At 44.4% G+C, this 144179-nt stretch overlaps 1 protein-coding gene across 1 annotated transcript; it reads left to right on the plus strand.

Annotated features, from left to right (window-relative positions):
* Positions 1–6063: 6063 nt before the first annotated feature.
* On the plus strand, positions 6064–99923 carry F5 (coagulation factor V). The gene is given in 27 exon segments (XM_083172681.1): positions 6064–6476; positions 19906–19988; positions 28218–28340; positions 31151–31363; positions 33685–33843; positions 36566–36756; positions 36758–36788; positions 41169–41334; positions 44494–44632; positions 47554–47650; positions 48046–48257; positions 49078–49222; positions 51210–51419; positions 53085–54603; positions 58990–59715; positions 59859–60033; positions 69010–69246; positions 71811–72030; positions 73284–73463; positions 77033–77149; positions 85292–85363; positions 89028–89122; positions 92046–92201; positions 92979–93123; positions 96604–96755; positions 97961–98143; positions 98957–99923. Coding segments are annotated over 27 exon segments (6057 nt in total). The 5' UTR covers positions 6064–6309; the 3' UTR covers positions 99101–99923.
* Positions 99924–144179: the final 44256 nt, after the last annotated feature.

Below are 144179 nucleotides of genomic sequence, written 5' to 3' on the forward strand. Positions count from 1 at the left end.
CCTGCCATGTTAGGATTTTTATATCCTTTTTAATGTGTCCATCCGTGTGTAATTGTTGTATGTCTTTTCTTATAACGAATTCGCAGTTCTTAATTGAATCATTAAAAGTTATTTTTAAATATATTTTTCTCTCCTGGGTGCACCCAACACGGACATACTTTTATTCTACAACCTTTTTTGCAATACTTCATGTCCAAGGGTAGCATGCCTCTATAAATAAAAGACACTCATTTGTGCCTTATAATAAATAAGAGAGGCTCATCCTACAAATGTCCATCTATTTGACCAGTGCGATTGACATCCCTCTTGTCTTTCAAGGTTCTGGAGTGGCCATCTCAGTCTCCTGACCTCAATATCATTGAGCCACTCTGGGGAGATCTCAAACGTGCAGTTCATGCAAGACAGACCAAGAATTTACAGCAACTGGAGGCTTTTGGCCAAGAAGAATGGGACGCTTTACCTTGTGAGAAAATAAAGAGCCTCATCCACAACTACCACAAAAGACTTCAAGCTTTCTTTGATGTTAAAAAGGGTATTAAGAACTGGGGTATGTCAACTTTTAATCAGGGTCATTTGGGTAGTTTGGGTAGTTATGTATTAAAAAGAGTAAACACAGTTGTTTGACAATAAATGACTTCACCCAACCACTAACCACGAGTGAAAGGAAAGTTTGTGAGTTATCATTCATATTCTCTGACAAATGGGCAGAAAATCACAACTTCTGCTAGGGTATGTAAACTTATAAGCACAACTGTATGTATTTAGATATGTATTTTGAGAAGTTTGAGACAAAAGCTTGAAATGTATGTTCTGCTCATGTGAGAGCATGTAAAAAAATATGCAAGACACATTTTATAACAATAGCTGAGCTCCAGTATAAATTGCTACTCCAGTGAATATCAGGGACACATTAGGCAACGCTCAGGGTCTTGCTACCTAGTTAAACAGGCATCATGCCTCTTATTGGACATTGTGATTTTTAATACAACTGAGAAAGGAATATATTATGTTTAGCTTGTACCCAGATAGGCTAGGATTTATTTTTATGTTTTGTTGTACAGTATGTACCGTACCGCACAATAAACTAAGCCATGGCTAAATTGCATGCAAACCCTGGACTGCATTGGTGTATCTATAATGTGGGCAACACACCACACACCCTGTACCCATGTAAGTATACTCACCTCTCTGTCTGTCCAGCTTCACCAGGGCAGCATCAAAAATCACTCAACCAAATTCTGGTGATTTGCGCATGCATAATAGAGGTGTCCTCAGAAATGCGGCATGGCGCCATGTTCCCAGAGCCCTGCGCATGCCAATGCCAGAGTCTACTGAACTGCCAAAAAGGAGGGGGCCCCAATCGGAAGCAGCAACAGGCCCCTTCATCCCTTAAAGCAATATATTTGAATTGGTCCCACAACCTCCCCCCCCACCAAGGGCCTCCAGGCCATTCAGGGAGAGTAGGCAACACTGGGCTACACAGCTGCAAAAATGACTGGGCCACTGTGGCCATTTCCCAGTGATTTGCGCATGCACAATAGAGGTGTCCCCGGGAATCCGCCATGGTTCCGGAGACCTGTGCACAATTGCCAGTGTCTATTGCACTCTTGGAGAGGAGGGAGCACAATCAGAGCCTGCACATGGGTCCCTTCCTCTTAAAGCACCTCTGTTTATACTGCCACCCTATATATAAAATTGTGGATTAAATTGATTTAAAGAGTGTGTCCAAATCAATATGTATTGCCAGTGCCTGATTAACCAATAGGCTGATTAGGCTGCAGCCTAGGGCACAGGACAGGGGAGGACACCTTGCAGGTGACAGACGAGTAATAATATTAAGGCCTAATTTATTCCATGTTTGTTAGCTTTAACCCATCCCAATGTACTCTGGGTGAAGGGGGGGGGGGTTAAGCTCTTAAGGTGACTGCCAGGTGGCTATGCCAATGTAACTTATGGATGTAGCTATTACATACCTCCCAACATTCGAATAGTCCAGGCCAGGACTTTGGAGCATGCCCAAAATAGCGACCAGGGGATGTGGCCGCACTCCCATGAGGTCACTATGGGGGCATACCCCCAACCCCTCTGTCTCCAGGAATAGACTCTGTGCACAGCATCTATTCAGCAGATAGCAGGAGGCCCCGACTGTGGGACGCGGGACTGTCCCAAAAAACATGAGTTTTGCCATACTTTATGTGCTACAGTGCCAGCTGGGCAGCCTATGGTCCAAAGTCTCCTTCACATGCCTCAAGCATTAGATCTTACATACTCAATGTATAACCTTTGCTACGTGCACATGGGCAGTATGACTGGTGCGTCCCTGAGCACCTACTGTATACACGTGTTTTTAGCAGCTTTACAAGGGGAGCTACATGTGTATTAACCTAGGTCACCTGGAGCCTTTAACCCCTTGAGTGATGGGTTTGCCCGGGGCCGGACAAACCTACCAGGGCAGGTTTGTCCTGCCCCAGAAATACTCACCACTTAAGCTGCAGCCACTGGTCTTATGCAGCAGCCCCTTCTCCCCTGGGGTTGATGCTGCCAGCTTTGGCTGTTCCCGGCCACTCGGGGGTAGAGGGGGAGCCCTGTGCTTGGGTGTTTCATTGCCCGAACACACGAACGCCCGAGGGCTCCTGAGCAGCCCCGAGCGGGGCCTAGCGTCAGCAATTAGCTGGGGAGCAGTAGCGGGGGAGCCCCGGCGATTCGGTGTACGATCGCTGGGGAGGTGTGCGCCAGGGGCAGGGAGTGGCGTGGGGACATGTGTGCCCCTAGAGGTAGTGGGCCAGTGGTGCATAGCTGGAGGCACCACTGGCACACACCTACTTATCATACCCCTTTCACATTTGCAGACCCGGGTCATACCCGGGAATGTGTTCCCGGATGCATCCCAGGACACTACCCGGGAATGTACCCTTTCACACTGCACTCAGACCTGGGATCGACCCGGGACAGCCCCATTCACACTGTTCCCGGGAAATCCCTGCAAATACCATATGAAATGGTCATTTTAATTAGAAAAAAGTGATCACAAGTGTGTTTAATTAAGGTTTTTTTATTTGGTTTAGCACCTTTGGATTTTAGGCGCAATTTTTCTTTGAAAAAATAAAACAGCACAAAATATGACATTTTGCCTTTTTAACAAATAAAACAATAAAGAAACCCACCCCCATCCCAACCGCCCCCATCCCAAACAAGAATTGCTTGAAGTATAGCATTTCAAGCTAACCTAATGCACAACCAGTTGTGCATTAACACTTTAAGTGCAAAACAAAATTAACTCGTGGTGCATAGTGAGGCAAAACAATCTGGTGCCTAAGCACTTTAGGTGCAAAAAAAAAATGCACTAGTGGTGCATAAACACTGAGGGTTAGCGAATAACCGCTAGTGGTGCCTAAGCATTTTAAGTGCAAAACAAAATGCACTAGTGGTGCATAAACACTGAGGGTTAGCGAATGACCGCTAGTGGTGCCTAAGCACTTTAAGTGCAAAATAAACAAAAAAAATTAAATAAATGTGCCTATAGCTTTAAGGCAAATTGCAAAAAACTGAAAACTCTGATGTTTGCTCATTTTGCAGCATTGCTTGAACCAAAGTATGGTCCATGATTATATGTTGAATAACCCGGCTCAGGGTATTGTGAGCTGTGGTGTTGGTTTGGAGCTTTGGGATTATTGAACAAACGTTCCAAGAACGCCATGTTCATTTGCTGCAATTCCCTCTCTATTCATGCGTTCCTGCATTGACAGGATTCGAGTAAGAAATGTGTCCTGCATTTCACGCTCGGCCTCTATCAACTTGTCGAGCCTTGCATTCTCCTGTGTGGACACAGCATTGTCCATTTCTCTGAGTTCTTCAGCAAGAGCACTTGTCATGGCTCTAGCCACTTGCTCCGCTTTGTTCAGTTTCTTCCTTCTAGGTGGAACGTTGTAAACTGTCAAGATAAGATATATATTGAAAATGACCATACATAAAAATAGCAGCTTTGGCAAACATGTGTCTGTGGCATTTAATCCACCTACACACTGCTTAACACTGCAACATCACTGCAGTTTATACACTGATCTGTCTATTATGTCCCCCCCCCCCTTACCCTGTCACAAACCCTAGCCCTTCTACCCCACAGCCCAAACCTGCCCCTCCAAGGTAGTTCCCTTGGGTGGTGGCTAAACCCCCTTCCCACAGCCTAAACCATGCATGTCCAAACTACAAGTCCCATCATGCCTTGCCACAGTTTTGCTATTAGGCAATGCTTAAACTGTGCCAAGGCATGCTGGGATGCAGTGGTGTAACTAAGTTTTGGGCCGCCGCCCCGCCAACCACCCCCAATCCCCCGCCGCCCATGCAAACCCCCCCCAATCCCCTGCAGCCTTACCTATCGCGCTGGTCCCGGCGGCTCCGTTCTTCTTCTGCTGAGGACCACCACAAAATGGCCGCCCCCATACAGCAGACAGTTTCAGCGAACTGTGTGCTATATGGGGGCGGCCATTTTGTGGTGGTCCTCAGCAGAAGAACGGAGCCGCCGGGACCAGCGAGATAGGTAAGTCTGCGGGGGATTGGGGGGGGTGTAACTATAGCACCGCAGCCCCCGGCGCCCCCACATGCACAGCGCCCCCCCCCCCGCGGTGGCGGGGGCTGCGGTGCTATAGTTACGCCGCTGCTGGGATATGTAGTTCCACAACTGCTGGAGCACCACTATTTGGACATGCTGTGCATAACCCTATGCTCCACCTCCCCCACCCCCAACCTAACCCTATAGTGTACTATGTGTCTTTAAAAAATAAACTTACTGTTTCTCTGAAAAGTTGGGTTGACGGCACTTTGGGGAAACCCACTGTCTCTGGATGCAGCTTCCACGACATCTTCAACGGTGTCGGATATGCTGTCATCAGGGCTAGTTATATGCGTGGGCAGGTTGATGGATGATTCATACTCAATGCTCTCAGGTGTGTTCTCAATTAGCAGGGGTGATGAATGGCAGCCTTCACTTGTCTGTGTATCTTCAGGGCCTTGGCTGGTTTCTGCAGCAATGTACTGTGAACTGGAAGACAGACTCACAGGATTGCAGAGAGCTGTGTGCCCGAAGACGGTTGTGCAGATATCATAGTATTCCCACTCGATGCGGCCAGCCCCACTCTTCTTACGATTGTTGTCATGAACCTTCATGAACTTCTTTCTCAGGGTCTTCAGTTTATTAACAACTTGCTGTTGTGTCCGGATCATGCCTCTGGCTCCAAGCAGCTTTGCTATGTTTTTATAAACCACTGCATCTTTTACTGTGCCAGTAATTTGGCGCTTTATCTCCTCCTCACCCCTTATGCTCAGGAGCTCTCTCACTTCTTGATCCGTCCAGTTTGCCATGATGCCTGTCTGCTCCGATCTGCGCTGTCCAGGGCTTCTCTTCCGCTTTCCAGGGCTCTCAAAGATGACATCAGCATTTGTGAGACAAATAAAGCTCCAATCAGCAGCTTTTTTGAAGTCCCGTGTACCCGATCCCGGGTACAGGACCATTCACACTGACCGCATCCCGTGTCGATTCCGGGTCCTACCCAGGTCAGGACCTGGGTAGAGATCCCGGAATGCTGAACACAGGATATTCTTGAAAGACCCTTTCACACTGAGCTAAATCCCGGGTTGATGCGCGTTCATGTGCAAAAACCCGGGATATTTATGCAAGTCTAAAAGGGGTATCAGTGGCATGTCCGAAAATTTCTCAGGAGAGCCCGTTCCTGCAGCACAGCTCAGCCCGAGAAATTTCCGGGAATACCACCGAAATGGTTAATCAGGCCCTGGTTATTGCCAACAAAGCTTTCCCAGAAGTCATACATTGATGTAAACTGTGCATTTTACGGTAAAGTTTCATTTGTGAAAGAAAGGGAAATAATTAATTTTTAACCTTCCCATCCCCTGTCTAAATAGGTTTCACAAGAACTCATGAGCGGGCCTGTGAGTAACTGTTCCATATCAGACCTAGGAGATTCCGGGATCACACTGTGATTTTGTACATTTCCCTCCCTCACTGACCTGTGAGAAACACAGGCAGCAGCAGCAGCATCACACTATTTACTGCTCCAGCATGAGCTGGTTTCCTCCATGTCCTGCAGTTTCCTCTACCCTCAGGCAGTCAGGCACATCTCACACTGTACTCTGCTAAAGGTTCTTGTCCTGGTCAGCAGTGGGAGGCTCATCATCTGCTGGTCATGATGTCAATGCCTGGGACAATAGGTCGGATTTATTGATCCGTGTACTCTCAGCTCTGTTGCCAAAGAGATTTTTGGGGACTTTTAAAACAGTGCTAGTCTGCATGGACTAATGAGGGGCACTATGGATGTAGATAAATATCATGCTATGCCAGTGTTACTGTTACTTTTGGTGGGCACCCTGGCTCAGATCACCCCGTCTGTTACCGGATTAGTGAGGGAATATTATGTGGCTGCTGTGATAAATGACTGGGACTACAGCAATGGACAGGATCCGAGGTAATGCACTAAAATAATGTCACAATGCAATCAGTGGTTTTAGTATATTGCAGAATCTGGTGGCTTTAGCACGTTCTTCAGATACTGTGACTCTGCTTGGCATATTTACCTCTATATTACATGTGATATATATATACTTACCACTTTTAAATGTATGAATCGTAATACATGCATATACTTGTATTTTTTTTAACAATATAATGTGCTGTTGCAAATTCCAATATATTATGTAGGTATCCTGTACCTTCTTCAAATCAATGAGCAATTATTACTAAAATCCATGCATATAGCAGGCTGTGTAGTATGTTACATGTACTAAGGGGTTTTGATAATCTTAAAAAAATTTTGTGATCTTTGCTCCCCGGTGGCTGTGCAGGAACACCTGCTGAGCCCCACTGCCCAAGGGCCCTACCCCAGATCCCAGGCTGTGCACTTGAATTATACTGCATACCTCCCAACTGTCCCAAATTTCACAAGACAGTCCTGTTTTTTTTGGGACTGTCCCGCCTTCCACCTGTGGCTTGCAGTGTCCCACTGTAAGGGGGGACAGTTAGGACTTACCGTACCTGCAACGGTCAATAGAGGCTATGTACATGCGCACAGCATCTATTCCAGGAGACAGATTGACAGGACGCATGGCCAGTGGTTTACAGAGCACTGGCCAAACACCCCAATGATTAAATGGGGGCGTGGCCTCACAATCGTGGACATTCCTGCAAAGCCAAGCACCCTTTTCCTGAGGCCACATTCCCTTTTTAGGAACATGTGGTGGGGGCCGCGCACAGAAGTCCCAAGCCCCGCCTCCGAAAAGTTGGGAGATTTGATACTGCATCTTACATTCTACTGCACAGGACTATGGTGTATTTACAGTGCATAGCAGTTATTAATCTGGTACATTATCATGCTGCAGTAGTGTTTGCTATGTATATACATTTATCCAAGCCTGTATGGTAGCTGGACTCACTACCTATAGAGGCATGGGCACTATACCCCTATGTATGGGCCCTACATTGTATTTCCGTGGTGGGACCTTCATGCCCCAGTCCATGCTTACTGCAGCCAGGTCAGTATAATAGGGGGCGAGGCCTCAACATGGGTGGCCGATGTGGACACGCAGGCTCGGACTGGCCTGGGGGGGAACCGGGGAATCCCCCGGTGGGCCCTGGTGATTTTGGACCCCGCCCACTTGTTTAGGGGGGCGGGCTATCACTCTTTATCCCCCTCCCCGCCGCCGCAATAGCAAAGGCACGGCGACTGCAAGCAGGGCTGAGGAGCTGGAACCCTGTCGCGCTGCGTCATGATGTCAGACGCCACAGTCACAGTTGTCCCAACTCCCGCCGGCGCAGCACATCAGGCCACCTGATTCAGGCGGGTCTGCACAGGATGGGAGCAGCCACCGCCAGGGCCCCAAACAGCAGCACAGATCCCCCCCCCAGCACGATAAGAGCTGCGGGGGTAGAGAGAAAACTGCTTTTGTTCCCCGTCTGCAAACTGGTAGGTAACTAGCCTAACCATTTGCAGTATTACCTTTTTTATATTCTGTGTTGTTGTTTTTTTAGGGGTATGCGCTGTATTGTGTATGTGTGTGTGTATGTATGTATATGTGTGTGTGTATGTGTATGTATGTGTGTGTGCGCCATATTATCTGTGTAGGGAGGATCTATGTAATGTACTATATTGGGGGCCTTTGTGCTGCACTATTTGAGTGGGGGGACCTATGTAATGTATGTTATTGGGGGGCCTATGTGCTGTACTATTTGAGTGGGGGGACCTATGTATGTTATTGGGGGCCTATGTGCTGCACTATTTGAGTGGGGGGACCTATGTAATGTATGTTATTGGGGGCCTATGTGCTGTACTATTTGAGTGGGGGGACCTATGTAATGTATGTTATTGGGGGCCTATGTGCTGCACTATTTGAGTGGGGGGACCTATGTATGTTATTGGGGGCCTATGTGCTGCACTATTTGAGTGGGGGGACCTATGTAATGTATGTTATTGGGGGCCTATGTGCTGTACTATTTGAGTGGGGGGACCTATGTAATGTATGTTATTGGGGGCCTATGTGCTGCACTATTTGAGTGGGGGGACCTATGTATGTTATTGGGGGCCTATGTGCTGTACTATTTGAGTTGGGGGGACCTATGTAATGTATGTTATTGGGGGCCTATGTAATGTATTATATGGGGGCCTATGTGCTGTATTATTTGAGTTGGTGGGACCTATGTAATGTGTTTTTATTGGGGGCCTATGTGCCGTACTATTATCTGAGTGGGGGACCTATGTAATGTATTATATGGGAGGGCAAAGGCGAATCTAAGGGGTGCACCGGACCACCTAGTCTTAAGGTGTGTACAGACGGCAGATATGCCGTGCTATGCGAGTCCCGATACGATCAGCTGGTATCCGGACTCGCTTCGCACGGCATGCGGCAGGGGCACAATTTAGACTATATAGTGCAGATCTGCCTGCCCTCACTATATCGCTGCAGATTTGTGCTCACTTGGGAGCGCGCATCGGCAGCGCATCGGGCTCGTTAGCCCTAAAAAGCCACCAATCAACATGCGATATGGCTTCCGATGTTCACTAAATCGGGAACATCAGAATCCATATCGCCCCCGTATGTACACACCATAAGGAATTGCTTGTTGCCAAGGAGGATGTCTCACGCCGCTGAATGCACCTAATTGAAATAAATGACAGCCGGCAGAGAGCGCTGTGCGCTGCCCGGCTGTAGTCTAAGCAGTGGCATCGATATTTTCAGTTTTCCCTTTGGACCGCCGGCAGCCAATCAGGAGCGGCATTGGTGGCATTGGTGGTATTGGTAGCTGCTCCTGATTGGCTGCCGGACCTCAGTGCGAGAACTGAAAATATCGATGTTACTGCTTAGACTACAGCCGGGCAGCGCACAGTGCTCTCTGCCCGGCTGTCATTTATTTCAATTAGGTGAGTCCAGCGGCGTGAGACATCCCCCTTGGCAACAAGCAATTCCTAGGACTAAACAGCCGGCTCTCTGCCCGGCTGTCTTTTCTTTAGGTGCATCCAGTAGTATGACATCCTCCTTGGCAATTAGCAATTTCCTCCCCACCTTGGCAACGAGCAATTCCCTCCCCCAATGGGCATTACGTTGTGGTCTAAAGTGTAATACCACGCACAATTTTGTGATGCCACGCCTCCGTCCCATGAGGCCACGCCCCATTTTTGCCGCGCGGCTGTGCCGCGCAAAGGTCCCCCTTGCATGTGGGTTTGGATTTGGGAACAGCCATTACCATATTTCTACATTCACCTATTGGGGGGGGCGTGCGCCCCTATGTGCTGTACTATTATCTGAGTGGGGGACCTATGTGCTGTATTATGTGTGGGGACCTACATGCTGTACTATTATCTGTGTGTGGAGGACCTATGTGCTGTATTATATGTGGGGGGACATACGTGCTGTACTATTATCTGTGTGTGGAGGACCTATGTGTTGTAATATCTGGGGGGGGGGTGGTATTTGCTGTATTATCTATGGGACCTATGTGTTTTATTATCAACGTGGGGGATTTATGGATCAAATGTCACACACCTGTGATTTTGGGGCAATTTTGACCGATTATCGGCCCAAAGTGCAGAAATCGGCTGAAATTGGCCCAAAATTCTATAGTGTATAGCCACTCCTCTCTTGTCAGATGGCCACACCCCTTCAAAAAGACCACGCCCCTTAGTGGGCCCCTGTGAGTGCATTTCCCTGGTGGGCCCTTCGTGCCCCAGTCCGACACTGTGGACACGTGATCTCATCATTGTAGCCTCGCCCCTACTATTCAATGCCCAGATTACCAGCATTAAAGAAGGGGTGGAGCTAGATGGTGCGATTCAGCGCTTAGCACATCACTGGCCTGTTTGGACCTCCCACTATCAAGGACAGGTGTGTTGGGGAGGGGCACTGTTTGATTTTCCCAGGGGCACCATCTGATTTTTGGAGCCTCCAAGTCTGATCCGAGAGAGTAGACAATTATAAAACACAAAGCTTTCTACAAACTTGGTCATTTTAATCTATATAAAAAGGCTTTTGCAAGAAATACTGTAGATTTTTTATTTACAGAAAAAATATTTCTAATGGTAGACAATGTTACTACATTTTTATGGGCAGTTCAATTGTTTTCGCTATTCAATGTGATTTCCTTGGACATATGGCCTTATTCAGAGGTGGACACTATTTGCATGGTTGCGGCATCTTTGTATGTGTGACCGGACGCCTGCCCTTAGCTCTGGCTACGCCCTTCGGGTCCACAGATAGCGGTTCCTGGTCTCACGGGACCTGGCCAATAGGGGATTCCCTGTTACCGTCAGTAACCGCCTGTTACTGACTCCGCCCACTACGCAGTGGGCGGGGTTATTGCTGCCACCACCAGACTCCTCCTACGTGGCGTCTGGAACCACGGATACCTCCTCAGGCCCAATCGCTGGCACCTGAGTACTACCTGCGTCGACACGCTGCTGGTGTCGACTGGTCCCCCACTGGTCACGGACCAGGCCTCTGCTTTGGTAGCTGGCAGAGCGTAGACTCGGAGACGCTGGATGCTATGCCCAGAACAGCCGGAGAACGGAATTATTGCAATTAATTCTGTTGGTCGCAGATGAAGCAGACTTCTTGGGCAAAAGATGGTTTATTTGCTCAAGTAGAAGCTCTGAAAAGAGCCCTCTCCTAGGTCCCTAGGAGGTACAGCATACAAGTGATGTTACAGCATTCAGATACAGGCAGAAGTACAACTTTGGGCTCACAGAGCCCTGCTTATATAGGCAGAAAACTCTTTGACATTGTCAGATCCTCCCCCATACATTTACAATTTGCATCTCAATCTGATACGTTACTTCCCGTGCATAACGAACCAAGATTACATACTACAAAGGATAAATCCAATTTCCTTAGAATATATAACTTTCAGGAACAGGGGAGATATTTATCTCCTGGTAGCATGTTTACATAACGAAACACAAATGTCTGTGCCTCATCAACACCTCACACACAGGATGTCCTGGGCTCAGGGACCCATCACATATGGTACACAAATTTCCTTATCACAGGGCTTCAGACACAGAGCCTACTCCCTGCTGTGTTTTGGACACTCACAGACCTTCTGACAAGAGGGGCCGATTAGCATTTCATTTCCTCATCACCAAGATTTGCTAAATTCCTTCCCCCCAGAAATGTACAAAGTGCATTGTAAGTCCAGAATGCATTCCTCAATATTCAATACAATATACACAATATATGAGGCAGTCCTAGCTCAGTGCCAAACATATATTACATAAATACATATGATATGTGTGCCGGGTGCCCAGCTCAGTGCTATAACTTACATCAGCACTGCAGCAGGGGTCCTGTCCCAGCTCAGTGCTACTCATACAGTTTAAAACAGGGCAAGTGCCCTTGTTCTGAATAACGGCCAAGCACGGATAGTTAACCCCTTCAGTGCTGTAGCCGCCATTAACCCCGTGTGCTGGGCTCTCCGGCCACACTTCTCCCCCCCCCCCTTCAAGCGGGAAACCAGAGGGCCATGTCCCAACGACTTGGCTCCTGGTCCCGCAGCCCATTTGGGGGTTACTGGGAGTGCCTGGGGGTGTTGGCCCCAGCCTAGACAGTTCCTCCAGACTGCAGTGGGCCATATCCGGTTGGTGCTGAAAGTCCACACAGTCACCACAGTGTCCAAGTCCAAGGCCCCACAACAACAGTCTGTCTGTTTCCCCCAATGAAGGGGGCAAACCTTCATCAGGTGGGTGTTCCTTCACTCCAGTGGGGTGCCAGTGGCACCATCTGTGCCAAAGCTGGTCTGCTGCATACACAATTGCCACCCAGTGTGTCCAAATTGTGGCATACCCCACCTCCCACCATAGCAGTATTCTGCTCACACAAGCCACAGGGTGCTCCTGCCCACATGGCTCCTCCTGGCTCAGTACTGCTCCCAGTCCGTGCAGTGACGCAATAGTCCGTACCACAATGTCCTGGTAATAAATATGCGTCATCAGCACTGGAGCTGGTACCAGAGCCTCCTTCAGCGACTGGAATGCCAACTCACAAGCAGGTGTACATTCCACTGTCTTGGGAAGACCCTTCCTAGTCACTACTGTAAGGGACATCACTACCAAACTAGAGTCAGGGACAACTTGTCTGTAGGGCCTTACAGTTTCTAAGGTCAGTACCTGTCTGGGGGTTGTGGGCTGGGGACAGCCTCTGGTTGCCTCTACCTTCACTGGTCTGGGCCTCCCCCTGTCTCCTCCCACACTATCCTCCAGGCACTGCACCCCTGTCACTTCTCCCGGGCACCCGTCTGCAACAACTGTCAGACCTGCCCTCCTGTCCTCCTCAAAGGACCTACGTCTTGGGGAACCCACCCTCTCTGGTGTATCCCCTCCTACCTTCCTGACTACCCTGGGCCTGAACCCTTCCTGCCCGGGCACACTCCCCACCCCCACCCCATCAAGGCCGCTGCGAGCTTGGCACCGTATGCCTGTCAGGGATGGGTCAGAGAGCGGAGCCTCCTGAACCCCCTGCCAGTGCCCCTCACTTTCTCCTAAAGGGGGACACTCTGCAGGGGCATCTAGGTTGGGATGTCTAGGGTCATTCTGGTTTGGGTCAGTCATGGACAGGTCAGTGTGGTCACTCTTACTCACCGCTGGAGTTGGCAAACCACTAGGAACCGGAGCATCGCTGGGCACCCTCACAGGATACAACAAGCTGGCACACACATCCTCTGCGTTGCTAGGGGACGTAGGCACACCAGAGGCAAAAGGCATGCTGGGGAGATGCGCTGATCTAGCCGCTGTAGTCTTTTCCTCTGGGCTGGTTGATGCTGTGGTTGGCTGTGCTGGCAGTTGTCTGGCCGCTGTGGTCTTTTCCTCTGGGCTGGGCTGTGCTGGTGTCGATGGTAAGGACTGTAGTCTGGCAGCTTGACTCCAGGCGATGGCGTTAGCAAATGTAGTAACGATTCCACCCCCAAGATCATTCCCCAGGACTACATCTGTTGGGAGGCCATCCATGACGGCAACATCTCGCAACTCTGGTCCAGCCCCCCAATCCAGGTAGACTCTGGCCATGGGTACCTCTCGCTCCGCTCCATCTGCCATTGTAACTTTGGCAGTGCGACCCTGCAATATTGCAGCAGGATCAATCAGTCTGGGGCTCACCACAGTGATTGAGGCCCCAGAGTCTCTCAGGCCTTCCCCCTGCAGGGGCCCCACTTGGACCGCCTGTAGGTGCCGCCACATATTCCGTAGAGGCCGCATGGCCATGCAGGTGACTCTATCAGCAGAGTCTGCCTGCTTCTCACCACACTCCATCGGACTGACTGGAGGGGGTACAGTCTCTGTGGGCTCATCTCCACGGGTCAAGCAAGCAAGCCGGGCTCCAGCATTCGGATTGGTAGCGCGAATCTGGGGTGCCGGCAGTGTGGGACAGTTCATCCTCAGATGTCCGATTTTCCCACAGCTGTAGCACTTCTTGACCAGGTGGGGCTCCGATGATCCCTGATTACTCGCAGGGACGCTGCGGGGCGATTGCTGGCCAAGAGCACCCGGGTTTGAAGATGCTTGCTTTGGGGGGCGATGAGCTGAAGAGGGGTGTCCCCCTAGTTGTACAGTCCTTTGTAGTGGGCTGCTACTTGGGCGTTTCAGCCCCTGTGACCGAATTGCCACATACTTGTCCGCTAGCTGGGCAGCCATCTTTACGTTGGGTGGCTCCCGATCTAGCACCCACTCCTTCACTTCCTGGGCACACCTGCGGTAGAACTGCTCCCTGCAGATCACATCAATCAGGGTGTCCCAGGTTGTGGCCTTTGATTCCTGCACCCACTTCACCAAGTACTGCCGCAGCTGGGTGGCAAACTGCTCGTGGGTGCTGCCCGGATTCTTTGGCAAGTCCCGAAACTTTTTCCTGTAGGACTCAGGAGTTACAAAAAACCGTTGGAGGAGGGCCTTGGCGACAACATCATAGTCCCCACAGTCCTCATTAGCCACTCCTCGATAGGCCTCCAAGGCCTCTCCATGCAGGGTGGGCACAAGGTGTCTTACCCACTCCTGTTTGGGCAAATCATGGAGTTTACAAGTCCTCTCAAAAACTTGCAAATGTCCATCAATGTCCCCATCGCTGTCGGCAAACTTGGCAAACTGAATCCGTCCCACTCGGGGGGTAGCAGCTGACAACGGTCCTTGGGGTACCACAGCCTGTGTTGCCCGCTCCGCATGCCACATCCGGATGATGAGCATGCGTTCTTGTTCCGTTGCCCTCTCCCCTAATTCCGCTAGCCGATCCGCTAGGCTATCCGCGCCGTCCACCCTGGGACGCGGGGATCCTGGCCCTGCTAGGGAATGTTGGGAAACATGGCTGCTGCTAGAGGGGGCGGGGCTTGTGAGTCTCACCGGGTCCAGATGAAGGTCCTCTGTGTGGCTGTCCTCCTGGACACGGTCACCATCAGCGTACTGCACCTCCTCCCAACTCGACTCCTCCAAGCGCTTGAGCGCCGCCCTCATTTCGTTTACAGTTGCTTTGGAAGGGATATCCACACCCTTCTCCCGACACACGATCTCGAGGTCATCCTTCGACATTCCATTGAAGTCCGCCATCTTGCGCGTTCTCCTGGCTGCAGTTACTCCTCCCTGAGTAACTCGGCTTCTCCAATCGGGTAACCGGAAAGCCGCCTGGGATATCCCACCGCTGTGCCACCAATTTCTGTGACCGGACGCCTGCCCTTAGCTCTGGCTACGCCCTTCGGGTCCACAGATAGCGGTTCCTGGTCTCACGGGACCTGGCCAATAGGGGATTCCCTGTTACCGTCAGTAACCGCCTGTTACTGACTCCGCCCACTACGCAGTGGGCGGGGTTATTGCTGCCACCACCAGACTCCTCCTACGTGGCGTCTGGAACCACGGATACCTCCTCAGGCCCAATCGCTGGCACCTGAGTACTACCTGCGTCGACACGCTGCTGGTGTCGACTGGTCCCCCACTGGTCACGGACCAGGCCTCTGCTTTGGTAGCTGGCAGAGCGTAGACTCGGAGACGCTGGATGCTATGCCCAGAACAGCCGGAGAACGGAATTATTGCAATTAATTCTGTTGGTCGCAGATGAAGCAGACTTCTTGGGCAAAAGATGGTTTATTTGCTCAAGTAGAAGCTCTGAAAAGAGCCCTCTCCTAGGTCCCTAGGAGGTACAGCATACAAGTGATGTTACAGCATTCAGATACAGGCAGAAGTACAACTTTGGGCTCACAGAGCCCTGCTTATATAGGCAGAAAACTCTTTGACATTGTCAGATCCTCCCCCATACATTTACAATTTGCATCTCAATCTGATACGTTACTTCCCGTGCATAACGAACCAAGATTACATACTACAAAGGATAAATCCAATTTCCTTAGAATATATAACTTTCAGGAACAGGGGAGATATTTATCTCCTGGTAGCATGTTTACATAACGAAACACAAATGTCTGTGCCTCATCAACACCTCACACACAGGATGTCCTGGGCTCAGGGACCCATCACATATGGTACACAAATTTCCTTATCACAGGGCTTCAGACACAGAGCCTACTCCCTGCTGTGTTTTGGACACTCACAGACCTTCTGACAAGAGGGGCCGATTAGCATTTCATTTCCTCATCACCAAGATTTGCTAAATTCCTTCCCCCCAGAAATGTACAAAGTGCATTGTAAGTCCAGAATGCATTCCTCAATATTCAATACAATATACACAATATATGAGGCAGTCCTAGCTCAGTGCCAAACATATATTACATAAATACATATGATATGTGTGCCGGGTGCCCAGCTCAGTGCTATAACTTACATCAGCACTGCAGCAGGGGTCCTGTCCCAGCTCAGTGCTACTCATACAGTTTAAAACAGGGCAAGTGCCCTTGTTCTGAATAACGGCCAAGCACGGATAGTTAACCCCTTCAGTGCTGTAGCCGCCATTAACCCCGTGTGCTGGGCTCTCCGGCCACAGTATGCAACAGTGATGCGAAAATATTCTAATGCCACTGGAGGCACCTGAAAAGAATCTTCCTGCTGGCATCGCAGATATGAGTGCTGTGTCCGAATATGCAGTTTCAGATCGCCATTGTAGCCTGAGCTTATTCAGAATGACCGCCAAAAGTTTTCTGTCAGGGCTTCCTTCTGATGCAAGCCCTGGCTTCAGTGCGCCTATAAAAATTATGATTTCTTCACTGAGCCCCTCCCAGCCTCAAAACTTCATATCAGACTATCCACCTCACTACAAAACTTCAAATGGCCTCTCAAGACCCACTTCTTCACTAAACCAAGCAAACTAAGAGTTTAACCCTACTAATTAGGGGTGAGCGAGTTCAGTTTAACTGGGATTTAGTCGGATCTCAAAGCGGGATATTTTTGGCTATCCAAAACACGTGACAGGCGATAGCTAATGGGAAAAATCCGAAATTGCGATAATTTGGTAAAAAGAACCGAGTAAATCTGTGTTAAACCGAATCTGCTCACCCCTACTACTAATACTATCATCTACTCCATGCTCCTTTCAATGGCACATAACCATTAGTTTCTGCCACCCGCATTGCTTATTTGAGTGCAATTACCACTGATACAGCAATGTTGTCTTGTAACATATATATTACTGTTTTCTTGTCTGCTCATGTGATTATTTACTTTCTTAGGTCAGTGGAACTATTTTGGTTCCTTATAAATTTTTAGGCGCCGTCCGTTGCGCAACCGCCTCCCTGCTCACCATACAGCTCCGGCACTGCAGGCTCAGGGACAGCGGCTATCTTCTTCCAGCGATTGCCGGGCAGACCGGACTAAAGCGTCGGGGACGTTGCTAGGCAACGCTCCGAACTTCCACCGCAGACACTGCAGCAGGGGGAAACCATTGCCGGGCGCACCAGACGTCACTTCCGCCGCGGGAGGCGGTAGATTTGAATAATATCCAGCCAGCCTTTTAGACAGGTGCCAGTTATAGCGTTTTCAGCCTGCTGTCTTCGTGTTCCTGGTTACAGCTGCTCCTAGCCCTTGGGTCTCTGTTTTCCTGCTACAGTTTCCTTGCCAGGGCCAGCTGTGTGTCTGCGTTCAGATAGGTCAGGGGTTCCCTGCATATTTCTCTTGTGTATTTTTGATATTGTCATCTCTGCATTGTTGCAGTTACCTGCACAGGAGGGTCAGGCTTAGCCTGCTAGGGGTTTCCCTCTCCTAGTGCAGGTATACAGGATTATTATCATTGTCGTTTCCATCTGTGCATTGTTGCACCTACTGTGGACTGTAGGGACATATTCCTAGTTGCCATCTGTGCACTGTTGCACCTGTGGGTTCTTTTTCCCCACATATTGGTAGGCTAAGTGTGAATGGTATCTCACCCCATATTGCAGTGTTTTCTACCTCCTATGAGCCACCTTGTCCCACTCAAGACCAGACAGCACCGTTCTGGGGCCAAAATTAATTTGTGGCTGCTATTGGTGAAGCTTTAGCCCACAGGAGACCAGCAGGACCATAGAAGCACTGCAATTGGGTCCACACACTCAGTCCTTCCTTACATAAATGATAATAAAAATAATGACTTATTTATTTAAATGAAATTTGTGTGGTCGCAAGTTGAACTTACAAAACACTTGCATAATACTTGTTTCTGACTTGTGAAACAACTGTTGTCATTTTCAATGTTTCCTTTCACACACTTGTAAATTGTTGCAGCACTACATATAATGCCTCCTTATGTATTCAAAACTTATTGAAGTGAAAGCCAATTTCTTATGGGTTAATAAGTAGGGATGGTGTAATGGTTAGCCATTACTGCCTCACAGCACTGAGGTCATGGGTTCAATTCCCATCATGGCCCTAACTGTGCGGAGTTTGTATATTCTCCCGGTACTTGCGTGGGTTTACTCCGGGTACTCCGGTTTCCTCCCACAATCCAGAAATATACTGGTATATAATTAATACTGGTAAATAATATAATTGTCCCCCAACAAAATTAACGCTAGAATGTCTGTGTGCGTGTACATGTGGTACGGAACATACGTAGATTGTAAGCTCCACTGGGGCAGGAACTGATGTAAATGTTCAAATATTCTCTGTAAAGCGCCGCGGAATATGTGTGCGCTATATAAATAACTGGTAATAAATAAATAAATAATAGCAGTGTCTAAAAAAGGATGACTGGAATCTTCATACAGTATGTCACATAGGTATGTCACATTTATTCTTCATACCACCTTAAGTTTATACTGTGCGGAAGCACTGTATCCGTAATGTCTTAGGTTGGGGATGTCAGTTTCCCGCTGCTTATACACTATATTTGTATGAAACTAAAATGTTAATGCTGCTAATGTTGTTTGTGGGTCTGCACAAACGCAAGTTTCATTCTGCTCATATGCACTATCGCTTGTGATCCGGGGCTCTCCTACAGATGCCTCCTGTTGCCTTTGAATTTTAATGCCACAGCCGCTTCCTAGTTTATGCTGTTTGGGGGCAGGGAGGGGAACCGACGGCCTCCATTTCTCCAAATGGAGGCGTTTAGCTGCTGTTGCATGGTACTTTGTGCATGCGCAGGACCCATGTCATAGCTGCCTACACTCCTGCATTCTGCAGGAGACTCCCTGAAATAACATCTCCCTCTCTCCCTCATTAGTGTAGCAATCTCCCTCATTTCACTCAGCCCACATTACAATGTTCCATTTTTTGGGGGGAAAAGAAATGAGAGATAGATACATTTACATTGAGTCATTAGCACCATTTCCCAGCACTTTATCAAGTATAAGTATCTCTCAATAACTGCTTCGGGGCTCATCTATATTTGGATATAAATCATTGTAAAAGATTCCTCTCAGATGTAGCAGTACACACCCACGTTTCTAGGTGCCACTTTCACAATCTCTTTTCATAATCTCTCCATATATGGAACTAGACATGCCCTTTAGGAGGGGCATGACATGCCCCCTCAATGGGACGCTGTGCTATTACCAACTATAATCTCCCTGAAACTGTTTTTCAAAAGTAGGCAGTATGACCCATGTGTGTGAACAGTTCTTGTTACTCAGGGATGGCATCACACTGCCAGTTATGAACAGTCTGATGTGGGGAGACTGGCCTCAGCATCAGACGGCTTATCCATCCCCATGATTGGTGAAAGCCTTTTGATGGGGTGAGTGGTCCGTACTGCGGACGCCTCCTGCTATGTTACTATACAGAGCTATTGTTCTGCTTCCAAGGAAGTAGCAGCAGTATCTACTCTGTCCATATCTGAATGACCCTCAAGAGTCGATACTACGTCATAGGATGCAACAGGGATCAGTAATGATGATATTTTTAGAACCTTTAAGTAACTCACCCATAGTCTACATGTTTTATTTGTCCTTTAGATATTCTTATGTGTAAATGTATTAAGTCAGTTGTGTTAATTATACTGATGATAATATTTGTTTTCCAGCTCTGGCTATGTCTTCAAGAAGATGATTTACAGAGAATATGATGAAGGTTTTCAAAAGGCAAAACCAGCCTCTAAACTGTCAGGTAAGATTGTTCTAATATATAAAAACAATATATTAAACCTATTAAATTCTGCATTGCCAGGCCCATTCAAGCTTGCAATGCAATGTATTCATTTATTGGTTTAAGACTACTAAAATCCTTAAAAATTGAGGAACTACATGTTTGCCCTTTGTATACTCATCTTCTACAACAAGCACAGATAATAAGAATGTACAATATAATGTTAATATACAGCTTAGCATTGCTGCTCTCCAACAACAACCTCCTCTCCTTCAGTCCAGCCGGCGCTCTCTTCACCCAAATCCATCCAGAGTGTCACCTACAGTATATGCTATAGGTCCAATCCACTTCTCATTATCAATAAAGTAAAGCTGGCCATACTGTACATCTACAGCTCGATTGTCAGATTGGGCTGGTTGGAACAAAATCCTGGTAATGGATGAGAGCAAATGACAGTTGACCATTTGCTTTGAAATGCTGGAAAACTGCCAAAAACTGTCATTCAGATATTACCAGTTTTTTTGTTCCAACCAGCCCAATCTGACAATCGATTTGTAGATGTATGGCCACCTTTACCTCTCTCCCCAATTACTACCCTGTTCTACCCTGACCTGACTACCTCTTTCTACAATAGCATTCACTTGAGCCATAAACAGAGTAGCTCTACAACATACAGTATACAGAATTGCTCAGTAAATACACTAACCTGCCCCACCTAATCCTCCCACCTGCAGCCTAACCACCACCCCAACCCAGCAGCCGAACCCTGATCGCCCCTTCTTAGTGATAGCTTGAACCTCCCTGCCTGCAGCCTAACACTACCCCCCTCTGCAGCCTTACCCTAAATCTACCCCCTAGTGCCTAAACCCCCCCCCCCCACACACCTTCTCCGGCCTGACCCTAACCCATCCCGATACACTTATGTTCGTCATTCCAACGCCGGCACTCTAATTGATGTCGGGATTCTGGTACCGGCTGTAGCAGCGTTTTTTTTCTGACATTGTGAAGCAAACACATATACCGTTAATGGTTACATTTGGGAGCGCAGGTTACAAAACCACCCTTCTCAATTACCGATTCTTTATGAGGCAGGACTCCTCACCTGTAACCTGCAGAACCCACACAGAGTATAATGTTGAAAATGATACTACTAAAATGATATTTTGTATATTGTAGGTTAATATACTGTAAGTGTTGAATTTAAATAAATACATTGCAAATAATTAAAATAATAAACTTATAAGAGATTTGGCACCTTAACTTTATTTTATTCATTATTTTTGCACAACTACTATAAAGTTTTATTACTTGCAGTTTAAACCGGTTACACTATTTTAGTAATTTATATACCATGTACTTTGGTTTTATAGACTGTTATGAAATCGCAGCATTTTTTTTTTGTTATAGAAACATTACTGTTACTTTAATAAAGATTGTTTTGTACTATTTAAAGCCAACATGTAATCTTCTTAGAACTACATTTCCACTGCTCAAATCCCAAAATCATTATTTGCCAGTACCACTGCTGCTGCAGTATGTTTTATTCTGGAACTGGCCTTACACTACCCCCAGCTAATAGGCCCAACTTCAAATTATGGACCCTTATGTGATGTATTCTGGGGTAATCATTAGCAAATTTAAATTCAGGTCAAAAGTAACTCATACCCCTTTCACATTGCAGCTTTAACACGGTATATTGTCGGTTTTTTACCGTTTTAAAACAGGAACAGCTGCGGTGTGAAAGCTCCATTGTCAATTTACCGGTTACAGAATACCGGTATTTTGAAAAGTGTTAAAAGCAGGATCTTACACGTTTCTGAGCCATTTTCCCTTCAGTGTGAACAGCTCAGAAGCGGTATTTGCTACAAATGATAACCCCACAAGGGTGATAGGTTATCTCCCTGCATGATCACCGCCCACAAGCAGGAAATTTAAAATCACATTGTATGGCTTTATATGGGTGAAACAGGTTGAATCTGAAAGGTACAAAAACGGTATTGAAACTGCAATATACCGTTTACAACATGCAATATGAAAGGGATTTACCTGGCTTTTGACCCGTTTTAAGACATTTAAGATATGTGTTTAGTTATGTATTGTGTTTATGCATATATATATATATACGGTAAATAAATAATGTATCATTTCTAATGCCACATAAATATCCTGTACAGTTGCTACATAACTAAGGGCCTTATTCTGGTCGATGCGCATGCGTAGGCAACGCTATGTGCATGTGCCACGCACGGTCTCCGTACTCGTTTTCACTAATACCGTACAGAAATGTGTACCGCATTCACTCGGGAAATATGGGCGTAATATGGGTGTCATTTGGAAGTACACAGGGGCGTAGTTTCAAAGTGGGCTAAACTGGGCGTAAACATGGCCATACACGAGGGAGTGCACTAATTCTGGTAGGCGTGCATTCGGACAGAACACCGACTGCAAACGAACCAACAGGCAGGAAATATGCGGTCTTCATAAGCAAGTTTCACTTTGCGGACACCACTCGGTCATGCGCTAGGCATTCGGATCGCCCAATTAGTATGGCCACACCTGAACCACTGTCAGCTGAACACAATACAATCCACTCCTCTACTCATTACTCATTAATTACACTCTTTTCATTGCTTCAATTGGAGCCATTGCAGCCTAAATGGACCATTACAAAACACACAAATACTGTATATGCTGAAAGCACGGCTGTATTTTTTACACACATTTACACTGCAAGCAATGGACAGAGCTTGGTATCACTAATATAAATATACATGTCACTTTTACATTCAGCAATAAAAGCACACATTTGGGGATCAAATAAAAAATTTATTACAGTTAGGGAAAGCATAACATTTTAATAGCATGTTATTTGGCACATGCCAAAAAATAAAGGTACCATAACAGGAATGTACAAAACAAACAAAAATGTACAAAAATGTATTCTTTTCATACATAGCCACAGCAGAATCATTAGGAACACATCAGGTGGCTTCACACAGTAATGTGTTTAAGTATCTATTAGGATTTAATTGATTCCAATTACAAACAAACACTTTTTAATGAGGTTGCCTAATTGCATAAGTGTGTCATGTGACAGATTTATGAGTTCAGATAATAGTCATGAGTTTTGCGGAAATACACCGCATCGGTGCGTACGGCCAGCTTACTGTCCGTTCTGACGCTGTAAGACCGTGCATAATCTGTGTGTGGCCACCGCACACGCAAGGTTTGGATGTAGTCCGTAAACACGCCCTCTTCTTAAAGAGTGAGTCCGTCCGAATACGGAGGACCTGTGGGCGTTTCTTCTTACGATGTCCGCACAGCGTGGCGTGCGATCCGCTCCGAAAGAATTCGGAAATTTACGCACCAACCAGAATAACCTCCTAAGTGATATACATTTTGGGCAACAGAAATCTTGTGGCCCAGTACATTTGTGATACTGTTTGTGATTATAAGTCTCTTGGGCCCCAGGGGCAAACACTGTGGGGGAAATTTACTAAGATGGGATGTTGCTATGGGCAACCTATCAGGATCTACTTATATATTTAGCACCTTCTAGAAGATAGATAGTTTCTGATTGGTTGCCCATAGAAACATATACACAATAGAACTCCCATCTTAGTAAATTTCCCCCAGTGTTTTTAAACAGAGGTTTGCCCAGTGTTGCATCTGCTGTCAGGATTCTGACAGTTTGAGTCCTGCCTGTTGTTAGGCAACAGTTGTAGATGCTGTAATTTACCTGAGCTTAGGCTGCTCTCTGATGATTGGCCTTGGCTGTATTCCTTCCCTTTATCTTGGAGTCAGCCCAGCCATGCCCTGCCAGTCGTTACACTCTGAGCCAAATCTCTGTCCCAGAGTGTGTTTGTTGTCATTGTTCCTGCTCCTGAAACCTTGCCTATGGCCTGAAGTCCTACCCTGCTGTGTCTTATTGTAACCTGCATCAGTGCGTTGTCCTGCCATTCCTACACCCGTGACAGAGGAAGAGGGCTGGGGTTGGACTTAGACAGAACTGCATAACTTTATGGATGTTCAGGGCTGTTTCTAGACCTTGCAGCTCAGGTTAAAAGTTTCCTGTGACATGATGACCCCCCCCTTCCCCTCTCCCAAAAATGAAATAAGTAAACAGACAATGCTCCACACACACACAAAACACACATGCCCCAAGTAATGGGCTATAGTTTTGTGACATGAACTCTGTTAAACAAAAAGTGTCTGTGAGATAATCACAATAGCCCCCCCCCCCCCCCCCCACACACACACACATACTGTTTACTTTATACAAACATGCTGGCTTTTTATGCATTGTCACTGTGACTTCAGGAGGCTTTTGTTACTCACAACCTTAGTTCAGCCAACTGCAAAATCCCTTTCCCAGGATCGGAAAAGGAAAAAATGGATGGCAGAGCTCCTTACAGTTTAGGAGGGTGAGGTTTGAGTAAGTAAGGAGCATGGAAGAGTCTACACCAGGGGTTCCCAATCTTTTTTGAATCACGGCACCCTAGTGTATCAGAATTTTTCCACAGCACCCCTAGGTGTAGAAAAATAAATATAAAATTAAGTAGATTGTGTTTATATGTGATTCTTAGGGTCAGTTATGTGGTAAAGGGCAGGATTTGCTTCTGTTTGTACACATATTTTATGATTGCCAGCCACCAGCACTGGTTTTGCCCATAAATAATTGATCGTAAATAATTTGAATTGGTCCTGGACCACCAACCCGAGGCACCCCTGTAAGTGTCCCGAGGCACCCCAGGTTGGGAACCACTGGTCTACACACAGACAATAAGGCTTCCTCAGCTTATCAGTCTTGCATGGACGGGGTCCACTGCCTCACCTGATAAACATCATACTAACAGCAGGGCACCCCAATTCTAATACTTTACACCAGTGGTTCCCAAACTTTTTTGAATTACAGCACCCCTGAGTAGCAGAATGTTTTTACGGCACCCCTAGGCAAAAGTTTCTCATTGATAAAGTCAGAAAAAAAAATGCAATCAATCCTTTGAGTACCAAGCGAATGTGTCAAAATAGGTGTGAAAATTACCAAGCAAACATTTTTATTCATCATAATGACCAGAGCCGGCCCTAGCCTAAATGAAGCCCTAGGCAAAATTTTGGCTGGTGCCCCCTAGCACCGCCATTATTTCCACCTCTGACCCTGCTCCCCTTTCCCAGCACCATGAACCCTCATCATAGCAGTCATCATTTTGGTGCTCCTACCCGCAATATTTTAAAAAGAAACAGTGCACACATTCGGTGTGCAGCCCAAACAGGGGTGTGTTCTTGCTGGGAAGGGGCATGGCCACACAATAGTACCCCCAATTCAAATTATGCCACACATTAGTGCAACTTTATTCACATTATATCATGCGATGGTGTCCCTTATTCACGTTACATCACACAGTAGTACCACTTTACCTTATGTACATTACTCCTCACATTATTCACATTATACCCTTAGAAAAAAATCCTGAGAAAATATTGTATTTTAAGCACCTCCATGGCCACACTGCAACCCAGCACAAAGCAGTGTGTGCTGGGCAGAGGAGAAGAGCTGCAGCTGCTGCTGTCACTTAAGGGGAGGGGGCCCGGGGCCCAAACTGGACCCTTCCATCAGACTTTGGCCTGGGTAATTTGTACCCCCTACCCCTTTCTCTCGGCACCCCTGATAATACCACACAGTAATGCCCCTTACACATGACACACATTATTAATGTCCTTATAACCATAATGCCCCTTACACATTATGCCAACCTTTATTAATGCCCTTTATACACATAATGACACACATAGTGCCCCTTACACATATGTTGCACATTATTAATGCCCTTATACACATGACACACATAATGCCCATTACACATATGTTGCACATTATTAATGCCCTTATACACATGACTCACATCATGCCTGTTACACATATGTCGCACATTATTAATGCATTTATACGTGACACACATATAATGCCCCTTACACATATGCCGAACACTATTGCACAACCAACCCACCCGCAGACCGCACTCGCACAGCCGCTAACACTGTGACCTCTGCCTCTGCTTGGATACAGATGTTTCCTCATACATCAATAAGCCATGCAGCTCCTAGCCAGTTCTGCTAACGTTGGGTGCATTTTTTGCTGAAAATTCATCTTATTTGCATTGTTATGACCAGTACACACAAGCTATAACTAAAGTATAATTTAAGTTTACCAGATAAGAGAGAGACCGTATTAACATTATGAACTTTGAATGAAAGTTTTGTGGCTGGTTACTGTAAGTTAAAAAAGTGCTCCTTATAGATATATCTATCTTCTGCTGTTAACCCTATTGTCAGTGACACAGTGTCAGAGGGGCACTCCTCATGCATGCACTAGCAGTATTCACTATATACATATGAATTAAGGGGACCAGACCACGCTCTCTATAATGGTTAGACAAACCAATGTGGTGGATGGCCACAACCCCTCTAGAGACTGGTCAAACCCCTACTGGTTCCTACTACTGCATTTCCCCGGTGGGCCCTAGCCTGACAATGGGCACTCCTGTAATGTTAGCTAGCGACATGAAAAATCTAAATTGCTTGTTATATTATACAGCAATTCTTGAAAGATTGTGAACCGTTCAGAAACGGCTATATTTCTGCAGAAATTTGGCCTAAAACTACCTCAGAATTTCACACAAGCCCTAAAAGTAGAAAAAGAGAACAAACAAATGAGACAAAATTTTTATTTATTTATTTGTTTTATCATTTTTTTATTACACAACAGGTGCCCTCTTTATATTTTATTCCCTTTACATTATCTTTAACCTCATCTGTATTATTTTTATATGCCGATTGGCGTGATTTTCGCATGCCATTCCCAGCCTTGAACAAAGTGAGTTTTCACTCTGGAAGGGCGGTGGCTGTCTAATCGCAGGTCTTTGCAATTTTGCAGAGCAGTGATCAGGTCTGAATAACCCCTATGTACAATTTTTAAGCTGGACCTGCAATCTAACAAAAGAAGATGCAGAGTGACTTCACAGGGGAAGTGAGTCAAGAGGGGCCTGCACATCCTGCACAATATCAGCATACTTACCCTGTAGCTGCTGCTGAATAAATCACAGAAAATATGAAGCTGTGTTGAACAGTTTGCCCAGAGATATTTTCATTGTTGCATTGGTCATACTTATCTTTTTCTTAGTCCTTGGCCCAGACATACAGACAGAGATTCAGCATTTTACATTAGGGGCTGGCCGAACTGTTATGTCATTATATCCAACCCCCAAGATGGGGAAAAGGACAGCAATTCATGGGTATTGGTCTTTGGATAGGGGCAGCTATAAATGATGTCATTCCCATCGTTGTGCTATGTAGGTTTGTACCTGCTGTTGTCCACATCCTGTCCACCTCCCCAGGAACCGGCGCAGGATGCTATAGTCACCTACCCTTCCATGGCTGTGTGAGACCCGCAGCTTCCAGGAGGGTAGGCAAGTATGGCGTGGGTATGAGTTGGCGGAGAGAGATTGCTCATGTTTAGGGGTTGATAACTAAGGGTTAATTTACTAAAGCTTCTGAAAATTAAGAGGTGATGTTGCCCATAGTAACCAATAAGATTCTGTCTATCCTTTTCTAGGATGCAATCGAGTAAATTTTCCCACCAGAGTCATGCTTTTTGATTTGAATTATGAGCCTACATTTTTGCACTTACAGTATCTCTAAACTAGTAAGCACGCTCGAAGCAAATGCTCCCAAAGCTAGTAGATGTAGTTTAACCCGCTCAAAGCAAAAGCTTTGCAAGCTAGTAGATGTAGTTTCACTTGCTGCCAACAGGTGGCAGTGTTTCGGAGCCACTCGGCCACTAGACATATATATAGATGATCTGTAAATAAAAGTTTCCATCATTGGAAAAATAGGCATAACAAAGGAATTTTAAGTTGTGAACAAAGTTTAATAGTCATTTATCTGGAATCTGCAATATAACTGGTTTATATGTACTGATGGTCCTCAAATGAGATATTAAAATTACTTAATATAAAACAGTATTATAACATTTTCAATAATTATAATAATAAAGACAGTTCTAAGTACAAAACTCCTAAATTAAATAGCTGCTTATGCACTTTTAGCTTGATTGCACCATGTCTTCTGAAATATGACTACATGGAAATATGACTTATGAAATATGACTACATGGAAATATGGCTTCTTATGAAATATGGCTTCTTATGAAATATGACTACATGGGTGTTAAAAATGTGTTTGTTTTTTAAGGTATTCTGGGACCAACGCTGCGTGCAGAAGTTGGAGACACTTTAAAAGTTAATTTTAAGAATTTGGCTACCAAGCCTCTTTCCATTCATCCACAAGGAATTTCATATGGAAAACTATCTGAAGGTAACAATAATTTTTTTATTACATTACAGTATCTTAATACTAAAAAGCCAAGTAGTATCTTTGTGTAAAATGTTAATTTCTGCATTTTTTGTGTGTGTTTGGTTGCAGTTTTCTCTGTATTTCTGCTTCCTCTTGTCTCTGTCTTGCGCACTTCATCCTGTCTCTTCCTATGTCATTTTACTGCACATCCTCTTTTCAAATGCAGAAACTCTTACCGTGTCATACAAATGTGTTACTTTAGAAATCTGAGCAGATTGGATTACTGTAAACAATTTACTGACCTACTACAACTTTACTGGTGTGGCAACAATGAGCGTGGCTACATCTGTAGTACTAGAAAATGGACGTGGTACACTAATTTGGAGTCCACATAATGAAATCTACAAATTGACTCCATGTATTCTTGTGTTGACATCTTCCATGTTGACATTTTGCTTGTGTCGAATTTTTGTCGACCTAGCACATGTCAACCATTTGGTGTTGATCTACACACTACTAGTCCTTTATACCATAACCGGGGCAGCATGATCTGTGATTATAATGGTTATGACCTCCATTTAGTATTTAGCAAACAGTGAGTTATACATTGCCCAACACTTATACCAGCATCACTGTCATAGTTAGGTCATACTCCTTACCTACTATACAAAAGAAGAGAAAAGGAACATTATTCTAATAGTCAGAATACCTATGCCAGCATCCTGATAGAGAAAATCTCATCAGGGGTCAGGTGAGTATACTTACTCTCCCCCTGCCACCCATAACGTTAACCCTCACTTTCCACAACTCAACCCTAATCCTTCCCTGGCAGCCTAACCCTGACCGTCCCCCCAAGCCTAACCTTAACCTTCCCCACTAGTGCCTGACACTAACCAGAGCCGGATTAAGGGAGGGGAGACAGGTGCGGTCGTCCCACACACAGGGGCCCCTCCACACTAGGTAATCTGACCCTGCAATTTGGAAAGCGGCTGCCCCCATCTCTGGACTGTGCCACCCGGGAATCACTTGCCGTAGTTTCACTCTGCATACAATACAGCACGCGGCAGATGCCAATTACCCTCATCAGCAGCACATGACACTTTACGTCTGTGCCACTGATAAAGGGACTCGGGACTCACTGCACTGCATTATATGCAGAGTGACCATTGGCAGCCACTTTTCCAGTTGCCGGGCTGGAAACCATGGCATGTGATACCTAGGTTGCATGGTTTGAGGGGGGAAGTGGAGCAAGGACAATGCAAGGGATCATTTTATTGGATGGGCCCCCATAATGTAGTTTTCACAGGGCAACCACGATCCTTAACCTGGTCCTGCCCCTAACCCCCATACCTCACTGCCAAATCCTAACCCTCCCCAGCCCGCCCAGTAGCCAAACCCTCCCTTCTTAATGCCTAAAACTAACCCTCCTTCCCACAGCCTAACCCTAATCCTATACACACACTTCAGCCTAACCCTAATTTCCCACCCTAGTGCACAAACCAAACCCCTATTCACCGCTTATCCATGCTGTTCATCATCCCAGTAGTCAGAGATACCGGTACCAGCATCCACACTGATGTCAGGATTCCAGCACCAGTCTCCTGGTGGCAGTAAGGATGCTGGCCTTGATATTGTGAACTCTGACATTCCAACCTCTAGGATGCTAAATGCATCCTTTTTGTAGCTGTGCAATTATCAGATGAGATAGAAAAAAAGCTCAAATACTCAAACCAGTATTTCATAATTAGTCCCATATTTAAAAAATAAAAATACACACATTGAGAAAATACGATAGTATCTTACAATATAAGAAAGAGGGGAAAAGGTGGATAACATATTGTATGGTTAAATGAATGTAGCAAAAAGGGTGAAATAAACTTTAATTTAAAATACACCATCACCCATGTTATGACACTTAATCTAAATCCATTATAAAGGTAATTTCAACTGAGCCCTCGCTAAGTAATACCCCTTTCACACTGCACTTGTAAAACGGTATATTGCTGTTTTTTTTCACATTTCAACATGTTTAAGGCTGCAGTGGGAAAGCACCAGAGTTTATTTACCGGTTAAAGATAACCAGTATTTCAAAACGTTTAAAAAGCAGAGTCCTACACGTTTCAGAGCCGTTTTTTATGCAGTGAGAATGGCTCTGAAACGGTATTTAGCAAAAAAACAACAGATTACAGACCTGTGATAGGCTGTCCCCTGCATTCTGCCTTGAAACGTATTGAGGGGATTAAAACGGGTTGACTGATGTGAATGGTATTTAAATGGTATTTAAAACGGTAATCTACTGCAATGTCAAGACTCAGACCCGTTTTAAATACCGTTTTAAAATACTGTTTTTTTAAACGTTTAAAACGTTTAGGCAGTGTGAAAGTGGTATAATAATAGGGAAGAAAAATATGTCAATAATATTAAACTGTGGATAATTTCCTAGTTGTATCATTTTTATTCTGTAATAAAAAGAGTAATGTTGTATCAAAATTGTAGCCCATCATGTATCAAGCAAACCTTAAATATTTGTACCAACAAAGGCATTAAAGATGTATCAGAATGGTGGTTCACCAAGCAAAAAATTTTTGACTCTGTAAAAAAAAAGGACTGCTGGGTCTGATTACATTAGCTGCAAGTATACAGTAGCTTACAGCGCCGAGTAACACAATCTATAGCTCGTGCTAACATTGTGGGTGTATTGCTTTGGAGCCAGGCAATACTAACAATGAATGTTGCATAATACTTAACTCCAATCTCAATGTAAGATCCACTTAGGGTTATGCTATCCTTTCCTACAATGAAGTATTAAAATATATATATTTTTTTATTAGGTGCAAGATATGTTGATGGCACACCACCCGTGGAAAAGATGGATGATTCTGTTCTCCCAGGCCAAACCTACTCCTATACATGGGACATTACGGAGAATATGGGACCTAAGGAAGCGGACCCAGACTGTCTTACCAGTATTTATTATTCTATGGATAACATGGTAAAAGATGTAAATTCTGGATTAATTGGTGCATTGCTGATATGTAAAAAAGGTAAATGTAAAAGCACTGCTAAATAAAGTTTTACGTGTTTGGAACACAGGTTCTAAGTTACTATTTTATTAACAGTTATTTATATAGCGCACACATATTCTGTAGCGCTTTCCAGAGAGTGTTGAACATTCACATCAGTCCATAGGTGCCGATTTTGTGGGTGCTTGAGGGCCCGAGCACCCACGGAAATGAATGAGCACCCACCCGCTCAGCTGCGGCCCACCTGCCCGTGTCCCACTGCACACCCCTCCCTCGTCACTGCCACAGGTACTGTGTGGGCATTTATGTATTTGGCACTGTGGGGGCATTTATGTACCTGCACTGTGGGGGCATTTATATATATGGCACTGTGGGGGGGGATTTTTGTACCTGCACTGTATGGGCATTTAGGTATTTTGCACTGTTGCCATAATTTGAATATTGGAGACAATTGTGCTGTGTAATATAAATCAGTATTTTTTTGTGGCCACGCCCCATTTCCATGAAGCCACTCCCCTATATTTTTGGCTTGAAGCACCCACCAGCAAAAACATAAATCGGCACCTATGCATCAGTCCCTGCCCCAGTGGAGCTTACAATCTATATTTCCTACCACATGTACATGCACACTCATTCTAGGGCTAATTTGTTGGGAGCCAATTAACCTACCAGTATATTTTTGGAATGTGGGAAGAGACTGGAGTATCCAGAGGAAACCCACGCAGGCACATGAAGAATATACAAACTCCGCACAGTTAATACCATGGTGGGAATGGAACCCATGACCTCAGTGCTGTGAGGCAGTAATGCTAACCAATACACAGTGCATTATGCACAAGAAAGAAGATGGATATGATGCTTAGGGCATAGATGGTCCAGGCAGTAAGCCCAAGGGAAGGAGATCCATAAATCTTACACCAAGACTTTTGCAAGACAGGCAGATATTTAGATAGTGGCAGCATATTGCCAAAAAGGAGGTGGGCGCTGATGTCATGTGATGTCAGCCGCCTGCCCCGAGCAGGCACCACCACGCCTGTATGTGCATAAAACATTGGGCATTCCCGGCCCGCCCCCATTCCGCCCCTCCTGGAGCAAACAGCTCTGAGATTGTAAAACCTTTTGCTCCCAGGGTTTGCGCATATTTGCCCATGCTCAAACCCCCACCATCGAACATGGGGCCAAATGAACGGTCTGAATCAGCCCCATATTTTTTATTGTCACTAAATATCATGAAAGGAATTTTAAGAATTGAGGCAAAATGACAGCTCATGATAAATTGGCCCCAATGTTACAGCGGTAATCAGTGTCAGATGCTTGTATCTCAGGCTTAGTGACGCTTTAGTATTAATGGATAAAATAATGTCGCCCACCCCCTTTTCAGCAATATGCAGCCAGAATAAAATCAGTTTAAACAGTTTTATCATGTTGTAGAATCCAAAGGAAAATGATAGACATAATCTGAATGGTTGCTATGGGCAACATCACCATTTTTACAAAAAAATTTTTAGAAGCTTTAGTAAATTTACTCCTAGATAATGGAAAAGGACAAAGAAGGTGATTCTAATTGACTCGTTAAGCTGCGAAGCTCGCAAAGGAAAATGCAGCTTACACTTTCCATGTAACGCAGCCCCGCCGAATATCCACCCCCCGCCACTGTTTCCCCTTGCAACCAGGGTTGCGATGGGATGTGTTAAGAAGATACATCCCTTTGCATGTGCCCGCAGCAGGGGAAATCATTCGATGGTAGCTGCCGCCCCGCAAGAGTTAAATCCCGCCCCTGTGCAATGCTGCGAATGGCATTGCAGCAGGGCGAATGGGGGAAATCCATTCGCAATCAGTCACCATCAAATGGATTTCCCCCTACACCTCCTTCCATGTGCAGTGGCCCTGGGGATATCAGGGCCACTGCTGACATCAGTGGCCCTCCCTCCCAATAGCCAGAAGGGAGGGCCGCTGTGTTGCACTCCCAGTGAATGCATGGGTGTCACCCCCACACGTCAGCCATCTGTCGCTCAGCCAGCATACGGCCTGAGTTCAAAGGCCATCACTGGCTGTGGTCACACGGAGGGCTCACGCATGCACACTGCAAACCATACACATGCGCGCTCTTCCGATAATCGGCAGGGCTGCAAATTCCCATCACTGTGATTCGGTCTGAATCAGGCCCATAGTGTACAACAATCATAAACATTTAGTACATTTATTGAAAGACTGGATCTCGTAGCATTAGTTAGGTAAAAGTACTTCTGTGAAAGTATTACAGGAATGATATAAGTAATGTTATTGCTATGCCGAATGCTTATTAATCATTGTATGCTGATCTTTACTTCTATGTTTTGTAGGAAGCCTCGGTAACGATGGGACACAAAAGCACTTCAATAAAGATTTTGTTCTGGTGTTTGCTGTTTTCGATGAAAGTAAAAGCTGGCAAATCATTCCATCTACAAAACCGAGGCCTCTGATGTACACTATAAATGGCTACGTTAGAGGGACTGGGCCAGGTATGACCTCATGGACTGTAACACCATAACAAAACATCAAAATAAAGAAATATATTCTAAAATTATTTTTGACAAAACTGACACACTTTGCTATGTTCATTTTTATATAAAGTAGGTGATCATTTTAAGAATGCAGCATAGGAATCATTTACATCATTGAGCTAATGTAAACTATACTGATGATACAGATACCTAAACCTTTGCATTCTCATGTTTGCTTTTATTGCGTTTGTATAGGCATCAACACTATGGTCCTGATTCTGTCGCATTCATGTGAGACCCTGCGCCACTTGTCTGTATGCTGGGTATAATACTGAGATGCCTACTTGCAGCCTCTCGCAGCAGTGCAGTTACATCACAGTGTGCCTATACATATGCCATTGGTGCACCGGGATATGGTCATTGTGTTACCAGCATGATGGTCGACAAGCATTAGGTTGACACCATTAGCTTGACATGCATTTATGTTGACATGACTCAAGGTTGACATGGGTTCGATTTTTTTTGAGCCAACATGTGCCGACAGGTGGTATTTCAGCAGGGCCGGTGCAAGGCATCCAGGCGCCCTAGGCAAACCTACAGGATACCGCCCCCCCCCCCCCCCCCCCCCAATTTTCCTCAGAAGCAAAAAGTATATTATGCTGTACTGTTGGAGACTGCTGATGTTGCTGACTTACACCAGTCCTCACCAGCAGCTAGAGTGATTTATATATAAATTGTGTCCAGCAGTACAGGGGGGCAGCGGATTGCCGCTGAGCAGCTGGGGGTGGAGGTGGGGGTGGGGTGGTCGCAGGGCCAGAGCTAGATTGTCCTCCACATGCCACTCAGATCACACTACAGACCTCCCATGCCAGTTAAACAACAACACAGGGCTCAATATGCCACTTGGACCTTGTCATGTCTGATTGTAGCCACTGGCTGTGGATGGTAGGATGGGAGGCATGGGCACACATAAGGGGATAGCAAATGTATGAATGGGGAAAGTGGGCAGAGGTACAGAATACTGGGGGGGGGGGGGGGGGTGTCAGAGGTACAGATGGCATAGAGAGAAGTGGGGGGGGGAGGGGGTGGTATCATGATACACTTATAGAGGCTCAGTTTCAGAACATTCAAAAGATGTGCAGACTACAGTATATAGGAGAGTGAGTAGAGGTATAGCAAATGAGACTGCATAGAAGGGTAGAAGCTTAGCAGAGGCATAACAGGGGAACTTCGTTCTGACACTCTAGCACAGGAGGCAGGGGGAGGAGCAGAACGGAGGATCTGTAGAAAAGGATCTGGGGACAGGGAAACATGTACAACAGGAGAGAGAGAGAGAAAAAGAGAGAGAGAGAAAAAGAGAGAGAGAGAGAGGAGAGAGAGAGGAGAGAGACCTGCTGAGCCTGAAGATTTAGGTGATTCTCCTGTGACTCCAGAGTGGGAAAGGGACACATCCTGCCAGAAAGGACAGATAGCACTGAAGATATCAGGTTACGAATTACGATCAGCAGCTGCAGTACTTCCACTCACTACACCTGGGGGTGGGGGCATCCAAATCTCTCACCTTCACCAAATTGTTTAATATGTGCTTGATAGTGCTTGGCACGGCCCAGCTTCCTTCCTGCTCTCCTCTGCGGGGAACATTCTTCCTGCTGCTGCTGCTGCTTCTTCCTCCTCCTGCGGCTCACTACCCGCCCTCCAGTGGCCGGCGCCCTAGGCAAATGCCTAAACCTGCCTAGTGGTGGCGCCGGCCCTGTATTTCAGGCCCTACCATCCACTAGAGCGTAATGGGAGAATAAAATAGTGTGCTAAGCGCAGCGAGGCACTGTGCCCGAAGCATGGAGAGTGCAGCGAGCTATGCGAGGGGACGCGGTGCTACGTTTTAGTTTTTATGTTGACTGTGTTGACATTCCAGTTAAAAAAGTTAATTTTTTCAATGTCGACCTTACCCATGTCGACCTAATGACCCTGTTGACCTTACCCATGTCGACCTAATGACCCTATCGACCTAAAGTCACGTTGACCTTCCTGCATGTCGACCTTAACTCATGTTGACCTAATGCTTGTCGACCATAATGCTGGTGACCTAATGATTCATACCCGGTGCACCATTGTAAGTAGCCCTAGGGCAGGTAGAGTGTCTCTGTCCGACTATGGCCTCTTACGCGAGAAGTTATATATTATGTATTTGCGCACAGCTCATGCACTTGTCTAACCACCCCCGTTACATCCCTGGAAACCCACTGAATTCCACAGACCGCATCCGATTCTGTTCTGCGTTTCTGAGCGCTAACAATCGGACCGCAAGCGATGTGTGTCAGCAATATGTGGAAAATTAAAACATCGGCCAACTGGTTGTGAGTCAGGCGTTACGGTAGTTATGCACTTGGATGATAATTTTATCTTATCATAACATAAAGCAGCAGCACCATTAGCGATACAGCATAATGATAACCATATCTTGTTACTAAACTTACTGTAGTAAGATTATGCATTGTACATTCATTTTACTTTGAAGGCATTTACTGTACTTTTGGGGGGGAATTCAGTCGTTGATGGCTACAAGTTTGAATCATTCCTCCAGAACCTGCAGATTTTTCTTTGCAGCTCATAGAGATGAGCAGGACAATATATGATTAGAATGTAACTCTAGGCAGTGTCTGCATTCTAACACATTGCCAAGTCTGGGCTCTCCCTCTTTGTAAGTGTAATGGTCAGATGTTCATGTGTATCTGTGTTTCAGACTTCACAGCGTGTGTCAATGACAAGGTCAGTTGGCATCTATTAGGCATGAGCTCCAAACCTGAGTTCTTCTCAGTTCATTTCTTTGGACAATCCTTGGAGCAAAACCATCATAAAGTGTCCGTCATAAGTCTCGCTGGCATGGCGTCCACAACAGCAAACATGACCATCAATCACAGTGGCAGATGGATGAATATCATCACTTGTTGAGAAGCACATAGAAGGTGAGATGTTTCACTAATACAGAAGGTACAAAGCAAGTGTGGTACATTCACGTTTACTGCTTGGCTGAAATGCAGCTACCTGGCTTCTGGACCTTAGATTAGTAAAGTATTCATGGAACAAAACTCAAACATTTCCAAACAGAAAGCTCAAAGAAGAACTCAACCCAAAACCCAAAATAGAAATCTTAATACCCCTTTCACACTGCACTTGTAAAACGGTATATTGCCGGGTTTTTTTTTTTTCACATTTCAACACGTTTAAGGCTGCAGTGGGAAAGTGCCAGAGTTGATTTACTGGTTAAAGATAACCGGCATTTTCAACACGTTTAAAAAGCAGAGTCCTACACGTTTCAGAGCCATTTTTTATGCAGTGAGAATGGCTCTGAAATGGTATTTAGCAAAAAACAACAGATTACAGACCTGTGATAGGCTGTCCCCTGCATTCTGCCTTGAAGCGTGTGAGGGGGTTAAAACGGGTTGACTGATGTAAATGGTATTTAAATGGTATTTAAAACGGTAATCTACTGCAATGTCAAGACTCAGACCCGTTTTAAATACCGTTTTAAAATACTATTTTTTTTAAACGTTTAGGCAATGTGAAAGTGGTATTAGATTCACTAGACCCCGATGGGACCATCACAACCCTAGTGGGGAAGCTTTGCTGTTCTAAATTTTTCCGCATTCCTGTTCCAAACAATGGGCCTTATTCTAGTTCACTCTTTCTGACAAAATCCTTCTTAGATGGACAAACCATGTGCACTGCTGGGGGGCAGGGGGGCAGATGTAAAATGTGCAGAGAGAATTAGGGTGAGTAATTTTGTTTCTGTGCAGGGTAAATACTGGCTGCATTATTTTTACACTGCAATACAGATCTCACTTTGAAGTAAAACCCCACCCAAATCGAATTCTCTCTGCACAAGTAACATATACCCCCACCTGCAGTGCATATGGTTTTGTCCATCTAAGAAGGATTTTGTCTGAGTGAACTAGAATAAGGCCCAATGTGTCTGTGCCCTGCTTCTGTGCACTTCCTCGTGCCTGTAATTATGAAGGACACAGGAGCAGGGTAGAATGAGAAGTATCTGACCATCTGAATCAGGCCATCAGAAGTAGTACATTGAAGAGCAGTTTTGGCCTTTTGGAGGTTATAGAAGACCTAGGGGGTCAGTGAGTGGTAATATAAGCTGAAGATTACATTTTAATTTAATGAACTATATATATATATATATATATATATATATTTATATATATATACATTCTTAGTAGAGTTCTGCTTTAATAAAATGTCTTGAAGTGATTCAAGCAACTCAGTCTTATGTAATAGAAATTTTACTAAAAGTGTCCCGAATAAGCTATATCAGAATTTTACAATTTATTTCTTTACGCCTAAACAAATAGCAGCAAAAAAATGACAGATTTGAGACATGTCAGTAGTATAAAATAATGGTTGTGATGGAAAGGTGTACTTTCATTATAATGAAATGCAGAAAGCTAAACATACAATTTATTTTATGCTTTTTTTTTAAATGAAAATACATTTAACATTTTATGTATATGTTTATCTTTTCAAATGGTGATACAGAATGTCCGGGACCTCACTAATTATACCTGAGTAATGGACATTTACAATCTGGACTAGGGTCAGAATGCCATAATTTAAAACAATATTCTGATACCACCCATTAATTATTAAAGGGGTCACAGGTACCCGAAACACCTTTAAATAACAATTTCACGTAGGCTTGTTGACAGGCGTCTGCTGGTCTGCCCCCTGCTGCTGCAATAAATAACAGTTTATAATGTAGTCTAGCAATGATCTGTTCAGAAAATCCTTGGTTTGGGAGCATAGAGATGTAGCCAAAAACATGCTTATCTAGAAAAATAAGTTACAAGGTAAATAGTTACGAAGTCCAAACATGTATTTGAAAAACTAAAAAGGAAAACTTAAAAATCCGCCTGAAAGTATGATAATAAATGCAGGGAATAGAAACGTAAAAACATAGAATTTGACGGCAGATAAGAACCAATTGGCCCATCTAGTCTGCCCCTTTTGTCGGGTTATACTTCAGGACGTTCATGTTACCTCAATTTAAACCTAGAAGGAAGGGTGTGCTGTGCATGCCTTTTATCAGCAGAGCATCACACCTTGGATGATTTCACCTGACTGGTTGATTGGTTTATTAGGTTCTGCGCCGTCCCTTATTGCTCATATAATATGTTTTTACATAAATTCAAATAATTGGACATAACTTCCCCTACAAAAGGATGACATAGAATCTGGAGTGTCCATATTAATGTCTGCTATTTTAGCTACAAAATTACTGTAAAAATTATACATTATTTTAGTTCACTGTTTCTGACAAAATCCTTCTTAGATGACAAAACCATGTGCACTGCAGGTGGGGCAGATGTTACTTGTGCAGAGAGAATTAGATTTGGTTGGGGGTTTTACTTCAAAGTGAGATCTATATTGCAGTGTAAAAATAAAGCTGCACAGAAACAATGTAACTCACCCAAATCTAAAGAACTCAACCCAAAACCGAAAATAGAAATCTTAATACCCTTTTCACACCGCACTTGTAAAACGTATATTGCCGTTTTTTTCACATTTCAACACGTTTAAGGCTGCAGTGGGAAAGTGCCAGAGTTGATTACCGGTTAAAGATAACCGGCATTTCAACACGTTTAAAAAGCAGAGTCCTACATGTTTCAGAGCCATTTTTTATGCAGTGAGAATGGCTCTGAAATGGTATTTATTAAAACAACAGATTACAGACCTGTGATAGGCTGTCCCCTGCATTCTGCCTTAAAACGTGTTGAGGGGATTAAAATGGGTTGACTGATGTGAATGGTATTTAAATGGTATTTAAAATGGTAATCTACTGCAATGTCAAGGCTCAGATCCGTTTTAAATTACCATTTTTTAAAATGTTTAGGCAATGTGAAAGTGGTATTAGATTCACTAGACCCTATGGGACCATCACAACCCTAGTGGGGAGGCTTTGCTGTTCTAAATATTTGCGCATTCCTGTTCCAAACAATGGGCCTTATTCTAGTTCACTCTTTCTGACAAAATCCTTCTTAGATGGACAAAACCATGTGCACTGCTGTGGGGCAGGGGGGCAGATGTAAAATGTGCAGAGAGAATTAGGGTGAGTAATTTTGTTTCTGTGCAGGGTAAATACTGGCTGCTTTATTTTGACACTGCAATATAGATCTCACTGAAGTAAAACACCACCCAATTCGAATTCTCTCTGCACATTTTACATCTGCCCCCATGCAGTGCACATGGTTTCGTCCATCTTAAAAGGATTTTGTCAGAAAGAGTGAACTAGAATAAGGCCCATTGTGAGGTGGGATTGGCTAGAACACCTAGGAATACCTAACATTAAATACACTGACAGGTGAAGAGAATAAGATTGATTTTCTTATTACAATATTAATTGTCAATGGCAGGAAAAATAGGCAAGCCTAAGAATCTGGGCAACTTTGGAGCAAATTGTAATAGCTAGACGACTCTGTAAGAGCATGCCCAAAAGGGCAGGTCTGGTGGGCTATCCCATTATGCAGTGGTTACTACCTGCCAAAATTAATCGAAGGAAGGACAACCGGTGAACCCAGCGACAAAATCATTGAAGCCAAAAGGCCCCCATACACTTGTGCAAGGTGTTGCATGCCAGGAAGTTGAATACATAATTGTGCATATGATGTATCCTATGCAGTGTCACTGGTTCTGATTGTATGTGCACAGGGCCACACATCTGATCGGTATCAGAGGGGAAACACATATGTTTTGGCACTTTTCACACAATTACTAGGTCTGATCCATTGAAGTCGAGTGAAAAGGGCCCATATCTCACAAGTGTATGGACATCTAGGCTCACTGATGTGTGTGTAGAACAAAGGCTAGCCAGTCTGGTTCAATCCCATAGAAGAGCACAACTTGCTGCATATGGGACTGCATAACCTCAGACCAGTCAGAGTGCCTGTGTTGGCCCCTTTCTTACCCCCAAAATGACCCACAACTGGCCCGTGAGCATCAGAAGTAGAACATGAAGCAATAGAAGGGAAGTTATCACATTTTCTTTTATATTATGTGGAAGGCCAGATGCTTGTGAGTTGATTACCTAGTAAGAAGGACAGGCAGAGAAGGCAGTATGACGCTCTTGGCATGGAGGCGTTCAGAGGACTTGTGAAGTTCATGCCTCAATGGCTCAGAACTGTTTTGTGGCACGGTGGTACCTAACAAAAATATTAGGCAGGTCGGTTTAATGTTATAGCAGATAGGTGGGCTTGTGCAATTATTGCAGTGTATCTTCATTTTCCTTTACACATGCTTACATTTTTTTGTTTTGTTTCATTGTGTTATTTTCTTTTTAGCTGGAATGCAAAGTCATTTTAATGTTCAACAATGTGAAGAAACAAAAGAGTTTGATCTCCGTAAGTCTGTTTATCAAACAAGATTCATTCAAAGGTGGGATCACTATATAGGTGCAATTGAAGTTGATTGGAATTATGCCTCTGGTAGTTCAGAGAACAGTGAGAGGTAAGTAACTAATAGATATAGCACAATGCTGGAATAAGCATCTGATGGTCAGAAATGTACAATGTTAAAAGTAGCAGATAAGCTATTCTCTATAAAGATGAAAAGGACACTTAAAGAATAGTCTTGAACCTAAAAAACTGATACATACCAGAATGAATTTCAAGGATCCACCCTTTTGTTTGATTAAATGGAATGGGCATGTTGTGGTTGGTTATCCATCTTGGCATGGTAGCAACACAGGAAGCCATCGCGGTGCAGAAGCCAATGAAAATTTGACTATAGTTTTGATTGCAGATTATTTGTACTTTAACTCCCTATATTGACTCATACCGCACCGAAACCAATATGTTCAACCAGAGCCGGTGCAAGTTTTTCAGCAACCTAGGAAAAACGTCAAATTACCGCTCCCCTAACCACCCACACACACCAATACTGACGTCCCAGAACCTCAGGTGATTGTCTGGAGGTGGCTTCTTAAAGGTTCAACACCTGCCATTTGCATTAAGTTCAACATGGATGCCTTTCTGAGTCAGCCTTAATTTTGTGATAGTAAGACTAGGTTTGCACACCAGATTCTGGATTCCCTTTGGCAGCTGCCTAATGGTATTTATAAGATTTTACTCATATTTGTGGACCCAGAGTTCCACAAATAAGAGTAAAATCTTATAAATACCCATCGCAGTGTCACAACTGGTATGTAAAAGGCTTTACTCAAATTTGTAATCTATCTGTAATCTGTGTGCCTTTTTATGTTTCTAAAATGTATTCCATATAGGAGTTTAATACAAAACGGTTTGGGGTCGAAATTATGTGTTTTTTTAATCCACTTTTATAATGCAGAATAATCGATTGGCTCCCCGCTGAATGGGAACATTGCAGATCCTACAATGGGCCTGATTCAGAGTTCATTGCTACTGTGCAAATTCGCAATCCATTTGATTATCAAATGACTACACATGTACAAAAATGCAGGTGTGCCCAGGAGTGTTGAGGGAGGGTATGTGACATCAGCGCCGGCCTTCATCAGCCTGTATTTGTCACAGAGTTGAGGAAGGGTCAGACGTGCTCACATTTGCACAGACTGGGAAAGTCAGCCGATGGTGATTGAATTGTGTATGGGTGTGTGACAGGATAGTGGATAGCGATAGTTTTAGATTTGCACAGAGCAGGATTTGTCTGGGCGGTCGCTAACCACTCACAGTCATCTGAAAATTTGCAGATGACCAATCAGGTCTGAGTCCCTATAGATTGTAATCTTGCGGTCAGAGCCCTCCTGCCTCTATGTCTGTCTGTTACTACCCAGTTTGTCTTATCGCTGTTTCCAATTGTAAATCGGAACAGAATATGCTGCTCTATATAAGAAACTGGAGATACATAAATAAATCCGGCCCAGTGATCTATGGAAGTGTCACACCCCATTGTGTACCAGGTGACACTGGGCCTTATTCTGGTTCATTCGTTCAGGTACGCATTCGCACGTATCCAAGTGAACGAACCGTGCACCCACACGGTGAGCGGAGACCCGCCTATAAGGCCACCGCATCCCTTCGGACGGACTACCACATTAGAGGGAGTGGCGTGGTAATGCACGTACGCCACCTTGTGGGGATGGAACTCACAAAGTTTGCACGATCTTCCTGCGTGCGAACGGCCGGACAGCCGACCAAACGCCCTCTGCTGGTGTTTAACACGGCCCAGCAAAAATCCGCATGGAACTCAAGCTTCAAACCATATAACCAACTACCCAAAATGTATTTTGTTTATTGCATACGATTAACTCTTACTAGATGTCTATTTATAGTATTGTTATTTTGCCACTTTCCTAAGTAGCTGTGTTTATGTGTCACACAAATGTCTCTATGTCATATATAGCAGATGGTCATTTAAAAATAAATATGAGTAGTGGTGCATTTGTGTGTTAAAGCAGTGAAATATACAAGCGATAGGAAGGTACGCAGAGTAGTGTAAAAAATAAACTTGCAAAGTATTCTTCCCGTGGTGTTGGCATGTAGATAGATACTGTAATTGATAAATGAGAGAAAGCTGTATGCTGCTGGGGGTGTATTCCGTGCAGCTGAATGTTTTTTTTTAGCAATTGTGCATGTTGATTGCCCGGGCGAATGCTGGCCCGATCATGCAGTTGTTAATCGGCTGGTCAACGAAGATTGAGACTTGCTTGTTTTTGATGTGAGAAGCTCCGGAGACTCAAGCGAGGCGTACGCCCAGCACTTGTTGTCCCCACCCACATGCACGCCCAGATGAACGCCCAGTTTAGCCCACTTTTGTTGCCACCTACCCTCCCGGCCATTCCGGGAGGGTAAGTAACCCTGAATTATACGCCAGACATATCGGCCTATACATAGCATTGCAATTTCAGAAGATACTATTTAATGCGAGAGGAGGGAAGCGGATTTGGGAATAGGGAATGGAAAGTGGCTGTCTTAGTTTTTCTGGCACATGAGTGCAAATGTCTTGCACAAATGAGTAAGAATACTTCCAATAATACTGCCTACTAAGTGCATCAGTTATAGTAATGCATAACAACAAGTAATGTGAAACAGGGAGACATGTATCAAAGTTTGTAGAGAGATAAAGTACCAACTTTTTGATATATTTCCCCCTTAGCATTTATGGCAGAGGCAGAAGCAGATTTACAATAAGATCATGCTATTGCAGAAAAATAATGACAAACTGAATGTTACTCAAGAAGAGGTCCCAATGGGACCTCACAGGATGTATGGCTGTGCTTACCTCAGAGTATTATATTATGTAAAAGACTCCTTTACGGTGTGCAAGTAAAGATAAGAAATGTTTCTTACCTGTAACATCCACTCTGAAGTACTGTTAACCCCAGCAGACCCCAACCCCTGCCCCCCCCCCCCCCCCCCCCTCTTTCCTAAGGAGGCAGACTCCATTTTGTGCAGGATTCCGCAGCTGAGTGCCTCTCTGGATAAACTGGTAAGGGAACGTTTGCCTATTTTTCCTGGCATGACAGCATGTCTATAGATTGTGAGATTAAATAAGCATTGTTACCAGAAACATCACACAGGATTACCACACATGACTTTTATGGGCGGTGTTGAAGTGTTGTAATTTAACTTACACCATCTGATTATCAACACACCTCAATGAATTTCTTTTGTTTTTTGTTGTTGTTAGAATGTACTGCCAGCATCCATTTAAGAAAGTCATCTATAAACAGTTTACTGATAGCACGTTTACAGTACCAATGGATAATCCCAAAGAGTTGGGACTGATTGGGCCAGTCATCCGAACTCAAGTCCGGGACACAATTACGGTATGTATTGGTGCTCATGTCATAGGCTCATCTGTAGTTACAGTTATGTGCCCATAGCATGACAGAGGAAATGATACATGCAATGTTGCTGTGTTGTTTCATCACACGCACAGTTATGTTATATACAGTAGTACAAATATTTATATTTATTACATAATTACTAAATCTACTATAGTCACATTATATAATAGATCTACTTGTAACTTAAATATATATATGGTAATACATTTATAGAAAAAGCGAAGGGTAAATTTACTAAGATGGGAGCTGCTGTTGAAGATGGGATGTTGTCCATAGCAACCAATCGGATTCTACTTATTTATTTAGCACCTTCTAGAAGATAATAGGGTACTCTTTACCTAGCACGATTTTGATCGTGGGCATCGCAGGTAAAAAAATCGCGTCCATCGCGGCCATTGAATGCGCTAAAAATCGGGTGCGACGCGACCGACGCGATGCCCGCGATTTCCCATAGGGAACAATGTTAAATTTCTCAATTGACCCGATTTTACTGTTCAATGCCTCAATTGACACGATTTTTCCATAGGAAACAATGTTAAATGGCCCACAGAGGCCAAATAGGCACCCTAAAGTGTGAAATGGCCCCCACAATTGTTAACGCCACCCCACGATCAACGTCAACCCGAAGCGTGGCGAGCGCAGCGAGCCCGCGAGGGGCGGTGGTACGCGTCCTACGACCTTTTCATACCCCCACTATCCACGTCGGCATGGAGTTGAGAATAGAATAGTGTGGCGAGCGCAGCGAGCCACCGAGCCCGAAGCGTGGTGAGCGCAACGAGCCCCGCGAGGGGACGCGGATACCTTCACAGGTAAATGCGTCCCTTCGCGGGCTTCACAGGTATCCGCGTCCCCTCGCGGGGCTCGTTGCGCGCCACGCTTCGGGCTCGGTGGCTCGCTGCGCTCGCCACACTATTCTATTCTCAACTCCACGCCGACGTGGATAGTGGGGGTATGAAAAGGTCGTAGGACGCGTACCACCGCCCCTCGCGGGCTCGCTGCGCTCGCCACGCTTCGGGTTGACGTTGATCGTGGGGTGGCGTTAACAATTGTGGGGGCCATTTCACACTTTAGGGTGCCTATTTGGCCTCTGTGGGCCATTTAACATTGTTTCCTATGGAAAATCGGGTCAATTGAGGCATTGAACAGGAAAATCGGGTCAATTGAGACATTTAACATTGTTCCCTATGGGAAATCGCGGGCATCGTGTCGGTCGCGTCGCACCCGTTTTTTTAGTGCATTCAATGCCCGCGATGGGCGCCGTGCTAGGTAAAGAGTACCGATAATAGATATAATGTGATTGGCTGCAATGGGCAACATCCCATCTTCAATAGAACTCCCACCTTAGTAAATGTACCCCCTAAAATTTGAGGCAATGGGTAATGGTGCAGCAGTGGGTGTACTTAGTGCCACACTATTTGCAAGGTGTTATGTTGTGCGTACACAGTGGTTGCAAGTCCAAGGCTCTTATGGATATATTTATTATTCATTTCTGTGTGCCCCAGCACAAATGAAACCGGTTGGACCAACCGCCACAACTTTTCTCCATTAACTCAGTAGATGCAGATAAGTAGCCTGAAACCTTGAAAAAACACATGCAGTGATGTTCCCCAACAGTTCTGATGTGACATACATGTCCCTTAGACCTCTATGCACACATATAAAGTATAAAAAAATGAAAAAGTAAAAAATACAACAAAAACTATAAAAAATCTTTAATGAAAAAAGTTACATTTTTAAAAAGCTGTGTTTAAAGAAAGGATTTGGTTAGAATAAAAAATAGGTAAAATATATAAACTTATTTACTAAATATAAAGATACTAAAGAAACTAAAGATAAATTGAGCTTATCTGACATGTTTTGGTTCAATTAAGCGACAATAAATGATCTTGTCTCCGTTCATTTGCGCCACATCTAATTGGCAGCCACCAATCAAGGTAGGAGCATGGAGGCACAGATGTTCTGGGGTAGAGAGGGAGCGGGGAGCATAAGTATAGTGGAGGAAGAAGGTAGAGGGTCCACAGATGGAAAAGAGGGACAGAAAGTGAGGGGGACATAACGGATGGTAGTGGAGAAACAGAAAATGGGAGGAGGGGGGGTGGAAGAGACAAAAAGAATGGAAGGGAAATGCTGCACAGATATTGGAGTGGGGGCAGATGAATACATTGGGAGGGAGGCAGAGGCATATGTGGGGAACTTCCACCCAAAAAACCCATCCCCCATATCAATCCTGCAATGGCTCTGCTATACTCTGGACATGCTGTTGTACCCCACTGACGTAGGCCCTGATCTCTGATATCAAAGTTTCCTTATCATCACTGCAATTTTTAGCAATAAGTGATCACCTATGCAGACTGTAGCCCATTGGCTACAATGACTAGCACCATCTGAACATGCTGTTGTTCCCCCCTAATAATGAAATGCCATCAGAAGATATGTTAACTACCGGGGCCAAGATAAATTCTGCATTTAAGCCACTCCCATAGAAACTTATGGGAGTTGCTTTCATGAATGAAATCAGGGGATCGCAGCAGATATCTGCTGTATTCTCCGCTTCAGTACATACATTAAAGGGGATAACCTGTCATTTCCCTATATTTACGAGCTATATTGCACAAATGCAACTCTGAACTGCTAAATGCTAACTCCATGAAGCATTACAGGAAACTTACTGCAATTGTGTTGTTGATGATGATGATGCTGATGCAGCATCTTTGTGGATAAGTGCTGATGTTTCCAGGGAAAACAGCACAATTCAGCCCATCTGTGTACTACGGCATTACACGTCGGTATTAATACATTAAAGTTCAGCTTTTCAGGACAAGGCCAGGCCATACCTCTTTTATGTAAATTCTATCAGTATTTCAGACAAAGTAAAACATGATTTTCTGTGTATTTTCTAGGTTGTGTTTAAAAACATGGCTAGCCAGCCCCACAATATATACCCACATGGTGTGTCATTGCAGAGAATGTTCCAAGGCTACGCTCTGAACTTAAAAGGTTTGGCAACAATTTTATTCTTATGTATAATATTAATTGTGTGTGATACAAACTGAATTTAAGTGCACCCATCACCTACACACAGTGGAGCCATGCAGTGGGGGGATCATTTGGATGATGACCATCAAAAACTCAGTGTTGTCACAAATCCCTACATTGCCTGATTTCTGATACATTCTATTGGGGTATCCTGAATCTTGGCCAACTCCTCATCTGTTGGGTACAATAAATGGTGTGTAAAGCATCCATTGTTTATGGGTTAACTGTATCTATGTTTGTTGTAAATGTATCATGGTGGACTAAAAATGCAAAAAAGTCTGATACAACATGACTTGGGTGCCGGAGACTATTTAATTATTGTGTTATAAACCGATCTATCCATATTTTTACACTAGGAGAAGAGACCCAGAATAACACAGTCCTACCTGGAGAAACAATGACTTATTATTGGACTATACTGGAAACTGATGAGCCTACAAAGAGCGATCCTCAGTGTTTAACAAGGATTTATCATAGTACTGTTAACATAGTCAAGGATATTGCATCAGGACTTCTTGGTACTCTTCTCATTTGCAAGCCATTGGCGCTAAATAAAAGAAGAATGCAGGTAGAACAATGCTGTGAGCAAAAAGTTCTGGAATAAACAGCATAAATTGTATTTTGGATGTGAATATCAGATAACGTAGTAAAATGAATAAAAACAAGATGTGCTGTAACATACTGTATTTCTAGTGGCAGCGGTCATTGAGCAACTGAAATATTTTTTGCATGAAAGCAGAAAAGCAAATAGATACAACTTATGTTCAGTTATAATATACTAGTTAAAAGCACATACAAATGCCGGCTTCTGCAATGTACTTTCACTTTAAACAGTGACCGTTTTTAGCCCACACTCTCCACCACACCCCCAGTCCCTATCTGATCCTACCTCCAATCTCTGTCTTGACAGATCCCTCTCTTCATATCTAGCAAGTTTGAAACAGATCAGTGTCCCTGCAAAAATTGCTTTCACTTGCTTTTATGACATATTTTTAGCACACAAAGGAGTAATGTGGTCCGTCGAGTGGCCTCTAGTGGTCAGTGACGGTATTTCATCTCATAGAGTTGGGGCAAGATTTAAATGATAAGTAGCATACATTGGAGAGAACAGGCATTGAGCATTCAGGCTCAATGGCCTGTCCTATACATCTAAATACTGTTGTAGTAAAATACTAGTTTAGGGTCATAACTTGTTGACTAGGATTGGAGGTCTTTTGGGGTCACCCAAGAGTTACTGTTTTGCTAAAAAATGACCAAAGTGTCTTTTATTGTTTACTAAGTGATAGGTTTAATAACAATCTCTGGTCACCTTACAATAAGTAACGGATTTTGAAATGTCTTTGTCTTACATGGAGTCCATGTTATGAATATCTATATTTTCTACCAAGGAAAAAGCTGATGAAGAGCAAATTGCAATGTTTACAACATTTGATGAGAACAAAAGCTGGTACTATGAGATTAACAAGCCAAAACCTTGCAACAAGATGCTTAGCAAAGACCAAACCAGCCTATACAATTCTTATGTCATTAACAGTGAGTGTACATTTTTATTTCATTTTTTTGCACTCAAAAATAAATTCAGTTCCAATTTGAGTATTATACTAAGGGCAGTATTCAATGAGAAAAATTCTCTGTGTTTTATGGCGAGTTTGTGCTTTTCTCGCGTTGGACGGAGACTTTTGCTCTCAAAAAGCGAGCAACCCTATTCAACGTGCACTTCTCGCCGTCTTTCTAAGTGATTTTCGCCATGTCTCTCCGTGTAGCAATCCTCCATCTTTTCATGGAGAAGTGGAATGTGAACTTTTAAAATAAAAGTTTTTTTGTTTTAATTTTGGTGTAAAAAAATCAGGAATTTTATTCTGTGAAAGGGCATGCTATTTTTATTCATGTGCTTATAGCACATGAATATATATATTTAATTAAAAAAAAAATATATATATATTTTTTTACACAGAGCTGCCAGCAGGGGGCCGGGAGCCGAGCCGCTCATTAGATATTAATATATTCACTGCACCCGATCATTACATATGCACGATCGGGTGCAGTGAATACACGGTCCCCTGTTGGCTCTCCCGGGGGGGCAGCCTGTGCCCACCTCCCCCCCACATACGTTCTGGGGCAGGCAGGGAGACTTCCATCTCCCTGCCTGCCGCCGTCCTCAGGCTCCCTGCAGCGTCACCTCATACGCTGGATTGGCTGAGACTCGCCGCGAGGGGCGGCGAGTCTCAGTCACATTGAATAGTGTATAAAGTGCCGTGACGGAGAGTCTCCAAACGTGGAGAATCTCCGCAAAAACATGGAGAGTGCATGGCGAGCGAAAAAAAACGCTCGCCATGCACGGAGAATATTGTCATTGAATACTGCCCTATGAATGTACTAACTGCTATCGAATGTTAAATGCATAGCGTGCATGCACGAGGCCATCCTGCGATAAAATACTGCTACTTTTTTAATCGCTGGCCGTTTGCAAGGTGATCGACAGGAAGCTGGAGTTTATAGGGGTCACAGCTATTTTCTGGGTGTAATAGGAAATACACAGGCGTATTCAGCCATTTTGAAAGAGGGTATGTGGCGTCAGCTCCGGCCTGGATCCTCATATTTCTATCGCACTGGCCGAGTAGGTTCTTGTTTACGCACAGACTGCACACACTGGGAAATCATTTTATATTGATTGATCAGCTATAAACTAAATAAATGAAAAAGTAAGATGTATCACTCAAAAAGACATTCTTAATAAAACATAATATAGAAAAACACAAATAAGCTACGCTAAAATATAAATCAAGAATTTCTAATATAAATGAATAAAATATTAACTAAAATCATACATAAATAAAAACATAAGTAGTACAACAATCTCAATCAGAGGCAATGGTTGGCAATGTTAATGATATAAACCAAGTCCATAGAACACTGAAAATAATGTGAAATAGTCGTTGTCTTTATAGTACTGATGATTTATGAGTTAGTGGCAGGTTAGTAGATGGATATCCATTTAGTATGATAAAAAGTCAATGGGATGTAAGGATGAATAGTTGTTAGTATAAATGACGTAGTATATTTACCACTCCTTATTCCTGTAATTGTAGTTGCTGGCCTCAGCCAGATATGGATTGGTATGCCCAAATAGGCAGCCAGATGGCGATTTTAAGAATTGTGGTTCCCGGCCTGGTTAGCACTCCAGTCTGCCTTTATCAGGATCTGTCCATAAGATGGTCGCCACCGGATAAGAGAGATAAAGTTCTGGTACCAAGAACTAACGCATTTCTTCACCTCTAGGGATTCAGCAGCTTCCTCGGAGAGTGTCAGGCTGATTCTGCAATCTGCGGCCATAATAAAAGTGAATCTAATCTATTAGTGAACGGGTGAATTGTGAGCTGCATTTACCTGTTCAGCTGCAAACATAACGCCCATACTCAGGCACATAATCAGAAACTGTCAGCAGGGCACTTAGGAGACAAATGAAGCAATAATTTGCAAACATATGTACAATTTTCAAGCAATATTTTTGATGTTACAGGTATAAATGGAATTAGATTCGACAGTGCAATTCTTGGATTTTGTCATGGTCATGTGGTTCAGTGGCAGGTTTCCAATGTAGGCGTGCTGGATGAAACCATTACCTTACAGCTTAGTGGCCATACGTTCAGGTGCAGAGGCAGAAGTGGAGACATAGTGACTCTCTTTCCAATGACCGGTGAAAGCATTTCTGTAGAAATGAACAACCAAGGTAAACAATGTTGATTATGTGTTGCAGTTATAGATTATTTATCAATTGTTTATATATGCCCCAATTTCTGACCTATGGTTAATAAAGAAGCAATGTGAAGGATTTCTTCAATTCCACAAGGTATATTGTTGTAAGCCAGGGCAAAAACACATATACTGTAGGAAAGTTGACATTTAAATGGATCTACAGAAAATGTCTCAGGATCATACATGACACTGCTACGATGTGTTCTTGGTGCAAAGGCCTGCCCCTTCCTCACCACTTTCCCACACCACCTCATCTTCCTCCTGCCATCTACTCCAGACCCCTAGATTGCTTTTATACCACATCTCTTACTCCTTGTAACAGCACTGGCCCTAGCCAATCGGTGTGGGGTTTGTATGTTCTCACAGTATACAGTATATGTGTGTTTCTTCAATTGCTTTGGTTGCTTATCAAAGTCCAAAATCATATTGGTTGGTTTATTGTTTTTATAAGCTTCACTGGGAAAGTACTGATTTCAATGATTAGTACTGGGGGTAACCCCAAAATGCAGACTCTTCCACTGTGACAGGATCTGAATGCTGCAGTGTGCCATTATCTTGCAGCAATTGGCTTCTGTCACTGAGAATGAGCTAGCATTGCAGGAACTAGTCTCCAGGCACAGCCCAGCATCTCTGGGTGATTACTGTAACCAGGGAGATTATCACTAGGCCAAGCCCTATAGTGATGTAGAAGGGGGACTCCATAATGACATGCCCCTTCTTGCGAGGTCAAACGTGTTTGGTCATGCTCCTTCCTGCGAGGTCAGCAGTACATGTCTTTGGCCTGTGAGGAGGGTACAGTAAGCCGCACAGGGGTCACCAACCCCGGTGCCACCACCAATTGGTTCTATGTTAATAAACAATAATAATAGTGTCTCCGGGTTCCTGCATACAGAAGTTACTGCTCTTCCGATTCATTGTTCCTAGCTGTAGGACAGCTCTTCATCTTAACTTTATGCCAGCACAGTTTTACTGTTATCCTGATGTTTTAGCTCCATCCCCTAATTTATATTTTAGTCAGACAGTTCCCCGTTACCATATAATTGATATCTTGATAGTAATCTTGTTTTTTGATGTTTCATGCTGATTAATTTGATATACAACATGTGTACAAATGTAGCCACGCCTATCGTGGCTGCTACTTGGCAAACCTCTTTATGTGCAGGGCATGCCGTGACAGACAGGATACACACAATGCATATTAAGGGCAAAATGTACTAAGCTTCAAAAGTGATAAAATTAAGAATGATAGTACCAGCCAATCAGCTCCTAACAGTCATGTCACATGGTGTGTTTGAAAAATGGCAGTAAGGAGCTGATTGGTTGGTGGATTATTACTCTCCAATTTATCACTTTTCAAGGCTTAGTACATCTCATCCTAAATCACAAGTGTGCAATTTAAATTGAGGGAGGATTCATTTATTCCTCAGGTTCTCTTTTTATTTTCTTTGTGTATTTACTTGTACCAACCTCAGGTCAGCCATACTGTACCTTTCACAATCGAACATTGCCTTTACTATTATAAAGCTGCTTTGACTTACTTGCACTATATATTCTTCTCTTAAGTGTCATTCTGGATGGTTTCCGACATGTGTCTTTATGTTATACATATATTATAGTGATATATCATATATTTTCGCAGGTGTTTGGATATTTGGAAATTTCAACTCTAAAGGAAAACAAGGCACAAGACTAAGATTTAGGGATGCAAAATGTGTATCTGAAGAAGACTATTATGATGATCCAGAATTTGCATTTTCTTTTGACTATCCAGAAACCAGATCGAAGGGGAGTGGTGAAGAAGAAGAAGAAGTCCTCAATTTTAATAACGATGAATTTGAGTACAGTGAAAACTTGGCTTTAGAGTTTGGTATTCGGTCAATTAGAAACAATACAGGTGCAGTAGAAGAAGGCTTAAATCTCACCGCTTTAGCCATAGAAGATATGTATGAAACCCTCACTTTCAATGAACTTGCTCATAGCCCAACAAATACATCTAAGAACTATGACACAGATTCATCTGAGTCTAATGAGGAAGTACCTGTCCATCCAAAGGATGACACAATGGAAGGAGTTCAGGACACTCATAATGAAAGTAATCTAGAAACAGCTCAGACAGAAGACAAATACAATAGTACAGATGAATCTTATGATGTTTTGATTCCAAGTGTTCACAATGTCACAGGTTCCCAAAGTAACCAAAACAATAGTCTATCAGAAGATGACAACAGTTTCACTACATACCTTGATAAATCACTAAGTGGTAAAACAGAGGAGGACAAAGAAGAAATACAGAAAAAAGCAAATACATCTGAAAACCCTATGACAAAAAGACATGTGAAAAATGCTAATGAAAATTCTTCTGCCAATTACTTGGACTCAAATCATAGTACAGGCAAAGAAAGTGATTTACTAAAGAGTGACATAATTGATGACTACACATTTTCACCTACTGAAAAGTCTCAGTTTATGGAACAAAATGAGGTCAACTTTAAAAGTGAGGTGGCATCACCTCATTCAGAGAATCAAAATTTTGCTATAGCGGATGAAGTGGACCAGTTACAAGCCAGTACATTGTCACCATCCCTGCAACGTCATCAGATGACTCCTAGAATTACAAAGGACAATACATCAACGATTGAATTGGATACATCATTATCCGATACTACCAGAATGTCTCAGTTTGTGGAAAAGAATGAGGTCAACTTTGAAAGTGAAGTTGGATCACCTCTTTCAGATAATTATGATTTTGGCATAGCGGATAAAGTGGACCAGTTACAAGCTACTACATCACCATCATTACTTCCAAATAATCAGATGACTCTCACAACTCCTAGAGCTACAGGGGACAATTCATCAACGCAGGTGGTTGAATCAGATCCGTCATTAGCCAATAGTACCGGAATGCCTCAGTATATAGAACAGAATGAGGTCAACTTTAAAAGTGAGGTTGCATCACCTCATTCAGATAATTATGATTTCGGCATTGCGGATAAAGTGAACCATCTGCAAGACAGTACATCACCGACACTTCTGCAAAATAAACTGCTGGTTATCACAACTCCTAGAGATACATCAACTCAGACAACAGTTGCATCAGATATGTCATTATCCAGTACTACCATTGATGATCACGACACTGAAATGAGAGAAATGTTGGGGTAGGTTCATTTATATCTATTTTTAAATTATTAATGCCGAATTAATTTTTTGTATTTATATTGCTGAAGGCAACAGGTTTTGTGGGTGTTATAGAGCAGGGGTGGCCAACCCGTGGCTCTTGAGCCGCATGCGGTTCTCCCCCTGTTAAAGTGCGGCTCCTGCTCCCACTCCCCTCTCATACATTAACCCCTTGAGTGGTAGGTTTTGCTGGGGCAGGACAAACCTACCAGGGCAGGTTTGTCCTGCCCCAGCAAAACCCACCACAGGATGTTGGAAGCCCCCCTGAACCCCCCCCCCCCCACTCATCTCCACTCCAGCGTTTGTACCCTGCAGCTTCCCTGCCGCCGGTGCCCCCTCTGCCTTATCCACCTGTCACATTCAGCAGTGACGTCGGCGGCAGGCTGGGGGATGTTTGCGGCAGCTCCGGAGGACTAGGGTGCCTGAACGCTCCCGAGCTGCGCCGAACATACCCGAGCCTGCCACCGACCTCACTGCTGCTGTAAAATGAGTGGCAGCTGGTGGCATGGTGGCCAGGTCAGGGGAGCTCCAGTGTACGCCGGAGCAAAGGTGATGGGGGGGAGACCGTGTGTGTGTGTGTGTGCGACGGGGGGTGGGGGGGGGGGGGCTCCTGGACACCACTGGTGCGCACCTATTCCAGATTAGTGGTATGCCTGGATATTTTCCGGGCATACCACCCAAGGGGTCCAAATAGACCACGCCCCTTTGTTGTTGGCTCTTTAGCTTGACTACAGATATTTTTCGTCTCTTTACCTCTGACCGGTTGGCCACCCCTGTTGAAGAGGATGAGTTAAAAAATGAATTCCTTATAACCTTAGCAGCATTTTTCTGTTTTCAACGTTCTAGATCAGAGTTGTTATCAGTGCTTATCCTTAACAGCATGATTCAGAATCCGTGTAGCACAACACGGAAATCAGAATATTGGTTCATATGTTGGGTAAAACTTTTAAGGTTGCAACCAAGCATCAATTGTTACTGCACTCGCATCTATGCTACAAACACTACTGATATATGGTTAATTTATTAATTAAGGAGGTCAAAATTTGACTAGAGTTCTGATTTGTATACCATGCTTAAATAACCTATTCTAGGCTGACTGATATATTGCATGGCCAACAAAATGTTAAATATATTTAAAAAACACACACATTTTATTGAATGACAGAAATAACTATCACTTGTACAAAGAAAACAATAATACAATAAATACATTTTGACAGCCCCCCCCCCCCGCAGTAAAGTTAACTGCCCCCACCCCCCGCCCCCCCCAGCCCCCTTGTTGCCTTACCCCTCCGCTCTTCCATAGCAGGGACTACAGATCTTGTCTGCGGTGCGGTCACAGACCCCCTCCTGTCTTGTGCTGCTGTGAAAACGGACCATCACAAAATGCCCGCCCCCATACAGCAGACAGTTTCAGAGAACATATGCCAGGAGGGGAGCCAGGACCGCAGCGCAGACAAGCAAATATGTGGGTCCAGTCCGTAGCACAAACATGACGGCAGTGTTACAATAGCCCTGCAGACCCCCTGCGCCCGCCCTTACACAGTGCCTCCCCACTACCGCGGGGTCTGCAGGGCTATTGTTACGCCACTGCCATCCACTACACAGACGTATCTGAAGCTACAAATCTCTTCAGAGTCCCTAGAACTCTCCCAGTTACCTGACCTGACCATGGGCTAATTTTTTCACTCTATTCACTTAAGATACATCTGGTCAGACCTATGATAGACCCCTGACAGCTTCAGATCAGATGGTGCAGCACCAAAGATTTTTTTGTCGGATGGATCTGAGACTCAGCCGCACATCTGGTATGAGAGAGCTCAGATTTGGCTGTTTTTCTTCAGATCTGTCTGTCAGATATATCTGAATCTGACAAAAATAGGCCAATATCTGACTAGTAGATGCCTTTAAGTGAATTAAGGTGCATGTGGTGAGTATCTATTTGCTGAATTGTGACGACAGAATAGATGAGACATGCAATAAAAAGAAGATAGTCTTTTAAAAATTGTGTAATATGTATAACTATCCTTTGGTCTTTAGTAGGTAGTAGGGAATACATACTTTTCCCATGTAATTACTACTCTTCGCCCCTTTTCTAATTACTCCACAAAAGCAGTTAATTTTTTTTCATGGGAGGAAAAACGAGTGTGTAGCTGTGTGACTACAGTGAGCAGACACAACCGTTAGCTTGTTGCAATGAAAATATCAGAGATGTTTACTGAAAACGTAGCATAGCCGGGCGCCGTGCTATTACACAAGTACCTTTATGTCTCTCCCTCTCCCTCGCTGTCTGTCTCTCTCCCGGTTGCTGTCCCTCCTTTCTCTCCCATCGCTCTCCCTCCTCCTCTCTCTCCCTGTCACCCTCTCTCTCTCTACCCTTCACTGTTACCCTCTCTCTCTCTCCCCCCATCGCTGTCACCCTATCCCTACTCTCTCCCCAGCCGCTGTCCCTCCTCTCTCTCTCTCTCTCTCTCTCTCTCCATCGTTGTCATCGCTTGGGGTAATTTTTTTGTATTTTGCTATGGGGCCCATGAAGTTCTAGTTATGCCCCTGGGAGCTGGCATTTTGTGTCATGCCTCAGCGGGTGGACTAACACCAGTTTATTTAGAAGGGTGGCTTTGCCCTCTTACCGAAATATTTCAATTATATTTGTTAATTTTTTGCAAAAACAGGTGCATAAAAATGTTTCTTATTCGCTTCAAATAGGATGCACAAGCAGATTCTGCTGATTAAAATGATGTGCTGCATGGTAATATCCTGTGTGTAACTGTGGCTGTGTCTGCATACGAAACGCTACATTACAGTATTCCAGTAAAACACTTTAATGTAGTAATTTGTATACAGATACATACGTATGCATCCTATTTGCATCACTTTGTGAATAAGGTGAATTTTATGTAGAAAATATTTTTCAAGAAAAAAAAAAAAAGCTCCATAGAGAGCATTGATGTCTGTGGGAAGATGCAGGTACAATGCACACAGCCAGGAGATAGACATATATGGGCCCTATCAGAGCAGGGTTGCGTCTTGAGACTTCTTGAGGCACAGTACTGGTTTGGACCCCACTTACAATTTTCTTGGACATACTGGCCAGAGAAGTCACCCATTATCCCCCCTTGAGCTGCCTGGGAGGCAGTACCGCATATGATATTTCAGCTGTGGTCATTTTTGCATACAATATATCGCATGTGATCTCCTGCTAGAGGTGCGACTCACAGGCTCCACGGGCCGTGCATCACTTCGGAACGGCTGTCAAATACAGTACATGTGATTTAGACACTTTTTATGCAATTGATCACCGTAGTCACATAAAAAGTGACCAAATCGCATGTATTTCACCCTAGTGCAGTGATTCCCAAACTATGGGGCAGATATATTAAGCCTTAACAAGAGATAAATACAAGGGTGATAAGGAGAGATAAATGTCCAGCCAATCACCTCCTTGCTGACTTTTTCAAACACAGCCTGTGACATGGCAGTTAGCAGGTGATTGGCTGGATGTTTATCTCTCTTTATCACCCTGGCATTTATCTCTTGTTAAAGCTTAATACATCTGCCCCTGTGTGCCTAGGCACCCTAGGGTGCCTCAGGACACTTACAGGGGTGCCTTGGGTGGGTGGACCAGGATCAATTCATATTAGTTATGTGCAATGTAAGAGGCAAAAGCAGTGCTAGTGCCTGCCAATCATAATATATGGGGACAAACAGGAGCAAATCCTGCCCCTCACCAGATAACTGTGACATATAAACACAATACACTTACTTTTATATTTTTTCCTGAATTTCTCAATAAGAAACATTTGACCTTGAGGTGCCTTGAACACATTTTGATGCTCTAGGGTGCCGTGATTCAAAAATGTTTGGGAACCCCTGCCCTAGTGTATGGGCAACTTAGGTGCAGTAATGCAAGTGCCATTTGAAAGGTGGATTTAGGAGAGGAATGAAGAGGAAGGGTGGTTAAGCACTTCTGAAGTGCTTGCTAATTCCCTGTGATGATTGACCACGCCCCTTGATACTGTATGTCATCACAGAACTTCTGCAAGTGTACCTTTGACCCAAAACACCCCCTTAAAACGTTGTTAAGGTATGTCTGTGCACATGGGCTGTTGTCAGCTGTTCCCATTACTACCACAGTATTTATGCCCTGTTATGTGATTAACTTACCAAAGCAAATGACAGAATCATTGGTGAAAATGACATCATGTTTTCATGTGAGCTCATAGACAGACTAAAAACAATAAAAGTTTTCAAATATATTCTTGTAAAAATATTTTATGAGGAGGGGGTTTGTATTGAGAACAAAATGTTTACTGGTCTTTTTAAGTGCAAACCGCTGATTCTTACATCATTTTAATTTGCTTTTCCAGTGCTCAGTTATTTGAGGATATAATGAAAGCTATATTTCAACAACAAGGTAATGAAACAGATCCTAAGGAGAATGAAAATATATCAGCATCTGAAGAAAACTTAAACGATATCCTTGATGAGTTTCAAAATCAATCACTGCCATCTTTAAGCACCGTTATGCCCGAGAAGCAGCAAACAAAAGTAACAAAAAGAATTTACTTCAAAAAAATGGAAACATTTCAAGTTGGTGAAACTACAAATAACACAAATGGTAGACCATATGTCCGAAGGAAAAAGAGAGTTGGAAATTTGAAAGAAGCGGGAAACAACCAGATTTTAAATGAAACCCAAACTGAGTCAAACATATCCTTGCACAGTGATATAGGGAACAATACATTTTCTCCCAGAGGATTTAATCCTAGAGGACTTAGTCCAAGAGGTTTCAATCCTAGAGTATTTAATTCCAGTGGAATGAAACCTGAAATTGTAATTGGAATATCTAGAGGCATTGATGGCGATTACAAAGAGTATGATCCTGATTTCCCTAATGATGGTGAAGAAAAACCAAAACCTACATATGTTTTATATGAGGAACCATACAGAATTGAGTCAGAGGATGATGTCAAGCGTTATACAAACCCAGAACTAATATCAAATAATTACTTGCGTAGCGTGAAAGGAATAAAGAGAATTTATTACATTGCTGCTGAGGAAGTGCAGTGGGATTATTCTGGACAAACAAAGAGGTATAATTTTTTCCTTGTGTTCATTTTTGGCATTAGTATGTTCTCTACTGTATTCCCAATAATGGTCTGCTACATAACATGACTGATATGGTCCTATGCTCAGTATTTGGCCCATTGACTAAACCTTTGTTATTATTTGTAAGGTTCAATGCAAATGAAAACCGAATATCTGACGCAAGAGGGACTATATACACAAAAGCTATATTCAGAAAGTACCTTGACAGCACTTTCACAAAACCAGATGTAGCCAGTGAATATGAGGAACATCTTGGTATACTTGGACCTGTAATCAGAGCTGAAGTTGAAGATGTTATTCAGGTAAATATATATTTTCAATAATTGCTGCATATTTTATAGTGTATTAGCAGTGTTGTAGCAAGGTCTCCCAAAGCACTAGGCAAAGCTTACTCCTTATACACTTGATTTTTCTTAAATGAAAATAACTCTCACCTCCATTGTTTTTCCCATTTACATTTTACTGTCCTGTTTTGCGAAAAATATACTAGTGGGGCTTAACTATAATATATCAAATGCAATTCATCTGTAGTGCAAGAAAGACTTTGTCCTCTGTCTGTAGGGGATGCAGTTGGCATACCGGTGCTTAGGATGCCAGCAGTGAAAATACTGGCACCAGAATCCCAACACTAGTCAAAAGAAAGGTGCCTGAATCGCAACTGATGGCATCCCAAATGTAAGTTTTCTGGGAGGGTTATTGGTTGAGATGCGGTGGGAAGGGGGTTAGGTTTCGCCACTACACAGTGGGCTAGGTTTAAACTGGGAGGGGGGGGGGGTTGAGGGGGTAAGGAAATAAAAAGGGAGAGTTCAGATCCACTTATTTATATTTCGGATTAACAAGGTTGCCATGCCTCCTCATCCAACCTAAACATAGATCTATTGTTGGTTAGCCAAAACCATTAAAGAAACTTGTATGGCATTTATTCATCTATTAAACTCAGTAAAATGTCATATTACATTTTATTGGAAATCTCCTCTGCCCCATTCTACAGCCTCAATAATAGAAGCTATTTGGTTCACTCACCAAATGTTATTCATCTCTAGTATAATTGACAATAAGGCTGCTGTCACCTCATCCTCCATGGCTATCCTACCATATTCTTCTAGGTGACAGTCCTACAGTCTCTGATTTTTTTTAAAACTAATGGTGCTCTTGTGTCATTCTTCAGTCATAACAGTTAATCTGTATGTTTGTTTTCTTTATACTGTATTGGTTACTGTTTTCTGCTGATAAGTTTATCATTTCGCTAACCTGTGTTTAGTCAAAAGAAAAAAGTTTGGTACCGTGTTAGCCAGTTGATAAGAAAAGTTTTATTGTTCCTCACTGAGAAAAACAAAATAGCAATCTAGCAAATATGATACCTTTTAATGGCTAACAAAAATAAATGTTGTTAAAATGCAAGCTTTCGAGACTTCTTAGGTCTCTTCCTCAGGCATGGTATAACAAGGTGTGTGAAGAACCACATATATATACCCAGCAGAGTAGGAACAAGATGTGATAGATGGACATTCTTAAGATCAAAACAAAACAAAATAACAGAATGAGCTTGTAAATTGAGTCCTTAATTAGTTTGTAGATAAGTAGTGTGAAAGTTTTATTGTCTCTAAGTTGATGACAGACCAGAGTTAGAGCTCCGATGCCCTCACTCTCTCTGGACCAGATTCCTCAGATGTTGTAGTGGGCCATAAATCCCTCGGATAGATTCAGTCCTGTGTTAAGGGTGTCAAACGTTGTCATTAATTTGTATTCCCAGACCCTCCTGTCTCTTTGTGATTTGAAATTTCCTTTTAGTATAATCACTTTCATATGATCCTGATTGTGTCCTGATTGAGTGGCTAGAGATGTCCACTTAAAACAACTTAAAGGGACCTTTTTAAATCAGGGATATCATCCCACATCAATCAACGATCAGATTATCAGAGCCATCAGGATACCCAGAAATCAACTTCTCCAATATAAAGAAAGAGAAAGAAACAACCGTGTACCCCTGGTAGTCACCTACAACCCACAGCTTGAGGTGCTAAGAAAAACTGCAAAAAAACTACATCACATCATACACAAAGATGACCGCCTGAAAACAATATTCCCAGACCCTCCACTACTATGTTACCGACAACCTGCAAACCTGAAAAATATTATAATCCGAAGTTCACTGCCATCCATTACACAAAGAGGAACCTATCCCTGCAATGTAAGGAGCTGCAAAACCTGTGCCCATATCCTCACTACAGACAGTGTACGGATCCCCAACACACAACAGGACTATAAGATCCCAGGGACATTCACATGTTCTACTGCCAATGTAGTGTACCTGATTCTGTGCACCAAATGTCCTATTGGGGGTCTGTATGTTGGAGAAACAGGACAAAAACTTAAGGCAAGGATGAGGTCCCATCGCCACACTATAAAGGAAAAAAAGACACACTTTCCTGTGGCCAAACATTTCTGCAGCCCAGGACACAATCAGGATCATATGAAAGTGATTATACTAAAAGGAAATTTCAAATCACAAAGAGACAGGAGGGTCTGGGAATACAAATTAATGACAACGTTTGACACCCTTAACACAGGACTGAATCTATCCGAGGGATTTATGGCCCACTACAACATCTGAGGAATCTGGCCCAGAGAGAGTGAGGGCATCGGAGCTCTAACTCTGGTCTGTCATCAACTTAGAGACAATAAAACTTTCACACTACTTATCTACAAACTAATTAAGGACTCAATTTACAAGCTCATTCTGTTATTTTGTTTTGTTTTGATCTTAAGAATGTCCATCTATCACATCTTGTTCCTACTCTGCTGGGTATATATATGTGGTTCTTCACACACCTTGTTATACCATGCCTGAGGAAGAGACCTAAGAAGTCTCGAAAGCTTGCATTTTAACAACATTTATTTTTGTTAGCCATTAAAAGGTATAATATTTGCTTTATTGCTATTTTGTTTTTCTCACTGAGGAACAATAAAACTTTGCTAACCTGTGATTTAGTTGTATTTGAATATTTTTCGAGATTCCCCTTCCTTCCTCTCCTTTCCTTTTGTTATTTCCTCCTCTCCCTTCAATTTTCATGCATATAGTGTTTGAAAATTCCTTCAATTAAAGAATTAATACATAAAAAAGTCTGGAGAGTTTCTGGTTTGACACTAAGGGTGACATTCTATGGGATGCGATTTTGCTTTTTTTGCGGTAATTAGACCACAAAATGGCGATATCGCATTTTTCATAGAAATCGCAAATTTAATGTGATGCGCTAAGGGACTGAAATCGCATATTATGTGCGTTAAGGTATGCTGATAAAAATTGCGAGATTAATTCGCATTTTTATCGCATCCAGATGTTTTCGTATAGAAAAGTATACAAGTCGCTTATTTAATGCAATGCGCATTTGCACATCGCATTTTTTAGGTGCCTAATTATCGCACTTATTCCAGACCAGGGTCTGTTTGGCGAATTAGCCAGAACCCTGCACAGATCGCAATGTTCTGTGCAGGGTTCTGCTGTAAAAAATAAAATAAAGGGTTAAAATAAAAAAAAAACGAGCGCGGGGTCCCCCGCCCGAGCATAACCAGCCCCGGGCTCACTGAGCCGGTGCTGGTGACATAAAATCAGGGTCCCCGACAAATAGGGGTCCCCTTGATTTCATGAAACCAGCACCAGGCTCAAGGTCCGGCGCTGGTTCCCAAAATACGGGGGACAAAGTGACTAGGGGTCCCCCGTATTTTAAGAACCAGCACCGGACACAACCAGCCAGCAGGGTAATGCCACAGCCGGGGGAAACTTATTATATAAGCCCCCGCGGCCAAAGCATTAACCCCCTGGCTGGTCAGCATGGGCAGGGGTCCTGGGGAAGTGGGGACCCCCCCAATGAAGGGGTCACCCCCCTCCAGGACTTACCAGCCCATGCTGATAGTCCGGGGCTGTCCCCGATGCCCCTGGGCGGTGGGCATCGGGCTGATGGCTTGTGTAAAAAAAAGAATTAAAACTATTGTTTTATACTGGCGAACTATGAGTCCCAGCAAGCCTACCCCGCATGCTGGGACTTGGAGAACCACAAGTCCCAGCATGCGGGGCATTAAAGGGCCCGCTGGCACTTGTAGTTCTGCAGTACAAAAAATAGTTAACAAAAACACACTGACACACTGTAAAATAAAAGTTTAATACACACAAAACACACACACACTGATACTTACCTACCTTGAGCCCGTAGGTCGGTCCCTGGGTCCGGGCTCCGGGGCTCCAGGGCAGAAGAGTCCGGTTCCGGGGCCTTGGTCCTGGTTCCGGGGCTGGTCCTGGGGTTCCGGGGCTCCTGGGCTGCAGAATCCGGGGTCCGGGATCCGAGGTAGTCCCCAGGGGTACCTAAGGAAGCAAATCCAATTCACCTGGTCCCCGGCGACGACCTCGGAATCCTCTCCGGTGACAGCGCTGCTCCAATCTGGTATCCGGTTCGCAGGACTTTGACAGGGGCTGAGATGTTTCCTCCTCGGCGTCTCTGCACAGAATGATTTCTTGGCCAATCAGGAGCCGAGAAAGTCGGCTCCTGATTGGCCAGAAATCATTCTAACTAGAGACGCCGAGGAGGAAACATCTCTGCTCTAGATGCGCTGAGATGTTTCCTCCTCGGCGTCTGTATTCAGAATGATTTCTGGCCAATCAGGAGCCGACTTTCTCGGCTCCTGATTGGCCAAGAAATCATTCTGTGCAGAGACGCCGAGGAGGAAACATCTCAGCGCCTGTCAAAGTCCTGCGAGACGGATACCAGATTGGAGCAGCGCTGTCACCGGAGAGGATTCCGAGGTCGTCGCCGGGGACCAGGTGAGTTGGATTTGCTTCCTTAGGTACCCCTGGGGACTACCTCGGATCCCGGACCCTGGATTCTGCAGCGCAGGAGCCCCGGAACCCCAGGACCAGGGCCGTCTTTCCCATTGGGCTTAATGGGCAGTTGCCCAGGGGCCCAAGGATTGTAGGGGCCCACCCCAATGGGGAAGACAGCACTGACCTGGGGAATGGCGGCGGGTGATGGGAAACCAGGCAGCGACTGTCAGATTTGACGCAACGGCGGCGGTGATCCAGGCAGCTGGGGGCTTGATGTAGCAATCTGGGTGGGTTGTGTCGGGGATCCGGGCAGCAGCTGTCAGCGGCGACTCAGCAGTGATCCAGGCAGTGGGGGGCTTAATGTAGCAATCGGGGTGGCTTATGTCGGGGATTTAGGCAGCAGCTGTCATCGGCGACTCAGCGGTGATCCAGGCAGCATGGGGCTTGACGTAGCAATAAGGGCAGCGTGTGTCTGGGATCCAGGCAGCGGCTGTCCAGGCAGCGGCTACTCAGACCTTGATGTAGCGCTATTTGCTGAGCGGGAAGCGCTGCTAATTTTGAAAAGTCTGGCCGGACGCTGATTGGCCGGATGCTCAGCCAATTAGTGTCCAGGCAGTCTTTGCAAAATCTGCAGCGCTTCCCGCTAATAGCGCTACATCAAGGTCTGAGCGAGCTGCCTGGATGTCCGCTGACAGTGGCTGCCTGGATCCCCACCACATGCCGCTTGGATAGCTAAATCAAGCTCCCAGCTCTCTCACTCCCTGGATCACTGCTGGGTCACCACTGCCTCTGCCTGGAAGTCCGCTGACAGTTGTGCCTGGATCCCCGCCACACGCTGCCAAGGTAGCTACTTCAAGCCCCCAGTGCCCCCCGATGCTGCTGCACATAGGTGGGTGGAGAGGTGTTGTGAGGAGGAGAGGGGGCCCTAAAAATTAATTTGCCCAGGGGCCCACTAGATGGTTAAGACGGCCCTGCCCAGGACCAGCCCCGGAACCAGGACCAAGGCCCCGGAACCGGACTCTTCTGCCCTGGAGCCCCGGAGCCCGGACCCAGGGACCGACCTACGGGCTCAAGGTAGGTAAGTATCAGTGTGTGTGTGTTTTGTATGTATTAAACTTTTATTTTACAGTGTGTCAGTGTGATTTTGTTAACTATTTTTTGTACTGCTGAACTACAAGTGCCAGCGGGCCCTTTAATGCCCCGCATGCTGGGACTTGTGGTTCTCCAAGTCCCAGCATGCGGGGTAGGCTTGCTGGGACTCATAGTTCGCCAGTATAAAACAATAGTTGTACTTCTTTTTTTTACACAAGCCATCAGCCCGATGCCCACCGCCCAGGGGCATCGGGGACAGCCCCGGACTATCAGCATGGGCTGGTAAGTCCTGGAGGGGGGGGACCCCTTCATTGGGGGGGTCCCCACTTCCCCAGGACCCCTGCCCATGCTGACCAGCCAGGGGGTTAATGCTTTGGCCGCGGGAGCTTATATAATAAGTTTCCCCTGGCTGTGGCATTACCCTGCTGGCTGGTTGTGTCCGGTGCTAGTTCTTAAAATACGGGGGACCCCTAGTCACTTTGTCCCCCGTATTTTGGGAACCAGCGCCGGACCTTGAGCCTGGTGCTGGTTTCATGAAATCAAGGGGACCCCTATTTGTCGGGGACCCTGATTTTATGTCACCAGCACCGGCTCAGTGAGCCCGGGGCTGGTTATACTCGGGCGGGGGACCCCGCGCTCGTTTTTTTTTTTAAACTTTGCGCTGTCCTGCAAATGTGCGATTTTCAGACATGAAAATCGCACATTTTCAGGACTAAATACAGCGCACCACTTCGCCGCAAATCGCCCCTCTTCGCACTTTTCAGCCTCCAATGCGCATCACATTAAATATGCGCATTTTGACTGAAAAGTGCGATTTTTAAAAGTGCGATTTGCGGCGATGTGGTGCGCGAATAAAACATGCGCATTTAGCGCATCCCATAGAATCTCACCCTAAGGGAGTACAGTTAAGATTAAGCACTAAGGGGGTACAGTTATAGTTAGGTACTAATGGGGTACGGTTATGGTTAGGTACTAAAGGCCTTATTCTAGTGCACTCTTTCTGACAAAATCCTTCTTAGATGGACAAAACCATGTGCACTGCAGGTGGGGCAGATGTTACTTGTGCAGAGAGAATTAGATTTGGGTGGGGTTTTACTTCAAAGTGAGATCTATATTGCAGTGCAAAAATAAACCAGACAGTATTTACCCTGCACAGAAACAAAATAACTCACCCAAAGCTAATTCTCTCTGCACATTTTACATCTGCCCCCCTGCAGTGCATATGGTTTTGTCCATCAAAGAAGGATTTTGTCAGAAAGAGCGAACTAGAATAAGGCCCTAAAGGAGGACAGTTATGGTAAGGTACTAAGGGAGGACAGTTAGGGTTGCAGGGGGGTTAGGGGAAGAGGGTCAGGATAATTACGTATGTGGTGTCGGGCTCCTCAGCCATCAGGATGCCCTGTCTGCCAACATCCAAGCACCAGGATCCCATACCCGACCAGGTAAGCAAAGTTCTATCGGTGTTTAGGAGAGTTATTCCATTTTAAGGTCCTATAGTTAGCAGGCTGCACTGCTGGTAGTTTCTAAACTATGTTTACTTACCCACATGCAGAGGACTGGAACTTTGTAGTGGATACTTGTTGGCCAACTGCAGGTCATCATTGCTCAATAAGTGCTGGATTCTTGAGAGTAAAGCAAAAAAGAGCGAGTAACTTTTGCACCTTGATAAAACCATGTTGCAAAACCAGGTGGGGTAGATTTATATTTGTGAGGACCTTGTCCAAATCTTAAATCTGCAGTATAAAATAAAGCTATGGACTGCATGCAAAAGTAGCCAGTACTTACCGAGCATGCAATAAATAAAAAAGTTGTAAGTATTTGCAACCACTGAATTGCCAAGTTACTTGTTCTTTTCCCAACACAGAATCAGGCTTCAAGTGTGGTAACTTTTACATTGAAAGTAATATTAAAGGTACACCTAAGAGGAACATATATTGGTACTTATGTAGTATCTGGGCGTCCGATTTAGAAATCGGATCAGATCGCATCGCATCGCATCGCATGCGACCAAATCGTATGCGATGCGATGGTCAAGATTTTTCCATAGGATTCAATGTTAAAATGGTCTGAGTCCATTTTAACATAGAATTCAATGGGAAAAAGGGGCCCTTTTCCTTTCCCCACTATCCAAGTGGGCATGGAGTTGGATATAAACCTGTGGCGAGCGTAGCGAGCCACCGAGTCCGAAGCGTGGCGAGCGTAGCGAGCCACCGAGCCCGAAGCGTGGCGAGCGTAGCGAGCCCCGCGAGGGGACACAGAATACTTTTTAAGAAATATGCGTCCGCTCGCCACGCTTCGGGCTCGGTGGCTCGCTGTGCTCGCCACGCTATATAAAATCAACTCTATGCCCACTTGGATAGTGGGGAAATGAACAGGACCTTCTTAACATTGAATCCTATGCAAAATCGCATCGAATCGCATCGCATCGCATCTGATTGTATGCCTTAAGGTAAGGTATACAATCACAAAATCGGACGCCCAGATACTACATAAGTACCCATATATTTCCTAAATATGAGTAGACCTCTAGAATGTGTCACCCTTAGCATATTTTAGGATTTTGAATATGTGTTTTTATCAACAAATATATGTGTAGTAATAATTAATGGGTTATGTGGTCATTTCTTGAGTAAATATATGTCCTTCAGACATTTGTTTAATTGAAAGGTCTTAATATATCTATATGTGTTGTTTTTCCACTAGCAGCTGCAGTGGTCATTTATGAATTTATTAATTGATCATTTTCCTATCATTTAACCAGTTTCTGGGACTTCATTGTAGTCAGTGGTCAGTGTGTATAGTGAATAGTGTGAACAGCAGCCTGTAGGGTCCACAGTATGTTGAGCAGTGTTGTATTCCCAAAACCTACCCACCCCACATGCACACACACACACACACATGCACACACACACACACACACACAGACAGCAACATTCCAATACCTCTTCTCTTATCCCTAATCATCCTTCGGTTGCATCTGTCACTCTGAAGTCCAGCTGCTTACTGACATCTGTTTCTTCATCTGCATGGAGCACTATACATAGGATCATGAGTATCTGCACTGTCTATGGGGCCGATGCTTGTCTCCTAGAATGCACAGCGCAATGTCGAGAGGCATGAGCTCCGCTGGGTGCGGAGAAGGTGGGCCCGGAGAAGGCCTGGGCTCCATAGCAACGGCATCTGCTGCACCCACTGTCATTCCGCATTACACATATATATCTTCTTTGCAACATAGTTTTTCTATACATCCATAAACCTGTAAAGAAGTCACAGGTTATATGTTAGATATTATAATTGTATAGTATGATTCATAAATTGTATGTGTTGCCATTTATTTCCATGCTGTTTTCTTGTTTTGCTGATACTGTAGGTTACTTTTAAAAATTTAGCATCAAGACCTTACTCTATTCACGCACATGGGGTTTCCTATGAGAAGTCCTCAGAAGGATACAGCTATGAGGATGAAACCCAGGAGTGGCTGAAGAGGGACGATGCAGTGCAGCCCGGGGATACACATATCTATGTGTGGTATGCCATAAATGAGGCTGGGCCAGACCCAGAAGAATCAGCATGCAGGACATGGGCCTATTACTCTGGGGTTAACACGGTAATTAATATCTGTTTGCGGTAAATGTTTCCTGATTAGCAAACTTGTTTACTGTGGGCCTGATTCAGAGTTGATCGCTGTGTGAATTCACAATCTGTTCAATTATGGACTGACTGTGCATGCAAAATGCATAGCATGCATGAGTGAGTCAATATAGTGACAAATATTGTGGAAATATCTAATCGCAATCCCATCGCAGTTTGACTGACAGGAAGACTGCGTTTGGGGTGGACACCTGCCATTTTCAGGGAGTGTCTAAAAAAATGCAAGCTTGCCCAGGCGTTTTAAGGAAGGTTGTGTGATGTCAGCGCTGGCTTCTATCAGCCTGTCTCTGTTGCAGAGTTGTGGAAGGGTCATTAAACATGATTAAGTAAAACAGTGGATAATGACTGGTAGAGTAGATTCTTCTGGGTGATAGAACACTATCCTTGTTTAAGATTAAGACATCCAAATATATACATAACCAGATCTTTTACAGCACCAAGGGCCAGATGTACTAAGCTTCAAAAGTGACAAAATGGAGAGTGATAAACAGCCAGTCAATCAGCTCCTACCTGCCATGTCACAGGCTGTGGTTGAAAATGTCAGGTAGGAGCTGATTGGTTGGTTGTTTTATCACTTTTGGAGCTTAGTGCATCCGGCCCAATGGGGCAGATGTATTAAGCTTTAACAAGAGATAAAACCAAGGGTCATAAGGAGAAATAAACGTCCAGCCAATCACCTGCTAACTGCCATGTTACAGGCTGTGTTTGAAAAAAGTCAGTAAGGAGCTGATTGGCTGGACGTTTATCTCTCCTTGTCACCCTTGCATTTATCTCTTGTTAAGGCTTAATACATCTGCCCCAGTGTGTCTTATTCAGAGTAAGTACACACAAGAAAAAGGAAAAATAATAAAAAAAAAGCAATTTGCACCATTGAAAAACCGTGTTGCACTACAAGTTGGGCAGATTTAAAATGTGTAGAGAGTTTTAGGGTCAGATTTACTCAAATGTAAAATTTTCAAATCCTCAGATATTTGGTTGGTTTACCAGATGTTTTTGAAATTTCAATAGTAACTAATGCTGATATAGCAATAATTACTTTTGCCTTTTGAACAACAATTGGTCAAAGCCACGATCACCAGACATAGGAAGTGTCATCTTCCAGCTTAATAATACACTTTAGTTTTTATACATAGCTGCCCAGTATTTGACAGAATGCTGACAGTATAATTCATGTAGGCAGACAGATAATTGCATTTGCACCACTTTAGTATAGGCCCTTATTTTGGTTGGCTCGCTCATATGCAAATTCACATCCTTGCGAGTCACCCAAACCCCGCCTTGCAAATGGTTAGCCGGCACCACCCATTTGCAAGCAGGATTCGTTAGCAAGGCTTGCGAATGGATGCTTTGCATGAACATCTATTCGCATTCCAGTGGGAACCTCCCCCATCTTTGGATGGTCGCCGACTATTGAATGATGGTGAAGGCGCTCGCACATGTAAGGGTGGCCCAGACCAGTTTGCCGACCAGTTGCTGAGTTTGCACGCACCCAGCGTATACACATGCACAGAAATGCTGCTGCGCATGCGAATATGCAAAACATCAGTCCCCGTGCGAATGAGCGGCCGCTGCGAATGAACCAGAATAAGGGCCATAGTTTGTTCTATGATCAAATTACTTCATTTTATTAATTGAGTCTTACTCTGACTCAGATCTATGTTGAGGTTGGACATATACATGGGCAAGAAAAATTCACCGATCCTACTGTTCAGAGCTCAGGTGGTAAGGCACTTAGGGCCTTATTTTGGTTCATTCTTTCTGACAAAATCCTTCTTAGATGGACAAAACCATGTGCACTGCAGGGGGGGCAGATGTAACATGTGCAGAGAGAATTAGATTTGGGTGAGTAATTTTGTTTCTGTGCAGGGAAAATACTGGCTGCTTTATTTTTACACTGCAATATAGATCTCACTTTGAAGTAAAACCCCACCCAAATCTAATTCTCTCTGCACAAGTAACACCTGCCCCACCTGCAGTGCACATGGTTTTGCCCATCTAAGAAGGATTTTGTCAGAAAGAATGAACCAAAATAAGGCCCTTAATTACTGGAGTCAGGTGTACTTATGTACAGGTAAGCCCTTGACTAGAACTGCATATAAAGAGGCCCCCAGTATTTGCAATGTAGTCTGGCCACAAACCTGGGCTCTTTAAGCAGCCTCCTAGTACCACGGGCTGAAAACCTCCCTTTGGCTGATTTACTCTACAAACTAATATGTTGTTCTTCCTCCTCTCATACTGTATGTTAGCCCTGCTTGCCCTGGGTTTTATTTTTGTCCATTTGGTACTTTAAAGTATACTTCACTTTACCATCAGATCTCACTATAATCATCTGTACCGCTTACCATCAGTTCCATATGTCTGTTGTACAATCTGCTATAAATGTATTCCTATCATTTTTCCAAATTCAAACATGTTTACTCTTTCTTATCCACTTTACTTCTTTCTTATTCCGATTTCATTAAAATCTTAATTAATTTGCTTGAAATGTTTCTTGGTTTCCCTATTGATTTTTCTTAATAGGAGAAAGACATCCATTCAGGCCTCCTTGGTCCTCTGCTTATCTGCAGAAATGGAACGCTCAATGAACAAAGTAGTCAGCCAATAGACGCTCGTGAATTTATCCTGCTATTCATGAGTTTTGAAGAAGAAAAAAGCTGGTACTTTGAAAAGAATTCAAAGAAGACATGCACAAACATAGCAGACAAATCATCAAGTGGAATGAAATGTCACACCTTCCATGGTGAGAGAGATTACATTATAAGGAAAAGCTGGAAACTTTAGAAACCAGCTTTGTGCAAAAAAAAAAAAAAATGGCTATGGTTCTTCTTCTGGTCTTCCTAGGAGATGGTTAATTAAAGGGAAATGTATTGAACCTTGTAAAGTGTGGACAAGTTGTCCATGGCAACCAGTAAGCTTCTAGCCAGCATTTACCAGGCACATTCTATACTTTTATATGCGTGTACCTTCCACGACTCTCGTTGGTCGGTCACCATTGAAAGATGTGGGAGGTTACCCACAGCATGCGAATGGATGTTTATGCTAAACATCCATTTGCCGCCTGTGCGGGCGAACCCACGCTGCAAGGGGGGGGGGGGGGGGCGGACATTCGCAGGGTGGGGTTTGGTGGATTTGAAAGGCTGCAAATTTGCTGCCTTGCGAATCAACCAGAATAGCCCCCAAGCGTCTGCGCATATGCCAAACATTGCTCCCCCATGCAAACACACAGGGGATAGAATGAACTAGAATAACCCCCTGTATTTCATTCAGGCTTAGAAACCATAAATTCTGTGTTCATCATGCAAACACTAAAATCTTCCTATCTCAATCAGACACAACAAAACAGTCTGTACCTAGAAATATTTGCCAATCATCTGGAGCAGAGGCCATTTAGAGCCTTATTTTGGTTCACTCTTTCTGACAAAATCCTTCTTAGATGGACAAAACCATGTGCACTGCAGGTGGGGCAGATGTAACTTGTGCAGAGAGAATTAGATTTGGGTGGGGTTTTACTTCAAACTGATATCTATATTGCAGTGTAAAAATAAAGCAGCCAGTATTTACACTGCACAGAAACAAAATAACTCACCCAAATCTAACTCTCTCTGCACATTTTACATCTGCCCCCCCCTGCAGTGTACATGGTTTTGTCCATCTCAGAAGGATTTTGTCAGAAAGAGTGGACCAAAATAAGGCCCTTAGTTATTGCTCCTACACTGTGGGATCACTGCTCTGGTCATTCTGTAAGTCACAAGCCCTGCACATGTTTAAAGGACGACTCAAAACCTTTCTGTTTTCAAGGCGTATAAGTGCAGTTTAAGAACAATATTCTGTTATATGATACATATTGCATTCTTTTCTGTAAAGCAGATTTTTACCCTAATTGGTTGTTGCCGCTTGTGGCATAATTAAAAGAGTTCTACAAAACAGTATTTTATCTAAAGTTAATAGCGCTTAAGTATGTTTATTAACATTTCTGCTTCTGTTTATTTTCAGCTATAAATGGCATTATTTACAATCTGCCTGGTTTGCAGATGTACCAGAATGAGTTGGTGAGATGGCATATGTTGAACATGGGAAGTACGAAAGATATCCATGTGGTTTCTTTTCATGGTCAAACTGTTACTGAAAAATTAAATAATGAATTCCGACATGCAGTTTATCCTCTAATACCTGGTAAGTAACAGATAACCTAGGTATAATTTAAAATCGTTCTATTCAAAACTGAAAATTTAGTTTGGGTGCAATATTCTAGAGAGACACCTGTGTAGTGTATGGCCGGGGTTAGATTTGGGTTACCTCTGTGCCAACTGCACAGTGGTAGATTCTGCCAGATTCTTTATCCTTGATGGTTGGGAGAAACCTTCTTAATCACAGGAAAGGCACAATATAAAGGTACAACTGCTTCAATTTTATTTGCCAGGATGAGTGCGATATCCAAAAATTACTTATCAAAACTCTTAGAACATTCGGGTTAACTTTTTGATACACAGTCCTAAATAAGGTCCAAATGTAAGTAAACAATTAATAGAGCACCTTTAGGGGTGTTCCCAATTGTTGGAGGTATGGCTGGGTCTTGCAATTCCAATACGCAGTTAAGGAGACCTTCGTAGGGTGTCACAGCTTTATCACTAAAGCCAGCCATGAACATATTATGCAACAACACGGATGATGTCCTACCTGACCAGTGAATGGAATTATTCTCTACAATTAAGCAAATAACCATCTACTAACAATTTCAACATTACTTTGGAGGATTATGCAATGTGAGGTAAGTTACGGTGGTGATCACACCGATGCACTGTTCCTTCTGGCACTGTTAGTTGATGTCAATGGTTACCAAGGATTGTAATCGGCTTTTAAATGATAGCGGTGTCCCTATCCCACCAAGACTCACTCTACAGTGTCAGTAGTCCATTATATGCCAGTTATAAATATCACACTAACAGTATATCATCAATTTGTAACATCACACAGGGAAAACATCATATATAAATAACGCATCAAACATGGCCAGTGAATACCTGCACATAATTATTGTCCCAGATATTCAAGTTCTATAACTAGACCTGTGCACAGGGTTTAGTTAAATAATGTGTCACTTCAGGGCCCTTTCTTTTAGAAGTGAAGTATGAGCATCCCATAGTGGTAGTCCCTGGAGCACTGACAGAAAAGTCTAACTATCCATAGTCGCTTTGGAAAGACTGGTGACTGGCTGAGTCTTGTTTTTATAACAGGCTGAAAAGAGTTAGTGTAATCTAAATCTCCATCACAAAATGAAGATGTTGCCTAATGAAAGCAGTGTAACACTGTTTGATGCTTCATCAACTCTTGGCTTGAGCCCTGGGATACATGCTGTGTCACTCCTCACGCTATTCTATTGGAGAGGGTTGGGATACTTTTATAAGTAGCTCCTGTGGTCTTTTTCTTACAGATGGAGGGGGAAAATGTCGTCCCTGTCATCCCTGCGAAGGGTATACAGTAGCTAGTGAAACTCGGTATAGCTGTCTCTACAATGTCAGTATCCCCACTGGTTCCTCGATGCTGCCCTCTGAAGTGATCGATCACCAGATGGGGTGTTTCATCTATAACAGGGTTGCTCCTTCCCCTCCAGGCCACTACAGTCCACTACATTCCACACTCACAGTTTGTCTGTCTCTGCGGTTCCAGCGCCCAACGCCAACAGGAGGGGGTCAATGGTCTCCTTTCCATCTCTCTCCTCACTCTGCTGCCCTTGGTCACCCGAGTTCACTGGCGCACCACTTCCTTCTGACCCAAGCTGCCACCTGACACTGCGGGGGCCTCTGGTCTCTCCTGCCATTTGTGTGCTGTATCTGGGGACTCACAGGATGCTGATTAGGCTATTGCACCTGCTGTAGTAGTCTCCGCACTGTCCTGCCGGACATCTCCAGACTGTCACGCTGCTGCCTTTTTCGCGCACTTCACTCCCCATCGCCCCCCTCACTTACTCCTCCGTGCCACTTCACACAACCAACCAGGTCTCTCCTCTTTTGTGGAAAAAAATGTAATATGCAAATGTGGGATGCACATTTGCATACAAAGCGGCGCTAAATCAAATTTTATAAATGATAACAAATCTATTAATAAAAACATATAAGCAAAATCATATAAAAACAAAATGGCCAATTGATCAAAACAATGAATGTACTGTCCAGATATTGTTACACCGCTTGTTCCTATTTGGCTTGGGGACAGATGGTAATGTCATACAATTTGTGGTAAGTATGGAGGTTTAAATAGTTACCAACTGGTTGCTATAATGATGGAAGAAGTTGTATATCCCTCTGAAATGGTGCAGTCCAGAGCACACTTCCTTATGGATAATCAGCAATCAGTTTCCTGGTAACACTAAAAATTGGTATGTTTGACACTAAAACACACAGGCTTCTGTGAACCTATGTTTTCTGTAGCAATATTATTTTTTTTTTCGGATGGCCAAATTGGATTGCCTGTAAAAAAATACAAGAGAAATATCAGAAACATTGCTAGGGTCAGTTTTATGCTTTATCCTGGTGTTTATTATCCTTTAATAGAATTTGCATTGCAGTATAGTGTGAAAAGTCACAGAGCACAGGGTATCATTCACTGTAGTCCTAGGGGGTGCTGCATGAACCCTTTTTATTCCTAGGTATAACTAGCTCTGTAGAGCTAGTTATACCCCGGCCAAAACTCTGGTCTCAATGATACTACAGATGATGGCTAGTAAGACCAAACAAAATCTGCTGTCACTGAGAATGTTGCTTTTGATTGGTCCTACTGTACACACCCCCTCAACAGTTATTTTGCAGTCGGGAACTTACTGTTTGCCACTTTGATGAAAAAAACTTTATACAACGACTTGTAGAAACATAACTTTAGTTACTTGTGTAGTATCACGGCTCCCATCGCATGCCATCGCATGCCATATGTTGTGGCATGAGATGGCATGCGATGCGATGCGATTTTTCCTGTTTTGATGCATTTTTGAAAAAAAACCGCATGCGATCGCATCGCATGCAATCGCATCACATGCGATTTTGATCACAAATGCATCCAAATGCATTTAAATTAGTAGGAAACATGTTAAATGCACCCCAAATGCCATTTTCACATTGTACCACCCCCACTGTCAACGCCAACCTGAAGCGTGGCGAACGCAGCGAGCCCGCGAGGGGCGGCGGTACGCGTCTTACGACCTTTTCATTCCCCTACTATCCACATCGGCGTGGAGTTGAGAATAGAAAGTGTGGCGAGCGCAGCGAGCCACCAAGCCCGAAGCGTGGCGAGTGCAGTGAGCCCCGCGAGGGGACGCGGATACCTTCCCAGGTATACGCGTCCCCTCGCATGCTTCACAGATGTCCGCGTCCCCTCGCCACGCTTCGGGCTCGGTGGCTCGCTGCGCTCGCCACACTTTCTATTCTCAACTCCACGCTGACGTGGATAGTGGGGGTATGAAAAGGTTGTAGGACGTGTACCGCCGCCCCTCACGTGCTCACTGCGTTCGCCACGCTTCGGGTTCGCGTTGATAGTGGGGGTGGTACAGTGTGAAAAATGGCATTTGGGGTGCATTTTACATGTTTCCTACTAATTTAAATGCATTTGGATGCATTTGTGATCAAAATCGCATGCGATGCGATTTTTTACTATATGATGCCCATCGTGGGAGGGGTGATACTACACAAGTACCTAACTTTATTAGCAACATGACTTTTCTACATCTTTTCATTACTATTATTTTCTCATAGGTACATTTGCAACAATTGAAATGAAGCCGTCAAGGCCTGGTCTTTGGCTCCTAGATACTGAAGTTGCCGAATATCAGCAAGCAGGAATGCAAACAATATTCAACATTGCAGAGGAAGGTAAGCAAAAATACAGAAACAACACAAGTGAAACTGATTATCATCGCCTAAGTACAATACTTCCGAAGATTGTGAAAAAAAAAGATTGTGAACGTGGCACCTAGAAGTGTTAGTGTGTACTGCTACATCTGAGAGGATTTTTTTTTAAATGACTTATATCCAAATGTAGATGAGCCCCAAAGCAGTTACTAAGAGCTACTATACTTGGTAAAGTGCTGGGAAATGGTGCTGATGATTCAATGTAAATGTATCTCTCATTCCTTTTGTTCCCAACAATGTAACAGTGTAATGTGAGCTAGGTGAAATGAGGGAGATTGCTAGACTAATGAGGGAGAGGGGGAGATTGCTGCTAATTCAGGGATACTGCTTTCACATTGCAGAAATGGGTAATGACACGGTATTCTTAAATGGGACTTTAAAACGGGTCTGAGCCTTGAGACCTTTCACATTGCACCGTTCACCGTTTTAAAAATCATTTAATACCATTCACACATTCAACCCGTTTAACCCCCAAGGGACACGTTTCAAGCCATTGAAATAGAGCTGTTCAAACTGCCAGAAAAACGGCTTTAAAACGTGTAGGACTCTGCTTTTTAACCGTGTTGAAATACCGGTTAACTTTAACCGGTAAATCAACTTTGGCACTTTCACATTGCAGCCTTAAACGTTTTAAAATGGAAAAAAAAACGGCAATATACCATTTTAAAAGTGCAGTGTGAAAGGGGTATTAGTCTTCTACAGAATGCAGGAGGGTAGGCAACTCTGACGTGTACAAGACATATGTTTGCAGATGCAATAAGGCAAGTCTGAATGCAATCTTATCATGAGAAGGAGTTGGGTGGGAGGAGCCTGCACTAAAATGGAAATGATAGGGTTGAATAAATAAGGAGATGGGGAAAAACTGACTACAATTGATGATAAAAAATCTTATCTCACATCACCTACCAGCCTAAGCCTAGGCTATAGCCTTAAGAAGTGTGATGGTCAGTGGTGCACCCCCGAGTAAAGATGCGTTTAGTTATAAACAAAAAAGAAAAAAGAAACTCGGGTGGGGTGCACTCTTAATCCCCAATCTACAATTGCTAAGCTGCTCGAAAAAAGTTTTTTTATTTAGTTTTTATGCCAAGTGAAAAATCTATTTTTATTTTTTAAATTATTTTATATCATTTTTTTACCATTTTTTGTGGTTAATTTATTGTATGTGCTTAAAAATCTATAATGTAAAAAAGTTAATTACAGATGTATAATAAGTCAATCTTTGCTGCACGAAAATTTAATAAAACAATTTGGCCGTGTATTTATATTATGCAAAATATTCCTGTAGGAATATTTTTAATTTTTTATTTTTCTATGCAAAAAATACCCATGCACTAATATTGCCTCTATTTGCGATTTATTTATGGACAAATATATTAGGGCTGGTAGCTAGGATTGGTGCAATTAGATCGCGTGTGTGTATAGACACCAAGAATATACCTATGCACCAATACTATATAGGGCTGACCTTCATAAATCCTTAATGCCTTCACCAATTGGCATTATAATTTTGTCTCAATTAGATGAGATAAGGATTATAATCAATATACAAAGGCAGGTATAGGATATGATCTTTCCTTGGCGCAATGCAGCCTCTAGTCCGTACTTATCCTCAGTTATCACCCAATAACCAAAAAACAATAGTGAGAAAATGCAAGAAATGGATTTTCCAAACTTTTAAGGCGCAACCAGTCCAGATATTCTCCGACCGTCAGAAAGCTTTGTTCAGTCTCTCTTGTCTGATTGATCCAATATTTCTCAGAAAAAACAATAAGAAACAATAGAATCCATCAATTAAATGTGAATCCAGTAAAGGACAGTTTTAACTGTTAGTGAAGAAACAGGAGAATGTAAGTGGGCGTACCCTACTCACAGTGTGACAGGTGGTGTAAATACACGTAGCGGGTACTTGTCCTGCCGGTAAGTCGTCTATAGCCTCTTTTCTTAGCTCCCAGTATTGTGTGTACCGTGAAGGAACAAAGAATGAACAGCAGTGTGTGACTCTGTATACTAGCAATCAAATTTCAACAAGTGTTTTTAGAGTGAAGCAGAAGGGCATAGTATAATATATTAGGGCTGGTAGCTAGGATTGGTGCAATTAGATCGCGTGTGTGTATAGACACCAAGAATATACCTATGCACCAATACTATATAGGGCTGACCTTCATAAATCCTTAATGCCTTCACCAATTGGCATTATAATTTTGTCTCAATTAGATGAGATAAGGATTATAATCATTGGTCAGTAAAGTAATTCAAAAAATTCAAACAAAGTATATACAATATTTACACTCGTGCATGTGTATTAGTTCCCTTTATAATTGGTTTGTTCTATTGTGAAGCTGTATAATGGTCAATTCGTATATATTATATTATGGGACTGTTAATTGGTCAAACCAATCAGTCACTTTACCACAAGATTATAGATTAGTCATTTTATCAAGCACAGCTCACAATTGTATCCAACATTAGAGAGTATTCTTTGATTCTAATGTCACAATTCTCTAACAATGAATGCACTCAAATAGCAGAAAAAAGGGTTCTATACATATAAAGACGTAGCCAAGCCACACCTGATACACTCAAAAGGATATAGGTATATCACTTAATAAATTGCTGAGCCAACACTGGACAGACTCTCCTTATCCAAATGTGGCAGGTGTAATTAATCAAATATATGTGTATAAGCTATGTCTGTTTTAGCGCAAAACAAAAACCACAGATCCCAAATGCTGCAGCTACAACTTCAGCAAACAGACACAGCGCTGGAAGTGAACAGAGTTATCATGTTATGGCAATTACAATTAATCAGTACATATATACAAATATCAGCTGTGTCCGCTTCACCACGACGCGGTACACCGCTGTGAATGCCTGAATGAACGCTATAGTCTGCAAGGGCTAAAATAAATGAGCCTCTGCTATTAACCTAGTTTGTACATATAATGCAGGATCACACATTTATCAGCATAGAAAGGGTGAATTAATGTAGAGAGTCACAGCGCTAATAATGCATAGACCCTCAAAAGTCAGAGATAACAATTAAGCGTGATCTATTAATGTAAGCATATAACAGCTGTATCGCCTTCAATACAGTAAAATACTAAGAAATGCTATATCCTGCAAAAAAAGGTTATAGGTTATACATATGGAAGCATAAAAGAACCCTCTGCTATAGCGCATTGACAGTAAAGAAAATTGGTTTTAACAAGTAGATACTGTAGCGGACTATTACCGCTAATAGATACAATTGTGTCTAAGAATGAGTAACAGTTTATACTTTTAAAAGGGTATACACAAGTGCACGGCTTTAAACTCTAATTGAATAAATAAGAGGAAGGGGGACCAATATGCCTGTGTTCAAAGCTGAGCCGGCACAACCAGCGCACGGCTGCTTGCACAGGGAGAGGTCTACGTTACCAGCCCTGGATTTTCTTAGATACAGAGACGCATAGGAGCGCTTTCTCTGTTAAATGAAGCTCCGACTTGGATGCCGCTCCGACGGTCATGTATACATACGTGACCACGTCTCTGGCTGTCTGTCTGGAACGCACGTTTCGCAAAAAGCTTGATCACCCGGCAGCGTCTTCACTTCCAGTGCTGTGTCTGTTTGCTGAAGTTGTAGCTGCAGCATTTGGGATCTGTGGTTTTTGTTTTGCGCTAAAACAGACATAGCTTATACACATATATTTGATTAATTACACCTGCCACATTTGGATAAGGAGAGTCTGTCCAGTGTTGGCTCAGCAATTTATTAAGTGATATACCTATATCCTTTTGAGTGTATCAGGTGTGGCTTGGCTACGTCTTTATATGTATAGAACCCTTTTTTCTGCTATTTGAGTGCATTCATTGTTAGAGAATTGTGACATTAGAATCAAAGAATACTCTCTAATGTTGGATACAATTGTGTTTTGTGAGCTGTGCTTGATAAAATGACTAATCTATAATCTTGTGGTAAAGTGACTGATTGGTTTGACCAATTAACAGTCCCATAATATAATATATATGAATTGACCATTATACAGCTTCACAATAGAACAAACCAATTATAAAGGGAACTAATACACATGCACGAGTGTAAATATTGTATATACTTTGTTTGAATTTTTTGAATTACTTTACTGACCAATGATTATAATCCTTATCTCATCTAATTGAGACAAAATTATAATGCCAATTGGTGAAGGCATTAAGGATTTATGAAGGTCAGCCCTATATAGTATTGGTGCATAGGTATATTCTTGGTGTCTATACACACCAATCCTAGCTACCAGCCCTAATATATTTGTCCATAAATAAATCGCAAATAGAGGCAATATTAGTGCATGGGTATTTTTTGCATAGAAAAATAAAAAATTAAAAATATTCCTACAGGAATATTTTGCATAATATAAATACACGGCCAAATTGTTTTATTAAATTTTCGTGCAGCAAAGATTGACTTATTATACATCTGTAATTAACTTTTTTACATTATAGATTTTTAAGCACATACAATAAATTAACCACAAAAAATGGTAAAAAAATGATATAAAATAATTTAAAAAATAAAAATAGATTTTTCACTTGGCATAAAAAACTAAATAAAAAAACTTTTTTCGAGCAGCTTAGCAATTGTAGATTGGGGATTAAGAGTGCACCCCACCCGAGTTTCTTTTTTCTTTTTTGCAATCTTATCATGCAATTTGCCAAGACATGCTTTATCAGAAGGCTGCCATATTGCTTTGTGTTATGATGTTAGTAGGGGCAAGCTCTATTGCACATAAAATATTGTGGACATGTTAAGAGACAGATAGTTTTGTGTTGTGTTGTGATACATGCAAATTCATTTGAGAATATAAATATATATATATATATTCTTTAGTATCCCATTGACCAGTTTTCCGTGACATCTAATGACTTAAGGTGCCCACACACGCACCGATCCCGGCGTGCGTTGTCGGCTTAACTAGCACACATAGCATCGCATCGTATGCCTTGTGCATGCGATGTGCATGCGATGCGATGCTATGCTATAAAAAGCTAGTACAAAAAGTATGTGCAGCACATACTTTTTGTACTGTGCGATGAGGTGCCGCGGGAGCGCGCACCCCATCGCATAGCATCGCACCGCCAGGATCGGTGCGTGTGTGGGCACCTTTACACTGTTCTTTCCTGATATATAAATTAGAGCAACAGCAGTCTGGTTGAAATAACACACCTGGGAGACTTTTATCTCACACCTCCACTGTTACCATCACTTGTGGGAGACGGTTACCCAGAGATTTACTCAATTATATGCATGGCATAATCTGTCTATTTTTATTTTAAACAAAACTACAGACTTGGTTTATCAAATTTGAATACTGCGGTTATTTACAAACAATTATTGATGTGTTTTGAACTCTGATATTTGTATTATTTTGAATATTATTCTCGCTGGCTACCAACAAATTAAGTGACAATTGAGAAATATAAAGATTTGTGTTGACTAGTAAAGATCTGTGCAGATCAGATTGGAGTCTGTACATCTTTATCCAATTAGGACAGGATTGTATTGGAGCAGGGTTGTCTCTGCCATATTAGAGAAAAACTGTGCAACAGGTTGATTTAATTGCAACTTTTATAGAAAGTGTAACAACCACTGTCAGTAAGATATAGCTCTTGCAAATGTTATTTTGAATTTACCGTAGCACATATAAAAACACACTTGTTGTCTTTAGAGATGAGCGGGTCCGGATCCCTGAGAGCCGACAGATCCGAATATTGGGATCCGGCTCGGGAGTTCCCGCCTGAATTCCGGACCAATAACGAGGCCGAACGTCATCATCGCGTTGTCGGATTCTCGCGGGATCTGGATTCTATATAAGACGCACGCGCGCCCCGCCATCTTTACTCCAGCATAGGAGAGGGAAGAGGGTGGTTGTGCTCTGTGCTGTGTGCTGTGCTATAATAATAATATATTATTTTGCTGCTGCTCACTCGATTAGGGTCTGCAGGGGCTGCTGTACACAAGTCCAGTGTACAGGGGCTGCAGTGGCAAGTGTACAAGGGGCTGTACAGGGGCTATGTTCAGTGTGACAGGGCTTGTGTCCAGTGTGACAGGGCCTGTGTACAGTGTGACAGGGTCTGTGTCCAGTGTACAGGGGTTGTGTCCAGTGTACAGGGGTTGTGTCCAGTGTACAGGAGTTGTGTCCAGTGTACAGGGGCTGAAGCTGCTACCACCAGTCATGAAACTGCCACCCTGTCTGCCCCTGCAGTGCCGCTCTGCTTCCAAGATGTGCCAGGTTGGAAGTGTAAGGTCCACATGTATGTGATGCCGACTGCTGTCGCTTAGCTTAGTCATCCAGCTACCTCGGTATACCCTTTTGGCCCAACTACAGTAAATTAAAACAATTTTGTAAGCTGTGAAGTGATCAAAATTGACTAGAAATGAGTGGAAAGTAATATTATTGAGGTTAATAATACTTTAGGGGCAAAAACAGGCCCAAATTCTGTTATTTTAGCAATTTTTAGCATTTTTTCATAAAAATCCAGATCCAAAACCAAAACCCACAAGGGTGGTTTTGCCAAAACCAATCCAGATCCAAAACACGAAGGGAGATCCAGATCCAAAACCAAAACCCGAAAAAGTGGCCGCCGCACATCTCTAGTTGTCTTTCAAACTCTACTTTGCTACTTCCCAACATGACCCTCTCCAGGAGGGACACATTGCTCTGCTACTGGACCTTCCTCTTAATGTATGGGACTTTCCTCTTAATGTATGATTGCCATCACCTGTGTAGAACAGGTTAATTGATAAGACAGGTGCTTCAATACAGGTGATGGCAATCACACATTAAGAGGGAAGTGCAAGAGCAGAGCAATGTATCCCTCCTGGAGAGGGACATGTTGGGAGGTTTGCTGCTACTTAAGAGATTAACCTGTTTAAATCACTAATAGATGAGATGATTGAGCAATCACACCCTATTAACGAGTTACCTGCTGCTGGGGTAGCCAACCCTAGTCCTCGAGAGCTACCAACAGTGCATGTTTTGCAGGTCTCCTCACAGAATCACAAGTGAGCTAATTAGCTCCATCTGTGTATCTTTTAAAATGTGTCAGTGATTAATGAGTGCAGCTGTGCAGCAGCTAGGTTGTCTGGAAAATGTGAACTGTTGGTAGCTCTCGAGGGCTAGGGTTGGCTACCACTGGTGTAAGGTATCCTTATTGCACTAACTACTAGTGTACTATCTGGATATTATTTATCAGCAGATAGACAACAGTGTTGCTATTCGTCATTGTTTCAGTGTCATGAGCCTTCTATGAGACACTGTTATACTTTTCATAGTGACAGCTTAATTTAACTGTCCTACCCTATTCAGGAAGGAGACAGAAACTTATACCGTGAAGTATTCTCCAATACAGTGTACATAATTGTATATATTATATGTTTTGTGTGTGTCTTTATTTGTGTGTGTGAGTCCATCAAAACTTATTTTATTAAAAGTTACATTTTATTAACAAAACAAGGGGATTCACCCCAATTACGATGGAATCAGCATAATAATTAGGAGATCAATTCCAATATTTACATAACCCCACATTATATCATACTTGCCTACCTGACCCTCTCCATGTGGGAGAAAATGCTCTGTTTCTGGGCTTCCCTGGTAATGTATGATTGCCATCACCGGTGGGGAGCTAGGTAAAGGTGTTTCACCACAGGTGATGGCAATCATATATTACCAGGGAAGTCCAGGAGCAGAGCATTTTCTCCCTCATGGAGAGGGTCAGGTAGGCAAGTATGCAATATATTAATCATAATAAAATAAATAAATTAACATAAGAGTGCCCCAACAAAAAGAGAGTATTTTCTCTTCCTTTTTTTTGTCAGAAGGCTGCCATATTGCTTTGTGTTATGATGTTAGTAGGGGCAAGCTCTGTTGCACATAAAATCTTGGGGACATGTTAAGAGACAGATAGTTTTGTGTTGTGATACATGCAAATTCATTCGAGAATATAAATATATATATATTTTTTTAGTATCCCATTGACCAGTTTATATAAGTTCCAGTATTGTGGCACCTTTTACATATAATAAATAATGTTACTTTCCATTATATCCCAATTTTTATATTTCAGAGTGTAATATTCCACTTGGCTTAGAAAGCAGAATTATATCTGATGATCAGATCACTGCGTCACATTTTCTACGTAAGTTCATCTATGCTGTCAGTCTTGAGTAATAATGATGTTACAATACAATACCATATGACGGGACGGGAGGAGGGTTCCATGCTGCATTCCACAGCATGGCTCTTGCCATGTAGCTACATACCTCCCAACTTTGGCAGTTCAGCAGGCGGGACGCTGCTGCTGCGTGCCGGAGGCGCGTTGAAATTTTCGGGGGCGTGGCCTTATTTGGGGGGCATGGCCTATACTTGCGGCTCTACCGTGAGGCCACACCCCCATTTTGCCGGTATGGGGGCATGACCCAGAGGCTCTGTGAGCCTCTAGCCATGCCCCCAGCCCCCTGGCTGCGGGAATAGACGCTGTGCGCATGCGCACAGCGTTTATTCCCCGCTGCTTAGCAGCTGACAGGGGGGACTCCCAACAGCCCCCCCACACCGTGGGACACTGCCACCCGCGGGTGGGACAGTGGGACAGGCCCTGACAATCGGGACTGTCCCGATAAAATCGGGACTGTTGGGAGGTATGTAGCTATGATGCTAGGAATTGTGCATTGTCAGCCACATAGTGCATGCACGCTGAATGATATTTAGATTTTTCCTTTCCGACCTGTCAGAAGCAGAAAACTTGTTACAAATATCGTCCAGTGTATACCCAGATTTAGAAAATCATACCATATAGGTATCTCCGTCCCCCTCTACTATACTTTTTTCGTACAAGGATTTATGGCATCACCCCTCCCCACCTCCCTTTTTTATTTTCTTATTTTTTTCCCCTCTGGCTTTCCTTTTTTTTTTCTTTAGTGTCTATTCTCTTTCAATGTGATTGCGCTTATATTAATGTTATGTGTTTTATGTTGAATGCAGAGACGATAACTGTGCATTATTGTCCCTGTGCTTAGTCCACTCTGCATAATTTGTGATGAAAAATTTCCTTCATAAAAATATTCAGTTAAAAAAAAGAAAATCATTTAGATCCTCCACTCTTGATCCAATCCATTAAAATATGGCGAGAAGCAAATTAAATGATGGAAAATGACTTCTTAGACCGGGAATATCCTATAGAAGCCCTTTTGTTAAATAGGGAATATAAGGAACTCCAGATTAAAGAAGTATGGCACCATTATACGGTGACCACCCTTTCTCACCTGTATAATATAACGGGTTTGAAATCCTTCGTACAGCTAAAGGAGGAGTTCGGACTACCGCAAACACACTTTTTTCACTTTTTACAGCTGAGAAGTCTCTTGGCGGAGTACTTTCCTGGTCAATTTCCATCTTTTAGTGAATCCCCGATTAAATTAATAATGAAATCGAAAAATAGGAAAAAACTAGTTTCCAGAATATATCACACCCTGGGCAAAAAGAAATATGAAGATGGGCTGAGTATGTTAAGGGAGAAATGGGAGGTAGATGTGAGGCCCTTGAGCGATGAAGAATGGATAGTGGCAAAGTCATCAGTGGCAAAAGCCACAGGTGCCTTGCGTACCCAACAAACACAATTGTATATACTACATAGAGCATATATATCTGCTACAACACTATTTAAATATGCCGGCAGAGCATCCGCTACTTGTCCAAAGTGCGGTCTCTTCCCAGGCACCCTTATACATTTACTTTGGGAATGCAGGGCACTTGAGGATTTCTGGAATAGAGTCATTCAAATTATTGCCGATACCGGCTTCTCGAGGGAGGTCTTCACTGTTAAGTGCTGTATACTAGGCATAGCCAGAGATAGAATTCTGGGAAATGATAGATCGTATATAAACAATCTCTGCTCTTTGGCGAAAGTAATAATTGGGAGGACATGGATGTCCAACAAAGGCCCCGACCTTAATAGTTGGACAGCACTCGTCAATTACACCTATAGACAAGAAACATTTATACACATGAGACGTAAAACTATGGCTAAATTTGACAGGACCTGGCACCACTGGGCACAATCTACCCTCTTTCAGGACAGAAACCATGATAAATAAGGAAAAGGTGTTACCGAAGACTGCGGTATCATAGAGAGATACATTTAGTAATCTCATTGTTGATGCTGCGCATGGATATATACGCCACGACAGATATATTAATTCCACATATAAAACGGATAGGGTGAAAGATAAAACAGACAAGGTTATGAGGCCAATCACATTGATACCTTAGCACTAAATAAGCACTATCGCTCACTTCATGTTTATAATTCCCTCTCCTGGGACACATAATATAGATAAATAATGATACACACAAAATAGATACTTTAATAAATAAGACACTCTAGAATCGTTATGATGCAGCCGAGGCAATAATACACTCTCACCTAAATGGCAACAATTTCATCGCCTCACCTCCACTATCCATGTCGTCTGTACTAGAACACTGAATTAGAATACCACTCTGCGAGGCAAAGCCCAGGAGGAGATTATTAATATCCAGGGACAGACCAGGAAATATGTTAATGCCTAGTAGAGATCGTACACCCAGGGATAGTAGCCTTACATTGATGTATCGCACCATATAGACACTAGACCCCGGCCCTATTAGGGAATTAAAAGCAATGCTTACTGTGATTCGTAACTTATTTATGATGCCGTACTACCCCAATTCATGAACAATTGACCCTTTCCCTGCCCGGCACGAAGAGAGTCCATATATATGCTCTGTTATTTATAGCGAAAAGACCGGCTCCACCCTTGGCTACTTAATCCAGGCTTTATCCGGGCCAGCTGTGCAGCGTAGCCCCCCCTAGCTAAAGTCTATGATGAAATGTACTACTACATGTCTGTAACTTTTATACGTGTTGTACCACTGTATGTTTGTATGTATGTATGTATGTATGTATGTATGTATGTATATGTCTTGTAATTGCTGAAAAACATAATAAAGATTAAAATGTAAAAAAAAAGAAAAAAAAAGAAAATCATACCATAATGAAAAATCCTTCTTTTGAGAAAGAAGTTCAACGCTAACTATATTGTAAATGACATTTCTTAAAATTCACGTGTTTTCGGAGAAATTGCAGCCATTTTGCCGCGTTTTGCGGAATTTTTCACTGATGCCTTTTTCTACCCCCAAAAAAGTGAAAAGGCATTGGGGAAAAATCCCTTCAATAAGGTAAAAGCATCTGCAATTGAATGATGACATGACTAATACTGTTTCATACAACTGAACTAAGTAAATATCCTCCATAGTATAGCTTGTAAAATAAACGTAATGTTTTGTTCCTTATAAAATAAGGATGGGTCACAATTGTCCAACTGAAGGCATCCCTCTTTTATTTAACAGTTACTTAAATATACAATTTTGGGGGTGATTCAGGTGTGTTTGCACTGTAGGTGGGGCTGATGTAATTTGTGCAGAGACAGTTACATTTGGTTGAGTTATTTTGTTTCTGTGCAGAGTAAATACTGGCTGCTTTATTTTACACTGCAATTTAGATTTCAGTTTGAACACACCCCACTCAAATCTAACTCTCTCTGCACGTTACATCAGCCTCATCTGCAGTGCACATAGTTTTGTCCATTAAATAAGGAATTTGCTCTTGCAAACCAACCTGAATCACCCCCTGTTTGCTTTATAGACTGATATTAATCGTTCGAAATGCACAAAAATATAATTCCTTCATTTCAGCATATTCTCATTTTTTCTATATCACACTCTATCACATATATTTATTAATTCTTTCTTTCTGTGTTTAATAGCCTATTGGGAGCCAAAGTTGGCTAGACTGAACAATGTAGGGTCATATAATGCTTGGAGTGCGCACATGAATAAATCGTCATTGCCTTGGCTTCAAGTAAGTTTTTAATTGTGATTAAGTGAATTTATGCCAAAATGTTATCAGTCAACAGATGTGAGGCTACTGTGCATATGTGCTGTTCCCTTTAAATACTGTATATCTCTGCGATCTTGAGCTTAAATTAGTTAGAGTTGGCACTGAAGTAACATTTATAGGGTTAGATGTACTAAGCCTTGAAAAGTGATAAAATAGAGAGTGATAAACCACCAGCCAATCCTACCTGTCATTTTTCAAACACAGCCTGTGACATGGAAGTTACAAGCTGATTGGCTGGTTGTTTTTCACTCTCTATTTTATCACTTTTCAAGCTTAGTACAAATTTGCTTAATATAAAATAATACAGATCTGCTGATTGGTTACCATGGGCAACTTCTCCACTGGCTAAAGCTGGCCATACACCTACAGATTTATTACCCAATCTGGATGTTTGAAACAAAAACCTGGTTACAGATGAGAGCAAATGATGGTTGCTTGGATATATTGGAAAACTGACAAATTGTCATTCAGATATGACCAGATTTTTGTTCCAACCAGCAAGATCTGACAATCAACCTTTAGGTGTATGGCCAGCTTAACTGTAAACACTCACATGGCACTGACCTCATCCACATAGCACTGGTTATAGCTTTTATGCTTCTCCTAATAGGCCCCTGAATATTTTCTTCCCCAGACCCATGTAGTCCTTAATCTGGCCCTTAAATCATGGTTTCCGGTGTACTTCCTCATCTTTGCAGCCACCACTACGCCAGTTATGTTAGCCGCTACTTAACCACTACGTAAGAATTTTCGGCCACCCTCCATTGTCCACACCACCGAAGCAGAGCGAGCCAACAAGCCCAAAGTGTGGCGAGCGAAGGGGACAATGATGCGTTCCGTAGTGTAAGAGGTGGCCACAAATATGAGGAAGTACCGATTCCAGTTTTACTTTTAACATAGTTACATAGTAGGTGAGGCTGACTAAAGACTTGCATCCATCTAGATCAACCTATGTTTATAGTAGCTTATCCCTTGTTGTATAGTATGTTCTGATATTTTTAAGACAGATTATGTTACTTATTCATACCGTGGATGTTTTTAACCAATAAATGTTTATCCAACGTTATTTTAAACATATTTATAGTGTCTGCCGACACCACTTCTCCAGGAAGAGAGTTCCAAAGTTTGACTGCTCTGACTGTAAAGAATTTTTTTCTTCTAGATGAACAAAATCTTTTTTCTTCTAATCTAAACTCGTGCCCTCGCGTCCTAGTTTCCTGTCTAGCAGAAAAAAGGGTGTTTGACAGTTCCTTATATTGGCCCCTAATATATTTATACATGTTGAGCATATCATGTGAACCAGAAAATCTGTGTCATTATTCCTGAACAGCTTTACATCCACGAGCTACTCCTCTGGTGATGTCATATTTTAGTAGTAGTTTGCAGCAAAGTGCAGAGTCAGCTACAGTCACAAAGCCCATTCCATGGCAAACCGGGCTATGTGGTGAACATATGTGTATGCCCATTTAAGATTACAGTAATGATGCTCCTTTACTCAAAAAAGATATTACTATTGCTGCAAGATATACATAGTTTGAGGAATAATCTAAATATCTAAATTACAGTATATCTAAACAATATAAATTAATTTAAACAGTGAACATGTGATATCAACTACAATTGTGTGCACATTACTCTATGGGGGTATATTCAATGCCTTTAGGCGAGCTATGATAGCGAGCAGTGCCGATAGCTCGCGGGTCAGTATTCAACTGACCCCCCATCTGCAGCTATGAAAACGGCGAGTCTCGCTTCTATATGCAGTGGGCTTAATCTCCACTGCCCTCTGACAGCAAGGATTTCTCCAGAAGATTGCATACGGGAGTGGCCCGGCGAGAGGGTTGTACGGCAAGGATGGCTTATCCTCGCCAAAAAAAGCCATCCTCGCCATACAAACCCCCTTGCCGGGACCATTGAATACCGCCCATAATCTTGAAAAACAATTTAAAAAAATCCTAGTCCCAATAACATCACTGCAGCTGGTGTAGTGTGGTAACTGCTATCAGGCCATTGCACTTTTAGGGGCAAATTTACTAAGATTGGAGTTCTATTGAAGATTGTTTCCTATGGGCAACATCCTATCAGAATCTATATTTTATCTTGTAGAAGTTTCTAAATATATAAGAAGTTATCTCTTAGTCTAATTTTAAAAAGTATATTTTCTATGTTTTTATGTCTTGTATAATAACCTATCTGAGGTAAATAAATTCAGCAATGAATGAGCACAGTATTATGATAGGTTATACTTGTGTAAAGTGCCAAGCTGTTAATATTTGTATAAAATTAATAAACATACTGGCTGAAATGTAATAGGATGAGAGATTCAGAAAGTGAGAGATTTGGTAAGAAATCTCCATTTTTTTTTAAAGTGTCAATCATTTACACTGCAAAACCAGTTTGATTTTAAAGTGCAAATGATTGCCGCTTTACAAAAACTGGAGATTTCTTACCAAATCTCTCACTTTCTGAATCTCTCATCCTATTATATTTCACCCACTGTATGAATATATATGAAACCCTTTGTAAATGCTTTGGACCTTCCAAGCCTGCAGACTTTTTTTTTTTTTTGCTATTACCATTTATTTGATTTTTAATTAACTTTGAGTGCCACATTTTATTGGTTGTTTGCCTAGGAATTTCCAATATTAGTATGATACTGCAATTAATTTATTCTGTGCAAATTTAGCATAACATAGCTTGGAAAATTCTCTGGAGTGCCACACAAGGGGTTAATCCTTCAAACCACTATATAGTAAATCCAATGGTTTGTAGGCCACATCCCCATCTCAGCTGTATGAGCTTCCCCTTTACACCTACACATAGATAGCCTACTACTTTGCCAATCTATTATACAAGTCATTTATTGTTTTTGTGTATTTTTCAGGTAGATTTGGAGAAAACATTCTTAATTTCTGGAATAAAAACACAGGGAGCCAATAAATATTTTAGCCAATACTACATCATAGAGTTTTTCGTTTTATACAGTAAAGATAAGAGAAAGTGGACTGCATTTAAAGGCAACAGCAATGCTTTACATAAGGTATGGAATTATAATATAGACATTTACTTTTGAAAATACGAATTCCAATATCTGTATGACTGTTTGATGTATTGTATGTGCATCTGACACTTGCTGCTTCAATAAAACCTTTTTTATAAAACAATAAAAATCCACATTTTTATTATAAAAAAGTACACTAATTAAGATGCCAATTAGTAAGGGAAATGTAAATAATGTATATTTTTGCATGTACAGGTTGATCATCCCTTATCCGAAATGCTCAAGACCATGAGCATTTCGGATAAGGGATTTTTCTGGGTTTTGGGAATATTTGTTTAACATACTTACCTGGTCCCCTGGTGGTGCTCCGATGGTTCCCTGGTGGTGCTCCAATGGTCCCCCTGTGTCCTCGGTGTCCCCCGGCATCCACAGCGGCCTTCATTTACTCTTCAGCGGTCCCATTGGTATATTGTGTCACTGGCGCACCCACGCACTCACACAATGCACCCCTGGGACTGGAGATGCAGCTGAAGAGGATCCTGAAGCTCACCATGGATGCCGGAGGATGTGGTAAGTATCAAAAAAGGGGCAGAGGGAAAAAAAATACTCTGAAAAACCAAGGTTTTTGGAATATTTTGCTTTTTGGATATTCAGATACAGGATACTTAACCTGTATTTCTAAATCTGATAAGGACATAGAACATAGAACATAAGAACATAAATCATATAGTGCATAATATGTTAGCGATGAGTGGCTCTGATCTCCTACCTCTGTCTAATGTAGTAACCCTAACATGTAATATTGGTTCTTTTCAGCTTTTTGCTGCCAATTCTGACTCAAGTAGTATCAAGGAAAATCAGTTTGATCCTCCAATAGCTGCACGGTACATTAGACTATATCCTACAAAGTACTATAATAAGCCTGCACTGCGTATGGAGCTGCTTGGATGTGAAATACAAGGTAATATCTAATTTGGTATAAATTGCAGGTTTGCATTGATTCCAGTCAAATGTTGAAAAATTGCTTACAGTATAGAAGTTTAAGGAAATAATCAAGTTATTTTAGTTATATGCGATTTTATAAAAAGTAATATTTTTTAGTATACCCAACACTTTTTTAAACTAAAAAGGTGAAAGAAAGAATATTGCATGTGACAATTACAGTATACATTAGACTCTGTTATATCAGCTTCCCATATATAGATCTGAACAGAAGTCCATTTGTAGGTATGTTTGCATGTTTTTGCACTGTGCATGGATTGTCACCAAGCACACGCAACTGCGGCCAATGGATTGTCATCTGCTAACCATGCACTTCACCACTGTGGGAGCATGGTGATGGAATTGAAGGCTATGGGCTAAGCCGCCGCACAGACAGAAAGAGTAACTGTCCTTTGCAAAATTGTGAGAGAAATGTGAATCTACTCGCAAACCCATAAGCAATTCCCAGACCATCGAAAGGATTTTACTGTCTGTGCAAATGTCTGAGGCTTCCACTAATCTGCGATTGAGTGGAAGTGGATATCGCTGATGTCATATACCCTCTTAAAAATGCTTAGGCACGTCTGCGTTTTATCCAACAACCCATAAAATGGCACCTTTCCACCCCCAACTGCCAGCAAAAAAAGTTTTTTTCTGTGACTAAAATGTAACGATAATGAAAATAGGATAAATGTTGACTAAATATTTATCCATTTTGTCATGACTAAAATTGACTAGATGAAAATGCTGTATCATTTTCGTCAGGACACCACATTTTTTTGACTGATAAATATTTTGGATTTTTAATTAATAATACTGTATTTTGTACAGTTGTATCCATCCTCTCTGGCTTTACATTTACATAGTTGCGCTGCTGCTGCATAACAACTCTTTGTCATCAGATTAGTTCAGTTAGTTTATGTAGCTAGCTATTTAGTTAACGCTAACTAAATAGCTATATATGCATCCTTAAAGCAATTATTATTATTTACAGTTTCTTATATAGCGCAGCATATTCCCTTGCGCTTTACAATTTTAAACAACAGTGATTAAACAAAGTGGGTAGAAACAAACGGTACTCTTTACCTAGAACGGCGCCCATCGCGCCCATCGCGACCATCGAATGCACTGAAAAACGGGTGCGATGCGATGCCCGCGATGGCCGCGATTTCCCATAGGGACCAATGTTAAAAGTCAGATTGGACGCGATTTTAGTGTTCAATGCCTCAATGGCCGCGATTTTTCCATAGGAAACAATGTTAAATGGGCCACAGAGCCCTAATAGTCCCCCTGAAGTCTGAAATGGCCCCCACAATTTTTAACGGCACCCCACGATCAACGTCAACCCGAAGCGTGGCGAGCGCAGCGAGCCCGAGAGGGGCGGCGGTACGCGTCCTCCGACCTTTTCATACCTCCACTATCCACGTCGGCGTGGAGCTGAGAATAGAATAGTGTGGCGAGCGCAGCGAGCCACCGAGCCCGAAGCGTGGCGAGCGCAGCGAGCCCCGCGAGGGGACGCGGATACCTTCACAGGTAAACGCGTCCCCTCGCAGGCTTCACAGGTGTCCGCGTCGCCACGGACACCTGTGAAGCCCGCGAGGGGACGCGTATAACTGTGAAGGTATCCGCGTCCGCTCGCCACGCTTCGGGCTCGGTGGCTCGCTGCGCTCGCCACACTATTCTATTCTCAACTCCACGCCGACGTGGATAGTAGGGGAATGAAAAGGTCGGAGGACGCGTACCGCCGACCCTCGCGGGCTCGCTGCGCTCTCCATGCTTTGGGTTGGCATTAATAGTTCGGGTGGCGTGGGGGTGCTTTTAACATTGTAAGCACCCATTGCGGTGCTTATACAATTATTTATCTTATAGGGGGCACATTTAACATTGAAAACACCCATTACGGTGCTTATACAATTTAAAATCGTATACCATTGTATATAGCATACAATGGTATACAGTGTGATGGTATACAATTTAAAATTGTATAACATCGGCTGCCATCGCGTAACATCGCATCGCATACCATCGTATGCCTTATGGTATGCGATGCAATGGGCGCTGTGCTAGGAAACAAGTACCTATTAATTTCCCATTCTCCATTTTGAATGTAATCTATAGGGCTCCTCTGCTAATGGTTCTATAAGAGTTGAAATCGATTCGGTTTCTGACTATTTTGTTCTAATAGAAGAACACTTGTTGTATACACCATGTAAATCCACATCTGTAAATAATTGCTAGATCCAGCTGCCTATCCATATTATAGCCCATACACTAAAGAAGGACTTTTGAAATGGGACACAAATTGACTAGTGAAAACCTCAGTCTTCAATCAGGCTCTGTGTAACTCTTTGATGGGTGACTTACAGTAGGTCTCAGGTGAGGTGATACTTTGTTCACTTCTAATGAGCTGTGGAATTAGTCTGGAATGTTCTTCTTTCAGCAGCTCCATTAGATTTGGAAGGAAATACCCTCTCCAAGCAACAGAAGGTACTGGATTAAGTGAATGATGATGATGATTATCCAGCCTTATAGAGAGGGGGGAGAATCATTTTATTTATTCCATTCTAGAGAGATTTTTGAGAATTTGATTATACACTGAGAGCCCACAACTGTTAAAACTTTGGTGATGGTTTTGATAAGTACAAAGACCAGAGGTTCCCAAATGCAGTCCTCAAAGCACAGCCAACAGTTCAGGTTTTAAGTATATCTATGCCTCAGCACAGATGGTTAAATCAAAGACTGAGGCACTCATTAAGTCACGGAGGAGAAGCATGGATATACTTAAAACCTGGACTGTTGGGGTGCCTTGAGGACTGCTTTTGGGAACCTCTGACTTTGTTGCCAAGACCAGAGGTTCTGTGGTCTATCTGGTCTTGGTACTAAGATTATTCTCTACCGGGCTGTATCAGACAAATAGACATAATATTAGTTCAACAGATATCTCTATTTGGACTTTAAGGGAACTTTCCTCTGTTTTATCCATAGGCATTGTATTCACTCTGTCATCAAAATGTAGAGAAGGCAGACTAAACAGGAAACATCGCATGTCTTCTTTGCAGGAGTATTTTTTTAGCAATAACAAGTACAAGAACATTTTGTTTAGTATTATTAAATTGTGGGCATGTAGCAAATATTTACTTTTTAAAGAAGAAATCAGGAGACAAATGTAATAGGGTGAGAGAATCAAAAAAGGAGAGATTTTGGGAGAGTTTTCCCATTTTCTTAAAGCAGAAATCAATTACTTAAATGTAAATGATTGCTGCTTTAAAAAAATGGGGAAACGCTCCCAAATATCTCACTTTCTGATTCTCTCCCCCTATTACATTTGGCCCCAGATGCATCCTGACAGTTAAACTTGTATTGTAGCCTTTGAAATATAACTTTTAATTAGCTACGAATTGTCTTTATAATGACATTAGTTGACATTTCAGATTATAGTAATACAAACTCTTTTCCCCAGGCTGTTCTGCACCACTGGGTATGGAGAATTCTAAGATCAAAGATGCACAAATAACCGCTTCTTCTTACAAGTCTTCCTGGTACTCATCATCCTGGTTACCATCTTTGGCACGTCTTAATAAAGTTGGCAGTGTAAATGCTTGGCAAGCAAAGGTAATGTGAAACATGAAACATTTGTAGAAGGGAGAAAAGACATAAACATTACTAGTGGGTTTAACACTGGTCTGTAAGACATTGTAGAGGTTAGTGTTCTTCCTCAACTCTCAATAAACTGAAAGAGTCCTTGAATTACTCATCTCCATCTGTCTACACCTGGCCTGTGACTTTCATTACACACATACAGTATACATACGATTGACTGTCTATGTCAGGACATTGTCAATAAAAAATACAAAGATGCATCCAGCGGGCTCCAGCGCCATCCAAACACTGCAGGGGGTAGCTGGTCAGCACATATGAAGTTTTAGGTAAGATTTGTGGCTGCCTTACCCAGGATCAGCAGCTGCCACCTCACAGGACACAGCGCTCAGCATGTCTATTATCAATCAGCCAATAAACTCCTGTTAAACTAACCAATGAGAGTTGTGGTCGGGCTTCTTGATTATTGACAGACTGAGCACTGTAAGCCTGTGTCCAGTGTGGAGGCTGCTGATCCCCAGGTAAGGCAGCCAGCACATATCTTACACACAACTTTACATGTATGTTGAGGTTTTGTGGGAAATGGCCAGGCCCAAATTACCCAGTAGCCTGCTGTGTGTGCAGGGCTGGCAACAGAAATCTTGGGGCCCGGTACACTGATATCTCTGGGGCCCCCCAACAACGCCCCCTTGAGCAGAACATTTTTTGTATACTGCTTATTGAATGTGTTTTTTTATTATTACAAAAGACAAAATTTATATTCACTAATACTGGAGGGGTGTCTGGGTAAGTACCCTTACAGGAATCCAGGTGGGTGCCTTTATAAACCATTTCTAGGCACTGCACTGCCGCAACTATGCTTACAGCCCATCAGAACTTTGGGGCCCCTCACAAGCTTGGAACCCGGTACAGGTGTCCCCCTTGACGCCCCTGTCACCTGCCCTGTGTGTGTGTACAGTGTGACCCAGGTCACCCTACTCGGGTCACACTAAAAGCATATGGAGATGTCCTCTGGAAGCGCAGGCAATAACCTGTGTCCAGCCTGTGGTACAAACTGTATTTCAAGTCAGTGTGACACAGCTTAAATCCGTGTTCATTTACCCAGGTTGGACCATGGTTTTGGTGGAAAAGTGGTCAAAGTGAAAAAAGAAAAACCGTAAAGTAGCAAATATAGTATTAACAAATGGTCTTTTGTGCTCATGTATATATCTTTCATGCAGTCAAACAACAATCAGCAGTGGCTACAAATTGATTTCCTTGCAATAAAGAAACTTACTGGCATCACAACACAAGGGGCAAGATATCTGACAAGTGAGATGTATGTGGAGTCCTACAGTGTTCAGTACAGTGACAATGGGAAGACCTGGAAATCTTATATGGACGAATCCACCTCAATGGAAAAGGTAGATATTTTGAGAAGGTTTTATGTATTTTTTACTTTTATGATGCACTTGTCATGGTGACACTGGTTGAAAAAGGCTGATCTATATATAGAGTGGCATAATTGCTTCTTTCTGCTGCGGATTCCTCTCTATATAATCAAGCATCTGACTTGCCTTCATCATTGCTTTGTTACATTACTTCCCATCCTTTAAGTCAGTAAAATAGCATACCTCCCAACATGACCCCCTCCAGGAGGGACAGAATGCTCTGCTCCTGCAATTTCCTCTTAATGTATGATTACCATCACCTGTGTCGAACAGGATAATTGATGAGAAAGGTGCTTCACCACAGGTGATGGCAATCATACAGTATATAAAAAAGGAAGTGCAGGAGCAGAGCAATGTTAGGAGGTATGAAATAGTGATACCTACCTAGAACCCTTTTCTTCCTCAGTAGTTACCATTATAGCACACCTCCCAACATGACCCATGCCAGGAGGGCCACAATGCTCTGTTTCTGGTCTTCCCCTTAATTTGTGATTGCCGTCACCTGCTTTGAACAGGTTAACTGATAAGAAAGGTATTTCCACACAGGTGATGGCTCCATCTGTATATATTTCTGTGTGTGTGAATATGTATGTAGCTCTGCCACGTATTGTTGTACTAGAACAGACAGAGCTGTTTCAAGAGAAGAAAGCTAGACTCTGATTGGAGGAGCATCTGCTGCATTTTATTATGTAAAAAATTGTGTAGAACGCTGCAGCAATTACACTACTTCATCGATCACTGAAGACTCTACACTTCCTATATGCTTATACTGTATTTTCATTTTAGATATTCAAAGGAAATAGAAACAATAATGGACACGTCAAGAATGAGTTCAGTCCACCAATATATTCACGATACCTGAAGATTATTCCAAAAAGTTGGAATCAAAGTATTGTTATGAGACTAGAAATCTATGGCTGTGACATATAAAACCTTTGCACTCATTTGTTACACTGTGTTGGAATGTTATACTATTTGTATGATTTGGAATCGTGTATATGTTTTTTTATTCCAGTGAGTAATCAGATGAACATTTGTATGGTATTAAAGTGTGGGATCGAAATGTAATAGCCTCCAAATTGCTAGAGGTATGGCATTTTTTTAAAGCAGCAATCATTTACTACCAACCTAGTCTTGCCTTGTAAACAATTGCTGCTTTAAAAAATTAAATCCCAAACCTCTGCCAACTGAGCCACTAATACATTTAGCCCCAGTATTTGTTATAGTAGTTTTGAAAATTAGCATTTTTGAGCTATGCTTTTTGATAGTTTATTATTTATACCAGTGATTTTCAACCTTTTTACCTTGCGGCACACTAAATAAGATTTTGAAATTGCCAAGGCACACCATGAGATCCCCACAGGGCGAAACACATTGGCCCCCACAGGAAAAAACTAATCCTATTGGACCACATATAAAAAACAATCACATTGGTCCCCACAGGTAACAAAAATAAAATACATTGGCCCTTTACATGAAAAGAAGAGACCAGTAAATAACAGTTGAACTGGTGGTGGCTGTAAACTGGTTTGGGCATCTCTAAATCTGGGGGCTCACTTGAGAACAGCTCAAGGCACACTAGTGCGCCACGGCACAGTGGTTGAAAAACACTGATTTATACCATTGCTTCTGCGATATGTTGCAATATTTTGCTTACTGTAAGTTCTTCTTCTACCCTATGAAAATCATATAAGCCCTTTTAATCATTCTCCTTGATTTTATACAAATAAAGAGTTTAACTTTGTATAATAAATTTGTTTTTGACTGCTTTATGTAACTTTTTACAACACAGAAAAATACATTTTAACAAACAAAACTACAAAATTGATCTACCTATACAAATGTTAATAAAGGGCAGTATCCTATTGGCTGTGGTAATGGATCCCAGCCGTGCGTAGCAGAAACCCTCAATAGCAGCCCCAGGAGACCTGCCTTTTGGCTGATAACATATGGGTCCAGAAAATTATCTGTTATCACCCGATAATGGATCATTTACTACACGGTAAAAATGGGCCATTATTGTATAAGAGATAGCTGATGGCAAGGACTTAACCTAATAAAATGCTGTAGAAGGAGGCACTAATAGGCAGTTACTAACAGTGACAGTTGATTCTTATACAACAAGAGTGGCAAAGTAAGCTGCATCTCTGTCCCTGGCAAGCCTAGTCAGTGCTTTTCTCACACCGCCGGCGCCAGCATGATCCCCTCTCTTTGGTGGAGAGGGGATCATGCTGGAGCTGGGGAGAGGCGCTCCATCTTTTTGAGACAAAGGTGCATCTCTGACGCGCCTGCAATGAGACGCTCCTGCGTCTCATGTGGAGTTGATTTTATAAAGTGTGGCGATCGCAGCAAGCCACAAAGCCCGAAGCATGGTGAGCACAGCGAGCCCCGTGAGGGGACGCAGATTACTTCACATGTGTTCCACGTCCCCTCGCGGGACTCGCTGTGCTTCGGGCTCAGTGGCTCGCTGTGCTCGCCACACTTTTTAAAATCAACTCCACGCCAACGTGGATAGTGGGGGTATGAAAAGATCAGGAGGATGCGCTACGCTGGATCTGAGAGGGACGCTGGCTCCTGACAGGGACGCTCCACGTGAACACTACGCCGATTCTGACAGGGACGCTACGCTAACTATGTACCACCTATGTGGACTACGCTGGTCGCGGGAACACAGAACGCTACTTCTGACTGACTATGCTGGTTGCGCTGGCCATGGGAACACAACGCCAATTCTGAAGGGACGCTGCTCATGGAACTGTAGGCGCCAGGTGGAGAGAAATTGTGGGTGGAGACAGAGATGGATTAAGGCTTCGGGGGGCCTGGGGTTCTTAATATAGAGGGGCCCTAAATTCTAAAATGAAAAGCATAACCTAATCAATCAATACAATTATGTGGTCTATTTTAAATAATCTTGTAGACCAATCCCATCTTTACTGCAATATTTATTATTTACAAAAATAATGGTTGTGGTCTGGGGGGCATTTAACATTGGGGCCAATGTAAAATCGGGTTTCAGGGAAGATGTAAATGTAAAAATCGCGTCGATCGCATCGCATGCGATTTGGTTGCATGCAATGCGATCGACGCGATTTTTTAGGACCCGATGGATACAATTTTAATCGCTGGCGCCGTGCTAGGAAACAAGTACCCTGAGCACTCTACTAAAATAGAGCAGCACCTCTGTAGGGTCCCCTGTTAGATGGGACCAAAGGTTTAGAGATGCAGAAAGAGGTTCAGAGGGCGCTCTTAAATAAATCAACAGTTTTTTTTAAACATGAATTTAATAAAATATTGATCAGAAAATAAAATTCAGTGAATGAATGCAATGGAGTACTTTTGTTCACAGATGTCAGATGTCAAGGTCAACATAAGAACGCATGTATATGTGTGTGTGCCCCAGAGCCTTAAACTAAAGGGTTCTTATACCCCTTTCACACCAGAAATGCAGGGACAAACCCGGGAATATAGTTCCCGGGACAAGCAGGGACATTCCCAGGTTTGGACCCATTCACACCAGAAAAGTCCCTGCATTTTCTGGTGTGTGAAGGGGCGGGAAGGAGGCCGGCAAGAGGTGGGGAGGGGGCGGGCAGTTGGCGGGATGGCGTTGGGCAGTCGGCGGGATGGCGGCGGAGGTGGGGAGAATACTCACCCCAGTTGCTGGTCCTCTGCACAGGCCAGGGATCCACACAGGCGGCGGCGCAAATGACGGGACAGGCGGCTGATGAAGATGACGCAGCTCTCCGGCGCCCTCACTGCCGCCGGAGAGCTGCGTCAACATCATCCACTGGCTGTCCCATCATTTGCGCCCGCCGCCAGCGTCAATTCCCCGCTGGACAGAACACAGAGGACCCGGCAAATTAGCCCGGTAATTTGTCCCGGGTACCTTTCACACCAGAGGTAGTACCGGGTTGTTCCCGAACTCAACCCGGGAATTTAGGCTGGTGTGAAAGGGGTATTAGTACACTCTGCCTTACTTGTGTTGATCCTGGCAGACAGGCTGTACACAGCCAATATAGGAGAGAGAGAGCCTGTACATTCCGCTAACAAACATTACCCAGGAAGTCATTCTCCTGCTAGCAGAGTAAAGCCCTGTACACACTATGCAATAAAGGCAGATATACACAATAACGATATATTATACCAATATTATTGTGCATATCGTTCAGTGTGTTTAAACGATAATGATGCCGGCCCTGTGGGTCATTATCAACCCCCCTTTCTCCTCTGTACATGCAGTCAAATTTGCCTATGCAGTTTATGACTAGGGGCCTTATTCTGATCGGTGCGGCCCGATCAGAATATGCGGCCGCAACCGTGCAGGCGAATCCCCGCCTTCCATACGGATCGCCACCTGCCGTCCGTACGCGGATATGTGGCGATCCGCATGAAATTGGACGGGGATACGCCTCCTCCGTCTTGGGAGCAGCCCCTGCATTCGATGGTCGCCGAACATCGAATGCAGGGCCGCACGCTCCACCAGGTCCCGCAACACAAGACCACACGGACACTTGTCCGTGTGAAATCATGTATGGGGGCGGGCAGCTGACATCCGGCGATGTCAGATGCCCGCCCCGTACCCACGCGTCACGGCCTAATTACCATGCATACGCCCCGCGTTTGCATGGGAACGCCCATGAAACGCGGGGCGTATGCATAGGGTAATGAGGCTAAGTAGCCCCTCATGCCCCTCTACGCCCCCTGTGCGGCGTATAAAGAATCCGTGCGGCGAAATCGCCTGCACATGCGCAGAGTGACCTCTGCACATGCGCAGACGATCAACATCGGCGGTCCGTCCGCATGCGGGAATATCCGCACCGATCAGAATAAGGCCCTAGGTGCAGATCATTCAGTGTATATGAACGATAAAGATACAGTTTTCATAAAACAAGGTGGTCAGTGGTGAAGTATTGATTTATCTTTATCCTTATCGTTTAAAATCGGTCAGTGTGTATGCAGTATATTGTTTATTCTGTAGCTCCGGGAGGCAAAGGGACAATGATATTGTTTGCCTTTATCGTATAGGGTCTAGGGGCAGCTTAAGCCAATCTCCTTTAAACCCTCTAGGAAATTTAAATGTTTTACTTATCATCCATTTTACTTTTTTGAATGATCAAAGTATTTTTACTTTATTTTAAGGATCAATAAATAACAAGAGGGAACACCTAAACCAAGCAAGCTAAGTCCAATATACTAATTGTTTCACTATTTTATCAGCAATTCCATTTAGGCTTATTTTTTTTTTAAAATATATTTTAACCTTGTGTTTTGACAAGAAGCGTATTAAGGCATAACATTAAATATAGGTCAGGTTGGGATATGCTATTGTTTGCTTATGTGATATGTTATTGTTCGCTCACATGACATGTTGCAATAAACACAATATACATCGTTCTTTATATATGCCTTCGTTAATTCCCTTAATTCTTCTTTCTGTTCCCATTGCTATGCAAACATGTTTTTGTGTATTTTGATATCTCAATAAAGTATATATTTTTAAATGAATTACCGCCCTACAGAGATGTTCTTCCAGACAACCAGGAGTTAGTGGAACGCCTGAATGTCACACACTGTAGCTACAATAGTCAACAAGTCTATCTGTCTGCCTGCCATAACTAAATATTTCAAAGGACACTAGCAGTCATGTGATTAGCTTAGCATATTTGTGTCAGCTGACCATCAAGACACAGGCCTGTGGTTTTCAAATCAATTTATTCATAGTATGAATTTACAGACAGACAGTATTTGTCTTGCCAATTAACAAGGAGGTGTGTCAGAGAAGAATTACACAAAATCCAGTTATCAAAGCACATTTCTTCATATGTCATAATATGGGTCATTTCGTTCCCAATATATGTTCAAATCAGACAATGTATAAAGCAGTGTTTTCCAAACACGGTCCAGATGGCATCATAACAGACCAGGTTTTAAGGATATCCCTGCTTGTACGCAGATGGTTTAATCAATCTGACTGAGTTATTAATGTCACCTGTTAATGATGAATTAAAACCCAGACATTGGACTACTCTCTGCTACTTACAACTGCTACAACTGGTGTACAGTATATGCTCACTGCTATTAATACTGTTGGATCTGAGCCGTTCCATCGGGTGTGGTATGGCCTTCCGATAGGTGGGATTTCAATGGAATTTCAATGGTCATTAGACAGACATTGGAATCCTGACTGCTGGAACTCCGATGGGGGCGATCTCTACAAAGTGGGAGGGCGATCTCTATGTGGGAGCAGTGGACCCCAACAAGGGAGATAAGCCCCTGTAAGTTGGGATCCTAACTGTCGGGCGGCCATCCGACACCCATTCCATCTGCTGCTATATCCATCTCAGCAAATACCAACAGCCACCAGAGCTCTGGGTCCCAATGTTTTATTGCTATCTCACACACAACATGGTTTCTGTTGGGCTAAGTACCCTTCTATTAGTTGCAAATTAACAGGCCAATGCACCCTACCAACCAGCACTGTTACAGCTCCTGGCACCATTTCACCACTGCACCTGCAAACAGGTACCAGGAAAACCCACCTTCCAATAGCGGCACATTCTCCAGTGGGCTATACAATGAGCCAACTGAGCAGGACACTGGCTCTGATTCAGACCTCATTACATGAATGCGAATTCTGCAGCCAATTATTGATACACTGCACATGCATATGGACCGCAGTGCGCACAGCTGGCCAGCGAGGAAAGGTGGCTACTTTTTTGTTATCACTGGCCGGTTGCAAGGTGATTGGCAGGCAGTAAGCGTCTGCGTGGTAACCTCCCGTTTTGTGGAAATGCTAAGAAAAACGCAGGTGTGACATAAATAATGTTACGTGTGCCTAGGGAAATGTAGGGAGGGTGTGATGTCAGAAACATGACGAACATGCTGGATATGCCTGTTTTCATCGCAGTCATGAAGTCTCTGGCTACCCTGAGCCTGCTATGACTGTACCCATTGTAAAAATCAAGCGACTTACGAATGCTTTTGGACATATTTGCTTGGCTGTATATAAATGTGCAGTCTTAAGGTGCCCATACACGTTACAATTATTGTATACAATATCGCATCTCATCACATATCTCTCATTTAGAAACATTACAGTAATGATGTATTTTACAGGTAATGGGGGAGATTCTCTAAGCTAAAAATGCTGTAAGCATCCCCCGTCGGGTTACCGCGGCGGGGGGCATCGCCAGAAAAATCTGGCGATGCCCCATAGAAGCCAATGGGCTTCTACCGCAACCCACCGCCGCCCCGCGCCGACCCCCCACCACCTCACACGGACCCCCGCCGCCCCGCATCGCTCCCTCACCTGTGTCCGGGCAGCAGAGAGTTGTGCTGCCCGGACCTGTGACCTCCTCCCTGCACTGATCCTCTTCCGGGTGCAGGGAGGAGGATAGCCCGGCGCAGCAGCAGCAGCGCCGGGTGTGTGAGGGAGGGGGGAGCTGCCGGGACCTGCTGGGACCCGGCGTCTCTCACCGCAAAGGACAGCTCTTAACGCAAGAGCTGTCCTTTGCTATAATTATCGCATATGTTACAACATATGCGATAATTATAAATGCGATGGGCGGCGAAGGGGGGCGGAGACTCTTAGAGAATCTCTCCCATTGAAGCTTATTAATGTCATAAAAATGTAATAAAAATATTCCGGTAGTTATGGTTATGAGCAATCAGAGAAAACTTAATTATATTTTAAATATTTTTAATATTTCCTTCGGTACTCTTTACCTAGCACGGCGCCCATCGCGGGCATCGCGGGCATCGCGGGGCTCGCTGCGCTCGCCACGCTTCGGGCTCGGTGGTTTGCTACGCTCGCCACACTATTCTATTCTCAACTCCACGCCGACGTGGATAGTGGGGGTATGAAAAGGTCGGAGGACGCGTACCGCCGCCCCTCGCGGGCTCGCTGCGCTCGCCACGCTTCGGGTTCACGTTGATCGTGGGGTGGCGTAAAAAATTGGGGGGGCCATTTCAGAGTTCAGGGTAAGTATTTGGGCTCTAAGGCCCATTTAACATTGTTTCCTATGCTAAAATCGGGTCCATTCAGCCATTTAACCTGAAAATCGTGTCCATCGGGTCTTTTAACATTAATTCCTATGGCAAATCGTGGGCATCGCGTCGCGGCCATCGTGTGCACATTTATAGCCGGCCGCGACGCGACCGACACGATGTCCATGTTTAACATGGTTTTCAATGGGAAATCGTGGACATCGCGTCGCGTGCGGGCACCTTTAGCCCGCATACGACGCGACCGACACGATTTTTTACCTCACGATGCCCACGATCAAGATCGTGGGCGCCGTGCTAGGTAAAGAGTACCTTTCCTTCTAACAATTTCCAGCATTAGGACTATTATTATACTGCTTTCACATTGCAACCTTGCTTTAAACCCATTTTTGTAAATCTTTCATAAAACGGGTCAAAAGCCAGTTAAACCCCTTCACATTGCATGTTGTAACCAGTATATTACTGTTTATATACCGTTTTTGTACCTTTCACATTCAACCCATTTCACCCATAAAAGATGCTTTTTTGCAATAAAACTCTATTGTGCAATTCCTGCTTGTGGGCAGTGACAACATGCAGGGAGACAACCAATGACCCTTGTGCAGTTTATCATGTGTAGTTCAAAATGGTTCTGGGCCGTTCATACTGCAAGAAAAAAGGATCCTGCTTTTAAAACGTTTTCAAATGCCGGTATTCTGTAACCGGTAAATTGACTGGGGACCTTTCACATTGCAGCTGGTACCGTTTCAAAATGCTAAAAAAAAACACGTCAGTATACCAGCTTAGAAGCGCAATGTGAAAGGGGTGTAACCATTACCAATTCTATTATTATTATTATTTTAATTATTATTATTTTTATTTTTTATTTTATTTTTATCTTTTCTTATTTTTATGAATCTCCTTTGCAACCTGATAGACACTAATAAATGTTTAAGTCAAATATTGTACTGTAAAACTTTCTACTTTTTCTTTTTGATACAATCTAAAAATTTTGCTGTATATGCAATAAAACACTGCTGGTCCAGCCACTAATTAACCCAAAGGACATTTTGATTGGCTAGAGTCTGATTATACACCTGTAAACGGCCCTTGAGCTTGGTGCTGGTTTTATAAAATCCACGGAACCCCGATTTGTTTGTTCCTGTGATTTTATGAAACCAGGACCGGCTCTTTCAGTCCTGGGCTGGTTATGCTCAGAAGGGGGGAACCCACGCCGTTTTTTTCCCCTTTTTTTAACCTTTTTTTTGGACAGAACCATGCACAGATAACGATGATCTGTGCATGGTTCTGTCAAATTCGCCAGCCAGAACCTGGTCTAATTTTTTGGCGATTTTTGGTAACCTTTACCAAAAAACGCACCCTATTACATGTGCGAGTTAGATGCTTTCCAATGGGAAAACATCTGGATGCGAATTGAAGTGTGACTAAAAATCGCCAATTCAAAATGTGCGATTTCGCCGCAAAAAGTGTGATTTTTTTTGGCACGAATCACACCCTATAAAATATGCGATTTTCAGAAAATGTCAGAAAACGTCCGATTTTGCAAAAAAAATAAAAAATCGCAAAAAAAAAAACGCAACCTATTACATTTCGCCCCCTATGTCTACCCTCTAGTGCCTAAACCTACCCCATGCCAAATCCTAACCCTTTCTGTATTCTTACAGTACATTCAGTATGCCGGCAGCCAGGATTCCGGCAATAGCATCCTCATTGATTCCGGTGCCGGTCTCCTGGTGGTAGTAAGCAATGCTATTTTTCAGCAGGCAGCAAAACCATGTGCACTGCAGGCGAGGCAGGTGTTACTTGTGCAGAGAGAATTAGATTTGGGTGAGTCATTTTGTTTCTGTGCAGGGTAAATACTGGCTGCTTTATTTTTACACTGCAATATAGATCTCCCTTTGAAGTAAAACCCCACCCAAATCTAATTCTCTCTGCACAAATAACACCTGCCCCACCTGCAGTGCACATGGTTTTGTCCATCTAAGAAGTATTTTGTCAGAAAGAGTGAACTAGAATAAGGGCCTCAGTTCCTGCTGGAGCCTGCTGAAAAATAGCCCTGGTAGTAAGGATAACAGAATCGGTAATGTTAACACTGGCATCCTGACTGCCGAGATGCTAAAGCATATTCCTCTTTAAGATGAAGGAGGGATCTCTGTTTCAGTTACTGTTCCTATAACTGTAATGTATCATAGATTGCCCATCAGCACCAACCCCTGGAGAGAACATTTCCCTCATAAATACAATATATTTGTTCATAGTAGGCATGTTGTAATTTCTAGGATTGAAAATGAATAAATATCTTGCTACTCAGGTATGCATGTTATGTGTGTTGTTTACTGTTGTTACTGACAACCTAACAACATATGAAGAAGAGGACGCCTGTAGGAGAACTAATCACCTTTAGAGTTATGGAAGAGTTGCTGCCAGTTATTTTTTTTTTAATTTTAGCAGGCCTTTAGTATTGACAGTTGTATATAAATGGGCTATTTGTTTTTTTACAAAAAGACTGAAGCAAAAAGAACCATATTATGTATTTGAGTAAGATTATAGATCTGTAGTTGACATGCAGTATTGCAGGGTTGCCGACCCTCCCGGAATTCCCGGGAGTCTCCCGAAAATCGGGTCCCCCTCCCGGCCCCCCGGAAGGGTGGGCAACCCTCCCGGAATCTGGGGGACCCCCCTGAACCCCCCCGAATCGCGGCATGTAAATGCCGCAATCCGCGTGTCTCAGAGGAGGGGGCGGAGCTAAAATGGCACAATCGCGTCATTTTAGCCCCGCCCCCTCCATGGGCATCAGTAATTTCTACTATTTCCCGTAGTGGGGGCGGGGCTTAATGACGTCATCATCAAGCCCCGCCCCCCGATCGGGTAAGGAAAGTCTCCTCTCCGGGCTTCTCCCGGAGAGGAGCATTAAAAAGTCGGCAACCCTGCAGTATTGCTGTTACACTTATTTGGAATACCACTGATACTAATGCTTTGTGAGAAAGTATTAGTCAATGAGAGCAGAGTGCAGCACCTGAATTACATATACTTCCCTGGTGGTCTGATCAGTGGTGTTATGCTGTGTACACAAGATTCCATACATACCCCATTCTCACTGCAGGCAAATTCCCGGGCCTATCATGTCGACCCAGGAATTTGCCTTTTAACACAGGTTTTTCTGCAGCGTGAACGGGTCACATACCCAGATCTTATACACGGGTAAAACCATTCTTTTTACCCGTGTTTGAGATCCGGGTATGCAGACACGGAAGGCAAATTACCGTGTAGAACTTCTTCTCCCGCAATTTGCCTTGCAGTGAGAACGGGGGTCCGTCCCTGCAGTAAGCGGCCATGTAGTTCTCACTGGCAGTGAGAACACTGCATTAGTGTCATTTTTCATTCAATTTGAACTATATCGAAAACGACACTGAATTGAACAGTGTTTAGCTGCATTCAATGCAGACTTGATCCCAATAAGGGGCCCCGTGGCATCGGGATCGAAAGCAGAAATAGACTTGGCAGACAAGTCTATTTCTTTATTAAATTAAGTAATTTTTTTAAGTTTTGTCGATATAAACATACATTACAATAAACAAAATTAAAACAAGTCTGCTTCGATCTGCCAGATCGAAGGCAGTTCAATGCTACTCAATGCAGCATCCCCCACGCACCGTCCTCGTGCTGTCCTCCTGCCGTCTCTCCCTCTTGGCCGATGCCGGTATGCCCAGGAAATGATGGGCATCCCCATACGCCATCCCCCACACCGCCTCCAATCCATCTGCCCTCTTCCCCCGTTGTTAACACCTCGGTGACTGTGCAAGTCCCTGAAGATGTCTGCACAGCGGCCCTGCACATGCGCATATTAGAATATGTGCATGCGCTGAGCAAAACATCGGTCCCCGGTGCATATACATCAGGCACCGAGCAAATCTGAAAGGGGTTCTATATTGGAACTCCCTAAAGGGGATGTGTAGAGGGGGAATAGGAAAAGTACAAGAACAGAAGCTTAGGGCACACCTAATTTAAGAGGAAGTGTGTTTGTGTGTGTTGTAGTGGAGCCGTGAGAGGATATGTAGAAAGAACGAACATTCAGAGAGATAGAGGGACAGCCAGAAAATGGCAGCATCAGGCAGACTGTGGAAGTGAAGAATTTGCAGGTGGAGAGGGTGGTTCACAGTGTCAAAAGCAGCTATGAAACTATGGAAAGAATGAGTACAAAGTAGGGATGTGCATCGGCCACTTTTCGCATTTTGGGTTCTGATTACCATCAGGTTTTGGGTTCTAATGGGTTTTGCCAAAACACCCCCTAAACATTTTGGGTTTTGGGTTCTGATTTTTATTTTTTTTGCTCCTACACTATTATTAACCTCAATAACATTAATGTCCACTCATTTCCATTCTATTCTGAACACCTCACACCTCACAATATTGTTTTTAGGGCAAACAGTTTCACCGAAGTAGCTGGATAACTATACTAAGCCACACAAGTGTGTATCACAAACACGTGGCTCATCTAGGAGTGGCACTGCAGCGGCAGACAGGATGGCAGTTTGAAAAACTAGGCCCCAAAAAGACCCCTCAGAGTGCTGATAAAGAGAGCAATAAAGATATTAAAAAGCACCGGTCCAAGTACAGATCCCTGGGGTACCCCACTTGTAACCTTTCCCTCCTTTGACTGTGACTCTGTTTACTATAACTCTCTGTTTTCTGTCCTGCAACCAGGATCTTATCCATTCAACTATCTTAGAATCCAATAAAAAGTTTTCAAGTTTATTTAACAGTCTGCGATGTGGGACAGTGTCTAAAGCCTTACTAAAGTAACTGGCTGTTTTTCCTGCAACCACACACCACGAGACGAGCTATCACAGTATGAGGCAGATGTATCAATAAGCCTATAATGTTTTTTAAGTAACGGGTCCCGCTTCTCCTGCATAACGAGGAGCAGCGGGCACCCATTATGGGGGAGATGTATTAACCCCCGAAGCCGATAAAAAGAGCCAATATGCCCAGTGTTAACAGCTCTCCTTATCGGCTCCCCCAGCGGTCTGCGCTGAATCTCGCTAAAACCATGAGATCTCCAGCGCAGCCTGAGCCAGAAGCAAGGCTAGCATTGTCCCCGCATGTGGGGGATAGGACAACGCTAGCCCTGAGCTAGCGAAGCGGGTGTTAATACATCGCCCCAGCCGCTAAACACTGGGGGGGATTACAGGGGACAGCCCTGACACTAGCGCACGTTAGGTGCGCTAGTGATACATTAGGCTAAAAGTAATCCCCCCATTTAACCAGCGTTAAGTGCATTTCTGCACTTAACGCTGGTTCATACATTTGCCCCTTTGGAGGTTATTCTGGTTGGTGCGTAAATTTCCGAATTCTTTCGGAGCGGACAGCACGCCACGCTGTGCGGACATTGCAAGAAGAAACGCCCACCGGTCCTCCGCATTCGGACGGACTCACTCTTTAAGAAGAGGGCGTGTTTACGGACTACATCCAAACCTTGCGTGTGCGGTGGCCACACACAGATTCTGCACGGTCTTACAGCGTCAGAACGGACGGGAAGCTGCACGTACGCACCGATGCGGTGTATTTCCGCAAAACTCACGACTATTATAAGAACTCATAAATCTGTCACATGACACACTTATGCAATTAGGCAACCTCATTAAAAAGTGTTTGTTTGTAATTGGAATCAATTAAATCATAAGAGATACTTCAACACATTACTACCACTTTACATTAACCCTTACATCATGTGAAGTGCTATTTATTCATTGTTACCCCTTTATCTAGGTTTTATGTATGCATATTATATCATAATTGCACGTCTAATGAAATATTCTTCAATGTGCTAATTATTACTAAAGGTGCCCATACACGTACCAATTACCCGGTACTTTTTGTGCTAAAATAGCATTGCATCGCATGCACAATGCACGCACAACGATGCTATTTTAGCACAAAAAGTACCGGGTAATTGGTACGTGTATGGGCACCTTAACACATACTAAAGCTCACTTACTATAAACACAGTGTGTGTGTGTATTTTGTTTTTTGGATAATGTTATTTGCTGTACAATAATATTACATTTGTGTCTTGCAAGGATGTGCACACTACAATAACATACATCTATATACAGTATTTACCTTTTGCAAGTGATAAATATTTTAAACTATTTACACATATACTGTTAAAAGAAAAAAAAAACACAGACAACTTCTAACTGTCCACAACAATTTATTATAACAACAATATACTATGAAAATGAAAAAAAAAAAATAATAATAATTATAGGAGCAGGTCAGTCAGGTCCTGCAGGTCGGCCATCACTAGCTGCAGGTGCTCCCTGAGTCGTAGGAGGGCCCCACGGACACCCTCATCTACTTGGCTAGGGTCATCTGTGGGCATGTTAAAGGGGGTACAAAATTACTATTGATATTCATGAATAAATTTAACATAGTGATACATAATAAAAACAAAATCAAGGTTACATCTATATATATAGATATATATATATATATATATATATATATATCTATATATATAGATATTTATATATATACTAGGTGATTCATCGCGCCCTACGGGCGCTCTTCACACCGGCGTAAGGGGCTACGCCCCTTAATTTGTGAACATTTGTATTGTGAGAAATATGGTTAGAATTGTATGAAAGATGCCCTGTATTGCAGCTTCTGGCAGTGGGTGAGCGTCCAGCGTGGCAGCACAGGAGTACCGGACGGTGGCCCTGAGTCAGTGTCTCCTCCTACTTGGTGGGAGTTAGGGTGCATGAGAGCAGGAGGCTGGGATATGAGGCATGATAGGGGTATGTGGGCAACACAGCGTCAGCGATTACCCAGTGGTGGAAGTTACGGTTCAGGAGAGCAGGAAGCTGGGTAGTGATAGGGGTGTGTAGGCATACGGGGGACTAAAGAGGGTGGTGGACACTGTGCAGCTTCTGCCAGTGGGTGAGGGTCCAGCGTGGCAGCACAGAAATACAGGAGTCAGTGTCTCCTCCGACTGGGTGGGAGTTAGGGTGCATGAGAGCAGGAGGCTGGGCGGTAAAGCATGATAGGGGAATGTGGGCAACACAGGGTGAGCGGGTCTCCACTGGCGGAAGTTACGGGGCAGGAGAACAGGAGGTAGGGCAGTGTCCTCCCACATTGATGGCAAAAGTATTCAACATCGGCCATAAACCATTGATTATTTGAAAATCATTGATGGTCGATGGGCATCCCTAGAACTGGAGGAGGGTGGGGGACAGTATGCAGCTCCCGGCAGTGGGTGAGCGTCTCCTCCCACTGGGAGGGAGTGAGCGTGCATGAGAGCAGGAGGCTGTATAATAGTGGTATGTGGGCAAGACATTGATAAAAGTTGTGGCGCTGGTGCAGAGGGCAGTGGGGAAACCTGCAGTGCGGCAGCCAGGGCCGGATTTCCCACCTAGGGGCGGTACCTGCTTGTGGTGGTACAGGATCCCCCATTGTCACGGGGGTACGTGAAATGCGGGGGCCGCGGTGGTCCGCTGGGGGGGTGGAATTGCCGGAAGGGGGTCTGGGGGGTCTGCAAATTGCGGGAGGGGGGGTGGTGTGTGGGGATCCGCGGTTAGCGGGAGGGGGCGGGGGTCCGCAAATCGTGGGAAGGGGCGCGGGGGGGCTTGAATCGTGGGAAGGGGGGTCCGCAAATTGCGGGAGGGGGGTTGTCGGGGTTAGTGAATTGCGGGAGGGGGGGTTGCGGAGGTCCGTGAATTGCGGGAGGGGCGCGTGGGGTGCCGTGAGTCAAGGGGGGGTGGTGCGGGGGTCCGTGAATCACGGGAGGGGTCATGAATCGCAGGAGGGGGGGGTCGTGGGGGGGCTGCGAATCGCAGGAGGGGGGGTGTGGGGGGTTGCCGTGAATTGCATGAGGGGGGCGTGAATCAAGGGAGGGTGGGCGCAGGGGGGTGGTGCGGGGGTCTGTGAATCGCGGGAGGGGGCATGAATCGCGGGAGGGGGGGTCGTGGGGGGTTCCGAATTGCAGGAAGGGGGGTATGGGGTGTGCAGTGAATCGCGGGAGGGGGGGTCCCCGAATGTGTGAATTACGGGGCGGTGGCAAATCGCGAGAGGTGCCGAGGGAGCCCGCAAATCGCGGGAGGGGGGCGCTACGGGGGGTTTCGTGAATCGCGGGAGGGGGGGGTCGTGGGGGGTTGCGAATCACAGGAAGGGGGGTGTGGGGGGTGCCGTGAATTGCGTGAGGGGGGCATGAATCGCGGGAGGTGGGGTCCCCGAATGTGTGAATTAGGGGGCGGTCGCAAATCGCGAGAAGTGCCGAGAGGGCCCGCAAATCGCGGGAGGGGGCGCTACGGGGGGGTTCCGTGAATCGCGGGAGGGGGCGGCGCAAATTGCGGGAGGGGGGTCGCAAATCACAGTAGGGGGGGTGTGCCGTGAATCGCGGGAGGGGGGGTCGCGGGGGGCCCTTTTAATGCCGGGAGGGGGGGTTGCAGGGGTCCGGCGAATCGCGGGAGGGGAGGATGCAGGGGTCCTGCGAATCGCGGGAGAGGGCTCGCGGGAGGGAGGGGTCGCTGGGGTCCCACGATTTGCGGGAGGGGGTGGTCGCGGAGGTCCAGCGAATCGCGGGAGGGGGTGGTCGGGTCTGGGACGGATATTAGACAGCACTTACATCGACAGCCATTACATCGACACCATTAGTTCGACAGCTCAATAGGTCGACATGGTTTTAGGTCGACATACCATTAGGTCGACATGTCATTATGTCGACAGCTCATTAGGTCGACAGCTCATTAGGTCGACATGTTTTTAGGTCGACACTGCCATTAGGTCGACAGAGTCTATGTCGACAGTCAAACGGTCGACATGGGTTTTTTCACTGTTTTTTTGGCCGAAATGTCGACACAGTCGACATGAACACAGTTTGAAGTGTACCGCAGCCGCTCGCTATGCTTCGGGCACGGTGCCTCGCTGCGCTCGGCACACTATTTTATTCTCCCACCACGCCCTAGTGGATAGTAGGGCATGAAATACCGCCTGTCGGCACATGTCGGCTCAATAAAAAGTGAAAAAACCCATGTCGACCTTTTGACTGTCGACATAGACACTGTCGACCTAATGGCAGTGTCGACCAAAAAACATGTCGACTTAATGAGCTGTCGACCTAATGAGCTGTCGACCTAATGAGCTGTCGACATAATGACATGTCGACCTAATGGTATGTCGACCTAAAACCATGTCGACCTTTTGAGCTGTTGAACTAATGGTGTCGATGTAATGGCTGTCTATGTAAGTGCTGTCTAACAATAGTCCGGATACCGGGGTGGTCGCGGGGGTCCCGCGAATCGCGGGAGGGGGGTCGCGGGGGTCCCGCGAATCGCGGGGGTCCCGCGAATCGCGGGAGGGGGGGTTCGCGGGGGTCCCGCGAATCACGGGAGGGGGGGTCGCGGGGGTCCCGCAACTGGCGGGAGGGTGGAAAGCGGGGGCGCGTGGGGTGGGGTGCCGTGAGTCAAGGGGGGGTGGTGCGGGGGTCCGTGAATCACGGGAGGGGGGGGCGCGGGGGTCCCGCAACTGGCGGGAGGGTGGAAAGCGGGGGCGCGTGGGGTGGGGTGCCGTGAGTCAAGGGGGGGTGGTGCGGGGGTCCGTGAATCACAGGAGGGGTCATGAATCAAAGGAGGGGGGGTGTGGGGGGTTGCCGTGAATTGCATGAGGGGGGCGTGAATCAAGGGAGGGTGGGCGCAGGGGGGTGGTGCAGGGGTCCGTGAATCGCGGGAGGGGGCATGAATCGCGGGAGGGGGGGTCCCCGAATGTGTGAATTACGGGGCGGTGGCAAATCGCGAGAGGTGCCGAGGGAGCCCGCAAATCGCGGGAGGGGGGCGCTATGGGGGGTTTCGTGAATCGCGGGAGGGGGGGTCGTGGGGGGTTGCGAATCACAGGAAGGGGGGTGTGCGGGGTGCCGTGAATTGCGTGAGGGGGGCATGAATCGCGGGAGGTGGGGTCCCCGAATGTGTGAATTAGGGGGCGGTCGCAAATCGCGAGAAGTGCCGAGAGGGCCCGCAAATCGCAGGAGGGGGCGCTACGGGGGGTTCCGTGAATCGCGGGAGGGGGGCGGCGCGAATTGCGGGAGGGGGGTCGCAAATCACAGTAGGGGGGTGTGTGCCGTGAATCGCGGGAGGGGGGGTCGCGGGGGGCCCTTTTAATGCCGGGAGGGGGGGTCGCAGGGGTCCGGCGAATCGCGGGAGGGGAGGATGCAGGGGTCCTGCGAATCGCGGGAGGGGGCTCGCGGGAGGGAGGGGTCGCTGGGGTCCCGCGATTTGCGGGAGGGTCGCGGGGGTCCCGCGTTTCGCGGGAGGGGGTGGTCGCGGAGGTCCAGCGAATCGCGGGAGGTAGTGGTCGGGTCTGGGACGGATATTAGACAGCACTTACATCGACAGCCATTACATCGACACCATTAGTTCGACAGCTCAATAGGTCGACATGGTTTTAGGTCGACACTGCCATTAGGTCGACAGAGTCTATGTCGACAGTCAAAAGGTCGACATGGGTTTTTTCACTGTTTTTTTGGCCGAAATGTCGACACAGTCGACATGGACACAGTTTGAAGTGTACCGCAGCCGCTCGCTATGCTTCGGGCACACTATTTTATTCTCCCACCACGCCTTAGTGGATAGTAGGGCATGAAATACCGCCTGTCGGCACATGTCAGCTCAATAAACAGTGAAAAAACCCATGTCGACCTTTTGACTGTCGACATAGACACTGTCGACCTAATGGCAGTGTCGACCTAAAAACATGTCGACCTAATAAACTGTCGACCTAATGAGCTGTCGACCTAATGAGCTGTCGACCTAATGAGCTGTTGACATAATGACATGTCGACCTAATGGTATGTCGACCTATTGAGCTGTCGAACTAATGGTGTCGATGTAATGGCTGTCGATGTAAGTGCTGTGTAACAATAGTCCGGATACCGGGGTGGTCGCGGGGGTCCCGCGAATCGCGGGAGGGGGGTCGCGGGGGTCCCGCGAATCGCGGGAGGGGGGGTTCGCGGGGGTCCCGCGAATCACGGGAGGGGGGGTCGCGGGGGTCCCGCAACTGGCGGGAGGGTGGAAAGCGGGGGTCCCGCGAATCGCGGGAGGGGGGGTCGCGGGGGTCCCGCGAATCGCGGGAGGGGGGGTCGCGGGGGTCCCGCGAATCGCGGGAGGGGGGGTCGCGGGGGTCCCACGAATCGCGGGAGGGGGGGTCGCGGGGGTCCCGCGAATCGCGGGAGGGGGGTCGCGGGGGTCCCGCGATTCGCGGGAGGGGGGGTCGCGGGGGTCCCGCGAATCGCGGGAGGGGGGTCGCGGGGGGTCCCGCGAATCGCGGGAGGGGGGGTCGCGGGGGGGCCCGCAAATCGCAGGAGGGGGGGTGGTCGGGGGGGGGGTCGGGGGGGGGGGGGTCGCGGGGGGTCCCGCGATTCGCGGGAGGGGGGTCGCGGGGGTCCTGGCAGAGGGTAGGGATGTGCAGGAGTAATGGTGGATGGTGGCTGTGGAGTAATGGTGGATGGTGGGCGTGTAATGTAGCCCTGGCTGGGCGGGGGGAGGTGATGTCAAGGGGGTGGAACGTCAGACACATGAAAGTGAAACTGTTCTACACAGGAACGTTCTCCACAGGGGTTGAGTGACAGATCTGGCTAAATATGTAAGATATATATATATATATATATATATATGTATATATAGATATAGATAGATATATATATATGACACACACATACACACATACATACACACATACATACATACATGCATACATACCACATGAAAATCCTGTCTTTGTCCCTGTACCCTTTACTCTGTAGGAGACCTCACAGTCATAGTGCTCCCTCTGAATCCCAAACCACCCATGACTAAGCTGCTGCTGCTGTTGGACATGAGAAGCATGTAATGAGCTCCACCAATCACAACTCATCAAAAACCTCTCAGTCTCTGTTCTCTGATGCAACGTGGCATGGGACTTAGTCAACTCTCAGGAATGCACAGTACACTTGTGCAATCATGGATGGCTTGGCTGCTGATGGTCTGCTCCATAAATCATTGTCATATTGCCAGTTAGGTGAAGCTGAATCGCGGGAGGGGGCGGCGCAAATTGCGGGAGGGGGGTCGCAAATCACAGTAGGGGGGGTGTGCCGTGAATCGCGGGAGGGGGGGTCGCGGGGGGCCCTTTTAATGCCGGGAGGGGGGGTTGCAGGGGTCCGGCGAATCGCGGGAGGGGAGGATGCAGGGGTCCTGCGAATCGCGGGAGGGGGCTCGCGGGAGGGAGGGGTCGCTGGGGTCCCACGATTTGCGGGAGGGGGTGGTCGCGGAGGTCCAGCGAATCGCGGGAGGGGGTGGTCGGGTCTGGGACGGATATTAGACAGCACTTACATCGACAGCCATTACATCGACACCATTAGTTCGACAGCTCAATAGGTCGACATGGTTTTAGGTCGACATACCATTAGGTCGACATGTCATTATGTCGACAGCTCATTAGGTCGACAGCTCATTAGGTCGACATGTTTTTAGGTCGACACTGCCATTAGGTCGACAGAGTCTATGTCGACAGTCAAACGGTCGACATGGGTTTTTTCACTGTTTTTTTGGCCGAAATGTCGACACAGTCGACATGGACACAGTTTGAAGTGTACCGCAGCCGCTCGCTATGCTTCGGGCACGGTGCCTCGCTGCGCTCGGCACACTATTTTATTCTCCCACCACGCCCTAGTGGATAGTAGGGCATGAAATACCGCCTGTCGGCACATGTCGGCTCAATAAAAAGTGAAAAAACCCATGTCGACCTTTTGACTGTCGACATAGACACTGTCGACCTAATGGCAGTGTCGACCAAAAAACATGTCGACTTAATGAGCTGTCGACCTAATGAGCTGTCGACCTAATGAGCTGTCGACATAATGACATGTCGACCTAATGGTATGTCGACCTAAAACCATGTCGACCTTTTGAGCTGTTGAACTAATGGTGTCGATGTAATGGCTGTCTATGTAAGTGCTGTCTAACAATAGTCCGGATACCGGGGTGGTCGCGGGGGTCCCGCGAATCGCGGGAGGGGGGTCGCGGGGGTCCCGCGAATCGCGGGGGTCCCGCGAATCGCGGGAGGGGGGGTTCGCGGGGGTCCCGCGAATCACGGGAGGGGGGGTCGCGGGGGTCCCGCAACTGGCGGGAGGGTGGAAAGCGGGGGCGCGTGGGGTGGGGTGCCGTGAGTCAAGGGGGGGTGGTGCGGGGGTCCGTGAATCACGGGAGGGGGGGGCGCGGGGGTCCCGCAACTGGCGGGAGGGTGGAAAGCGGGGGCGCGTGGGGTGGGGTGCCGTGAGTCAAGGGGGGGTGGTGCGGGGGTCCGTGAATCACAGGAGGGGTCATGAATCAAAGGAGGGGGGGTGTGGGGGGTTGCCGTGAATTGCATGAGGGGGGCGTGAATCAAGGGAGGGTGGGCGCAGGGGGGTGGTGCAGGGGTCCGTGAATCGCGGGAGGGGGCATGAATCGCGGGAGGGGGGGTCCCCGAATGTGTGAATTACGGGGCGGTGGCAAATCGCGAGAGGTGCCGAGGGAGCCCGCAAATCGCGGGAGGGGGGCGCTATGGGGGGTTTCGTGAATCGCGGGAGGGGGGGTCGTGGGGGGTTGCGAATCACAGGAAGGGGGGTGTGCGGGGTGCCGTGAATTGCGTGAGGGGGCATGAATCGCGGGAGGTGGGGTCCCCGAATGTGTGAATTAGGGGGCGGTCGCAAATCGCGAGAAGTGCCGAGAGGGCCCGCAAATCGCAGGAGGGGGCGCTACGGGGGGTTCCGTGAATCGCGGGAGGGGGGCGGCGCGAATTGCGGGAGGGGGGTCGCAAATCACAGTAGGGGGGTGTGTGCCGTGAATCGCGGGAGGGGGGGTCGCGGGGGGCCCTTTTAATGCCGGGAGGGGGGGTCGCAGGGGTCCGGCGAATCGCGGGAGGGGAGGATGCAGGGGTCCTGCGAATCGCGGGAGGGGGCTCGCGGGAGGGAGGGGTCGCTGGGGTCCCGCGATTTGCGGGAGGGTCGCGGGGGTCCCGCGTTTCGCGGGAGGGGGTGGTCGCGGAGGTCCAGCGAATCGCGGGAGGTAGTGGTCGGGTCTGGGACGGATATTAGACAGCACTTACATCGACAGCCATTACATCGACACCATTAGTTCGACAGCTCAATAGGTCGACATGGTTTTAGGTCGACACTGCCATTAGGTCGACAGAGTCTATGTCGACAGTCAAAAGGTCGACATGGGTTTTTTCACTGTTTTTTTGGCCGAAATGTCGACACAGTCGACATGGACACAGTTTGAAGTGTACCGCAGCCGCTCGCTATGCTTCGGGCACGGTGCCTCGCTGCGCTCGGCACACTATTTTATTCTCCCACCACGCCTTAGTGGATAGTAGGGCATGAAATACCGCCTGTCGGCACATGTCAGCTCAATAAACAGTGAAAAAACCCATGTCGACCTTTTGACTGTCGACATAGACACTGTCGACCTAATGGCAGTGTCGACCTAAAAACATGTCGACCTAATAAACTGTCGACCTAATGAGCTGTCGACCTAATGAGCTGTCGACCTAATGAGCTGTTGACATAATGACATGTCGACCTAATGGTATGTCGACCTATTGAGCTGTCGAACTAATGGTGTCGATGTAATGGCTGTCGATGTAAGTGCTGTGTAACAATAGTCCGGATACCGGGGTGGTCGCGGGGGTCCCGCGAATCGCGGGAGGGGGGTCGCGGGGGTCCCGCGAATCGCGGGAGGGGGGGTTCGCGGGGGTCCCGCGAATCACGGGAGGGGGGGTCGCGGGGGTCCCGCAACTGGCGGGAGGGTGGAAAGCGGGGGTCCCGCGAATCGCGGGAGGGGGGGTCGCGGGGGTCCCGCGAATCGCGGGAGGGGGGGTCGCGGGGGTCCCGCGAATCGCGGGAGGGGGGGTCGCGGGGGTCCCACGAATCGCGGGAGGGGGGGTCGCGGGGGTCCCGCGAATCGCGGGAGGGGGGTCGCGGGGGTCCCGCGATTCGCGGGAGGGGGGGTCGCGGGGGTCCCGCGAATCGCGGGAGGGGGGTCGCGGGGGGTCCCGCGAATCGCGGGAGGGGGGGTCGCGGGGGGGCCCGCAAATCGCAGGAGGGGGGGTGGTCGGGGGGGGGTGTCGCGGGGGGTCCCGCGATTCGCGGGAGGGGGGTCGCGGGGGTCCTGGCAGAGGGTAGGGATGTGCAGGAGTAATGGTGGATGGTGGCTGTGGAGTAATGGTGGATGGTGGGCGTGTAATGTAGCCCTGGCTGGGCGGGGGGAGGTGATGTCAAGGGGGTGGAACGTCAGACACATGAAAGTGAAACTGTTCTACACAGGAACGTTCTCCACAGGGGTTGAGTGACAGATCTGGCTAAATATGTAAGATATATATATATATATATATATATATATATATATATATATATATATATATGTATATATAGATATAGATAGATATATATATATGACACACACATACACACATACATACACACATACATACATACATGCATACATACCACATGAAAATCCTGTCTTTGTCCCTGTACCCTTTACTCTGTAGGAGACCTCACAGTCATAGTGCTCCCTCTGAATCCCAAACCACCCATGACTAAGCTGCTGCTGCTGTTGGACATGAGAAGCATGTAATGAGCTCCACCAATCACAACTCATCAAAAACCTCTCCGTCTCTGTTCTCTGATGCAACGTGGCATGGGACTTAGTCAACTCTCAGGAATGCACAGTACACTTGTGCAATCATGGATGGCTTGGCTGCTGATGGTCTGCTCCATAAATCATTGTCATATTGCCAGTTAGGTGAAGCTGCAGCACTAACCCACTCCCATGCACAAAATCATTATTAAGTCAAAATCAACCAACAATTATGTTGGCAAAAATACATGCCAACCACAGGGGGTGCCTAGCTAGAGGGCCCAGGGGCACTGACCACTTGTGACTCCATTAATGCCATACTTAATCTAGTTTAGAAATATAAATCAACTATAAACTCTATTCACCTATATGAGGCTACAGATTGTACGCTTGCAGCAGGGGCCTGTAACCCTAAGGTGACCAAGTCATCCCTTTAATCCAGTATACAGATTAACTACACAGGTTCTGTGGCAGTTAAAATCGAGGTGAAAGCCTTCCCCAGAACCTGTGTCATTAAGATGTGTCCCGGATGAAAGGGATGACTTGGTCACCCTATCTAACCCCTAAGTGTGTCTGTTGTTACCCACTTTGGTTTTTTACTTAATACTATAGTAATACACAATTGATTCTGCAGTGCTACATAACAAATAGTAGGCCCAAAAATTATTAGTGATGAATTATGTATACCTACCACTTTCTGCCACCTGCACCTCACAGGCCTCCTCCTCCGACACCACTTCCTCTGACACTTCCTCCTCCGCAACCTCCTCTGGCACCTCCACCTCTGCCACCTCCTCCTCCGCAACCTCCTCTGGCACCTCCACCTCTGCCACCTCCGCAATCTCCTCTGGCACCTCCTCCTCCACAACCTCCTCCTCCACAACCTCCTCTGGCACCTCCTCCTCCGCAACCTCTTCCTCTGCCACCTCCTCCCGGCCCTGCTCCTCCTCGGCCTCCTCCCGGGCCTGTCTTGCGCGTTCACGTGCTGTTAAAAAATTAAAAATGCAGAGTGTCAATTAAGGCACATTATTTTTTGAATCATCATTCACCAAAAACAATGGCATATTATACCCACATTACAGCATGTCAAACAGGAAGTAACACATATATAGTGAAGGCATTTTCAAATCATTAACAGCCATTTACCCACATTTACATAAATAATCTATTTAAATCATTCACTGGTAAATATGTAATATTTGCAACAAAACTCACATCTTGCGATCTGCAGCCTTAGGCGCTGCAGAAGCTCAGGCTGCCGTCGCCGCAGATCGGACCACCTGCGCTCCAATTGGGTCACGGACCTCCGCACCTGTGTGCGGGCGAAAATTCGTTGGCGGGCAGCAAGATACGCCCGCCGCTTTTGGATGTTAGTAATAAAGGGCCCCGCAGGCACTAGCCTGGTCTCCATTACAGAGACCAGGGCCCTCAGCTCTGCTGTACTGAAAGGCGCAGCACGCTGGGAGGTCGCCATTTTCCCAATGGGGCATTACAAACAATCATATACTGTAATTGGTTGGTAAGATTGTTATTTGGTATTAACTTTATTGTTCATTTTTACATGCACAGTGTGTATGCGCTACAACAATCGGCTAAAACATCGCACCGCCAAGCAACGCTTGCTATAGCTTGGCATCGCATAGCTGTACTTCGCATTACTTACTGTATGCATTTATGTGTATGTGTACATTTATTAAAATAAACACATACACATACGTGCAGTTCTCCCGCCTACACCATTATATTGGACACATTATAGACCTAAGCTGCCTGCCTGCCTGGCTCCTACTTCAAATATATGAAAATATATATATATATGTGATACCAAATAATACATGTCCAAATGAAATCATCACCAACACATACAAAACATACAGGGTGAAAGAAGTATGAAAATCAATATACTCACCAGACATGGATGATAACATCAGCTACAATATTGGGAAAAAAATAAAAACATTTCAACATCTCTGAACAAGGTATAATTGTGAACTGCAATATTGGACTAAAACCAATACACTTCAAACATTAAACGTAGTGCAATAGCATTTTGCATTAATAGGCCATAGTGCCTAATGTTTACTTCCTAATACACAAAAACAACATATTTTTCATCCTTGATGGGTATAATTGTTGAAAAATTGGGTTGGTCTGTGCAACATTCAAAAATGTACCTGAAGAATCGTCGGACCACAGAGTCCCGCAGCTGGTATCCCCTACGGCTTTCCGGGGAGCGGGATGGGCGCAGAGGAGCATCTTGCGGCTCAGGTGGAACCTCCCACTCATCAAAAGGTATATTATGCCGCACAGCTATGTTATGAAAGAATGCACATAATCCCACAATCTTCGACACCATTTCAGGCGCATACTGTAAGTCACCACCAGTGCGGTGGAGCACTCAAAATCGACCCTTTAACAGGCCTGGTGGCAACATAGAAACATAGAAACATAGAATTTGACGGCAGATAAGAACCACTTGGCCCATCTAGTCTGCCCCTTTTTTTAAATGTTACCTCAAACCATATTTGATCCTTATTTTTTTGTAAGGATATCAATATGCTTATCCCAAGCATGTTTAAATTGTACTACTGTATTTGCGTCTACCACCTCTGTTGGGAGGCTATTCCACTTATCTACTACTCTTTCTGTGAAAAAATTCTTCCTCACATTTCCCCTGAATCTTCCTCCCTCTAGTTTCAGTGCATGTCCTCGTGTTCTGTTGCTCCTCTTCCTGTGAAGAATGTCTCCCACCTGTACCTTGTTAAAGCCCTTGATATATTTGAAAGTTTCTATCATGTCCACCCTTTCCCTTTTCTGCTCTAAAGTATACATATTAAGATCTTTTAGTCTTTCCTGGTACATTTTGTGATGTAGGCCATGCACCATTTTAGTTGCTCTTCTTTGTACAGTCTCTAATGTATTTATATCCTTCTGGTGATATGGCCTCCAGAACTGAACACAATACTCTAGGCGAGGTCGTACCAATGACCTATACAGTCAGGGCCGGCGCTAGCCGCTCAGCAGGTCCTGCAAAACAGGTAGGCGCCGGGCTGGAGAGGCGCACTCTGTTCTGCTGACCCTGCTGCTGCGGCTCTCAGCCGCGCTGCGCCTGTCAATCTTTATGATGGCAGCATTGAAGTCAGAGCGGCTTTCCTCACCCACAGATCCCCACCCATAGCAGACGCCACCCAGCACAGATCGGATCACTGTTATCAATCCGATCTGTGGCTCCGCAGTCTGCAGCACTCCTGGCTCCCGAGTCCCTGCTGCCCTGACTGACAGCCGGCGCCGCCTAGCAAAACGGGACAGCTGAGCGACGGCTCAGCTGTCCAATGGTATTTGATGAAGCAGCCTGCTGCTCAGTGACTGGCTGAGCGTGCAGGCTGCACAGCAAGGAGGAAGAAGGCAGGATTCTGCCCCAGCTAATATGGAGCCATCGGAGGTGCTGCTCGGAGAGAGAGAGAGGAACCTGCAGGCACTCTCTCCTTTCCTGCCTGCTTGAACACGAGTAAGGCAAACTGTACTTAGAACCCTTTAGTATAAGGCTCTGGGGCAAATATATATATATATATTTTTTTTTTTATTTGTGTGTATGTATATGTATACATATATATATATATATATATATATATAAAGGTAGTTGAAGGACAGCACACCTTTCCGGTGATTTTACCGTGCCCCGGTGCCCTCAGATACGGACTCGGCGGTCCCAAATATGGAGTAGAGAGGAAGCGGCACTCGGAGTCAAAAATGAAGAATACACGCAGGTAGAATTGTGATCAAACGTTTTCAATGTTATACAAACATCGTCATCAGGATGACGATGACGATGTTTGTATAACATTGAAAACGTTTGATCACAATTCTACCTGCGTGTATTCTTCATTTTTGACTCCGAGTGCCGCTTCCTCTCTACTCTATATATATATAAACACACATCCGCTTATGTACAATATATATGTGTGCATAATACAGTATATATATATCGGTACTTCCTCATCTTTGTGGCCACCGCTACGGAACTTATGTTAACATCATCCTTTCGCAGGCTCGCTTCGGCTCGGTGGCTTGCTCGCCACCACTCTACAATAGGTAATAGATACAATAGGTAATAGATGGTGGTGTGGACACGGGAGGGTGGTTTGAAAGTACCTTTAGTTGTCGGAGACAGGTGGTGCCGAAAATCTTTACTTATCGGTTAAATAGCGGCTAACGTAACTGGCGTAGTGGTGGTCGCAAAGATGAGGAAGTACATATATATCTATATCTATATGCGTGTATATATATATATATATATATATATATATATATATACAGGTTGAGTATCCCTTATCCAAAATGCTCGGGACCAGGAGAATTTTGGATAACGGATTATTCCGTATTTCGGAATATTTTAATATTTCAATGATGTATTTTGAAGTATCTTGCATTTATGCTGTATAAACACATAATATACACACAAATATATTTTATTACCACATAAAATACACACAAATATATTTTAATTGTTCAAAAAACAAGGTTTCAAAACGTGAAACAAAATGTGTGTACTATCTCAGCACTGAATTTGAATGCCAAGCAATCATTGTCTTGCACATATATAGTGGCAGTTACATATCATGTCCCCAGTGATGCTGTTACAAATGTCCCCAGTGAGTTTTTAGCAAAAAAAAAAAAAAATTTCACTTTCTGGAATGTCCGTATTTCGGAATAATTTGGATAACGGATATTCGGATACGGGATACTCGACCTGTATATATATATATATATATATATATATATATATATGGGGTGTGTGTGTGTCTGTCCTATTCATGGGCATGCTAGTCAAGCCATTCATGGGATAGATGAATGCAGCTATGTGTGTGTATATATCACGCTCATCTATCCCACACCTGTATTAAAAAAATTGGAGTAAAAAAAATATTGTATGCGTTATTTTTGCGTAAAATTTTAAATAGTTTAAAGATGGTTAAAATAGACCACCTAATTGTAGTTTTCTTTGTAGTGATTGATTAGGTTATGCTTTTCATTTTAAACCTGGCACCTCATTGCTCACTCTCTCACTTCCTCCTTAAAGTAAGCGGCACTACTGCTGTGGGCACGGTGTATAAGGGGTATTACTGTGTAGCCTAACATGAAAAAGGGGTACTACTTTGTGTCATGTGTCAAGTGAATATGTGGTGTATTGTGAATAAGATGTGCTACTGTGTGGTGTAATATGGTACGTGGGTACTATTTTGTGGCCATGCTTCTTGTAAAATCAAGCAAATTTTTTGTTGCGTGCGCCGAAAGTATTTGAGGGCGCAAATTTATATTTTGCAGGAGGGCGCCAAGCACCCTAGCACCGGCCCTGTATACAGTGGCATTATTACTTCTTTCTTTCTACTGCTGATACCTCTCCCTATGCAACCAAGCATCTGACTTGCCTTCTTCATTGCTTTGTTACATTGCCTACCTGCTTTTAAGTCCCCTGAAATAGTGACACCTAGATCCCTCTCTTCCTCAGTAGTTTCCATTATAGTGCCATTTATACTATATTGAGTCTTTGGATTTCTGAGACCCAAGTGCATGATTTTGCATTTTTTGGCATTAAACTGTAGTTGCCATTCTCTTGACCATTTCTCTAATCTGCCTAGATCCTCAATCATTTGTTTTACCCCTCCTGGTGTGTCTACCCTGTTGCATACCTTTGTGTCATCTGCAAAAACGCACATTTTACCCTCAATTCCATTTGCAATATCACCAATAAAGATATTAAAAAGCACGGGTCCAAGTACAGATCCCTGGGGTACTCCACTTGTAACCTTTCCCTCCTTTGACTGTACTCCGTTTACTACAACTCTCTGTTTTCTGTCCTGCAACCACGCTCTTATCCATTCAACTATCTTAGAATCCAATCCCAAGCTTTCAAGTTTATGTAACAGTCTGCGATGTGGGACAGTGTCAAAAGCTTTACTAAAGTCTAGATAAGCTACATCTACAGCCCCACCTTGATCTATTACTTTAGTCACCCAGTCAAAAAAGGGGTTGGGATCATTTGGTCTATTGCATTATGGTCGAAAGTCATTAGGTCAAATCCATTAGGTCGACATGCTAAAAGGTCGACATGACTCTAGGTCGACATGGGAAAAGGTCGACATGATTCTAGGTCGAAAGGTCATTAGTTCGACAGGTCATTAGTTCGACAAGGTCATTAGTTCAACATTGTCTATGTCGACATTCACAAGGTCGACATGGGGTTTTTCACTGTTTTTTACCTGAATGTCAACACAGTCGACATGGACACAGTTTAAAGTGCACTGCATCCCCTCGCATCGCTCGCTGCGCTCGCGATGCGTCGGGCACGGTGCCTCGCTACGCTCGGCACACTATTTTATTCTCCCACCACGCCCTAGTGGATGGTAGGGCATGAAATACCGCCTGTCGGCACATGTTGGCTCAAAAAACAGTGAAAAACTCCATGTCGACCTTGTGAATGTCGACATAGACAATGTCGAACTAATGACCTTGTCGAACTAATGACCTGTCGAACTAATGACCTTTCGAACTAGAATCATGTCGACCTAGAGTCATGTCGACCTTTTAGCATGTCGACCTAATGGATTCGACCTAATGACTGTCGACCATAATGCAGTAGACCAAATGACCGCATCCCTCAAAAAAGTCAAAAAGATTTGTTTGACATGATCTTCCCCCAGTAAACCCATGCTGTTTTGGATCCTGTAAATTGCTGGTTTTGAGATATTCTACAACTCTTTGTTTTAAGAGTGTTTCCATTGTGGAAGTCTAGTTACACACACGCCATTTTAGGATAGTATGGCCGCCATTTTGGTTCGCAGAGTTGCGCAAATAAAGTTTCCATACCCGAGTATGTGTGACAAAGTGGACCAGAAGAGTAGCCATACTATCACACATAAATTCATAATAACATACTTACACTAAATAAAATATAGTTAAAGGTTTAGAACGCCACACATAGCTTAGTTAGCCCTGCACGCATCTGTCTGTATCATGTTTAGTACCGTTCCGTTCCGTTCATTATGCGCAGTATTCCGGTCATTGCGAATATTTCGCAATATACACGGCCCGATAGTTATGGACATAATCCATATTCCAGAGACAGTTTCTGTTGAAAGTATGTAACAAAGGAATCTAGATGAAACTGGTTCTTATCACTGCTGACGCCGAAACCATCAAACAAAGGACTCTTAAAGTTCACTCCCCTGCACCTAGTCAAACCAGGTGTATCATCTTACCCCCCAATCACAGTGGACCTGACATACGATCTCTGACCAATAGGAATGGCCTTTGACCTCCCCCTTCTGACCCTATAAGATAAGTGACCCAGGGCTGCCTCGGTCACTTCGGCACTTCTTTCTTTTCCCTGACCTTCAACCGGGCTATAGTTCATTCCTGAACGATAGCGAGCTCTGACCGGACTGCGCTTCGCATATTTGATGATACGGTAACGGTTGCATTAACGGTATTTATTCTTATTGTATTGTTGGCTGATTGTGTCTTGTATCTGTATTCTTTCCCCCTAGCAGAGCCTGTTTAGTATTCATTGTTAGTATATTGTATCACTTGTTATACCTGTTTATTCTTATTTCTGTAACCCCCTTTTGTCCATTAGGGACTTAAATACAACCTTTTTACGGAGTTCTTATCTCCTTATTTCTATACAGTGGTCGTGTCTGTTTATTCGCATAATAGCGATAAGGTATATTACGGACACTGTCCTGTAAGGTATATTCGCAGATTAGAGACAAAGTACTGCGAAGGAATCTCTGATTAAGGTATTGGTTCTTGGTGTACATAATACAATAAAAGGTACGCTACGCTGCGCTACGTTTTGTTCGCACGTAGTTAGATATAAAGGGTACGTTGGTTGCGGACTTATTACGTAACCTGCGCTTTTCACTTATTGTCTCTCTGGTCATATTTAATCGCCATTAACAATTGGGGGCATCGTCCGACCGCTCCACATTCCAGAACTCAGTACCAGGCGTGCGACCCGACCTATACCAGCAAAAGGGTGGAAGTATTATCCATTGCTGGATAGGCCAGGTCCGCGGCGGTGCGGGGTTTGGGAAGTGCTAGCGTTGAACCCGGAGCACAATAAGTGAAAACCACGTGTTTAAAGTATATATTAAGTGTTTAGTAAACTGTACTTCTGCCTGCCACAAGTAGTTTAACGGGGTATAGTGTCTTGAGTTGCTTGTTCATTACAGTATATGTACCACACGCGATAAGGTTCGCACACGTGGAGTCTGTGTTTATTATAGTACATAGAGGATGCCCTCTGTGCAAAACTATAACTTTCATTGTTAGTTACTGCAAAACCAGGGACTCCGCCACGTGGCGACAAGTCCTGGGCCTTTTGCAGTAACGTAAAGCATCTATTGTGTATTACACAAGGTGCGCGCGCACGTGCCCATATCGGGAAAGTTTCGCATCTTTGTACGTGATTTACGGATTAAGTGCGGGATTTATTTCGCATCTTGATACGTAACTTTCGGACGGAGTTAAGGGATTTATTCCACATTTAGGCGCAATTACTGCGTACAGCGAAAACCCGAGCGCAACCTTGCAAATACACTATAGAACACGTGGGTGGCCGATTCATCGGCGGCCTGTGAACAACGCACGTACACACGTGGCTGTTCATTGGTACTGCACATGCAGCACACATAGGAACTCAAAGGTGAACAGTATTAAACCACTAGCCTTATTTAAAACAGTATAGTAATATACTGTGGATAAGGCGGTGATTTAATAAAGAGAAAATAAGTTTTTTTTCTTTTTGTTAATTTTCTCATAAGCAAGCAACTCAAGCATTATTTTAATAGATTCCTATAGCGTATTATAAGGGATTTATACCTGCATAAGTATCTAGTGAAAAGCTACCGGCCTGGGAAGATTTTCTGTACAGAAATATTTCAAAAATAAGCATAAGACCAAGGTGTAACTAGCGCCCAGTGTGAAACATAACTGAGGCGAACGGGTGTGTGACGGCACGACTCAAGCGCAGTGTAGTCCAGAGTAGGACAGTCCAGTTAGGACCGGGTTCACGTGACGACGTGCCCATAGGAACTGCCCCTTCAGTGGAACTGATTCCGCTAGGAGGGTACAAGAAGATACATCGGAACGCAGTTGTTTCCGATTAGCTACTTTAGAAAAATCCGGTTTCTGGGGGCACAGGAAAACAAGTTTGTTGTGCCCTGGAGAGATTGGCCGCGCCTTGTAGGTCAACTAGAAGTTCGCTGCTAGTTGAGAGCTTGGCGATTGAGTATCATTGCCTCGTAGCCTTCGCACCCGCTTGATTGTGGGACTGTTCTAGGTCGCTGAGAAGTGAGTGGTTGAGGAGCTCTCAGACAAGTAATAACCCACCGGTATCTATTAAGCTGTGAACGTTTATTCCTGTAATTATGGGTAATAACGGGTCACGCTGTGATAACGTGCATGTTAGGGAGGAAGCAAGCCGGCCAAAAGGATCGGCGGCTTTTATTATGTGCAGGAAGCACGGTGAACTCGCAGTTGTTTACCAAAATAAATGGAGAAAAATTACACAAGGCAGCAAGTTAGAATTTCCCAGTGTTGGTAGCTTCGATCCAGAAATCTTATCGGCAGTAAAAGATGAAATATGTCTACTCTCCAATCGTAAAAAGAGAGTGAAGCACATAGATATTCTTAAATTGTGGCAGAAGGAAGGACAGGAACAATGGGGAATCAGAGGTCTGACAATACCAGATGCAATCAGCCACAATAAAAATGCAACCGCTGCCACAATAGAATCAGCTCCCCCACCCCCATATGTGCCGAAGGGGTTAATGACTCATAAGAAAGACATGAGTAATAATGTATCCATTGCTAACTTGTACGCTGTTTTTACCCCCTATAAGCAAGATACAGATCCACAAGGGAGATTCCTGACATCAGCCATCCCTTGCGAAGCTAGCAGAAAGGAGAGAGAGGCTGAGACAGCCCAAGCTGCTGCTGCCATTCTGGTCGAGGAGATGGCTGATGCCAGGAACACGATTGGAGACACAGGTAAGTACACACAACACAACACAGAGATAGTTGCTCCTGGGATGTTGTCCAATGGTGCAGGGGGGATACAGATCCACCCTCTGCACACAGTGGAACCTCCTTGTGGACGGGGAGACGGGGATGAGGTAATGCCTGTAAAGGATAGTGACATGCACAATACATGGACACGATTGGAACGTCATTCAATCATCAAAAATTTCCCTGATCCCAGCAAAGATCTGGCAAAGTGTCAGAAATTTGTAAGGGAGCGAGGAAATTCAGATGAGCCCATCAATAAGGATTGGCGATACATGTTGAGAGCTTGCCTCCCTTCACACATAGATGTCCAGAAGTTCATTCGAGACAGTGGTGTGGAGGGCGATAAGATTTTAACTGAACAGGGCAACCAGAAAAATATACGCCTAATAAATATACAATTGGGTGTATATTTCCCAGCGACAGTTGAAAATACCCTAGGGTTCACCATCACACAGAAAGATGGTGAGTCCACCAGCGGATATTTCAACCGTGCTTTACAGGCGTTGCCAAAACACTCTGGTATCCCCAGCCCCAGGGACAACATACATCTTAAGGGAGGGATTGTCTCTGTGCTGATACAAGGTCTTAGGGAAAATCTGAGAACCAACACAGAAACCATTCACCCCAACTGCAGACAGATGTCAATACACACTTTAAAGAAAACTGCTGTTGATCTGGACAAACGATTTATGACAGAAAGACAAAACCAAATGGTATGTTTCAAATGTGGAAACAAAGGACACATAGCCAGACATTGCAGGGTAAGTAACCATAGGAAACATAACACATATGTAAGTAACTGGGAGACACAATGGAAGAAGACAGGTAGGTCTCAACACATAGCCATAGCCCCACCTAGTAGCCAACGCCGCCCTAAGCATGACACATATATGCAAACAGGGAGTAGGACACACATACACCCCACATCCAGGTAACATAAGACAATATCTGAGGGAGGAGCCTCAGATATGGGTAAGTGGAATAGTTTAAATATAAAGTTTTTTTTTGCATCAAACCCGTTAACAACATTCCCTCCTGGTCTAGGTTGTGCCAAGCAATTAGTAGCAGCAATTGGGGTAACAGGAAAAATACAGCATTACCCACTGACGAAACCAGCAGATGTTACAAGCGGGCCTCTGCATACCAAACAATCTTTTCTGTTGGCTGCAGCGGCCCCGACTAACCTCCTGGGTAGAGATTTACTATGTAAAATGGGATGTGTCATCTACTGCACCCCTGATGGGGTATTTCTGGACACTCCTAGAAATCTTACACAAGAAGTGCAAGATATGCTGGACAGTCCTCAGAGGCTAATGTTGTATTCCACTGTTATAGAGTCAAATCCATCTAAGGTAGCTAAAAACTACAGCACAAATCCTGAGTTCCCTTTGAACTAAAGATGGGAAGGACACAGGATCAATGGCAACCACAGCTTCAATAGAAACCCTGTTAAAAACAGAAAGTATAGCGCCCCAAAGTTCAGCTTCACCATTTGAAATCTGAGGTTGAGCTGGAAAAATACCCAGTGAAATAACAAGGTTCCCAAAAGAGAACTTTTAACTAAATACCCCTAGACACAGCCCATAGTCACAACCACACTGGGAAACAGAAAGAAAGGGAGGGCTTACAAATCAGAACAGGAGTTGAACAGGGTAAGAACCAAATAGTTGAGAGCCAATTCCCCCATAGTGCTAAATCCTGGTGTCATAAAAAAAAAAAAAAGGTAAAAGAAAAATTTCCAGTTGAAAATAAATGTACACATTACTGTCATAAATATTTTCTAGTTTTTGAGTTTTTCTTTCTCTCTTTTTCCAATTTTTTTCCTTCCCCTACTCTTCTGTTCCAGAAACCCACAAATCATAGAAAAATAGTTCGAAGAATCTGTCGCACTCCCAGCAGAGAAATACAATTGTGAATATGCGGTACCCCATAAAGCGAGTAGTCACAATATAGGCCCTTATTCTGATTGACGCGTACTTTACCGCATACTTTCGGATGGCGTCTTTACGGCGTCTGCGCATGCGTGGAGAACGCAACGCGCATGTGCCAGGCCTTGACTCCGTACCAGTTCGGCCAAATCCCGTCCCAAACTGTTCCCCGCAATCAGTCGGGAAATATGGGCGTATTATGGGCGTCATGCGGAATGACACATGGGCGTAGTTTCAAAGTGGGCAAAACGGGGCGGAAACATGGGCGGACACGGGGGAGTACACTTATGTTGGGGGGCGTACATTCGGATACCACTCCGAATGCACGCGATCAAAAAGGGAAGAAATGTGCGGTGTCCACAAGTGTACTATTGCTTTGCGGACACCACTCGTTCATGCGGTAGGCGAACGTACGCCTAATGACTACAAGCATTAACACCTGAACCCAATAGAATCGACTCCTTTACTCATTACTCACTAATAGGACGCTTGTCAGTGCTTTAATTGAAACCATTGCACTTCAATTGCTGTAAGGGTTAATGTGTGCAATGCATGTGTTAGGCATGCTTGTAAGGATATATTGGCATCTAATTGATTCCAATTCCAAATAAGAAGTTTTTTATGAGGATAGGTAATTGAATAAGTGGGTCATGTGATGTATTGCAGAAGATACATAATAGTGGGTTGTTTGGCGTAAATACTCCGCTTACGGGCGGTAGCACCGCTTGGCTCCCGTTCGGATGCGGTATTCCCGAGCATAATCTGTAATACTCTGTAATACCGTGCAGAATCGGAGTGTTTCTCCCGCACACGCATGGTTTGTATGTCGTCCGTAAACACGCCCTGTTCTTAAAGAGTGAGTCCGTCCGAATGCGGAGGACCCGTGGGCGTTTCTACGGACGATGGCCGCACGCGGCAGAACACCGTGGCGTGCGGACCGCTCCGTAAGAATGCGGGAATATCCGCACCGATCAGAATAAGGGCCATAGATATTTTTCAGTAAATCTTGAACAAAGTCCCAGTAACTTTAAGCATTGCTCCTAATGTTACCCAGGGCAACCACAGCCACCATCTTGTGAAAAGCAGTCCAAGTAATGTACAAAGCATTCCCCTTCTACAAAGAATAAAAAGGGTTGTAAAACGCATTTACATATAAATAGGTACAATCGCAAAACCCATGTCTTCACAGACAAATGTGGATAGTAAAGAAGAAGAAACAGGCCTGATTACAGCTTTTTGCCATGGGTAAAACTGACACAAGAGATCATGTGACTTAGAATATTAGACCTGCTGAGGGGGCGACAGATATAGTGACGTAAGAAACCTGGTGATGCCAGCCTGACCAATGTCGTACTGCAGTGTACAATTAAACCCTATTATTTGAGCACTTCCTACGTGTCTACACAGTGTAGTTGCCATAGCACTACCGGTAAACAAAACTGAGAATGTGGTGTTGGGGTGTGTTTTAACTGTTTATGCTCCTCATATAGTCTGGACATTCCTAAAATTCTGCCTAAACATGTGAAAAATATTCATCAGCCAAGTCCACTAAATGGGAAGTTGCATTGATGTTACCAGTAAAACGGGTAATATTGTAATCCCAGCAACACTCCTACCAGGTGTGCCCTCCAAGGCACAAAGGGTGGAGTGGTGCTGAGGTTGCTGGAATGGTGGAGTTTAGGGGGAGCCGAGACGAATATGATTGCATGACATGTTTGAATCAGACCTTTGCAGCATGCCCCCAAAGGGTGGTAACAACCCATTGGAAGAGGAAAATCATTTTTCTTTCCACAACACAGAGAAGGGAAAATTGTACACTGGCTATACCGTAATAGATGGAAAAGGCATAGTAGAGGCTGAACCCATTGGACGTCTCACTCAGCAACAGCAGTCTCATTAGTAGTACTGCGGGCTGAGAGAAAAAACAGCCAATATTCATGCCGACTCCAAGTACGTTTGTTGGGGTAATACAGAAGATCTTAGGCCCTATGGCGCCTCAGATGTTTTGTTTCAGTAACTGGCACTCCAGTGGCGCAAGCGTTGTAAGTTTAAAAGATTTCTGACAGTCACACAACTGCCGGACAGAGTGGCTGTTATCAAGTGTAAAGCCCACATCTTCGATGAGGATTCAGTGTCACTTGATAATGAACATGCTGGCAAGGCAGCTGGGTGAGCCATGCGCTCTGCGGATAATGTTTGTGTTCCCCCTGTAAATGTCAGTATATTCACATAGAAATACAAGATTTGTGTCCCCTGCAGGAGAAGCAGTCTGGAAGCCGAAGGGATGTGGACAGGAATAGAAAGATGGACAAGGAAAACCAGTGACTCTGAGAACATGCCAAACTGTCAGGACAGAGATAGCCCATGGCCTGACTTGTCTTGACAGGGAAGGTATGTGGAAAAATTAGTCCGAAATTACTAGTGTGCCCACAGACAGGTAAGACGACAGGATCATGCCTTACTTGTCTGGGGGAAAGAAACTGCAACGGCTGTTCCCACAGAGCCATCTCCACATCCCTCCTCCAGCAGGATCCTCTGCAGGTAATACAAAATTGGCTTTGTACAGTCCACTCTAGAAGCATTCTAGTTATTTATTTATTTATTTATATATATATATATATATATATATATATATATATGTTGACGTTTGTGTGTATAGATATGGCAGCCCAGAAGCACCCTTGAGTATGCAAATATATATATGAAAGGTTTAAGTCATGTGTGAACCTTCAGGGACTGATGGTACACCCAATAATCTCTTTTTGTAGTAGTAGAATCACTCTCAGAACTCCACCTCATTGGTCCCCATCGAAACATTGCTTGGCGGGCAGCCACAGGTTATGGTAATCCCACAAGGAGATCCTAGACCACAAATGCAAGTGATGTATCCACACCTGGAAAACTGCAGCAAAAGGACTTTGTTGACACCTGTTGTGAACTGTCATAACCATGAACCAGGAGATGTTGTTGTTGTTTCCCCTGCTTTGCCATATACAGGTTGCTTGATAGACCTTTGGAAAGGACCACCCCAGATCTTGTTGACCAGCACTACCTCAATAACAAAGTCGCAGAGAGAGAGATTCGGGTACGTTCGTCCTACTGCCAAAGGAACAGAAAACCAAAAGGTCCTTACACTCGAGGGCGAAAGAAAGAAATCGCTAAGAGGCACCATTTCGGGAGGACTGGAGAGCAGCTAAGGTCAAGCAACCTGTACAAGCTACAAAAGGGACTGTGACACACCCCACTGGTAACAGGTTGGAAGGATCACTAACAAAATTTTTCCTTTCTCAGTTTTCTCTATTGTTGTGGGTCCTATTCTTGTCTCCCCCCCCCACTATCCGTTACCGCCGCCGCACTGCTGCCAGGCATTGGACGGACGATACAGAGTTCTGAGAGTGTGTTACCCGTCCCAGTTTAGGTCAAGGTAGAATCTATAAACTTGACACATTACCCAGGACCGGATGTTTGATAGTGATAATACCATCATACTTAAAAGCATACCAAAAAGAGAGACAACAAAGAGTTCAAGGGTCTGTTGTCACAAACAATACCTACCAAAGGATGCCATATCTGAAAAACTTGTATATGTTGTAACCACCCCTGTTTTTATTTTTATCCCAAAACTGTACATTATCCTTCGTGACCCTGAGTAGATTGTTCGATAAATGCGGCCCATCGTTTATCCGTGATCCTGGATCGGCCAAGAGCAGATGGTTTACTCCCCTTATATGTTTATTTCATAGATCCCAATTTCTTTGTTAGGATTATGAATTTCTGTATTGTCGTGTAAAATGTTTTGTATTGTAACAGTTTTATATTTACTGTTAAAGGGTGGACTGTGGAAGTCTAGTTACACACACGCCATTTTAGGATAGTATGGCCGCCATTTTGGTTCGCAGAGTTGCGCAAATAAAGTTTCCATACCCGAGTATGTGTGACAAAGTGGACCAGAAGAGTAGCCATACTATCACACATAAATTCATAATAACATACTTACACTAAATGAAATATAGTTAAAGGTTTAGAACGCCACACATAGCTTAGTTAGCCCTGCACGCATCTGTCTGTATCATGTTTAGTACCGTTCCGTTCCGTTCATTATGCGCAGTATTCCGGTCATTGCGAATATTTCGCAATATACACGGCCCGATGGTTATGGACATAATCCATATTCCAGAGACAGTTTCTGTTGAAAGTATGTAACAAAGGAATCTAGATGAAACTGGTTCTTATCACTGCTGACGCCGAAACCATCAAACAAAGGACTCTTAAAGTTCACTCCCTTGCACCTAGTCAAACCAGGTGTATCATCTTACCCCCCAATCACAGTGGACCTTACATACGATCTCTGACCAATAGGAATGGCCTTTGACCTCCCCCTTCTGACCCTATAAGATAAGTGACCCAGGGCTGCCTCGGTCACTTCGGCACTTCTTTCTTTTCCCTGACCTTCAACCGGGCTATAGTTCATTCCTGAACGATAGCGAGCTCTGACCGGACTGCGCTTCGCATATTTGATGATACGGTAACGGTTGCATTAACGGTATTTATTCTTATTGTATTGTTGGCTGATTGTGTCTTGTATCTGTATTCTTTCCCCCTAGCAGAGCCTGTTTAGTATTCATTGTTAGTATATTGTATCACTTGTTATACCTGTTTATTCTTATTTCTGTAACCCCCTTTTGTCCATTAGGGACTTAAATACAACCTTTTTACGGAGTTCTTATCTCCTTATTTCTATACAGTGGTCGTGTCTGTTTATTCGCATAATAGCGATAAGGTATATTACGGACACTGTCCTGTAAGGTATATTCGCAGATTAGAGACAAAGTACTGCGAAGGAATCTCTGATTAAGGTATTGGTTCTTGGTGTACATAATACAATAAAAGGTACGCTACGCTGCGCTACGTTTTGTTCGCACGTAGTTAGGTATAAAGGGTACGTTGGTTGCGGACTTATTACGTAACCTGCGCTTTTCACTTATTGTCTCTCTGGTCATATTTAATCGCCATTAACACCATCAATTTCCCTACTACTGATGTAAGGCTCACTGGTCGATAGTTGCTTACCTCTTCCTTGCTTCTACTTTTGTGCAGTGGGACTACATTCGCTGTTTTCCAGTCCTCTGGGATTACTCCAGTAGCTAGTGACTGGTTGAATAATTCTGTTATTGGTTTTACCAGCTCCCCTTTAAGCTCTTTTAGTATCCTTGGATGTATCCCATCTGGCCCCATTGATTTATCCACTTTCAGTTTTGAGAGTTCTGTGAGGACTTTCTCCTCTGTAAATGTACTTGTCTCTCCCTCAGTTTTCTGACTATACTTGCAACTTAACTGTGGCCCCTTCCCCTCTCTTTCAGTAGTGAATACTGAGCAGAAATAATTATTAATATTATCTGCTATTACATTGTCCCCCTCAAGAAAACTTCCACTCTCTGTCTTCAGTCTAATTATTCCACTTTTTGTTTTTCTCCTTTCACTTATATACCTAAAAAAGATTTCCCCCCTTTACCCACTGACTGGGCCATTTTCTCTTCAGCCTGTGCTTTTGCACATCTGATTCCTTCTTAGCCTCCTTCTGTCTAACAAGATACACCTCTTTGTCCTCATTCTTCTGCGTCTGCTTAAATTTCTTAAAGGCCAACTTTTTTGCTTTCACAATACTTGCTACTTCTTTTGCAAACCACAATGGCTTTCTTTTTCTTGTGTTTTTCCTAACTCTTTTGACACAAAGTTCTGTTGCTTTTAGAATTGCACTTTTTAATTTTTCCCACTTATCCTGCACTCCTTCCAAGTTCTTCCACTCTGCCAAAAAATCCCTTACAGAGTTCCCCATCTCTACAAAATCAGCCTTCCTAAAATCTAACACCTTTGTTTTTGTGTGCGATGAGTCAGTCTCTGTCTTTATTTTGAACCATACTGCTTGATGGTCACTGGATCCCAGATTTTCACCCACATTTATGTCAGATATTCTGTCACCATTTGTAAGTATTAAGTCTAATATTGCGTCCTTACGAGTGGGCTCCCTCACCAATTGCTGGAGGGATGCTCCTTGCAAGGAATTCAGCATGTCCCTACTTCTGGTGGAACTTGCAACAGGCAGCTCCCAGTTTACATCAGGTAGATTAAAGTCTCCCATGATTATCACCTCTCCTTTTAATGCCATTTTATTGATGTCCTGCAATAGGCTCTTGTCTAGTTCCTCTTCCTGACCTGGTGGTCTGTAGATCACCCCTATACGAAGAATCGCCTTCTCCCCTGTTTCTATGGTCACCCAAAGGGCCTCCGTTTTTTCTTCAATACTTTGTATTAAGGTAGTCTTTATATATTTTTTCACATATATTGCAACCCCTCCTCCAATTTTTCCCATTCTGTCCTTCCTAAATAAAGTATATCCTGGTATAGCTATGTCCCAGTCATGATTTTCATTGCACCATGTCTCTGTAATAGCCACAATATCCAGTTCATCCCTTGTCACTATTGCAATTAGTTCTGGGATTTTATTTCCTAAGCTCCTAGCATTTGCACACATAGCTCTTAAAGTTGTGTTTGTGCTTCTCCTGCTGCTAGCTATGTTCATCTTTCTGCCTATATCTATTCGGTTTTGATCGGCATTATCTTCTGTTGCAGTGGATAGGCTTTCTGTTCCATTTGCCTGCAGAGACAATGGTGGAAATTTACTAAAGGAAATGTGTAAAAAATAGGTGTATTTGTATCCAGAAATACGCTTATTTTTGACATTTACTATCCCGAAAATACGGCAATTCGTAGTCGTATTGATAGCACATCAATACGACTACGAATTGCCGTATTTTCGGGATAGTAAATGTCAAAAAAAGGTGTATTTCTGGATACAAATACACCTATTTTTTTACAAATTTCGTTTAGTAAATTTCCCCCTATACCTCTAGGTTGGGGGAGCAGATTTCTTCATTCTTATTTGGTTCACTGCCCCCCTCTGCTAGTTTAAATAGTTGCTTATGAAGCTTCCAAACTTCTCACTTAATATTCTCGTTCCCCTTGAAGATGGGTGCAGGCCATCACTTTTATATAAGGCTCTGTCTTGCCAGGTAGCTTGACTTTGAACTAAATATCCAAATCTCTCCTCGTTGCACCAATTCCTTAGCCAAACATTGAAGTTTCTAATTCTCAGAGTTCTATCTTCCCCTTGGTGTACTGGCAATACTTCTGAAAAAGTTACAGTGGTTGCCACCTGTTTTAGAGCAGTTCCTAACTTTCTAAATTGATCTTTTACGGCCATGACTTCAGCATTAACCAGGTCATTTGTGCCAAGGTGGACGATGACATCCACCTCCCCATCTTTTCTTGCTGCCTTTACAATTCTTAGCATGCGTTCTTTATCTCTTGGAGCTGTGGCTCCAGGTAAGCACCTTACTTGTTTCTCTACTTTAGTAGCAGTTCCCAGATTAACTCCTCTAATTATGGAATCTCCCAAAAGAATTGCAGTCCTTTTTGGAGGTGAAATTTTCCTGGTCCTACAGTTAGAAGAGGTAGAAGTCCTCATATCTTCCTGTTCTTTATTGCCTATGTTGGTCATACATTCCAACCCTGCAACAGTAGCATATGAGTTTTGCAGTGTGACCACTTGGGGAATGTGTCTGATGCCCTCTGTCAGTCTCTGCCTTTCAGAGCCCACAGCAGTCCAGGCAGAATGTCTTCTGGGGGCTCTCTGAGGCAGTGGTGGTTGCAAGGACACAGACATCCTACGTAGCTCAGCATGCAGTTTAGCTATCTCCTCCTGCAGCAAAGAAAATTGTTTGCAGATTGGACAGCAGCCGAGTCTCCAGAATGTCTCCCTCAAAACATATGCATTACATCCACTGCACTGCACCAGGCCAAACATTGTACCAGATGTATGGTAATAACAATAATAATATGTGTTTTGGCTTTTGTGTTCAAACTCACCTTTTTCTGTATTCTAACTCACCTGCTTTTGTTTCCAACTCACAAGTCACTTAAATATTCAAGCTTCACTTTAGTCTGCAAGCTTCTCTCTCAATGAGCTTCTCTCTCATGCACCCTATTGAATGCCTCCTGTGGGCCCGGTGTTGGGGAGCTTACGACGTAAGCAGCCAGGGCGTACATGGGTAACCGGAGTCACCCAGAACCCACGCATCGCGGCCTTCAAGCTCTTGAAGTCTATGCCAAATCCCGGTTTGTCGGATAACATGAAAGTCATGGGCACTTCCGGGAAACTTCGAGTTGAAGGCGAGAATTTCCATGGATGGGAAACATACCACCATCACGTTGAGTGAGTGGAACATTTTTCGGTTCCTATAGATCTTCTCACTTCGTGATGGAGGCACAAATGGTACATGGGTGCCATCCACAGCTCCTATCACATTAGGGAAGCCAGCAATTTGATGGAATGCCTGCTGGCTTCTGTGAAGGGTCTCTTGTGCAAAAGACATGGCCATGGAGTGCCCCTTGCGCCTAAACATGGCTGCCATCACACGCCTCAGGATTCTGCTGAAAGCAGGCTGGGATATTCCAGCAAGTACTGCCACTACCGCATCAAAGTGTGCGCCTTCAGATGTTGTGAAAGTGCATGTTGTAACATGAAGAACCACATTGTTAACTCTAACAGCATGGCACAAATGTCACCTCTTGCTGGGACATATAGTTCACCACTATATGGAGGGCCACAGGTTGAACACCTGTGTGTTAAATGGTGGCCAGGTAACATGAATCATTAATGCAAACAACGCTTTGGGGAAAAAATAGAGTGTGATATGTTAAAAACTTGTGCATAAATGAATACCCTAACATTGTAAATGTATATCATCTCTACAATGAACATGGGAAACCTTACCTTACACCGGCCCACAATAGAGATCTGGATACAAATGAACCTAGCATCAAGCCACTATTTATAGGCCTATCACATGTGATGTGGATGTCATCAGTGATTACTATTGCATGAGTTGTGGACTGGATAGAAAAATGGAATGGGTTAGTTACATTTGTTGTACATACAAAACAATAGCACAGTACAAATGATCATTCACAGATAGCATTTATGTATTTCAAAAGTTGTAGGTGGTCATTGTTGAAAAATTCAGAAAATTACAACAAATTCAGACTTGGAATGTACGCCAGGTTTTGTACACTATAATTGCCGCTGGTATGGGCGTGGCGTTTGCGCCGCACAAACACCACGGTGTTCGCAGCCGTACGGCGGCACGCTGCCGCACAGAACGCAGGGTGTGGCTTATGTACGCCAATGACAGAAATGGGTATATAAAGGGGTGCTAGAAAACCAAAATGCTGCTGCAAACATGTCTGGTTCACAATCAGAGGGAGAACAGGAGCATCAGCGCCTCCTAGCTCGCCTGGACTCCAGCACCTCCTATGTGCCCCTCACCAGAGACCAGCCATTGGGAGGTGAGCAGGCAGCTGGGCCAACTACAGCTGCCCAATCTACAGCTGCCCAATCTACAGCTGCCCAATCTGCAGCTGGGCCATCTTCTGCCTCAGCAGAATCATTGGGAACACAGCAGGTGGCTTCACAAGAGAGTAGCCTGGCCAGCACTTCAAGTACAGCGACTGGTAGCCATGGCCGTGGCCGTGGGCGTGGCCGAAAGAGGGCAACAGAGGAACCAAGCAGCAGGAACATGGCATTTGAAGCGCAGGAGCTTGCCATACTGGTACCCCGTGCACGGGATTGGATAGAGTTGACACAGGAGATGGAAGATTTGGGAGGACATAACTGTGGAGATTAATGCGGTAGCTCCACAAGTTCGTGAGGCGGAGCACGTTAAAAAGAGGCAAGTTCAAGTGTGTTACATTTGAGCAGAACAAGACCAGTAATGTTTTTATTAGATGTTAGATGGATTTGGTAAATGGCCGGTCACGTTGCTAGGAGCAACAGACATGATTGCCATGTCACTTATTCTATATTTATTGTCGGGTGAGTGTGAATGTTTCTTCAAAGTGTTGGTTTTATAGTTTAACATAATGTAAGTTATGTTGAATGAAGCACACGTTGAAATCTGTAGCAGATTTCAATGCATGCTACATCAAACGTCAGGGGTAACATGTAATAATATTTAAACTTTGGTTGCAGGTGGCATGACTTCAAAACCAACCTCAAGAAGAAAATGACCGCATGTTGGACCCACAGCCACACCTCTGGGGCTGGCCCCATGCCAGGCCGCCTGAAGCTCACCCCCCTGGAGGAGTTGGCTCTGCCATGCATTGCTATTGAGGAGGTCCGGGGGGTGAGCAACATGGATAGTGAGGCCCCAGTGGAAGTTTTTGCTACTGACTTAGAAGGTCATTTGTTTGCACGGCATAAGTAGTTTGTACTAATTTTATAGGAATGTGTTGTAATTGTAAGTT

The sequence above is a fragment of the Crinia signifera genome, chromosome 2 (genome assembly GCF_055691185.1).
Source record: "Crinia signifera chromosome 2, ASM5569118v1, whole genome shotgun sequence".
Lineage (NCBI taxonomy): Eukaryota > Metazoa > Chordata > Amphibia > Anura > Myobatrachidae > Crinia > Crinia signifera.